The sequence below is a fragment of the Cyprinus carpio genome, chromosome B23 (assembly GCF_018340385.1).
Source record: "Cyprinus carpio isolate SPL01 chromosome B23, ASM1834038v1, whole genome shotgun sequence".
NCBI classification, from domain to species: domain Eukaryota; kingdom Metazoa; phylum Chordata; class Actinopteri; order Cypriniformes; family Cyprinidae; genus Cyprinus; species Cyprinus carpio.
Genome location: NC_056619.1, coordinates 9906130 through 10050308, shown reverse-complemented (window position 1 = coordinate 10050308; position 144179 = coordinate 9906130). Strand labels below are relative to the sequence as shown.

Below are 144179 nucleotides of genomic sequence, written 5' to 3'. Positions count from 1 at the left end.
CCTTATTCTAAATAAGACAATATTATGATTTAGTTGTTTATATGAGCTGCTTTTAGAACATTCCTTTTCATGTTCCCATTTTACATGTTATAGTACATGTGTCCTTAATTTGATTTGGTGTTTACTTCGAGTATTTACTTTAACTGGATTAAGGTTATCAAAAATCTGTTTTCAGTTAGATACTTAATCAGAGTATTGTCTCTTAATCATGTTAAAATCAGAATATTGTTGGCCCATGTAAACATACTCACTGTTGTCTTTTAAAATCATATAGACATAACGTCGGAAAGACACCACATGTTTCAACTGTGAAGACTTGCTTCCAATTGGAATCATCAAAGAATAAACACTGGTATCTTGCACTCCCACTCACACTCTGCACTCAACACTCCACCATCTCACTCCCACATGCCCTACCAGAGAGAAAGAGAGCCAACATTTCCATGTGGGCCCCATGTAGGTTTTTTATGGGCTGTCACTTGGGCCCTGCATCGGCAACCCAAGTGGGGCCCAGAGAATTTTGTCAGTTGGCTCGACTTGGGCCCCATGTGTGTTAGCCCACAGGGGCACATGATGGGTCCATAGTGGGCTCTAAGTGGGGCCCATGTAGATTTTCATTATATGGGCCCGCATGGGTCCCAAATGGGTTCTAATAATTGGGGCCAATGTGGGCCACATGCAGAACCCTTATGGGGCCCAAATAGGTGACTACACTGAACTCACAAATGGCCCATATATGTTTTTTTTTTTGTGGGACCACAGTGGGTCAGAACTGGGCCCCATTTATCTTTCTTTATATTACAACTAACTACAATTTTTCGTTATGTGATTTACAGTACAATTTGTAAGTAATCTACCAGCACTATACATATACTTATTACTTATACATTTTAATTATTACTTATACTTTTTCATCCACTGTACATTCTACATGTTGATTACCTGAAGGTAAATGGACTTTACCATAACTTATCATGAATTATTATATTTAAACTGTAGCTATGTTTAGGTGTTAAATATCTATATAGATGTGTGCTATAAGTCTAAAAATAATTATTCACCTTTTAAGGCCAAATGCTTGTAATTTTTTTGTGAATCTTGTGTAATTCAAATGTACCCAAATCACTTCAAAAGCAGTTCTTGATCAAGTGCCAGTGATTAAAGTGAGTTTTGTTTGTATTTTATTGCTTTCTTAGACAGTTGATCGCTCCAGTGCTTGACCTTCAGTCAGGCATATTATGCTCTGCATATTCTAAATGCCGTCTACATCCATAAAACCTTCCCCTCTGGACAAACATGTACAAAGAAAAGTCCACCTGTCAGTCTTTATCTTCGTCATGCATCATTTATGAGCACAAACTAATTTGATTCATGTGAAAGGACACATACAATAGATAAGTTGCCTGAGCACGAAAGGACAAGATTCCAGAGGGCAGAGGTGGAGAGATGCAAATACAAACTGTAAAGTTTGATGTTTATGCATTGTTTCATGTTAGTTTGCATCTTAAAAACAGGCAATAATGCACAAGACTGTATAAAACTTTGAGAATGCAGCGTTTACAGTGTATATATATATATATACACAATGTGATCTCATTAGTATTCGTACTGTATACAGTAGTATTTCTATGTAAATTGTGGTTCCAGCATACAAAATGCTACTGAGCTCACCCTGGTATGTATAATGCCTAAATTTTACATAAATTTACAGCATTTACAGAAATAATATTGGCAATATTATGTTCTAAATGGGATTTCACCATATAATGAATCTACTGAGACAGATTAAAAATCGGATTACTTTCATCGTAAAACTTCAACTACTGTAATCATACTATGAAAATGATAATCCATCTGCGTTTCACAATCCTACATACGCAAAATGTAATACCTCTGTCAATGTACAAGTCATTTCATGATAATAGAATAAAAGATATGTATAACAGTGAAGAAATAAATCACTGTTTAGTATAATAATATGCAGATATTGAATAGTTTTGAACATGTATGAATATTCAAGCTCAAAATTAACAGCTTGAATAGAAATGCTCAAAGGAATGCCAGTTTGTATCCAGTCTGTCATGCCTTGTTTCCCTTGACTTTCCTATGAAATTAAAATACTAAATATATAAATAAAAGTGATTCATAAGCATGCTTATGAAAACACTGTAGAGTGAGCAATTCCTCATTAAGCTTTGCCATCAAGGTTATTTCTAAAAATGTGCATTCATCTACAACTCATCACAACTTAATTCCTGAAGAGCCAATGCGGGTGTTACTTTCCATAATAAGCATGAGAATGCAGAAATTAACATTCATAAATGCATAAAAATAAAATAAAAAAATAAAAAATTCAGCCCAAGAGAATTCATGATCTAAACCCTCACTGCCAAACACCTAATAGCCCTTTACTTCTCCTTGGTAGCATGTCTTGTTCTTTCTGTCCGTCTGGTAGAGAGTAATGTATCAAATTAGGAAGGGATTATGGGAAACGACCATAGCTTAATCTTATAATGTCTCTCCAGTGGTCATGCAGCGCTTAGCTGTCACTACAAACGAAGAAACTGTACAAGATCGCTTGAGAGAACACAAAAGGCCTTTTCAAAAATTATTTTGAAATTATTATTTCAAAATAACATAAAATATGTAATGTCTCTCGTTCTTCTGAACATCTATAACTGATCGTAGAGTCTTTTTACACTGCATTTCCAAGCATGCCCTGGCACTAATATAGTTCCCTGAAAAAGAGAAATTCAACAGCAGGACATGTGTTTAATTAATAAGCCATGAGAGGCCACAATAGAGTGATTTTACCTAGGGTAAGGGCATTCTTAGCTTGACATATCTAGCAGCCCTGTCCCCTTTTTATAAAATAGCCAATAGCATTTTGTTTATATCTGCTTGGCTAGAGCCCGTTGAGCTCGGTAAAGCTGCCTTTGACAGCCACAGTCTAATAGATTACCCCCTAGATTCATTATGAAACTCTTAGTACAACAAAATAGTGGTCATTATAATTCAGTTGTAAAAGTTTTTAATATATGCTGATTGTAGCTATACAACTTTGTAGCTACAGATTTACTAAACAGGGCAAATTAGCGTTACAGCGCAATTCCATAAAAGCACCGATGGGTGGGGAAAATTTTTGCAGGTGATTTACTAACAATGCAATTACAACAAACAGACACAGCCAGATCATTTTTATTTTTATTTTTTACCGCATGCTGGTGTAAGACATGCTTTTTTGGGCCGTTAAATAATGGCGGACATACCAGTAATTTGATGACACAAACATTTGTAAATCACCATGCGTGATTTCATTTTATACTCTTCCCTCCCATAAAATTTGTGCCTCAAAGGTAAACTCCTACAAAGCATATTCAGTAAGGTCAGACACTAAAAATAACTGTGTCCACAGTTTTTTTCAGTGCTAATTCTCACTGCACATCTTTAGTAAATCCTAACAGTACTATGTTTTTTAACACGGCAAAAGATGGTTTGTGCTGTTAGCAAATCTGGCCCTTAAGGTGCATGTCGTCTCAGAGAAATCTCAACGAAATTTTCATGGGCAAAAAAAAAAAAAAAAAAAAACACAACACACAGACGTCACTTTCAGAAGTTTCAAAGCTGACTCACTTCTACAAGCGAAATTTCCCTGAACAGTACATGTGAGCACACTTTTACTCAGAGTATGCGATTTCAACTGAATTCATCAAATCAAAGTCTAGAGTCCTATCCATTTTATACAAAAAAAAAAAATAAAAAATAAAATGTGGCACAATGTGTGGTCTTGGCAAGACCTTTATTGTAGCTTATGATCATGAATTTCACAGGGTTTCAAAAAGGTATTCGCTCAAAGATTATAAATGTGCAGTCACTTTGTCAAAGCCTGCCAATCAAACTCTCCCACAGGTACCAAAAATAGAATACACCTGGATTCTGCCTTTCACAGCTTTTGAACTTAATTACCCATCTGTGCCGATTATGCTGAACAGGACACTTAGATGACAGTCATCCAGACTGCAATCTCAGGTGTCTCTTGATTCTGTACAGCTTCAATATGACTCCTAATCACCATGATCCTTAGCATGAAATTAGAAATCTTGCCACAAGACACAGTCTGGCCACGGAACATGTCTAGAACTGAATGTTAATGCAAAAGAATTGACTAGCCATGACTCAGATAAATAGAAATAAACGTCAGGTATCTTCTTAATAACAATACAGGCAGAAAAAGCGCACGATTGCTCTGGAGATGGTCTTAAAACCAGCAGGGATCAGGGGAATAGATTCCATTGGCTGCTCGGCAAAAAACGGCCTTCGACTGACCTGGTTGTGTAGATACAAAGACTTTCGTCCGTCAGGGAATGAAGTGGGGGGCAGAGGCCAGGGAGCAAAGGGATTTAATTACTGACCTGAATCACTTCTATCTTTCAATCTATCTCTTCATCTCTTCTTCTTTTGAACAGCTATCTGTCTTGTCCTTGAAATCTGACGTGCTGGTCGTATGGATTTACCAGCCGATGGTTGTTAGCGAGGGAGGGACGTCTCTCCAGAAGAGAAAGCCAGTGCCTCAGGGAGACTTATGACACTGTGGCCATGACCCCCTCTTTCCCAGGAGCAGATTTAAGGCTGCATGGCAAACCAGTGGCCTTGTGAGTCCCCGCACGTCCATTTTGCCAGGAAGCGTGAAGAAATGTGACAAACACAACAGCTATATTTACCTCAGAGAATGAAAGCACATAATGGCATTTTGTGACAAATTTTATCCATCCTTGATTTCTTACAAAGTGTGTTTCTTTTTTCTGAACTGTTGAACGTGTAACATAAACATTAAATATGGTTTTGTTTTTCACTAATCATATACCCCCAGAACACTTTGGAAAATATACAGTGCATGTCACATGGGACTTCTGTGATTCTGTTTGTGTCTAAAAAAATGTTGCTATCCTACTTTCATTATACTGTATGGATTAATCGGAAGAAGGGTAAAGAGAATCCTTCTTTTTCTGAAAAAACAAAAAATGAAGGATATACTGCCATTGGAACACAGCAGGGTGAATAAATGATTATGTAATTGAATTTAAATTGGTATTTATTTTTATTTTTTTGATGAACTTAAACAGTTTCGGTTGTTATTTTCCGAAACCTTCCCCTTCATTGTATAGCGTTCAAATCTCATTGTAATTCAGATATGATGTACATCCCAAACCTGAGCATCGTAACATATCATATTTGAAATGGAATGCAAATGAGATTGAGAGCTATACTACGTTCTATGTCGATGAGAAATCAGCAAGTACACTATTGTGCTTGCACATAGTCTCTGCTAGAGTTCAGACCTTGTCTTTATATTCAAATGTTTTTTTCTGAATATCTTCACAGAAATGTCTGGAAGCTGTTTTTTTGTTCTCTTTATTTTGTCTAAGTAAGACTTCCGACATCTGTCTACCCCCAACTTTTCCATTACACATTATTTGGTTTCGCCCACGTTCGTATCCGCTGATAAATCTGCTCATGACTACGCCCGGCGCTAATCCCCATTCATACTCGTTTGATTCATCATTCATTGAATTTGGGGATGGAATGAATTCTGAGGATCTAATACAAAGAGTCTATTCAAAGCGACACCTGCCTGATGGCACAAAAAAGTGATGGTTCTAGTAAAATGCTCGCGTTTGAGAAAGGCATAAACCATAAGATTTCATCAAGTTCAATAGGAAGAGCAAGGAGGGGGGTGGAGAGTTATAAGCCCAAAAGATGAGAAAATCCGATCAGCCGGGCCCCGTCACCTGTGGAAAAACACCCAAAATAGGAACATATAATGCGAATAGGTGAAGGAAACTTTCGTTTTAGTCAAGCCAATAGGTGATGCGATAACCCGTGGTGGGTAATTGAGCTAAAAATGGGCAGAGGACAAAAAGATCACAAAAAGAACAGAGAGAGAGCGAGGAAGAAAGGAAGAGAGGCTGGAGCAGAAGGGGAGAAATGGGTAGCTGGCTAGAGTCTCCTGGTCACAACAGGAGTGAAATCTGGAAAGAGAAAAAGGTGACACTTCTTTTATTGTGTGTGCAAAGCCCCAGAAAACATACTAATGTAAGCTTCTGTTGTAACTCTTGTTCATTTTTATAAAAAAACCAGTTTTAAATAATAATTATCTTGAAACTGCAGATTCCTAAATAAGTCAAGCTACTACTAAAAGCAGCTAAAATAAAGAAGTTGCATTTATCTGGCAATAAATAGTGAGCATGTTATTTACAGTGACAATATTAAATGAATAGTTTCAAAAACCAAAATCATTATTTACTCACACTCGTGTCATCTCAGAACCTGTACAGGTGCTGGTCATATAATTAGAATATCATCAAAAAGTTGATTTATTTCACTAATTCCATTCAAAAAGTGAAACTTGTATATTATATTTATTCATTACACACAGACTGATATATTTCAAATGTTTATTTCTTTTAATTTTGATGTTTATAATGACAACTAATAGTGCAGAACATTCTGTGACACAAGAGGGTATTTGTGTGTTTTAGTCAGGACAAAAGAAGCTACGCGGGATCGGTTGACTATTTCTGCAGATGACAAAGACACGTGTTACCAGCAAAGGTCGTATGATGTAGCTCTAGTACCCATATAAAGAAAACCGAGTAAAAGCCATGGCTGCCGCACAGCTGTTCGCCACTGAAGTGCTTATATCCTGCCACTACACAGTGACGTTATCTCATTAGGAAAATCAGTAGGATCAAGAGAAAAACACTCCTAAGCTTATCATCCTCTCTCCCAGTCACCACATCTAAAGCCACAACAAGCTGCAATTACAACAGAGCTTCATATTAGTGGGAAACTAGCTTTAGTGGTCGTCTGACAAGAACAATTGCTGTTAATGCCCTGTCACGCAGTGATCATTCCCTTACCCACTTTATTTACAGTATTATTTTAGAACTAAATAGTGATTTGCATACCATCATTTTTCCCTACCCATGATGCTGACTTCTCACTGTGTGGCAACACACTGTACAAGCTAAATCTGTGTTTCTTCTTGGTGCTCATATACATTATTCCTGTCAACCAATGTGAGCATCACTCAACAATTATGGTACTAACCAGGTATAAACCCTCAGGCTCGCCGTCAGGTTTCCTTATACAGTTGATAATCCATATTGTTTATTGTAAAACGCTCCCAGGACTCCCATGTGAAAGTACTTCTCGGCAGATTCAGTCCACAGGCATATACAGCGCTGATAGAGCGCGGAGCTTGCGATCCAGAAAATTTACGTTTGCTGTACGCAGTGCAAATGGGCAAGCCTGACCATACGAGCAAACACACGCTCTTCGCGGCAAAGCCAGGATGGGGTGGAGCACGAAGACATGAAAGAACAGAATAATACCCCTCAGAGGATGCCTGAAGACCTGCTGAACCTATAGAGGTTGATGCTTCTAAAACTGCAAAACATCATGATTTCATGGTCAGAAAGCAGGGTAGATCAAGGGTCTTGGTTGTAAGGACAGGAATATGCCAAGAGGACATTTTATAGCTGCTCTACCAGGGTTTTTTTTATCTATATAAGCAGGGTTTGTGGAGCTCACATCAAAAAAATGTAATGATGGCCAGATTGCCCTTGCTATTTTGAAACTGCCAGGTCCCTTATTTCGCCCAGATAATTTAAAGACCACATAAAAAGGAATCTCTATAGTTATATACCTCAACAGGGTTTTGCCATAGGCATTAACTAAAAATGCCTGGGCATATATGATTTGCACACACAACACCAGCCACCTCTGAGGGTAAATCACAACATTACAACACAGGAATCATCATTAATTACAATGGAAACAAATTACTATATAATGTGGGCAGATAGTGATATTCCAGCACAATTCCAAGGGTGCTCTGTTGGCTTGAGATCTTGAGTATAGTAAACTCATTGAGCTGTTCAAGAAGCCAGTTTGAGATGACTTTGTGTACATTGGGGCACAAAGTGTGCCAAGAAAAACATCCCCCACAACATTTACACCGCCACAGCACCAGCCTGAACCGGCTGATACAAAGCAGGCTGGATTCATGCTTTAATGTTGTTATTTACAAACAAATTCTGACTCTACCCATCCAACTGTGCAGCAGCAGAAATTGATTTGACTCATCAGACCTGGCAACTTCTTCCAATCTTCTTCTACTTTTTTGGTGCAAATTGTAGCCAAATTGTAAAGTTTCCTGTTCTTAGCTGACAGGAGTGGCTCCTGAGAGTGGGCTTCTGAGGCTGTAGCCCATCTGCTTAAGTTTTGTAATGTTGTGCAGGAGCAGAGATGTTCTTGCTGCATACTGTAACTTGAATATTTGAGTTACTGTTGTCTTTCTATCATCTCAAACCAGCCTGGCCATTCTCATCTGACCTACTGGTCATCACCCAGGCATTTTTGCCGAAATCAATGCTGCTCAACTGGATCGTTTCTTTTTTTGTAGATCAGTCCTGTAAAGTAAAAAATTTTGGTAATCATGATCATCATTTTAAATAATTATCAAAACATCCATTCACATACAGAGAAATGAAACAAAGGATTTTACTTATGCAACACAGACTTTTTAACCACTTTATTAAAACACAATTCTGAGAACACAGTATGATGGCCACCGATATCTTACAGTATATACCATACTGTATACTCAGATATTGAAGAATAAAATGAGGGTTTACTAAGCAATTGCAAAGAAATAACAAAATAGCATTGAATTAAGGTGATAGTACAGCGCAAAACTATTTTACAACTGTATAAATCTCATTGTTACATGCAATATTAGTAAAGGTTCAGCAAATGACAAATGTAAGGTCAGAGAGGGGGTGAAAATGGTAATGTGAATCTACATTTGGTGCAGAAAGACCTTGGCAAACACAAGTGGACTTCGGGAAAGTGCAGAATGGCCTTTGCAGCTACTAGTTTTAAAAAGACAGTGCAGAGCAGAACAAGCTCTCCAGACATGTCTGCTAATTGTCCTCAGTCAGAACTGCTCATGTTTCGGAAGCACACATGTACACATTTAAAGCTTAGTCACACGAATTACTTGTTCGTCCGACAGAAATTACTGACCTACCTCCTTAAGGGTGCTGACAGCTTTTCTGTTGCATGCCAGCGTTGCATAATGTGAGCTTATGTTGGCAAGAGCACCAACTTTCCTCGATCTCTCTTGTGCAGAACAGGAAAGGATTCACATTGATGTGTGTAAATAATTGCAGACTTGTCAGTGTTTTTTTTTTTTGGGGTGGGGGGTGGGTTCTTCACACAGATAGGTCAGATCTGGGCGAGATCCAGTGCGATGAAAAGATGCCCTTTTGAAAAGCTTGACAAGAAATGCTAGCGTGTCATCATTCCAACCAGAAAAGAAAAAATGTAGATATAAATCTTTGAGTATTTCATGTCATGTCAGATGACAGCTCAAGAGTACACCTCTTAGGGAAATCATTTAACTTTAAGGGGAGTTCAGATGCCTGGGCAGATTGGTTGCATGATATTCTTAAGTAGAAAAAAAAACCCGCTCATCGGTATTGAGGAGTCAGAGTCGAATGTTTTCCTTCCTTAATTTAGTGTAACCATTGGAGTAACTTGAGCTGGCAAAAACGGCATTGTAGATGATTATACACTGGTATTTTGGCTCATTGTTGGATCATAGCGACGGTTAGGCCACATCGGCAGTAAGGTCTGCTAACTTAATTCAAACGGTGCCTATTCATTTGGAAAAAAATCATTATTACATGTTGTTTGTACATAAATGTGTGTTTTGTCTAGTGGTGTACACAACCACCTTAAATGATACAAATCAGAAAGCAGTGTCTCAGAACAAGTTCGCAGAATTTTGTATAATGTGACATCACAGTTTACAGGCCCCCCTCGACTCTGTTGAACGGACATTAGCAGAGACCCCCGCCCTTCGTGAGCCAACACACAAGCCGTCATGTTATGTTTTATCTTCACGCTAGAGCATGTAAAAGCAGCATTCAATAAGAATGATCAGGAATAATTATCAATAGACAGGCAGTATACTGTAGATTATGCTGCTTCAACTTATACCACCCAGATCTACTATAAACATGTGATTTTCTTTCCCAGTTGTTTATTCTTCATAGAACGTAACCAACTGTGTGTTTTGTAACTTGTGTGTTTTTTAACATGAACTCGTGTTTGAACAAGTTTTAAAGGCATGGCAAGGCAAGGCAAGTTTATTTATATAAATTTCGTTCACGAGTGGTAATTCAAAGTGCTTTACATACACAGAAATTAAAATAAGCACAAAGAAAAATAATAACAAACATAAAACAAGCCATTTTAAACATTGGAAATGATTTAAAAATGGACTTAATTTAAAATGAATGTACAGACAGTTTTAATAGAAAAATTATTTTACATAAAAATACAGTGAATACGGAAAATCCCGTGCAATCAGTTCGGACAAACGCCTAGTGCTCATGTCATAAATGCACAGCTAAACAATAATTTTGAGTCCTAGATTTTAAATGTGACTAATGTTTTTTAGCACATCTGCTCTCTTCTGGAGCTGATTCCAACTGCGGGCGGCATAGTAACTAAAGGCGGACTCCCCCTTGTTTTGTGTGAACCCGTGGTAGTTCTACAATGACATCGATTACCTAATGATCGGAGTGGTCGGTTAGAGGTATATATTCAGTGAACATTATCTTGCAATATAGTTTTGGTCCTAGTTCGTGAGTGATTTATAAACGAGTAAAGTACTTTAAAATCAATCCGTAAATTACGGGAAGCCAGTGTAAAGGCCTGAGGACCGGGGGTGATTCTGGCAGATTTTCTGGTTTCTAGTCAAGAATTCTGGCAGCAGCGTCTGGATCAGCTGCAGCTAATCTATTGGTCTTGTTGGGAAGGTCATACCCATGGACGTATTCCACCCCTGCTGGTGCTAAGGCATGAACCAGTTTCTCTACAATCTTGAACTGGAAAACAAACCCATCTAATTCTCTTGCAATATTTTTTGTAGTTGATAGTATGCTGAGTTAGTTACTGCTTTGACAGGACTACTGAAACTAAGGTCTGTCTCCAGAAATCACAAACCAAGATTCCTGACTGATTTTCAGTTTGTTTGTCCCCTAGAGTCAAGGTATGCATTCACCTGAAACACTTCATCTTGGTTTCCAATGCAATAACTTCAGTTTTTTCCTTGTTTAACTGAAGAAAGTTCTGGCAAATCCAACCTATTAATTTCATCAATACATTGGCAGAGGGAGTCAATGGGGCTGTAGTCATTGGCGATAAGCTAGGTAATCTGTGTATCAACAGCATAGCTGTGATTAGCAATTGGTTTTCTTGCTCATTCTCTGACTTAGTGGGGGGCATATACAGCTAAACAAGAGCGGTGCAAAGAATTGAGCCTTGTGGGACTCCACATGTCATGGACGTCCACTTAGACTTATGCTCTCCTATACTCACATAATAACTTCTCCCCTTCTAAGTATGACCTGAACCATTTGAGTACCATCCCAGAAAGCCCGACCCAGTTTAAGCACAATAAGACATGAAAAAGAACTTAGTTTAGTACTCACATGCCATGTGAGGCTGCTTTCTGTGTGCTTGCTTCGGAAGTTTAAACTGAAAGTGGCTTTAAAACGCATGATTTCAGTTCAATAGACATGAAAATCCAAACCAAAATAACCGAGGGCCGATCATCTGACGTACAAGCTGACAGGCACAGCCCTATTCTGGATTTCATTTTTAAGAGTGAACTATCCCAAATGGCATTTCCATGACTAAAAGTTTGCTGATGCCTGCTTTAAGGTAACAGCTGCAAACTGTGACTGTTCACAGTGTAAATAACCAACATATATCAGGATATTGTAATAAAATATAGATGAACCCTCAACTGCCAGTGTGTAAGCTATTCAAACTGTTATGCATACACCAGTGCCCGTTCCATGCCATACTAGCAAACATTATGTGCGTATAAATGTATAAAGCAGTACAAATTCAAGCCAAATATTAAACTATTCAACCAGTGCACCTGTCCAAATATTATTAATATTGCACTTCGTAATGTAACAGAACTTCAGCCAGTAACAGTGTAAGCCTCATGAAATATGTTATTGCAGGAACTTTCGATTTACTGGGCTGCTGTACTTCTTTAAACTGTTCTGAAGATAAAATGACTGAGTAAAAGCACTGCTGCGTAATTAGTGTTCAGAACCAGAAAACCAGAAGAAGAAAAATGTGATAATTATATTATATATATATATATATATATATATATATATATATATATATAATTATCACATTTTTCTTAAAACATAAAACATCTTATTATTATTAAATAAAATGAAAGTATTATTCTTGTAGATTTCTTGTAGATTTAGATTTTTAGTTAGTTCTCTATCTGTAGATATAAAATGACATCCAGAGCTTAGTGGCATTTCATAATACAAAGCAATATGGATAAGTCAAACAAGAGCTTTCTCATGCTTTTTCATGCACCCCAAGTAGGTTTGCTGTAAAGGAAAAAATATATATATATAATTTAAACACTACGAATAAAAGACATAAATCATTTGATAAAATGGTCTGTAAATGTGCATGAGCTATTCCAGTGTACAGGTCATGAGGCTTCTTGCAAGTGATGAGACTTTTTCCATGGGTAGACAGGCTGATAGCAGCAGACATGAGAGAGGGTGGTGAAGTGAAGCACAGGAAGCTGCTCGAATAAAGTCACCTTCTAAGACCACAATTCATTGTGAATGAGAGAAGAAGCAGTCGGGTGAAACGGAGAGAGACACAAAAACCTGTGGAAGGGGCGCAGATGAGCCATAGTGAAGTGGAGTGTGCGAGCATGTGGAGACGCTGCCTCAGGGAATGCTCCCCTCTGTGCCAGAATCCATCACTGGTTGTGACTTAATGTCATCATGATTTCTTGCTAAATCTTATATGACATGGATTACTATGGGTGCTATTTATTTTGCATACTTTATCTGAAGAAAGATTACATTGCAGGATCTTGGTTATTCCTAGGCTGGGTGCATCAACATATAAAAAAGGACTGAAGACCTCTTAATTTGAAGAAGATAAAGATCTAAGAATGAAATTTGGATAAATTTAGTTTGCATGTTCTGTGTCTCAACTCAACGATCGCTGTGTTACAGGAAGACATAGTGATGAAATTTGGATAAATTTAGTTTGCATGTTCTGTGTCTCAACTCAACGATCGCTGTGTTACAGGAAGACATGAACACATGAATTTCATAGAGATGCTCTGAGTCACTTCACATATGATGCAAAAAAATAAAAAAAAAAAAACCGAAAGGTCTTCACTCCTAATCACCAAAATAAAAAAATTTATTTAGCTTAAAGGGGTGGGTTCACGTGTATTTTTTCCTAGGCTTGATTGTGTTTATGGCGTGCAGTCTAAAATGTTGTTAATGCTTAGTAAATTTCAACTTCACACCCGACCATATTTTTAATTATTTTCAACTGCACACGCGTCCATGTCTCATAGCTATGTGGTAATAAGTGTATAATTGGAACAGTTCATTGTTGGAGCTGAGCTGAATGAGAGAGATGAGAGAGAGAGAGAGAGAGATAGAGAGAGAGAGAGAGAGAGAGATGATGAGGAGCGTGTGCAGGGCAGGGGGACGCGGAGAAACACTATTAAGAACCACTGCTTTAGAACATGATTTTGAAAACTTGTGAATCCATTAGAATCGTTAGAAGACAGAATCTAGATTCATATATGAATAGATTTTTTAAATGTAACTCTAGTTTTCTCTTCCTCTTCTGTAAAGCAGCACAACATGGCCTCACCCCCATTGCTGCCCTTTCCCAAGGGCGGGGTTTATCTGGGTTTCTTACGTCACAAACCCTGGATGTAATTTGTTGTAGTCCCTACCAGCTGTTTTTGTAGACATTAAACTGCCAGAATTTTAAAAGACGATGTCTCTGTTTGCATTGACTTTCAGCTTTGTATCTTGGCAGATATTGTGTTTATGCTCAAACAGCAACATTACACACTAACTAATGTTAAAAAAGTGAAAACGCAATCAGCCCACCTCTTTAAAACCAATAAATTCTCAAGTAATAATGAAAACAATAATAATTATACAGTTTATTGTTATATTGTTATAGGACTAGGTTTTAATTTTAGTTTTAATTTAAATAGTAACCTCTATTGTGCAACACCCTGTTTGCCAAAAAATTAAATTGGTGTAATTATTTGATTACCACTGTTATTGATAAAACCTTTGTATTTAATCAAAACACAATCTAAAAAAAAAAAATAAAATAATTAAATATAAATGAGACAACACACAATTTTCGGATCTGTTTGATAGATTACATTTTAATTAAACTAGTAAAACGGAATTCAGAAAAAAAATTAATTTAGGAAAAAAAAAAATAAAAACTGACTTCATAGGGTCCAAAATTATTCACAAGTAAGGAATGTGAAATTACCCTTATGAGTTTATATTCAGAAACTAATTATATTTGTAAAATAGAAAGGTAATAAAACGTATCATCATTTAGTCACCTTCATGTCATCCCAAACCTATGCAAAGCTCACATTCAGAAAAAATAAATAAATAAATAAAATAAAATAAAAAACTTTAAGAAAATGTTAAGAAACAAATGTGACAAACAGTAAGACATAAGTAACAATTGCAATATATAGTCACATTGTGAAATATAAAGTTGGAAATACCAATTAGCAATTATCTGTAATGAGTCCACTGAAGGCGAGTATAGCGATGAACAGTGATCCAAACATAATCCAAAAATAAACAAAGTCTAGACTTGACTTGACTTGACTTTTGACTTGACTTTTGACTTGACTTTTGACTTGACTTTTGAGCTTGACTCGACTTTTGACTTGACTTTTGACTTGACTTTTGACTTGACTCACCGACAGCAGGTTACAACATTAATACATGATAGGGAACAAGGCAATGACATGGCTACTTATAGTCGACAATGAGGGTCACATGACATGAACAAACCAAAGGGGGAAAAAAGACACATGACTAAGACAAACCAAAGAACAAGCAGAACTGATAATCACATGACAAGACAATAACCAATGAGAATATGACACAATGAACAAGAGAACCAGTCAGAACTTAACACACATACACAAGGCAAAGAGTCATGAGGCAAGGGAAGCATGACACAAAAAACGCATAAATAAAACTACAAAATAAAAGACATGAAAACAATGAACATGAAACAAAACCCACATTGCATTATGAGAAAAAAAAGTAAAAAGATTTTATTTGCTGAGGGTGGAAATGAATTTCCATACAAACCTGTATGAATTACTTTCTTTTGTTGAAAAATGTTCAGAACATCATAACGGTGAGCAAATGATCACATAATTTTCATTTTTGGATGAACTATCCCTTTTAGCTTTGCTGTACTAATGCAACCCACTATTATCACCTCAATCTGAAAGACATCTAATGCTGTTCCATCTCTTTCCATATAACAGTTAATATGAGCAAGTCATCACTGATGATTCAGAGGATGCCTTGTATTCCTAGAGCAATGATCCTAAACATTCAAGGGGCTTTAAAATCACATTTAATCTCCACCAAACTGATTCTTCATGCCCGAATAAACCATCTCAGAGCATTTCTCTCTCCGTTTGCATAACGATATTGGGAGTCACATTCATCCTCAATGCAAATGATTGCAATCAGTTTAGTAGCAGACACACACTATGTTTTAAAGGGAAATGTAGTCGACCTTGCAGTCTCATATACTTTCAAATGACTTTCATTGCAGTTTTCTCTCTCACATCATTGAATTTAATTTAAACTGAATTGGACTGTAAAGAGATATTATGTAAAAACCATTATGATATGGAAAATCTAAACGCATTCCGTGTCCCAGAAGGTCAAATTCACAAACAAACCAATAGTTATGTCAATTTGCTTGCTGGGTTTTTTTTATTTTAAAAATCCACCATTACCTTTCTCTTAAATGATTCAAGTTCATGACTGGTAATGTTTTTTATCTGTTTCATACCTTCTGGTTCTGCTGCAAGGTCTGATCCACTGAGACCCGTCAAGACACTCCACTGCTGCGACACAATTAAAGACGGCGGGGGGAAGTTTTTAATCAATATGCAAATTAATCATTTGTTGGGTTGAGTGACAGTCAAGTAAGTTCATGTCTGTGTGACTGTCTTTTTGTGTGTGTGTGTGTGTGTGTGTGTGTGATGGAAGGGGGAATTTTAGCCATACATTCAAATAGTCTTTTAACCAGGTTTTGGATGAATGACTAGATGAAAAGCAAAACACATACGAGGCATTGCGATTGCTCAGGAAAACCATGAATCTCAGACAACACCCCTTGCTGTGCACACACTTGCCCACGGCCACATACAAGAATAAAACAAGCACACAATATCGAACACAAACACTCAAGCTGCGACACCGGGTGCCCTAAAGAAAATGAGACTGTCTGAGAAGATGAAGGGCCTCAAAATAAACTCTAATAAGAGTTGCAGACATCTGAGCAATGGCTGAAGCTCATGAAAGGTTCCTAGAAAGCCCTGCAGCCACAGTTTAATAAGCATTTTTTCTTTGTTTTTCTTGACTTACTGTGAGATTGTGGAGCTGTCATATCACTCTAAGAAAGAATGAATCTGACATGACAAGACCAAACAGATAATCTGACAGAGAAATGGTGTCTCAGTATCCAACATTCAATTAACTTTAACTGTCATATAAAGGAATAACAGAGAAAGGAGGCTAGTATCTTCTGTCTTTGAAGCTCTTTATAAAAAAAAAAGTGAAATAAATATATATTGTGGGATTTGGTATTGTATATCCAACTGCAATGAAATGCTGCTAAAAACCAAAGTTACTAAGGATGCACAATAGATTTGTTATATGTCAGTATTAATGATACATTTGTAGTAGTACCAGTTGACACTGGGGGGGGATATTTAAACTGGTCATGTACATTTATCTTTTTTTTTTTTAAGAAAGAGCTTAGTGCTTTGGGCTGGAAGGACTGACCTTTCTGTAAATCTGTTTTTTTTTTTTTTTTTTTTTTTTTTTTTTTTTTTTTAAATCTGATTTGGACTACATTTTTATAATGACAGTTTTTTCTCATATACAGTACTTGACACTGTGAAACCCTGTATTGTATTATTTGTTTATTCTTTGCCTTGGTGTAACTGACACTCCATCACCAAAAGGCCATGGGTTGTCGACTGGAGAGATTGTGCAAGATAATTGGTCTTGAAGTGCAATAAACAACATACTCAGAACAACTCTGGTCTCACTTAATACAGCTAAATCATCTTTTTATGCAAATATAATTGCCACTGGACAGAGTATTAAAACAACTTTGTTTAGCATTGTTAATAAACTGTTGAAGTCTTTTGATAAGGGTTTCCTTTTCTCCCACTTTTCTGAATTCTTTAGATCTAAGATTAACAGACATTAAGAATTACCTAACTCTGCTTTAATGTTTAGTGATTATTAAATTGGATACAAACAAATCTGTCAGTCTGTAAGTATGATTTTTTCTCATTTTGCGCTAAATTCTGAAGATTAAACTACCTAAATTGAGTATGAAGTCTAAGTCCTCCACATGTTCACTTGAATTTTAATTAGTGTTTTAGATATATCGTGCATCCATTCCATTTCCCCTGTAATTACAGGTATAATAAATTCTTCTTTTATCTACTGTTATACTATTCCTTCATAGAAATTAGCATCTATTACTTTTTTTATATTATCCTAAAGATTTTAATAATTATCAGCCCATTTCCAACCTTCCTGTTATTTAAAAAAATTATTAAAAAGAACAATAGCAAGTCAGCATGAATTATATCTTAAAAGTAATGACCTCTATGAGCACTTCCAATCGGATTTCAGCTCTAAACGTAGTACAGAAACAGCTCTCGTTAAAATTACAAACCTGTCTATTTTTATTCTTTTAAGCCTTGTTTCCACAGAGAGGTACGGTTCAGTACAGTACAGTACGGTTCGCAATTATTTCCATTTCCATTGTCAGAAGTTGAGAATGGTACCAAAATAGCAAACCATGCACTTTTTGGGATCCTTCTGTTGGGGTACCTAGCACAGTAGTCTGATACCTAAAGGATGGAGCTAGACTCACTGCAGAACATTGATTGGTTGACAGAGAAATCATCACTTGATTGTGCTACAAGGGCAATGACAACACAAGGTGAATGAAGCATCTCTTTCACTCATTCACTCAGAGTGCACAGTACAGTGACAGGGTAATTTAGAATTTTATATTCTCACAAACATACACACAGACAATGTCATGCTTTCTTCTTTGCGTGGGAAGTAAATTTACCATCGATACACCACGCCTATCAAGTGAAGCTTTATTTCCACTGAGCAGTATGAAGTACAGTACAGTACAGTACAAAACAAATTCGGGACTGTACTGTACCATATACCATTCTGTGGAAATGAGGCTTTGGATATTATTGCCGCATTTGACGCCATCAGTCAATCAGTATTATTCGATCGATTGGCTTGTCTTGGGGTAACTGATAATGTACTTCATTGGTTTTCATCTTATTTAAATGAAAGAAAACTGTTTGTACAGATTAAGAATGTTCAATCTGAGCCCATTTTAGTTAGTCACGGTGTTCAACAGGGGTCAGTGTTGGGTCCGCTTTTATTTATTATTTATATTTTATATATGTATATCTTAATTGGTCATATTTTTCACTATCATGATATTCATTTTTATTTTTACTCAGGTGATACGCAACTATGTATCTAAAATCCCAATATTTCCCATCCCCCTCTTAAACTTACTAAAAGTCCTTCTTGTTGGGTCTAGGTCTACTTTATCTAAACTCAATCTTTTTCTTTGCTTATTGATAACTGTTCAGTTAATAATTCTACCCCAGTGAAAAGGTGTTTTATTTTATGGTGTTATATTTTGTGGTTTGCTTTATTTTGGTTCACACACTATTTAATGTATTGCATTTTTTTTATTATTTATGTAACATTGCTGGACTCTGTTCATCACTTTTCTCAGCACTTTCTGTAACATCTATTCTTTTCCAGCTACTGTACACTGGCTTCCTCTACGGTATTGTCTTTATTGCAAAATTTTGTTGCTCACTTACTTACAAAGCTCTTCATAATTTGGCTCCTCCTTATTTATCTGACCTCCTACAATGATACATTTCTATACGTTCTCTAAAATAATCTTTTTCAGTCTTATTGATTTTTCCAAATTTCAAGTTAATTTCTTTTGGTGACAGAGCCTTTAGTTGTGCAGCCATAAAAAATTATGAAATTCTTTACCACTGCATATCTGCCAGCTGGATTCCCAGCTGATTTCCCAGTTTAAAACTCGGATAAAAAACATTTAAAAATGTTGCAAAATATTTATATTTCAAATAAATGCTGCTCTTTTTAACAATTTATTGAAAGAATCCTGTAAAAAACAAACAAACAAACAAAAAAAACTATCACAGTTTCCATAAATCTATTAAGCAGCACAACTTTTTTCAACATTGATAATAATAAGAAATAAGAAATATTGTTTTTGAGCAACAAATCAGCATATTAGAATGATTTTTGAAAGATCATATGACATTGGAGTAATGGCTGCTTAAAATTCAGCTTTGCCAATACAGAAATAAATTAAATTTTAAAGTAATAAAAATTGGAAATATTAGTAATAATGTTTCACAATTCACATTACTGCTGTGCTTTTACCATCTTACTGACCCCAACTTTTGAACAATAATGGAGATTACTTTTGCTCTCATCTAATACCCACTTAAAAAACACAAATAATTCAATAACATTATTGATTTATTAAAGATTACCATTATTTTTTTTTTTTTAAAAAAGTCTAAATTCACTTGTGATGCTTAAAATGACTTAATTTTTAGTGTTTTATTTTTACACAAAATAGTATAGAGATGAATGAAATGATCATGAAAATTATCTGCTATAATTTTAATGTTGCTGAATCCCTAAAAAAATAAATAAAAATAAAAATAAATAAATTCCAATCCAGCAAAGCAATTAATACATTGTTTCAAGAAAAGACAGAATGATCTCTAGACACATGGCAGTCAGAGTGATGGGTGAAAATCTAGCCGTGCTTTCGTGACGAAGTCATTATTGCACAGGAAGGGTGGTTGATGGTCACCCTGATGAGTCACCGCAAAGATCCACCCAGGGTTCCCTGGAAGGAGCTGAACGTCAACTTGATTTGAAATACATTTGATATTTTTCACACAGAGAGCTGAGCCTGTAAAACTGCCTGACATTTACTTTCTGTATTTTTACAAAAGCTGTATACCAGACATCTTAGTAAAACCCCTGCTAAGTTAATGTTGCAAACACACATTTGTATAAAGTAAATTTAAGCAGAGGAAATGTGTACATGACTTCTTCTGTTTGCTTTGATATTGCATCAGAGATGTCTTTCTTCAGCATGCTGATGAAACACTGAACACTGTACCAGACAACAAAATGAGTTTTGTAACTGCATGTGTACATTTAGTTTACATATATCTTGCATCATACAAACTCAGTCCAGTTGGCGTGTGTCACACAGTGCAGTTGAGCCAGTTTGGGAATCCACACTTGAGGATTTTTTTATTTTATTTCAGGGACAATCCATAAGACCAAGAGACTTAATGGAGTTCTTTTTTAGATTTCATTTAAATATCAAGTTTGCCTCAAATGTTCCTCCTAAAATTACTTCTAAAAGTAATAAAATACAAAATGAATGAGACAATTAATTGTTGACATACTGTAGCAGAATAGAACCAAAAACATTATATGGGTAGCATAAATATGGTGTAGTAATAGTTGATAAGAAGTTTTTGGGTTCATATTCCCTTGGAATAGTCTGTGACGTTTGTTGAGATCTCTACTGAAACTATAGAGGAAACATGTCTGAGATGTGCATCTCATGACTGATGAGAAAAAAACCCTAAACATGCAGCAACATCATTGGACCCAGTGCACAAAATCAATACGCACTCAATGAAAAGATGAATGCTTCTGTCCGCAAAGGTTAAATCAGCAAACGTGCCTGCAAAGCAACAGATTAAGTGTGTCTGCAGGTATATTCAGGTTCTGGCATTTTATTTGATGTAGGAGTGTAACAATTCACTTGTTTTCTCAATGCATCTAGTACATATCCTGCTGATTTGTATGTATTGATATAATAAGGTTTGAAGTGTTTGCCCTGGCCCATAATTAATTTAGTATGCTAAAAAATAAATAAATCACAATTTGTTAAAGTATCATACAATATAGGCAATCATATGGTTTATTAAATCTAATTGAATCAGGCTGAATTCGCTTTTGCATTTAATTGAAGACGACTGAATCACAAACTAAATCAATTTGCTGTCAACCCAAAGACTCAGACCACTAATTTGATTACTCATGCAATTTAGAGAAAATAAGGAAAAACAGTAAGAGCTTTCAAATAAATCATACCATTTTATCCACTCACAAAGACAACAGCTAAAATGAGACCGAAATGGATTGCCCAAAAATTTTTTGGTAATGGGGAAATGAAAAGGGCTAAGTTAATTGATTTTTCAATATTAATATAATTTTTCCAAGTACAGAAAGCCATTACATTAGCACTTCTAATTAGCAGCCTTTCTTATCAATGTATTGCTTCTATTGTCCTCATTTGTAAGTTCGCTTTGGATCAAAGCGTCTGCTAAATGAATAAATTAAAAACATAAATGTAATGTAAATGTATCCAGGCTACTGGGATGCACAGGAGACCAGCATCTCTTCATAGCTTTCGAATCTCAAATAGTTTCAGAGATCCTGAGCATGCAAGTTTAATGGAAATACCTAAAAAGGCATAGTAAGTTACTCATAAACTGTTATTTCTGCTCCATGGGAAATGAACTACAGAGTGATTTTGTGTATACTGTATAATCACAGTATAGACCATATTCAAACAGAATATGGTCCAAGTCAAGGTAGACTGAATACAACAAGCCTTTTAAAAAGCAAACATGTAAAACCTTCAAATTTACTGTAGTTCTGGAAAACGAGAAGTGTGATGCAAAATGAGAGGAGCTGCTTTAATCCTGAATTCCCATTACCAAAAAAGAAATTGAAGACAATAAACAAATATGACGTGAAAGCAATTCTCAAGCAGTTTGTGCCACACACACACACACCAGTGCTATCAGAAAGGTGGCTGCAAAATACACTTGTTCCAAATTGACTCTGCAGGCATGCAGCGTCACAAATCACCCCCCACTTATTTCCCAGAGGGACTGAGATATTATCAACCCGCTGTGTATTAATGAACAACTCCGATCCATCCATTCCTCCTTTCCCTGCTTTTTTCACTTTCATTTGCTTTCCATTTCTTTCATTACAACTCTCCTTTTGTGACTCTTCTCATTGTCCCTGGCCTCATCTGTTCTTCTCCCTCTCTGATTTCATCCTCAGAGCCAAAACGCATTACATCTCCAAAACGGCTCTCGCTCCACACAGTTTGCATCTGACATCTGTAAACAAGTACCGTCCTGCTGTACTCTTACCGTCCTTCACGTCTGATCTATTATAGCGTTCTCCCAGTGAGAACACAAGAACTGCACTGCACGGTCTTCCTTCCTGAATATGTCACACTGCATGGAAGCATTGTCTTTAAATTCAGAATGCATTCTGTCAATGGAACACCGAAGACTTTTTAGAAGGAAATCAGGTTGCAAAATGGGTCAAAAACCCAGGTTGAAAAAATTATATACATGACTAAATCAAAAAAGAAGATGGCTTTTCAAAGTTGTAAATAAAACATAGATTACTGGTTTACAAAGAAAATATTACTTCAGTATCTCTACTAACATATTAATTTAATTTGTTATTTTTTCTTTCTTTTTTTTTTTAAAATTTTCCAACTTTTGTGAAATTGTGATGGAGAGACCTTAAAGTTGTCACTTTTTTACTGTGTTCTTACTGTTTTTGTTCATTTTATAATATTTATGTGGGGTTTGCTAGTTTATATTTCCTGTTTTAGATGAGTTGTCATGGCATGAACTTGATAAAGTGCTCATTTTACTAATTTAAGGAAATGTTGTTGCAAATATGTTTTGTTTTATCCGTTCCTTTTAATGTATTTACCTTTTTACCTATCATGTATTAATCATATTGTGAGGCAAGAGTTTATTTTATTTAAAAAATTGCATGTTCCATTTTGTAAGAGCGGGAAAGTTGTGTATTTAGGATGGCTGTCACTAGCAGCAAGGTTATTACAGGGCTGCTTGAGCATGGTAAACTCCTGCCTAATTTGTTTAGAAGGGAGTTTGGATTGTTTTAGTCCTTAATTGTTCTGTTTTTAGGCTAGATTTTATTGACCTCAGTTTTTATGCTCTTAAACATTTATTTGCACATTTGCACATTTGCGCATCTGCTCCAAATAAACACCTTTTTTTGACACTTTGCTTCACTCCCTTGTGTCCTCTTTGGTTCCTATCACATAAATGTACTAACAATTTCTGAGTGGGTTTCCACATCAAATCCTTTTCAGTACATGTTCAGATCAGACATTTTATATTTGACTTTTCAAAGACAAACAAATATTCACACACACACATACACACACACACACACACACACACACATATGCTAGTTTCAAAACTTCAAGTAAAAAAAAAAAAGTTTTGACTAAAAAAAAAACCATTTCAGATAAGACATTTTGTACTTCATCCTTGGCTGAACTATTCAAAATGATTTAAGGGTATTTTTTTTAGATCGAAAGAGCATCCTGTGGTGGCAAATTGTGGGTATGATTACTTGTGATCTCTCTGCTGATAGCTTCACTCGATTGACAAAAAAGCTCAAGGGTGTTGCTAAGATATCTAAGGAAATGGTGCTGTGCAGAACTTCCTGCAACTTCAAGCACAAGCCAAGTAAAAGCACATAAAATATCTAGTAACTGGCGCAGTTTTATAGATGTCTTGAGAAAAGAGTCTTGGTCACAGCCTTAGGCTTTGTAAACAGTAGAGAAAAAAACAATACTGGACCTTCCCACGCTTTTTTCCCCCCAGATTTGCAATATGGGGATAGTCTAATTCAGTAGCTAAACGGACAGTTCACACTAATACACGTTTGCCACAAAAAATTTGGTCCAGTTTTCATGTTTAATATGTCTGTCCAGACGTATACATTAAAAAGGGGAAATGGACTGAGACACATAAAACACAACTTTCCGTTTCTGACATGCACTTGTCAAAAAGAAGAAAGGAAGTCAAACAGCTGTACAGATTTCTGAATTCTCTATGGAATCTATTAAACAACACCTAAAACAAAAATACAAAGACCAGATTCTTTCTCTGCTATTCCAACTCTAGTTCACGACCAGTTCATACAACCTTACTCATATGACTTTGTATGATTTCTGTGAGAGATAGGCACAGGGGCGTAGTTAAATGTAAAACCAGGTATGAATTCGCCACCTTGTAAAATATGTACAAACTGCTATGAGGTTGGGTTGTATATTCACTGTTGCTTAGCAAAATAGCCACCGAGGTGTAGTTTTATGTAACAGCAGTTTTGGGCTTGTGACCAAAAGTGTGCATCATATTGGTTGGTCTAGTTTTATTCACAGCATTATGGAAAAGAGATTTGAACACCTCTCTGTAAAATTGTTGAATTGACGGAATACAAATGTTTTTGTTTATGTTTATGGCATCTAATTTTTGCACCAAACATTCTTCATGGTATAAACAGGCCATTACAGCATGTTCATCTACTTAAACTAATTAATTATTATAAAATTACAACTCCGGTTAATTTCCACAAATTAGCTTGAATCTTCCGACTTACCATTGTTTTTATATAACCAAGAACCATTAGCATATTTTTAGAATTATTCCTAATTAAAGCAAGACTTTAATCTGAAGATATAATTAGGTAGAAAAGAAAAGCCTTATAAATAACAGCATGCACATAAACTTAATATTCTTCATGCATCTAAGAATTAAGATGATAATTAGGTGATATTTATGCAACATAACTCAGGTTAAGTGTATGCTGCATAATGCACCATCCAAACAGGCTAGCATTCCCTTAGATAAGGCACAACAACTGGGCCAGACAAAGAGAGCATAAAACTCCTAAAGACAAAACCCTACTAAAAACAACAGAGAATGTATTCATTTGTTAGGAAAGACACAATGCATATCTTTCAGACCAGAATTGTTATACAAGACTGTTTGCAAGTTCTTTGTCACATACACTTGCAACAGTTCATTTAGATGACTAGGATGTGCTCTCTTCTGCAATGCTGTAATTACAACAGCAACTACTGAACTTCGTGACACATAATTACATGAATTATGGGAACATTAAGTCATACAGACTTATAAAAACAACGATCAGTTATTTTATAAAAATTCCGGTTGTCGAATAAAACCCATTTAAAGCTTTTGTATATATTTACAAAACTGATTACAATCATAAAAAAATATTAAATTAAAATTAAAAGAACTCCAGTGGTGGAAAGAGTACTAAAAATTTGTACTTAAGTACAAGTCCTGTTACATTGCTAAAATAATACTCAATTACAAGTAAAAGTACTGTGTCAAAAAAGTACTTAAGTAAAAGTACAAAGTACTTCTCAAAAATTACTCAGAGTACTAATTACTAGTACTTTTTAGACAGTGATATTTAATTACTAAAAAATATTCATATCAAAGACCTATGTGGATAATAGCAACTTTGAACAAAACCAACTTTTATCTTATTGTCAAAGTATGTGAATTAGTGGTCATGATACAGGAATTTCTAACTTCAGTACCTTGGTTGGATAGGAGTGGTAAAAGGGGTCCTATCATGCTCTTTTTATAAAGTCTTGATTTCATTTTGGCAGATGTACTAGAACATGCTTCCATGCTTGGTGGTTCGAAAAATTCATTATTTTTCACATAATTTACATTATTACAATACCTTTCTCCCCATCCTGGCACAAACAGCTTGATTAGTTCCGGGTTTGGTGAAGGCCCACCTTCAAAAAACGAAACATGTTGTAATTGGTTAGCTGTCCCAGCGCGTAGTAATTGGCGAACAGCTCAGACGGTGTTTCAGTACTGCTGCCCCGCCCTTGCCAAAGCAGCAAGTTTGTCTGTCTGCTCCAGTATAGTTATGATGGCATCAATATTGTCATATCAATTTGAGCCGGATTCAGACCCTGAGAATATTAAACAAGAGGATCACACAGAACCTTTGCACACACGGATTATTGCAGGACATATTAGAGTGGTAACATTATTGTTATTTTTTTTGGCTAAATCACGTTTTAGATAGGATGTCAAAAACTGCTTAAAAAACAACTGCATTTACTATGTACAGATAAACCAGCACTGTAATGTCTCATGACTCCCCTAAAAACTTGACACTACAGTAGCACTCCTCATCGTCATCTTGTCTGATCCACTCAGCCAAGCGTTCGAACCATGACCTCACCCCTCCCCCACCAACCAACCATTTCCGTAGGCGGGATTTATTTTAATGATATTCTAAATGGGCTGCTTTGTGACATCACAAACCCCGGAAAACAACATTGTAGTTCAAACTAGCCGTTTTTTTGTAGTTCTTGAAAAGGGATTTTTTTTTTTTTTTATCTCCCTTTGGAGTCAACTTGAGATTTATAACTTTGTAGATCTTTTTTATGCCCAAACATACACACTACACACTGACTAAATAAAAAAAAATAATAATAATAAAAAGCATAATAGGACCCCTTTAAGAATATCTGCTTGTTACGTCTGCCATCTTTGCTTCACCCGCTTCTGGGTCCTAACCGCTCTGCCAGACGCCCCCTCAGAAAACAACAAACTGTGTGCATATACACACTCATGATGTCATGTAATACTGAAAAATTATAACCATAACCTTTTTTCTCCATACTGAAATCTCAGATGGCCTGACAGTGATTCAGCTAAAATATTAGTGTCTAAGACACTGTGAGTACGGAGACTGAAGTGTGCACAGCGAAGTTTTAAAACGCTTAGCTTAATAATGTAATATTAATTAAAAAGTGCTCATAAATGCTGCTGAGATAGTATTCTCAAGTGAAATGAGTAGAGGCTTGGAACCGGAAACAGCAGTCCTAACATCATGACTTAACAAGAGGATTCTCCCAAGCCATCAAACTGACTTCATCAGAGCAAGAACGCCATTCCAGAGCCGCAAGCCGATGGCAGACTATTTTTTCTCAGTCTATTGGCTTGCATGGTTCAATTTGTTCGCCACAAGACTAGTACTGTGCACTAAAAAAAGCAAGTAGGGTTATTTTTGATTTCATAATGTACAATCATTTTCAATACCATTGGCAAAACTATCACATACTGTATATTGCCATATAGACATTTTAATATGTTTTTGTCCATCCATTTTTTTTCAAGGCACTCATTATTTCAAGATTTGAAATTGGTTTAATCCAAGTCCAAGTATTTTTGGATCAATTACCATTACAAAAATCCCAATCTTAAACATTTGCTCATTCTGTGTGTTTGTGTCTTTAAAAATAGGGTAACTTACAGCACAAGGAAGCTTGATTGCAAACTCAATTGACAAAAAAAAAAAAAAAAAAAAAAAAAAAAACAGACAAGTAGGCCTACACAGTCAGTAATAAAATTATTAAACAAATGACCTCAATTCAGTTGAGGGTATTCAAAATATGACAACACTGAATTTTGATAAGCAGTGATTTAAGAGCCATATACAGTAGGCCTATTTTTGTAGATAAATTGAACATCAGATGGCTTTGACCTGTAATGACTGTACAATGAAGTGATGCAGTTAGGCAGACTACGATATTAATATGTAGCCTACAAATCAGACAAATATCCTATTCAAACACATTTCTAGCACAAATGTATGTGGTAAAGAAATTAAAGTTTCATCTTTGTTTAAAGACTTTCTGGTGCATTCCACTTACAACCAATAACATTTCTAGAAGGATATTCATCAGTCAGGTGTGGATCTATTCTGAATGTTTGATAACTTTTGACAAAGTTTAATCCAGGAGCACAGAGAAATAAATTCTACTTTAAAAGCACAGAGAGATCGCGACTGCACACAGTCTGCGCACAAGCAGTTCATTTGTATAAGTTAGTCCTATTTTGAGATATCGCATCCAGTTTTCTGCGATTACATGACAGCGTTCTCATGTTACAAAAGCGCTCGCCACATTTGCGCGGGAATGATTAAAATCATGCGGAATACCTACAGTCCCGCACGGATATTCAGACTCAGTAACTGACAGGAGACGGATGACCGTCAAAGACGCAGATTGTATCTGTGTATATTCAGATACTGTGGAAAATGAGTAATGGAACCGTGTATGATATTTCAGTATCGGTATCAAAATATAGATATTTATGATGACACTACCATGTCGTTTTTTTCTCCAAGCTCTGAGTCCATAAAATGACGCTGAGCTCCGTCACTGTCTGATCAGCTCTTCACCTGACACCTGCCGCAGCAGCGCTATTCCCGGGTTCAGATATCAGCGCTTTTATTGGTCCCTTTATGATCAGATATCTTTATTGGCTGCTGAAGTGCCTTCAAAAGTTTGAATATCAATTCAAATTGTGGGCGTACTCAGTAACGAACTGTGATTTAAAAGTAATGAAGTAGATTATTTTGCTTAATTTGTACTTTAAGTACAAGTAAAAGTACAGCTTTAAAAATATACTCAAAAAAGTACAAGTACCCGAATAAACTACTTAATTACAGTAACGTGAGTAGTTGTAATTCGTTACCTCCACCACTGCAAACTGCTGCCAACAAGTCTGATGATTACTTTCTGCTGCAGAGAACTTGAACTTTATGTAATGAAATAAGAAAGTGATGTAAACAGGATAAGAATTTGATTATAAAGCTTGTAACATGGCTGCAATTGAAGTACAGAAGCATTGATCATGATCTCATGACTGGGTGACTTCAGAAAGACTCTGCCTGAAGCTGAAAAACAGTCAGAGAGAGATAAGGGCTTTTCACAATGTGCCTAAACCTGTGTTAAGCAACGTTTCAGACTTTGAGAGGTGATTAGCACCACTTTTAACCCAGGGTTATGAAACCCTGCTCCAGAGTACCACTTCTAATGGGTTAACCCCGAACTGTAGTGCCAAAGGTGAGTTGTGTGAAGTAATGCAGTGCGAGGATGATGCGGAGAGTTGTTTATCAACAGACAACCAATCATAAACTGCTCACAGGGCTCCAGACTGTGACTGGAACAGAATAGAAAAGAATAACAGTTTGAGTGTTTCATTAAAAAGAAACCAGTTATTAGTTATTAAGCAGTAGACAATGAATCATAAACAGCTCCCAACACAAATATAGTAAAATTAAATTAAATTATTAATAAATTGATAAAATTAATAATAAAATATCTAGAATGTTTCATTAAAAATAACCAGTTGTTAGTTAAGCAACAGACAACCAATCACAAACTGCCCCCCTAAAAAACATAAATGAAATAATAAAATAAATATTATTTTAATAATAAAATATTTTTACTTTCATTAAAAAGAACTAGTAACCAATCAAAAACCAACCAAACAAAAAATAAAATAAAAAAAAATAAAATAAAATAAAATAAAATAAAATAAAATAAAATAAAATAAAATAATCTTAAATAAAAAAGTGTTTTTTATTATTATTATTTTTTTTTTGGTCAATTTAATGAAAGTCATTTTTCAATATATCTTCTTTAATGTTACAGAAAAGCAAGAAAGTTATACAGGTTTGACATGAGACATCATGACATGAGAAAACTGTGACAGAATTTTTCTTTTCAGATGGGTCCCTTTGAGAATGACTCTTGATGATTAACTTTTTCAAGTGTGACAAGCCAAATTGAAACAAGAATTAAAGTGAAAATCAGGAAAAAGAACCTGAAACACCTCCAGACTGCCAGAGTATTCAAGAGTACTTCATCCAAAACCTACGGCCTTTAATTACACACACAGTGAGGCGACAGAAACGGAAGAGGATGGATGCAGTCCCCATGGAAACACATCTCCACACCACCCAGAGCACAGCGGGCCAAACAGCGATGTGGAGGTGAAAAGGGCCAATGGAGATTAATAATAGAAAAGTGAAAAGGAACTTGAGAGCAATGAGAGCAGATCAAAGCAAAACATCATACAGACATATATGAGAAGAAAATGTGACAGAATAAATTGCATCTACATCTGCCTCTAAACGCCAGCGTTCAGTTAGGTCAACATGAATTAGTTCTAGCACTTCGTGTGTGCTGCTATGACATTAAACATAGCAAGAGATGCAAAACAAATTATCATATATTGTCAAAGTTCCCCTTCATTCTCTTTAGTAAATTATTAAGTTGAGTAATGGTAGCCAGTTAATAATCAAAAGAACTAGTTAGCTATTTTCCATGACATACAGTTACAGTAGTAACACATTTTCTTATGCTTTAAAAAGCAAGTGCAACAGGTGTGATGTGGTGTGATTTTCTTTATCACTAACCGAAGTGCTAAGTATAAGACACTGTACTGGGTCATGTGATACATTTTGGTATGTAATTACCACTTCAGTCATTATTTATCAGTCAGTGTTTCATAAAATATTATAAATCTGTTTCTCATGTTCTTTTGTTTGGTACGGTGTCATGCTGTGTGTTGCTACTAGCCAACAGCCACCACTCCATTCTCTCAATTACAGGCCACCTGTGCCTCAAGCACCTGTGCTAAATCAATAATCTACTCACTTGTTTACTTCAGCTGAAGGCACTTACAGCACAGCACTGACGTGTTAGCACAGGAATGAGCAGTGGACTCTAAAGCCTCACTCTGCTGCTGATATTGATGAGCATAAGTGATTTAACATTCATGAGAATCCACAGTTGAATGTCATCATGGTAGATGAAGTCATTATGAAGATGGTCATCTCTGACCTGTGCATAAATTAGGAGATTATATTTCAGGTAACCCATGAGATGAAATTAAATTAAAATGCTACACTAGTTCTAGTGTTTGAATATTAACACACATAAATTATTATTTGTATGTTATTTTTGGTCAATAAAACCAAAATAATAACTTAAATAGAGAATAACAAAACAAAACAAAAAATCACAATGGGGCATTTTGAAATGTCAGCATATATTAACTTGGTTACATTTTTTAGATTTAATTATATTTTTATCATGACAACTCTCAGAGGATTTTAGCATGGTAATGGACATGACAATGTTTGGTCTTGGTGGAACACATTTGCTACACTGCTGCAGTAGATTATCGCTGCTGCTGCAAAGCAAATACGGGAACTTGATATTGCCAATGCATACAGTGATACAGTGCTGTGAGTATTTAAGACCTCCTTCTGCTTCACAAATAGCATATATAATAATAGCAGATGTGTACAGGTGGAGCTGGGGAGGTGGAGGGTTTCAGAGGAACTCTGAAAGCACACTGCAAACATCTCTAGTGAATACTAGCCAGCCATTTAAATGTAATGCAGTAAGCTCTTTGGCTGCATATGCAACATGAACCAATCAGCTTGTTCCAAGTAGTTTAACGCTGTGAATATCATCAGTTAGATTTAATGACCCATCAGCCTGCACCATCTAAAGCAGGGGTGGCGAACTCCGGTCCTGGAGAGCTGCAGCCCTGCAGAGTTCAGCTCCAACCCTAATTAAAACTCGCCTGCCTGTAGCTTCCTAGTAACCCTCCAGACCTTGAGCAGCTTGTTTAGGTGTGTTTGATTAGGTTGAAGCAGAACACTGCAGGCCTGTGGCTCTCCAGGACCGACGTTTGCCACCCCTGGGGTGTATTCCAGAAAGCAGGGTTAACTTACCGTGAACTAAACCCTGAACTCTCGGTTGATTAACCCCAAACCTTGCTTACTCGAGGTATGTGGTTCCAAAAACGCATCCGGGAGTAAGTTCATTCAACTCAGAGTATGTTCCTGGTTAAGACTCAAGACATTCTCAACAGATCAACGAATCGACGAGTCACTATAGAAACGGACGCTAAGAAAAAGAGCGCCAAGCTGTTTCTTTGTTCTTTTTTTTTTCATTAGTTGTTTACATGCTTAGTGCATATCACCACCTAATTGATGTCTGTGCAATCATTTTTTAATTCCAATTAAATTGTTTGTTTTGTGCTAATTATATATTAAAGGAGCCATGTGTAATGTCTGGCAAGTCATATCAGATATGTATTTTGATTTCGAATTTAGACATTATAGAAAATGCCGCTCCATGTGTGAGATAATATAATATGTAATAAATAAAATAAATAAATATATATGTTAAACATTACCTTGTCATAGTGTTTTATAATTTATACAGATAACTATTATATATGCCAGTAAAATAAATAATCATATTAGAATAATATATCACCTTATTTATTACTTATATTTGCGATTATATATATATAATAGGCTACAGTATATTACATAATGTTGTGCACTATCTGTCGCTCCCACTGAAGGCTCGCTGAAGTGAACTAACCCTGGAGCAGGTTAAGTTCAGAGAGTGAGTTGCTATTGGCACTTTAGTTTGTCGTAGGTTATCTGCTTACTTAATTTTAAACATACCCAGGTATGTCACATAACCTGCTTTCTGGAATACCCCCCTGATCTAGAGTTTAATGGCAGAATTGGCACTTTAGTTTGTCGTCATCATCATCAACAACAAAAACAAATCTCAAATCAAAACAAAACTCAAAAATAATTTTAAGTATGTAATATTATATGTTTTTGTATTATGAGTATTAGGGCTGTGAATCTTTGGGTAGACAGCAAATCGATTCGATTCACAATTCATAGGATTTCAATTCGATTCAAGAACGATTTTTGCAAATTCAAAACAATTTACTTCGATTCGAATCGATTAATTATCATACTTAAAATGCATTCACAGGATTATTTAAATGCTTCCCCTAAATTCTTTAAATGCTTAGTCAGGGGACAGATTACACAGCAGCCTTTATGGTTAAAGGACCAATAAAAAAAAAAAAAAAAAAACTGTTAGATGCTAGTTTAAAGATGCTATGGCACAACATGGCATATGTAGAAATTTATGTCAAGATTTTGAAAAAGAGCTTTAAAAGTATTATGTACAGTATAGGCTGAAAGAGAAGTGATCTCACACTCAAAGAACTTATTTTGTTTGTTTCACGATGCCAATCTTTTGTTTGGGACAGCCAAAATCGTGCAGTGTGTCTCGGGCTTAAGTTCTTTGAGCGTGAGATCACTTCTCTTTCAGTACGAAAACTTCTTTATCTCATTTTCAAAAATAAAAATGCTATAGTATTTAACTTTTCCTCTCCATCAGCGAATGATGATTCTGAAAGAAAACGTGCCCGATGTCTGTTTGCTATAGCAACAAAAGCTATACTTGCGCTCTTATTTCAAGGTTGTTGTTTCAAGGACTGCTCAGGTAATGTCGTTGGTATGACCGAGAGCCATTGAAAAACTGCAGAAGAGCAAAATTGGCCACGAAAACCAATAATAGACAACACAACAAAATATAAAAAAAAAAAAAGAAGCTCAAAAAAAAAATTGGTTTCCATCACCCTCATTATATGTGCATCCATAAACCATCATTTAAAATCAATTTTAAAACAAAATCATCAGAATCGAGTGATGGAAACGCTGAATTTCAAATAAAAATGTCTTAATTTGCAAAAAAAGTTTTTTATGCTAACTTGAGGTGGTGCGAAAAAAAGCGTTAAATGCGAATAATGGGAAATGGAAAATGCATTTTGCGAATAAATTCCTCCAAGTGCATCAAACAAAGTCATGTGACTTTTCGCTATGGGAGGGTAAATCCTGGACAAACCAGCAGACCGATCTCATTCCACAGCATCTAAAATGTTGTTATGATCATTCAGAAAATGCCAGAGCAAAGTTAGTCATCAAAGTATTTCTGTATAATTGCCTCCCGGAACTATTAAACGACTGCGTTCCCAGACAGCAGCATCCACCTCCGAAAGCAATAACCGCATTCACTGTGTTTTGAAACACTGCTGTGTGTAGGGACGCATAACATGGATTTGTTTAGAAAAGTTTTAGCGAAACAGAGCAAAAAGACAAATATTTTTCTGCAACTTAAGTGAATACTATAGTTTTAATTCTTAAAAAATGCTATTATTTTATTTAAAAATTTAGTTTGTCTAAATGCTAATGTTACAATGTGCTCCTCAGATGTTACAGAGTGACCCAACAAAATGCAACACCTACACATAACACTTCCACACTTCACATCCACTACATTGAATTATATAAAAAAAAACTACAAAAATAAAAAGTAAGAAAAGGAAAAAACATATGCTGTAATTATAAAACAACATGACATTTGTACTAGACAAGTGTGCAATTAAAGTGGATAATATATATATATATATATTATATATATATGTATAATATATATATATATATATATATATATATATATATATACACACACTCAATCTGAACCTCACGTGGATTTACACAAACTAAAAAAAGTCATAAAGTGTTAGGTTGTGCCCCGTGCTCCCCTGAATTTCTGTAAAATGGACAGCTGGCTGTATGATGATTATGCCCTCATAGTCAAATGCATTGTAAATCAAAATGTATTTTTGGTTACCTAATTCTGAATTTCTGTAAAATGGACAGCTGGCTGTATGATGATTATGCCCTCATAGTCAGGATCCTGTTTTTGCTTGGAGAAATCTCCTGTAACAGACAGAGTCACAACACCCATGGCTAATTTGACTACTTTAGTAACATTAGTTAAGCTTACCCGTTGTTACGATGGCAAACACTCCTCCGATGCAGAAGACATGACCACAAGACCACAAACTGGAAAATAAAATACAAAAGATGTACTTAACAGTGGTGTTTCTTAACTCAGTTTTCCTCAATATTTCATGTTAGCTCCTGGTTTTATGTTACGTCTCTCTTTGAATTTAGAGACCATCTCTCAAATTGTATACACCATTGGTATAAACGTTTATAACTTAAAGGAATAGTTCACCCAAAAATGAAAATTCTGTCATTAATTACTCATCCACATGTCATTCTAAACCCATAGAACCTCCGTTCATCTTCAGAACACAAATTAAGATATCTTTGATGCATTCTGAGAGCTCTCTGACCCTCCATAGACAGCAATGTAATTAACACAATCAACATCCAGAAACGTAGCAAGGAGATCGGTAAAATAATCCATGTGACATCAGGGGTTCAACCGTAATTTTATGATGCTACGAGAATACGTTTTGTACGCAAAGAATACAAAAAAAAATGACTTTATTCAACACTTTGTCACCCTAGCACCCTTTTGGAGAGTATCCACTGAACGTAAACAGTTTTTTTCTCTTTTGTCCTTTAATCCCTGCTTCCACCAAACAGTAAACAAAAGAAACCTCCCTTGCCATTAGTTTTTTGAGGGCAAGTTCACTATTGTAAATTTACAGTAGTTTACTGTAAATGTATTTACAATAGTGAAATAGTATTTACAATAGTGAAAAAATATATTTTTATTAATTATTTATAATTAATAATTCATTATTTATTTATATATATGACCATATATTTTCCCAAAATCTTTTGCTGTTTACAGTAAAATACTGTATACACATTTTACAGTATCTTACTGTACATATTACAGTAAAATACTGTTCAAATTACAAAAAAAAACGGTTTTACAGTGTGTGTGTGTGTGTGTATATAATATATATATATATATATATATATATATATATATATATATATATATATACATATAATTTTATTTTTTTTATTTTTTGTGTGTGTGTGTGTTCATGCTTAAATGACAGCCATCCACAATGATGGTCATTTTGCATTTTAATTGTTTTCATAGTATTCAAGAAAAAAGTAAAGTCTATGTATGGTCTAAATCAAAGATACATGTATATAGATAACACAGTCCTCAGGGAGCACAATCCTGAGAATGGCAGGGCAAAAACAAATGCATCAATTTAAGAGCAAAAAAGTCCACAAAAATAGAAGTGTTCATCTGTGTTGCCATCGCAACACTGAGTTTGACAGTAAACCTGTAGGGCCTCTCTCTCTCAGCTTGAGTCTTAGCACAAGGGTTAAAACACCATTTGGAAAACACACACATAGCGACTGAGTATGTTTTTGTCTTTGGTAAGCAAGATTGTACAGTATGATTTAAGACCTGTCAGGCACACCTGTGGTCTCCCAGTAACAAGCCTTTCTTAAAATACTCAGACCAAAATTATGAGTCATCGCATCCTCTCACAAAAACCTGCAAACAACTGAACACAGAGAACTAGGAGGCTGGAAACTAACTACTGGATGAAAATCATGTTTTCATTTCAGTGTAAAATTAAACCATTTTAACGTAAATTATTACAGGACCATGCTGTTCCTGTTATATATTTATCATCCTTTTTAATGCATAAAAATGAAACATTTTAAAAAAGAAGCCAGATTGGGAGTGAAATATGCAGCAATCTAGAAAGTACATGAATCTTAAAGGACACATCTGATGTATAAATAACACTCTTTTCTACATGCCAGATCTAAAGTTTTCAATAATGGCCAAGGCAAAGTACTCTGCTCTTAAGGTTGTTCTCCATAAATTACTGAGAATTTGCTGTTCCTGTTGTGTAAGAACATATTCATCAGAGGTCCTCTTGGTGAAGCCTATGCTGTACAATTTTTAAATCCTCTAAGACAGACTTCCTGAAGGAGCTGCAGGGGATTGGTGAGTTGATGAACAGCTAATAATTAATTAAATCAAATGTAAAATTAAAATAAAGACATGGGACTGCATAATTAAAGGAACATTTCATCCAAAAATTATCAGAAAATTTACCAAGGCCATCCAAGATGTAAATGAGTTTGTTTCTTAAAATCAGAACGGATTTGTAGAAATGTAGCATTATATCCTCATTATCACTTATTACTCTGCAGTGAATGGATATGCATAATCTTTAATGTCAAAATCTTAAAAAATGTACTCACCCTCAGGCCATCCAAGATGTAGTTTTATTTTTAATTTTTTTTCTTTGTCAGAACAGATTTGGAGAAATTTAGCATTACAGCACTTGCTCACCAATGGATCCTCTGCAATGAATGGGTGCCGTCAGAATCAGAGTTCAAACAGCTGAGAAAAACATCACACTAATCCAGAGGTAACCCATGCGACTCCAGTCCATCTTATAAAGTGAAAAGCTGTGAAAAACAAATCCACAATGAGATGTTTTAATTTCAAATGTGTCCTCTATCCATAATATCACTTTCTCTGGTGAAAAAGTTGTCTCATCTGAATCAAGAGAGTTATATGCACAGATCAATACTGTTATCAAGTGAATAAAGTCCAAAATGGTTCTTAACATATATTTTAGCTGATATAAGATAATAAAAGGAGATTGATTTTTTTTAAATGAAGGAAGCGTTATTATGAATTATGGATTCATAGTTTGTCTAGATTCCTTTGTTTGATTTGTTTCTTACAAAAATGCACACCTCAAAATAAAAATACATTTCCAAAAAAAAGAAAAAAAAAAAAATGGGCCAAAATTTTACAGTGTACACTGAGCTTAAGATAATTAATGTACTAATTAATGTGTAGATCCCATGAAATTCCTTAAGTTAATTTTTCTGTACTGCATGTATGTATTAAAACAAAAAGTGTGGGACACATTTGAACAATAATAATAATAATAATAATAATAATAATTGTCTTTATTTTCTACTTGCACTCTCACTAGTTCATTTAACAAAGTCCAGAAGTGAACATATAAACCTCTGGTAACTAGCTATTTTTGTATTCATTGATATTTCCACCACACTGTAATTTCCAGCACATCTTAAATCATGTACTGTGCTTAATGGCATTACGAAAAAGTTACGAAAATATAATAAATAAACAAATCCATCCTTTGATGAGGCAAACATACGGCAATTAAAAACCCAAAGGTACAATGTGAATAGAGACAAACTAGGGCGGAATCAAACAAAGCAATCTAATCTAATGTGAAAAGAGCCTAAAAGTATAGCCTTAACAGCTAATTGTTTCAGTCAGAGGCTGATATTTCATGCATGTTTGTTCCATTTACAAAATCAAAGGCATGTCCCATTTCTACATCGCACACACACATGCAACCATATCTGTTGCCTTAAAAGCTTTGTCTCTGTCATTCTCTCTGAGTGGGTGTTCAGATCTCTCTCCTAATCCCACAAATATACCCGCATTACCAGAGAGGGGAACAACAACGCTAATGCACAGTAATCTAGATGAAGCTCAACACTTTTGTGTTTATTCATGTTTTTTATCTGTTTACTGCTGTTATTGATATTTGTGGAACTACTGCATTATTATTCATGAAATAGGAGCTTTGTCACAATAAACTGCAAAAATGCTCCCTTACAAGTCAGCAATCTCATACAAAAGTCCAACTCTACAGATATAATCATGGGATTTCTAATATCAACAGACATGACCAGGATCAGCACAATGAGGAACCTTCAATCCCCTGCGCGTCTGCCAGACAAAAGATGCATCCAGTGAAGAAAATTAAAAAGCAGATTAAATGTCTGAGTCACACCACAGTGACCCTGTTGGAACCTGGTGAGTAAATAAACAAAAAGGAAAAAAGAAAAAAGACATTGCTTTTCTTTCCTTAAACATTTCTAAAGGCAAATTCTGTTTGAATGTGAAGGGACAACAATTGAGCAAAGCCATTTAAATGGAGCACCCTCCAAAGGTCTCTGGACAACGCTGCTATAACAATATGACTATGGAATGAAGTCATGACTCTGGGGGTCAAATTCTGACTGTCAGCTCTCATTTAAAGGGATTTCTGTTCAAAAAAAAAAAAAAAAAAAAAAAGATGAAGATCGTTTTATAACGAATGAATGGTGACTGCATTGCAGAATACTTTCTTGTTGGTAGGAGATCAGAATGTCAAATTAACCATAATCATTAAACAAATATTCAGCGGGACTTTGCAGATGATGATATGAACTATTACATTTTAAATATTTTATATTTAGATTTGAATAGCCTTGAGAGTCCATGAAATTCATTGTGAGATACTGCCTATTAGAATGCTGTTATAATCCTCCCAAAAATCAAGAGATCACACGCACAAGAGTGCTTCTTTCCAGAGTATCTGCTGGATTGCAAATGTGATCTTTATTTAATACACTTCAATTTACAAGAAGTTAATATTGCACATCTCTGAGCAAAACAGTATGAATCAAATCCATTAATTACAGTATATTAGAGAGATAGAGAGAGAGAGGGAGAGGGAGAGAGAGAGAGCTGTCTGACCCTCCCATACACAGCAAGGATCCTAACATGATAGGTGTTAGCTCTCGTAGCTTTGTAAAATTATTGTTGAACCACTGATGTCACATGGATTATTTTAACGATGTCCTTGCTATGTTTCTGTGCCTTGATTGTGTAAGGATCCTTGCTGTCTATGGGAGGGTCAGAGAGCTCTCGGAATTCATCAAAAATATCTTTATTTGTGTTCTGAAGATGAACAAAGGTCTTACAGGTTAGGAATGACATGAGGGTGAGTAATTAATGACAGACTTTTCATTTTTGGGTGAACTATCCCTCTAAATGTTGGACTGGAATTGTGTGGATTACTTTTGGATTATTGTGATGTTTTTATCAGCAGTCTCATTCTGATGGCACCAATTCACTGCAGAGGATCCACTGGGGAACAATGTAATGCTACATTTCTCCACAGTGCCCTCATAAAAGGTAAAAACGGCCAGAAAATCAATTTAAGTGACTTTAAAAATGCCCGTAGTATTGCCCCTTAATGTAAAATGTTAATTTCTGCATAGAATATTGAGAATATGAAAAGCTTCAGGAGTCGGCCACCCATCACAGGCTTAAACCAGCCAAGGAACTGGCACAAAAACATGCTCAGCAAAATATAGTCTTGTTATCATTATCAACAAAATCCCAGGAAATTCTGAGTGGAGGATGCAATAAGACACTTAAAGGGTTAGCTATATTTGTTTTCTCTGTGGACAAAAAGTATTCTCGTTGCTTCCTAAAATTACAGTTGAATCACTGATGTCACATGAGCTATTTTACTGATGTCCTTACTACGTTTCTGGGTCTGGGAACATTTTAGTTGCATTACTCTCTATGGAGGGTCAGAAAGCCCTCGGATCTCATCAAAAATATCATAATTTGTGTTTTGGAGATGAACAATGGTCTTACAGGTTTAGAACGACACGAGGGTGAGTAATTAATGACAGAATTTTCAGTTTGGGGTGAACTAAACATTTAATACAAAACTAAGATACAGAGAAGAGCGACTGGGTGGTTGATCTGAGAGGCCTGTGGCTATGATAGATGCCAATATGCCCTTCTATGTAAACCTATAAAACACATAACAGCACTTTATATTGAATTCTGAATTGAACTGGTACCCAGAGAAGAGAGGTCGGGATAGGTGATATATGGACCCTGTTGGTATTTGTCACAAGTCTCGCAGCAGCATTCTGCATTAAAAAAACTTGAGGAGTCAGAAGCATAGTCTTCTGGAAGCTGACCTGCATTTGGCTTGAAGAAAAAGAAATGCATGGAATAACAAGCAGATCCTGGTGCCCCAAAGCACAGTAGTTCTTCTGTGAATCATAGCGTTGAGTTGGTTTGGGCATGTAGCACAGGCCCTGAAATTATATTATGACTGACCTTCATAAAAGATTGAATATCGAGGTTTACAAAAGCATCATATCTGCTCAGATTCAAACACATTCACACTCACTGCAACACTATGTGCAAACCTTTATAATGGACTGACAGTGAGTAGTCAGAATGGACTGAATAATTTAATGCTCTCTCCAGTTACTTTTCCCTACAGTATGCAGCAACATTCTGCAGTATGGATAAAGCAATCACACTGAATGTCACAACTGCTGAATAATTGCTTAACTGATCGATACTTTCAACAGTCATCTGACCTCAATTATCTGTCCCTCAGCTTTATGTTAAAAAGCTGCCGCTCATAAACCAGTATACCAAAGATTTGTTGGCAAAGACACAGAAATTGATTGAATGAGAGCAAATAGCTAGTTGGCCACTGATCAATTAATCTGAAGGATCTAAGAATTCTTAATAGCAACTTGTGTGTAGCTTCCATACACCTTATATACACCATATATATATATAATTTGTTCATTCTTAATCATGGGATAGTAAAGTGTCCACTAATCATGCACTCCAGAATCTCGGCAGAAATAGGTCATCTGAGTAATTTACAGCTGCTGTTTTTTAAATACTATGAATTTGGACTAGTACTATTTTGGTCACAGTGTTTTGAAAATACAAGTACATTTACTCAATTAAAACTGTGCAAAGTAGGGATGCAGAATATATAAAACCACACCATCTAATTATTTTTCATGATGTTCAATGCTCATTTCTTTTATTTTTACGTTTAAAATACCTTTGCCATCATCTAACGCTCACTTAAAGTTAATCTCTAAAAAAATAAAAAATAATAATATCACTGTTAAATGTAATCTTTAGCCAATCTCAACATCCATTTCATACTGTTAATTATAATGTCACTTCTAAAAATGATTTATTATAGTTTTAAGTGGTTTGTTTGCCGTAACAAGAAAATAATTATCGGTTGTATAAGAATTTTAATATCGCCACATCTCTAGCTCAAAAGCAGAGCTACACAACTGTAATTGCACAACTCAGCTCGCTCAATTTAATGAAAAAGGTGGCATGAACTGTGAGCCACACCACCACAGCATGCACATTATCTATTCCATTTTCTTATTTCTTATCCTTCTAAAACTCATTTTCACTCTTTGCAGTAAGGGTATCCCTGGACCCTCTCTGTGTTAGGCTGAAAACAGTGGCAGCTAGCAAATTTATATGTAAATATCTGAGCCAGCACTTCCAAAAGAACTGGAAACAACAGCAAAGAAAGTCTTCAATACTCCAAATCAGACTTTAAAGGTTACTTTTCGGCTTGATGTTACGAGCTGGGAATCAGTCGATATGATTTTGCCTTGTGTGGCTCTTTCCTAACTATTTAAATATAATGTTGGAGATTAACTAGATGAAAATCAATGAAAACTGCAGTCCTGCTGTCTTCCAGGTTCTGCAAGCCTTAGAGTGCTATATCAATGTCAGCAGCTCCAGCCTGAGAGTCAGGAAAATAAAATGCTTTATAAAATATACAGTTTCAATTGATTCTGCTTTAAACCACAAGAATGCATTAGAGGTGCATACTATCCGGTGGGGTACACATCAAAAATCTGGTTTTCAAAATGAAATTTAAGCTTGGAACTAAACAAAGTTTTAGAATGCTCAAACATTAAAACAAATAAATGTTCTGGTACAAATAAAATAAAATAAAAATATTTCAGATTCTGAGTTACTGATCAAATACGTTTGTGATCACGTGACTGTGTACAGACGGTCAGATCACGATCAATCACATTTTAATCATGATCGATTTCTGCTTCTCTAAGCATTAATTGCATTAATTAAGCATAATCATCCACAATACTGGCCTGCAGGTTATTTATCCTGACAGTTTTTGTTGTTGTTTTTCCTATTTGACATTTCTGTTATCTTGCATCAGGATCAAGTCTCTATAAGCTTTTATAAGGTTGGCAGATGTTGCCAAATGTGAAGAGTTCAAATCCCCAATCAGAGCTTTACTCTTAAAGGTGCAGTAGGAGATCTTGGAAAATGCTAACTTTAGCCTGATAGCACTGAAAGCGTACGTCCCACCCTCCCTGCAAATCGCCGTCCAAAGCCACGCCCCCTGAATGCATATACACTCACAGACCATATGACCAGAGACAACATTACTACAATACATCATGTGTCATTCACTGGTGAGAAGACTTTATAGCACACTTAGTAAAAGTACTACAATACCAGGAAGGAAGATCGGGTTGATGATGTTTGTCTGCCATTCTCGCTCTGTCTGCACAGCGTGCGTGAACGCGCTGATGACGTATCCTGTCTGCATGAACAGGGTGCACAGAGGTATGGAAATACATATGTATTACATATGTGTTGACAAGCAGGTAGGAAAACCAATCAACATTTCTTGGTCCTATGCCTTCCACAGAATATATAAATACATTTAGACCACTTAATGATTGCTATCGGAATGTGAAGAGATTTTCAACCAGCATAACAAAAAATGTTTCTGAAGACAATCACCTATTGCACCTTTAGGAGCCGCATGATTCTGATTAAATAGAGAATCATGATGGCGATCCTACCATTAAAGTCTCTGCACATGGAGTTCGAAATTTTCATACGTGTTTTTTCATATTCGAAATCCCAAAGATTTGTCACACACATAAACGTTGCACACTGAGTCCAATGCGTATTAATTCATCCGTTGCGAAAAAAAATTGTAAAACAGCACTAAATGGAGTCTTCAGGCAGTGAGGATGATTTTGTTGTCCTCTCGCTTCTTAAAGAAAAAGATAAAAAAAAAATATATTGGGTCCATCCAATCCTGAGATACAGAGAGTTGTCCCTCGGAGCAGCAGGATTACCCCAGGTGATTCAAAGTTTACTTCAGGATGTCAGTGGCTCAGTTTGATGCTTTTGCTAGTGAAACTAGAGCCACATATTAAACAGACCACCACAAATTTCTGTGAACTCACTGTGCAAGGATCTATATACAGTGCTTTGTGCTGCGAGATGAAGTGGATGAACTTGACAATGGCCATTCAAAACACATCTAAAAATGGTTGCTACAGATGCAAAAAAAAAAAAAAAAAACTGAAAAAATTTAACCTGAGCCGATTTTTTTTTATGACGGACGAATATTTCGGAGGCAGTGTGTAAACGTGATGGACATAATGTGAGGTTGTATTTATTTTTTAATGTGCGAAACCTTCTGACAAATTTTTTAGACTCAGTGTGCAATGACCTTCACTCTTTAGAAAAGAGAGAGAGAGAAAAAAAAACAGAACTAAACAAAATAGCATGTAAAATAACATGCAACTTTGCTACTCAATATGCTTCCTCAGATTTGATGGTAAACTTTTGAAGCCAGAAATAACACTGATGTAAGTTATAACTGAAGCTGAAATGCATGTGTTTGATGCGTGAAAATAAATATCATTAGTTCTAGCACCTCAAGTACACATGTTTGAGATTACATTTACCATATTTAATGTGCCTAAGATAAAATAAAAATGCTAAAAAGAGTACTTTTCTTGTTTAAATAAAATTGTTAGGAGTAAAAAAAAAATCACATAAAAGTACAAGTAATCAGTTTAAATTGTACTTAAATAAAGTACAACCCCCCCAAAATACTTTGTATTGTATAGTAAAAAAGTACTAGTATTTTACACCCCTGTTTAAAAGCAGAATTCTGGTAATAAATATCTCTTATCCCGCTACAAATGTTATTCAGTCAAGAGCAGTCATTTTCTGCTTTTATTTTATTGTTTGGGTCATATTAAAGGGGTCATATGATGTTGCTAAAAAGAACATTATTTTGTGTATTTGGTGTAATGAAATGTGTTTATGCAGTTTAAGGTTCCAAAAAAACACATTTATTTTCCACATACTGTTAGGGGTTGCACAGACTAATCGACTAGTCCACTTCGATGGTCTGCCATGACGCTTTAAGCTTGACGTCAACTAGTCGCTGGTCCTATAGAGGGTGCAACAGGATAAGAAATCTTTGAAGGACTTCCACATTTACGCTCCATTTCCAAACAGTTAAAATGACAAATAAATGTATACTCTGAAAGCTTATTATATTACTGGATGCTCGAAATTGAACGGGAGAATACACATTCTAAACTGCTTATTGTACAGGTAAGTTAATTGCCGTTCTAATCTAATGCACTGCTGTACTGTAATGCACACACATAGACTACAGACAGTATCTCGTACATCATGCACAGATCGCGCCCACACAGAATCATTCAGTGCGGAAATGTAGTCAACACTGTTCTGTGATTTCTCAATAAAATAGCTTCGAAACTGAAAAGTTCAAGCTTAAATTTCTTAAATAAATCCCACAGCATCACTACTACTAGAGAGATACTGCCATGTGGAGTTAATTCACACATGCAATCGCTCTCACTAATGCATTCATATAAATGTAATCTTTAATGTGCTACTTTATCTATATTTGACTTAGAACAAGCAGAAACCTCTGAGAAATACAATGAACCAAAGGCAAAAGAAATGATAAAAATGTGCTGTCATAGGAGCAATAGCCATGGGCAGCGCTGTGTCATATGCCATAGCTGTGCACAAGGGATTTGTCACAGCTCCAGACTTATTTGTTCATTAATGACGTCATCAGTGACTAGTCAACTTCGACCTGACTTTCATCACATAAAAGTTGACTTTAAAAAAATCAGAAGTCTTCAACCCCTACATAATGTACATTATTGTTTCTCCTCTATGCCCTGCCTAGTGTTGTTTTTGGCGGCCTGTTTTAATTTTAGTCTTAGTCTAGTCTTTTTTTATTAGTTTTAGTCACGTTCATACTCTTTTTAGTCTAGTCTAGTTTTAGTCAACGAAAACTGATGACATTTTAGTCTAGTTTTAGTCGAAGAAACCTGATGACATTTTAGTCTAGTTTTAGTCAACGAAAACTGATGACATTTTAGTCTAGTTTTAGTCAATGAAAATGGTATTTTAGTGAAAGTGAAAGTGACGTGACATAGAGCCAAGTATGGTGACCCATACTCGGAATTCGGACTCCCCTGTCGTTTCAAAGAATAGTACAATGGTGAACACGACAAGTATAAAAGCCTCGTCCATTTGGGAAGGTGCGCTCGCAGTCAGCGGAGCCAGGCGAAAGTATAAATCCCACTTAACTTTTTGTTGTCGTCTTCTAAATGCTGCGAGTGGGACTTGAGGAAGTGACGTTGGTCGCGTCTGCACAGTGAGACACAGGAAACAGAAATACTGCAAAATAATAATAATAACGACTAAACAAGACGAAATAACGTTAAAACATTTAGTTTCATCTCGTTTTGGTCAACGAAAATGAAGAGACATTTTAGCATAGTTTTTATTTTGTAAACCACATTTAGTCTCGTTTTTATTCATCAACGATATCGCATTATACATTTAATTATAGTCATCGTCACATGACCAGCATTTATGTTGCGTCTCGTCTCGTTTTTGTCACATGATAAAGGTTCGTTGACGACGATATTTAGTCATAATTTTTGTTGACGAAAGCAACACTATCTGAAACGCTTCGTTTTTAATAAAGCTTATTGGTCTGAAAAGTGAAGTGTGCTCTGATTGGCCAGCTACAATGCGTTGTGATTGGCCAAATGCCTCAAGCGTGTAATGGAAATGTTACGTCCCTTGTCATACTGTGATGCGTGTCCCGGTCAGAACACCAGCGCTACAACAATAAAACCCATTACAAGCGAGCCATTTGTTGCATCCAGTGGGGACATAAGTGTTTTTACGCGTTGTGTTGCATCGTGCCATGTAAACATAAAACCATGTCTACATTTGTGTTCGGAGAAACGACAAACAACAAGCAATTCCAGTCCTTGCACCCCCCCTGCTCTCCACATGCTCTCCACACCCCCCCCCCCAGCTCTGCATATTTTGCATGTCTCTCTTTGTTAACACACCTGATTTAGATAATCAGCTCGTTAGAAGTGAGCTCCATTCATGAACTGTGTTCCCATTGACATGGTCCCTACATAGTGTTCATTGCTCCCTACTCCCTATGCAGGGGAAATCTGTTGAAGTATACCTCACTTCTGAACATTCATTCATGGATTTGCGCTGTGCAACGTCTTCACACACAGACAAGTGTGACATCATATACCTCTGTAAATAAATACAATTTAAATTCACATCTCACACACATCAAAAAACTATGAATGGAACATATACGTTCGCTTCGAACTGGAATCATGGCGGAATATCCTGTGATGTCCACTTCGCAGGGCACTTACTGTACGTTCGAATAGAACAAACAAAATGAAAATCATCTGAGATTACACTCATCACTCCCTCTCCAAAAATACATTGCCAAAATTAAAGGACTCACTCATAATGGATTATTGGAAAATTAAAACGTCTTAAAAGGTTTTGACAAATCAGCAATCTTACCAACGCAAACTACTCTTCATTTCCTGACAAGACTGACTCATCCACCTCTGAAACAAGATAAATAAAACTTAACAATAGACATTGTAGTGCAAAACAGTTCCCTCTGTGTCAGGTTAAACTCCACAGATGGTCAAAAACATCCCCAGGGAAACATTCTGAACAGTGATTACAAACAATTGGTTTGTTTCTCAGAGCGGGTCTGGGGACCCATGGACAGGTTTTGTTTTCCAAGCTAACTAAATCTAATTGAGCCAAAGAAGAGCTTAATAAGTGCGTAAATCAAGTGTGCAAGTGGTAAACTCAAACTAAATAACATGTCTTATGCCTGTAGGACACAATCTGATTACAAAGTGACAAGAGATTGAGCTGCATTTGGGAAGTTGCATAAACTATTTTAGATGACGTTTGATTTTTTTTCACACATCTTACAAATTTTTTTATTTATATTTTTTTTGGTCCTTGTAATTCACTATTGTTGTCCCCCGACTAAAGATGTTTCTAGTCTACAAGTAGTCAACTAATTGCCCATTTATATTAATTTAATTGCTTACATATTGGGGGGTGGGGAACTAAATCATAATGATTATGATAATGCCTTTAATATAGCCTATTCCGTGCCTAAGCGCATACATAAAGCTTGCTGCATAGCTGGTAAAAGTAATTACTATGTTGGGAATAATAGCAAAGAGATGTTTTAATTAATTATTAGTAAATAGATAATAAACTAGTAATAAATTAACTAGTGTTTTCTGAGTCAGTGTCAGCTGCAAACATGAAGTTTATGCTGACTCACCTTCTCCATTGTACAGTGGACATGCCTTTAGAGAGAAAAGCACCTTTTATATGGACTAAATAGCGTTCATTTTCCTTCTTTTTTTTTTTTTTATTAATGTAATTTATTGGAATTGACCCTTCGTAAAGAGCTTGATGGACAGGCAATCTGACCAATCATAACGCTGAATCGCCATCTTGGCTGACAAACAAACCAGACAGGAGAGTAGATTAACTTCGGTGTAATTAAACTTGAAAATGGTGTGTATTGAGGACTTTCCACGAGTGAAATAAAATGTGCTCTGATGTTCATTTATGTTCATTTTCATAAGTAAATATGAAAAGATGAACAGTTCACGTGCTGCTGAGGTGCAATAGTGATCTGTCCTGACACATTAAAGAGACATACAATGGTATTTATTGTTAGAATTTCTTACAAAATAAAAGTTATCATTTAAAAGAAGACATTTCAAGCTTTCTATCCACACTTTTCTTCCCGTAAGAGCGGGCGTGGCCAAATTTGTAATTTCTATGGGTGTAGCTTCCAGTCTCATTCGCGTCCAGCTATTTTTAGCTGTACAAAACTAAACTAAACTGAAAATAGATTTTTCATCTTAATTATGAACACACTGGTTTGCAGTGTAGTTCTAAATGGCAGAAAGCACAGTTTGTTTTCTTTATTTTACAAAAGGCTGTTTTGTTGATATTGTGTACACAAAAAGTAGACCCTTGAGAGTTTCGAACGATGTATTACTCTTATGTGTATAAGCAAAAATTATGGCATATTTTAAGTTATTTCCACTGTTATCAGGGAAAAAAATGTGCATGATCACGCCTCCATGTCACACTGTAGCATACTAAACTTTCCAGATTTTTTCCAAAAAAAAAAACTTGGAAAAGTGCCTATTTGTGCACACTTATCTAGGTTAAACGCTTGAGTGAGCAGCCATGTAAAGTTGCTGCTACTTACATATTTCATTTTCAAATGATAATCCAGATTTGTGGTTGATGAATGATTCCTGCCGGACCGGCCGTTACCAATCTGTCTGCCATGGACACCAACATGTTTTGTTTGTTTGTTTGTTTGTTTTCTGAGACTAACCAACTAATAAAATTTTAGTTGACTAAGCCGTCTCTTGTCAAAAAAAATTAATAAAAATAAATAATATATTGTTCATTCCTGTTAATTATCCACGTGTTATGAACACATACTGTATGTACACGAGAGATCTTTTCTTTTCCACTCTCAATATCAGAACATATGAAACATCCCATGGTTACTCTGAAGCTGATGACAGTTTAGCAAGTTGCCACCTGTTATCTTAATACAAATAGAAAGCTCCTGTGAGAATGCGATCTTTGCATGACACTGGCTACCGCTTCCTTTTCCCTCTGTCACTATGGTAATATCATAACTGAGCAGTATCTCTGCCTGACAGGTGCGGTATGGACTGAGACGGAGAGATATTCTGAAGATGTCGGATGGGGAGAGGAAAGAGAGAGACAGATGCCAGGGTGTGTCAGTCCACACCATGAGATCCAATCAAACTCAATCACCCAGCTCTGACTAGTAAACATGAATACTCAGCCAAATAATTTATGCATCTATGCCCACCTGAATTTTTTTTATCTGGTCCGCCTCATTTTTACTCTGGACAATACACACGAGGACGGCAGAAGAGCTCAGTTGAAGACTTTTTCTGGCTGATGTAATGCAGTCATGAATACTCTCTCTCTCTCTCTCTCTCTCTCTCTCTCTCTCTCTCTCTCTCTATATATATATATAAGTAAATATATAAAAAATTATATATATATATATATATGGAAACTTTAAATGTATTAGATAAGATATTACGGATGCTATTAAAAATGGTTTAAATCTTATCAGATGTCTGTCAGAATGATATTTAATTCACTGTAGTGACAAACTGTATTTAAACTAAATATGGAGCGTTAGCCATTCCAAAATATGTTTCTTTTCTTTTTATTATTTTTTTGTATATTGATGTTAATGTTATGTATACTGGTCTTGCTGTTCTTACATAATCAAAAATTAAAACCTTATAAAATGTATATAAAAAAATTAACATATTTAATTTGACCTCTAAAGATACTGTACATGTAATTGAATGCATGATAAAACATCCATTCACCCATTTTATCATCCACCAGTCAAAAAAAATAAAATAAAATGAATTTGTCTAGAAAGATAAGCACATGTACATATAATTTGAGGTATCATTCAAGTCCACACATTTAAAACAAACTCCTGAAACAGCAATACCACACAAGAACCACCTTATTAAAAACATCAATTCATGCCAAACATTTTATTCAACATTCAGTTGCAGTACAAAAATGCCATAAAATAAGCAGTAAAAACTGAATATTATAGTGTATTTTACCTTGTCCTTATTGCCTATGGCATGCATGTGAAGTGCTTTTTGCAGAGCTGGTCAACAGGGAAAATAAAACGTTATGAGTATTTGTGAGGCAGGCCATATATCACTAGTCTGGTAAGATGACGCTGCACACGTACAGACACAAAGAGTGTGTAGTACACCGACACACAAGAATGCACAAAAATGAAAAACTGTCATGTAGAAAACAAAAGCAACATATAAACACAGCAAGCATTGTCTTTTTAGTGCACTGTAATGGTTTTAATGCGCTAAATTCATTTGACTTATAAGACACTGTATAAAAGCACCAAAACAGACAACTGCAAGGTGAGTTGCAAGGTCTGTTTGTGAGCGTTTTTACATGTCGCAAGGGGTGCCAGGGATTCGTCCTTTGCCTGAGCTGTCAGCAAAGGTAAGGGACATTCAGAAAGTATTAAAGACATTCATCATCAATGGAAAAATGCACAAAGAATTTAAGATCATCTTAAATGAGGGCTATGAATCAATCTTTAAAGCAAACCTTTAGAAGAAGACTCCAAGTGATATCTAAAAAGCCGCCGTGTTTTTTTATTTCTTTTTTTTCTTTTTCAGAAACACAAACACACACTGTCCAATTGAACTCTTTTTGTGAAGGGCACACTTGCTCTTTAGGGTGGAAGATGAAAGACAGAGCGTGTGTTTTGGCCAGCTCTCTTGACAATGTGTGATGTTATTGCATGTCACTTATCAAAACTAAACTGAGACAGACCAAAGGGCTCCAGTAAATAGACCGTCTCCTAGCAACATCTTGACTGATGACTTTTCTTCTCTCACTGGTTCACTCAGTCAGACTCTACTGAATGGCAACTTACTCCTCATGTGTCTCCTGTTTTAAGACAGAAGAGATGTGTCCATCCACAATGAAAGCGAAAATGTTCTGACATGACTCAATTACAGCCAATCAGAACATTTTTGATGATTTTTGAACCAAGAGAAATTAGAGATGCAAGGGAACCACATCCCCATAAAGCACTGCAAATGACAATCAAAAAATAAATAAAAAATAATGTAGGAATATAAAACTATTGATTTATTGATTTAGATTTTATATATAGAAACAATGGGTCTCATTCATGAAACATTCGTAAATATAGGAATAAATTCTGAGTAGGCTAATTTGCACATAAAACGGACCTTCCCGAAAACTCTCCTCCAGATTCACAAACGCTTCGTAAACTTCCGATTTGATAGTTAAACATGTGTATGTTAATGAATTCCAGTCATTCGTAAATGGGCACTCATGCACTCTCATTCACAATTAGCATAATCCCTGTTTATGAATTACAGCTACGCAAATGGAATATTCTAAAAACGGCCAGGTGAGACGCTTTGGTTGATATGATTAGGAAAACCCGGCAGTAACGTATTATTAGTATCTCATTGTGCAGAATATTACTAAATATAAAAATGCAGTAACCAGCCATATTAAAGGCACAATACGTAAGATTTTATTTATTAAAATATCCAAAAACTGCTTGAACAGTGACGTCATAACCCCTCGATTCCCGGTTTTGTTCTGTAGAAAACATATAGAAACACCAAAGACGCTTTAATATGTTACACGTTTTAATAGACCAGTGACGACCGCACAGAGTAGCATTATAACAGAACTTTCACACATATCTAGTATGATAAAACAGTGCTGCTTTTTTCCCCCACATTCGCACAACCGGAAGGAGCGGAAGCGGTTGACTGTGACATAATAAAAGCTCAGCTGCTTTCGAGCCGTGTGTCACGCTCGTTCAGAGGCCTCGTTTAGCTTCAACGGCTTTCAGCCTCACCCTGTTTCATTCCACTACATTAATAAATCATTAGCTCATCCATGAACATGATTTCTGCCCGAGTCGTGTCGGATTGCATCGTCTGTGGGGATGAAGACCACATCTCCCGTGATTCCACACTCAGTCACAGCATCATCAAACTACGCTACCTGGTCTTTGTTTATTTTGAATATGCGCCCTCTAGTGGACTTTTAAAATATTATAATGGCAGTGCAGTGTCATCAGTTTGCCAAAAAGAACACAGGATGTTTTACGCACCATTTACACCTGGTAAGGAGCAGGTGTGCCTTTCTTTCGTACCAACTAACATTTTTAAAATACAAACACTTTCATGGATATGAAAATTTACATGAGAACAGCTTTGCTAGCGATTTACACAAAAATTTCATGAGTTTCATGAATCAGGCCCAATGTTACATTCATAGCAAAAAAAAAATCATATACATAGAAAATCAATAAATTGGCAATTTTGAAACATATCTACAAAGTATAATACATACAATAATATAATGTGTGTATATATATATATATATATATAGAGAGAGAGAGAGAGAGAGAGAGAGAGATAATAAATTAAACGGTAAAAACTAAAATGAATCATTTTAACTGTTGTTTTAAATGTGAATTTAAGTATCACAACATAATGTACTGAATGAAAAATCGGTCAGTGTGAAAAAACAGATCTAAAGCATACATTTAACAGTCTTAATAAATATTAACCTTTTTTAAAATGAACTTGAAGTGAGTGTTAAATTATGGCAAAGGTAATCTAAATAATAAAAAATAGGGAAAATGAGCATACATTTTTTTTTAAATAATTATTTATTTATGTATTTTATATACTGGGCTGGGTCTGCCTCCTCCAGGGGCAGCGCTTGCAGGTTCACCAATTGGTCTTTGAAGGATGTAGTGGGAACCTTGGGCACGTAGCTGGGCCGGGGCCTCAGGATTACCTGGGAGTCTGCCGGCCCAAACTCTAGGCACGAATCGTCGACCGAAAATGCATGCAGGTCCCCTACCCTCTTGATGGAGGCCAGTGCAACCAGGATCAGAGTTTTCAATGAAAGAAACTTTGGCTTGACTGAATGCAAAGGCTCGAATGGGCCCTGCTGTAGGGATTTCAGCACCAGAGTCAGGTCACAAGAGGGTATGGAGGGGGGCCGGGAAGGATTTAACCTCCTGGCCCCTCTAAGGAACCTGGTGACGAGGTCATCAATTGCATTGCTACTGCCCGCTCCACTGACGGGATTCCTGAATACCCCTTCGCTGCACCGCCATCGAGGGTGGTGAGGGAGGAGGAGCCCACCGGCCGGTTTCTGGCAGTAAAAGGTGCCGTCCATGACTTGGTGAGCTCATCATGCACTTCTGGGAAGAAAGGCACTGGGGCGGGGTGCTGAGAACCAGCGCGCGCCACCCCGAGATACCAATCATCCAGCCTCAATGGCTCGGGACATGGAGGATTCCACCCGAGCCCTACCATGTCGGCGGCCTGGGAAAGCATAGCTGCCATTTCGGGATCCGACTCAGGCTTTGCCACCGTCCCTGAGGGCGGCAGCGTAGCCGAATCTTCATCCGATAGCTCTCCCTCCAATGCTGAGATCGACATCTGGTCGGGGGGAGGCCCACTGGATACCGCTGGTACGCTCCTTGAAGAGGGCCCAGCGCGTTCCGTGGGTTGCTCCACTGGATCAGAGGTGCCAGAGGTTCCCTGCGGGGTTTGCCACCACTGTAACCCTCAAACCGCCCGTGCTACTGCCGGAAGTGGTGCTCGTCTGTCGGCCCCCAGAACGAGTCCCAGATCGCAGCAGCGGCAGCGGGACTCCGCCCCACTGAAGGTAGCGATCGTGACCATCACCCGGTGCCAGGTAACGACTGCATCCAGAAACGCACGGGTGAAACGGCATCCTTATAAGGACGATCCGTCATCTTTATAAAGACGCACCCGTGGTGCTCTTTTAGAGGAAATTCGCTCTCAGGATATGCTCTTTTGGTGCTGAGGCGCACAGGGGAGCTGGCCGCTTGCAACACGACAAGGGGTAGTGCAGCCTGAAGTGTGCAATCCACTCGACGCTGGAACGACCGCCACTGAAACCCCGTCTCGCCAACACAGAAAGCTTCCCAGAGCATGCTGAACTCGCAGTTCACCGTCAACAGTTGAGGTAAGCAGAACGATAGCTTACCTCGCTTCGAAGTGAAAAGCTGGTATGCATTGCACCTGCTGCCTTCTTATACTCACGCTGTGATCAGTGGCAGCTGGATGCAATAATTGCATGCCAATGTGCATTGGCTCATTTAGTTTACACTCGAAGTAGATTGGCCTATCAAAGTGATATCCCATTTTCGTCGGTCACCAACTTGGCGTCGAGAGTGACCGACTGAAAGGGAACAATAAATCACTGTGATCCTCTTGATCCTCAACACCTCCATGATTCACATGAGCCTCTTTAATAATTACCACAAAGATTAAAACAAATGTTCCATATAAATTATTTTCATGTAGATTTATGAGGTATAAGACTGAAAGCAGAAAAAGCCTCAGATATACTGTGAAATCAAACATAGTGCAGGTGGAAAGGCTTGCCACTGACAATTAGCTTGTATTCAAGTCTACACTGCAAACTTGATGGATGGAAAGAATGAATTAACACGAGATGGAGGAATGAATGCTGTGAGGAAGAGCTTAATGGTAACGGTAATGTAAGCAGATGGCTGACTGACAGAATGAAAAGATGATTGGTGCCAATTGAAGCCAGCAATGCATCGCAATTTTGTTTTGACAAAGAAAATGCTTGGTGTTTATGGGGTGCCATCTCATCTTCAATGGAGAAATTCCACCATGTCTATTCAGCGTGCAATAATTATAGCTACAACTCATACATTTTTCATTAAAGCGATTGTATGACACATAAAATCAAAAATAGCCACATTTAAGTGCTTGTGTGGAAATTGTAAACTGTGAAATGGCAGATTTGGCATCTATTTGCTCTGTTTAGGCTTTTCCAGCCATTGGCATCTCTCTTTGGCTGTAGTCTTAGCCTCCTGTGAACTCCACATGAGTCTTCTCTTTAAACAGCCACTTGGCAATGTTTCACTTCAGCAATTTTTTTTTTTTTTTTTCATTTATTTTTTTTCTCTCTACTACAGAATAACCCACACATCACACACAATTATCACTCACAATGATGGATCTCCGGCACAATGAATCCATCAGCAGTCTGATTGCTTAGCGTTTTAGGCATTGCTGTCACTTTCCCCTCAAACTGGCCTCTTCTCATTGTGTTGATCCATGTGCAACTACACATTTTAAAGCGTGTAATTTTAAAAAGCAATGAGCGTTATTCATGAGAAACAAGCAAAGGAAATTCTGGTGTAATTTTCCACTGAATCGAATGCAACAGTTTATAGTTTTATAGGTTTTATGCAAGTTTTACACCGATTTTCTTTTGTTTGCATTTCATGAACCATGCCAATGAAGGTTTATTTGTAAATAATGTTCATGAACACTCCCACAGTCAGTCATTAGTCAACAAACAGATAGTTCTGCCCCAATAAAAGACCACTGATTGAGCCAATGCATTCTTAATCAATAATATTAACTAAATATTAATATTTTTGACTGTTTGGATATAAGAGCAACTTTGGAACGAAAAAAAAAAATAATAAAAATTTTGAAATTACACTTCCATCTAATACTGTGAATGGGATTATCAATCAAACAATATAATGTTTTGATCGCACCACAGAAACAGTGCTTACACTCTCCCAGGGGAGTCAACATACAAACGGTTTAAGGTGCCATCAACATTGACTGTTATTCACAAATTTTCACAGGCGATATACAGTCATTTTAATAGGAATCTACACAAGTGTGAGTTTTGCATGAGGGCGAAAAAGTTCCCCATGCAGATTTTGCTTGTATTCAAGTTGGTAATTCAAATTCGTTGCATTGTTCAGACGCTTATCGAACACACATGAACCAGTTAATCGAGGTCTTTGGGTTTGCTTTTAAAGGGTGTTTATTAGAAGTGGGGTTAAACATTGGCTCTGCAGTAAAGAAGATCTCCAGGAGCTGGGCTGAGCACCCTTGATCTGGATCATAAATTGGGTTGGATCATTGAGCTAATGTGTTTGTTGAGAACCGCTGAAGACTGGGCAGTGCTCAACCCTTGGGAACTCTTAAGGTTGTGCAAACCAGACAAGCAAATCACCCCCAGATCAATACCTCAGCCCTAAAGCCTGGCAAAAGGCCTGGAGGTAATATAAATCATTAAAAGCAAACAACTAGCTGCAAATGGTAAACACGTGGGAGAACCACGGGCCAGCTGAACAGTGATCCAGCACTCAGTGCTGGACCCTTAATCCTTAGAGTAAAATCATAAAACATAAACACAAGTGAGAAAAAAAACAAGGCTCAAAGTCAACATGGCTTCTCGGGTTGTTTATTTATGGAAGAACTAGCTGTATTCCATCCATTGTGACAGTCTGCAATGAAGGATTATAACCTTGAAATGTTCCCTATTGAATCAGAAAGGGATAGTGGCATGTGGCACATTTAAATCAGTCTATCCCACAGCAAGATACACACATCTGTCATCTAGAGATATCTTTAGTTCAACAAACATCACAGTTCTGGTATTATTTATTCACCAGCCTGTCAATCCAATGGCGTGCAGCCTTATTTTTTCTGTGGGACACAAAACAGCATATTTGAGTCACTTTTCATTATAAAGTAAATGAGCAAACAGGCTGTTAAGTTGCAAAATGACAAAAGTGCACCGTAATCCAAGTATTCTGAAGCCATATGATAGGTTTCTGCGACAAAAAGGCAGAGATTTAAATCCATATTTCATGAAAATGTTGACTTCCGGTCAAGTTCTCTTTGCTGCGTTGCTGAGAGTTCATGAGAGAAACTATGTGCTATTTGTTAATGACTGCATATTATTTAATTGATTGATCCAGTTCACAAAACCGCTCTGAATGACTCATTCATGAGAGGAACTGATCCAGTGTCGTGACAAATTGGGTCCACTCTTAAAATCTTTTGATATACAACAAAGACTCAGCTTTCTAATTTTGTCATTTTTTAAGAAATTCAGTTTTGAGGCTCTTTGATGTGTTGTGGCAGATCACTGTAGCGCCTCTGTTCAAGTGGCACGTGAACTGATTATCTTTATAGCACGGAATAAACATGAATGAACATCTGAAGGTACAGTATCTCGTTTCAACTGCGGAAAGACTGCAGATTCCATGTTATGATTTGTCAGATCATCTGTCACTCAAACTCCTGCTGAAGGGTGAATTCATCGTTATGTTTTATACGGAAATATCTGGATATTTAATCACTTAATTTAACACATCACATAAAAGATTGCTGTTAATATGTTTAGGGTAAGTGTGGTGCATAAACTAAGCTATCAGGATAATCAAATATCATATGCTGGTTGTATCTGTATGAAAGGTTGTAAGTATAAATATATATGTATTTCTTTAAATACCTTCATGCTTTATATAACAACCTTAGGCCTGTTTTAAAGGTTTTAAGTTAAAAATCAATTCCCCATGGAGAAAATGAACAGGATTTTCCGATACTTCTCAGCCCGACTGTTGCACTTTGCCCACTGGTGGTTAGGGAATCACAGTATGGTCGATAGATTTCTACAAGCAGTGATATAGAACAGTTCTAAGAGCAACTCGTGTTCCCTATATGAAGAATCATTTATAGGGTTCACTCTCACATATAAATATGGCTGTCACTCCAGAAAGTGTGCAGTGTGTATGTCATTTTAAAGACAGTCTGTGTATCTAAGACACTCTGAAAAGCAGTGAACTGCATATAGTGCACAAAGTATAATGGTATTTTAAGCAATCAGGCTTACAACTTTCATTCGATAAAATGGGGAGGACAACAACATAGGGAGATGTTGATTAAATGCTTTGTTCAATCTAACAATAGCATCAACGTCAGCACAGTGAAGCACCTGAGCAAAATTTGCACTTTGCTCATACATGCTGGGTACAGCCAATTTATCACAGCACACCCAGTTATTATAGGGCCTGTTTTAGACAAATAACTACTATAATTACATGGCCTCTGTTTTATATTTGTCTTAGAGGTTGTAAACTTATCATCTGGTCTTGGATCACACTGATAACAGCACCAGAAACTCATTCTCAGCGCTTCTAATCTTTGTGTAATAATCTCACTCTATTAATCACACCACTCTGACACACACACACACACACACACACACACACACACACACACACACACACACACACACACACATACCAGGCAAACAAACAGACAAGCTAAAAGATACACAAGGAGCAGCTGGCAGATGGAGAGTGTTCTGAAGTCCAGACAGTCCAGGGTGAAAGAGGATAAAGTGCATCATCTTTTCCAATTGAATTTTAATCTTAAAATACTTTTGCATGCCAATGAGACATTATGCTATTGCTGCCCTTGTTTCTGCTTTCAAATGCTCCCACTTTTCTGATCTATCCATCCACATCCACAATAGCTGCTCAAAAGGGCATCTGCAATTACCGCAAAGCCAAGCATAATGCTGAAGTGAGTGTTAAGACTGCAAAGAGATGCCCCAGGCTCAGATAAGTGAGACTTGACCCTCTCTACATGTTTAATAGTAAGCTAGCTATCAAGCTTTATAAATAGAGAGAAGAGAAACAGAGACGGTGATAACTCATCCTGCACCATTTGTGCTACAGACACCAACAAATCCCAAAACTGATTATCATCTTGTGCGAAACACCTTTCCTATAATATGCTACAGTATACTGTATACACTATCATTTGGGTTGGTAAGACTTTGTAATGTTTTATGGTTTTTATTTTTTATTTTTTTTGCTCAAAGGGCTCCATTTATTTGACCAAAAATACAGTACCCAGCATGCACAAGATGTCAATATAACGCCTGGTTGATGTTGGACATGACATCCGACAGACATTGCATTTTGGTTGAGAATGAAAATCGGCTTGATGTCAGTATTTGACGCCAATTTGACACTGACTTAACGTTGGATTTAGGTTACACAACCTAAAAACAACAAAAATCAACATCAGCTTATGTCGGTATTGGACATCAAATCAACACTGACATTAGATATTGAATTGACATTGAATTTTGGTCATCCCACGTCACAACCGAAATTTAACCAAATATCAATGCCTTATGATGATGTGTGCCTGCTGGGTAAAATTTGTAATATTTTCATCACCAAGCATGCCCTACCTACTGAGCACTAAGCAATACAGAAGCATGAGGAATTGACATTGTCTCCATTAATTAGAGAAAGTGGAGAGGGCGAAAGAGCGAGAGAGAGGCCCAAGGCTGACAGTTATTGTGTGTGGTGTGTCTGCACTCCGTCGAGTAACTGCAGACCTTGTCTGTCCTTATATTTATCATCACTTGCATTCAGCTTCAAATAAAAAGAGAAAACTGGACACCTTCTAGCTTTTGACTGCCAAGGCCAAAAAGCAGTTGGCTATGGCTTTAATTGTGTCTTGTCCACTTCATTTTTCCACCTTCCTTTTTTTCCATCTTTGGCAGGCTTGTCGTTCGGAGTCTACAGCCTGCGGGAATAAGCCAGAGAACGGAGTTACTGTGGCAAAGCCACTCATCGCTTCTATCAGCTGAGTTTCCTGTTACAAAATCAACACAGTTTCTTAATCTACAAATACTCAGAGGTAGGAACTCCTTTTCAGGGTCACATTTCACCTTGAGGGGATCAATATGCACATTTTACATTTACATTTTACATCAGTTTACTGGCATGCTGCTGCTTGAAAGATAAGTGAAGTAATTAAGGAAACAGAAAATTAAATAAGACCTCATTTTGAGTGAAATCTGCTTTTCACAAATATGGCAGACATAGACATTTTTAGCATGAACAAGCTAAAAATGTTTGTCTTCCTCCTCTACCATATTATATTTTCTGCATGCTGCAGTCTGTAGATCATTACCTATCTCTGTTCTCTACTTGAAGGTCAATGGTCTACTCTGGAGGCAGCCCATTAAAAGCCTTGTTCTACTGCCAACATCTGCTTCTCCTACATACGCATCAAATTATCTCTTTATTCCAAGAGGTCGCAAGGACACAAAAGTGGCAATGTGTAAATTTGAATTCCCTTTATCAGGACCTGATTCCCTCTTCAGCTCTGAATTTCACTGGTGTTGTTAACTGGTCAACTGGTTAGTCTTGTTCAGGCATTGTTTAATTAATCTCCTGTCTGACCCGATAAAACAAAATTGGAGTTTGACATTTTTTCCATGTTCAGCTGAAACATGCCTTTTTTTTTTTTGTGCTCATAACAATAATATTTTGTGCAAACTGATAATATACGTTCGGAGCCCTGTTAACCATTTCAACATTATAAAAAGAAAACTTTTGGTAACTTTTATCTACTTAATTTTTATGTTAATTTAATGGTTACTGGTATAAAATTACACATCTTACGCAATCAAATCTTACACAATTAAAACCTAATAAAGTGAAAAATAAAAACAAAAATATAGCTGCAAGCAGTGATGTTGGGCCCAAGCCACCAGCGCCAGTGCTACCCTGGTGGCATCAGACAATTTGACAGTTATTATTAGATAGATAGATAGATAGATAGATAGATAGATAGATAGAATATTGAACAAAATCTATATATTGTATAGATTGTATAGAAAATTATTTTCATATTACACAGGAAAAAATAATTATACTACTTTTTAACTAAAAATATTGATGGTGTCATCTTTACCACATGGCATAAACAAAGTTTTGTCCAGTAAAATGCTTTGTTCCCTCATTTTTAATGCTCCTAATTACCACATTAATACAGTTACTTATATACATGAAATAAGCAAATAATCCTACCTTTTGGACACATGATCATAATCCTATATTGTTGACAGTGAAACTCTTCTTCAGAACCGTCACCCTCAGACTCAGGTTCAAATAATCCCAGGTTAATTTTCTTCTTCATCACTCTCTGACTCTAGCAGGTCAAGACCAAAGTTGTGGTGAGAAATACTCCACAGCTGAATGTGAAATATATTCTTTGCTTTTCAGGGTACAAACTTGTCCAGCTGTGATGTTAACTAAAGGCTAATGGTTATTTTTATTTTATTTATTTATTTATTTTTTTAAGGACAAAAACTTCAATACTTTGCATCCTAAATGTCCACTAAGACATCCTCTGTGAGGCATAAGTAAATGTCCTGCTTTTAAAGAGAAATATATAGTATTTTCACTCTCTCTTAAGTGCTAAACAGCCTAAATTACAATCAAAGACACACACACACACAAACACACACATTTATACTGAAAGTTAACTTTTTTCTTTTCCAGCATGGTACAGTATGGTGGGTTTCCAAAGATTAATAAAAGCACCCTCAGAGGGACTTTGAATCATTCCTTTCAAGAGCTTCCAGAGCCTTTATGGGCTCAGAGCCAAACAGAGAGAGCTCTTAGAAACACATTTTTCAAAAATGTGTGAAGTTTTGGAAGAGATGGACAGTTTTTCCTCCCTGTACAAACAAAACATGTGATCGTTTCATTAGGTTGGTAAACAAATACTCTGGTCCCTAGTGAAGTTCAGTTGAATCATTTTCTTTAAAAAAAAAATAAAAAAATAAAAAATAAAATAAATTGATGAAGCATGCAATAAAAATAAATAGGGCCATTTTTAAAATAAAGGTAATAAAAAAAAAATATGCAAATAAAAAAATAATCTAATAAAACTAATAAATTAAAAGTGATGTGTATTTGTCAGTCACACATAATGAAACAACTGAAACTCACATTATACAATGTTTTCATAATGACTATAAACACGATGTTTACACAATGGTTATTTATCATTAATAAATCCAATGTATTTTGAAAATCGATAATAACAAAAAAAACAAATAATACCATGATACATTTTTTGAGTATTAAAACTGTATTTTTGAGTATTAAAACTGTACTATCGCATTATCTGAACTATCATCATTTTACAGTCGTTTTAGGGTTTTGGCCATTGTATTGCCATGGAAATTAAGTTGTAAAATGGTATATAATGTTCCACCGAGTGTTTTTGTTGTTTTTTCCACATCATATAGTTCACAGATCACAGCCGGAGTTCAGTGTGCTACTGTGGGATTTATAGTGATGGAGAACATTGAACTTTACACAGCACTCTGAGATCAATGTTAATCGTATGGTGACATAAGCAGCCAGTCCAATTTCCCTCCAACAGCGCCTGCGGTGCACCAATTATAAGCCAACAGAGGGAGGTGAGAAAAAAGAGGTGCAGGTGTGTGTACAGAAGTTCGTTTTCAGGAAGTGTGTGTTTGTTTGAATTCCTGTCCTCATATGTTTACTCATCGTAGAACAGGATGCGAACAGACAGCATGTATCTCGTCTTTTCTTTTTCTCAGCACCTGTCATGAGGAGGAGCTGGGACTTGTGCCAATCGCCAGCTCCTCCCTTAACAGGGACATATTAACCAGCCTAGTATCTAACACACATGTAACCCCCCCCCCCCCTTTTTGTAATGCTTTGATGCAGTTATTGTTCACTTTATCAGTTTCACAACTCAAAACATGCCATTAAATCACATAAAATGTATTACATTGATAATGTGGTATCAAATTGCAGTACTATGATACTTTGATAAAAAACATGGTACTGAATGATTCCCATATTCATATACCATAATATGTGCTCCAAGATGCCTTAAAGAATTCAGTGATGTCCAAACATTATAAAAATGTCAGCACGCCTTTCAGACTGTAATGGGATACGAATACTGCCCTCATTTCACTGTCCTAGACTTTCATTGTACAGAACTGGTTCATTGCTTTTGTCTACAAGACAAAGATCATGTCACCATGACGACTTTAGCAAACAGCAGCACGTTTACGTCCTTGGTGACAGAAGGGAGGAACTCGTTTGGGTTTTGTCAGGTAATTTTTATTTTATTTATTGTTTTTTTCTATTAGTCCTAAATACGTTTCACGTATGTATAGTTTTATGTTTGACCTGAGATGTTTATAATGCTAGAGAAATTAGTTTTCCATGGAGAGGCATCTAAAAAAGGCTACATCCGAAAGCTTTAAAATGCTGCCTTCGGAGGCAGCATTCCAAGTAAGGAAGGCATCAAGGCACGTTCAAATCCAAATTCTGCTTTACTTCCTGTCTCCGGAGGTACCTTCTTCTGATCGAATTTTGAAGTCAGCATTGATGTATCATTCGCTGCCTTTGATATCCCACAATCCTGTGCGTTCCATTCGGTGACTGTTGAGCTAATAAATAAAGATGGCATCTGAAAGTTGCGCTTGGTGGTCAGTATGTGTGCAAATGTAATGTTTTTTTTCTAGCGAGAAATCATTATAATAGTAATTAAATATTAATTTAGTTATCTCCAAAATTCATTCTATTTTGTTGTAGATCATTAAACCGTTGCGCTGCCTCAGAAGCCTGTGCGAAATCTGTTTCATGAGGTGCCTTCGTGCAAAAAAGCTGCCTGCAAAGTCATTGCCTCATACGGCAGCGAGGCAGCAAGTCAGCTGCCTAGGCTTTCGGACACAGCCAATGTTTTCTTAGATGATACGATGAGGTTTTTATTGATCTCAGTTATTGAATCATCTGAAGAAGTTCACCAAAACAATTCGGTCAGATTTGTTCACTGACCCTTTCTGCAAGTTATGTTCACAGGTGGCGACAATAGTCACCTATCTTTTGTGCGTTATAAACGACTGACTCATCGAATTGCTTCCTTATTCAACCACAAAATTTGTTTTTAATTATTAAACGTTTAAAACTTAAGTTAATACATTTTAGATATGCATCTACAAATCGACTCTCCAGGAACAGTGGAACCTTCACAGAATTTTGACTATGAACGAACATTCTTCTAGTAACATTAATGTTAAATGTTAGCAGAATGGTTTGCATGAAAAATCTGTGTACGAAAAATAAAACAAACTTTAGGCTATGTTCTTGTCAACTTAAAAAGGTAATTAAAAAATAGTAATTACAATAATTTGTTGCGCAGGTCATGATCGCACACACTTGTGGAAGTAAAAGATGGCAGGACGAGAATCTCGGAGCAGTGTTTGTGTGAAGATGTGCCCTCAGCAGAGAGCTCGTCATGAAGCCTACAGCGAGCCGTCTAAAGAAGCTCAGAGCTGGATGGCAGCGGCGAGACAGCGTGTGTGCGCACACCTGAATAATCAAAAATCCCGCCAAGTCTGCAAACTCACCGCTGCTGCTGAGCGTCAAAATCAACTCACAGCACAATTAAAAGCCGCCGAGGCGAGGAATCGTGTTAGACAGCTGAGACAACACTATCAAAACCTGAAGGCAGGGGATTACCTTAAAATAATAGTTCATTTTATTATGTGCAAACACTTAAAGGTGCCCTCAGTAATTCCATATTTATGTTTCCCTGGCCAATATCGGTATGATGGTTGTAACATAGTAAGATGATTGATTGATTGATTGATTGATTGATTGATTGATTGATTGACTGTTTGACTGATTGATTGATTGATTTCACATGCAAGAGTAATATTTAGCTGATCATGTGAAATAAAACCGCTTTGTTGGGTTAGCTACTTATATTACACTTTATACTTTAAAAAAAGAGTAGGCCTAGGCTACTTATTATGGAAATAATATAAAAGATAGCTACTTAAGTGCAACTGAATGTACTTTAATGTAATTTCTACTGAAACTTTTATGTCATGTATTTAAATATATTTGTTATTACGTATTTATAACAATTAGTTTGTAGTTTAGGGCATTTAAAAAATAATATTCCAAAGTAGGCTACACTTTTTAACTTTTTTTGCAGTAAAAAAGTATTTTATAGTAAAGTATAATGTATTTTTCTTTTCTAGTAATCCATGACACCCAGATATATGACACAATATCAAAGAAAAGATCTGTTTTTACTTCAATTTCATTGTGACTTTAAACACATTTTTCAAAATTAATTTCTTTAGCATAAAACTTTAACAGTGAATAAAATAAATAATACTAAGTGCACCTTTAATCACAAAAACACAAGACCCCCTATAGTTACCCAAGTGTGAACATGTTAAAGATATAAATCTCAGCCAATTCTTTGAAAGGAAACTCAATACAGCATTTGCCTCCTTGAAGCTTGCCTAAAAGTCTAATCTCTCTCTTCGCAAATGTTCAGGAGCAGGAAATTAACTTAATGATTTCATGCCAGTCTAACGCGCAGAGGGCTGTACGCCTGGAGCAGCTACTCCCAGTGAGAGAGAGGAAGATAAACCACACAGACTGCATGGACCAATTACAGGTGGATATATTTGCTAAAAATCTCATAGATCGCCTTTTTTATTATATATATAAATGTATTGCAAGGAAAATGGCAAGTCAGAACCTAAATTTTTTTTTTTTCAACAATGGCAGGAGGAGCAGATCTTTGCTTCATTTCCCCTTTCCCACTGCTGTAATGTCGTAATAACGTTAAGCAGCTCCCAGCTGACAATTTTTCATTGACCGTCAAGGTCCTGATGGTATTTCCTAAATAAGCATGAGAATCAGAGAGAGGAGAGAAAGAGAGAGAGAGGATCTCCTCCACATCTACACATATTCTAACAGGTGGAGGAAAGCGTTCCCATTATCTCCCCTAAGCAGGAGTGACTGCTCCTGTTTTGTCTTAGCCTTTATTTTACCTTAAAGGGTTCTTCAATGAATAAAAAAATTATAAAAATCATGAAAAAAGGAATCCTATCTGACTGTCCTTTCAAAGTCATGTTATCTTTAGATAGAAAATGTCAATGCAGTGCAAACTGTCATCTGTGTAACATTGGCATACTTGGTTCAACTGCTGCCATGCGAGACCCTACAGTGATGGGACTGATATTACTGAATCATGACATTCAGAGTGTTCAGGGATTCGGAATGATCTGTTATTGTGTGAGGGGCTCAAAAAGTGCACACCTACATCAAACCTGCATGAGATTAGTCCATTGGGGCTTCATCAGCTAACGGTAGTATATTAATGACAAGTGACAGGTAAATCAAAAATTTGGAACTGTCCAGCTGAACATGACTGAGATTGTGTGTTTTTCAACTTTCTGCTGACCATTTTATATATATATATATATATATATATATATTGTGCAGTATATATAAAAAAGTTGTTTAATACATAGATAGATATACAGGAACAAAAGAAAACACTGAAACAAAAACAGAGGGAACACACAGAGGTAACTGTACTTGGTCGCTGTAGGAAGGAGCACGCAGGAGGCACAAGGAAATGTAAACAGTCTTTAATCCTAGGAATACAGGGGAAATCCACACAAAGGGCACTGGAGCAAACACATGTACACAACAAGTAGACCCGACAGAGACAAACTGCACAGACTGGGACTTAAATACATGAGATGATTGGGGAAACACAGATGCATGGGAATATAATCAAACTAATAAACAAAACGAGGACAGGAACATGACCAAATAAGGGAACAGAAACAGGGGCAAAACATGACACAGACAGTCCATGATCCTGACATATCGCCCCCCCCCTTCCTCACACCATAAAACAACGGGGTGGGGGAGTGGGGGGGGGATTGGGGGACTAAGGAGGAGGACGGGAGGGGGCTGGCAGACAGAGTCCAGGGAGGAGACGATGGAGAGAGGAGACAGGAGGGGCTTGGAGCAGAAGGAGCCCAGCTGGAACCCCGAGGTGCAGATGGAGAGCCAACACAGTGGAGCCAACGGAGGGAGGAGCCATGGAAGAGGAATGGTCGCCGACCCCAGGGGACAGACCAATGGAAGCAGAGCAGGTGGTGGAGGAGCCCGAGGTGGAGATGGAGAGCTAACGAGCCAGGGGGATGCTGAGGATCCAGTGGGCCAGGGTGGAGCCGAGGGCTCTGGCGACCAAGGCGGAGGCGGAGGCGGAGATCCACGGCAGAGCCAGAGCGACTGAGGACTGAGGAGGAGCCAGTGGGATGGACGACAATGTGCAGCCAGATGAGTGGAGTCCTGAGGCAATGGTGGGTCGACGCCCAACCAAGGCAGAGGCGGAGGGACGAGGGAGCACGGTGGAGCTGGTGGAATGACGGGTGATGGTGGAGGTGAGGGATTCTCCAGCCATGGCGATGCTGGAGGATGGCAGACCCACGAAGCTCAAACCATAATGCAAGTAGGCTGAGGGTGAGCAGAGGGGCTGCCAGACGACAGCGGTGGAGGAGGCAGGAGTGGGTAGGAGGGCAGGCATTTGTGAGCTTCTGGGCATTCAGGGCTAAACTCTGGATCGGGAGCCCCCTCTGGGCTGAATCCGGGAACAGGGTGGCGCTCTGGAGGAGCGGACACTTGAGGGCGCTTTCGAGGAGTGGGCACTGGAGGGCGCTCTGGACTGGATTTGGGGACTGGAGCACTCTCCTCCTCGGTTTGACTCTCAGCCATGGTGCAGGGGACGGAGCTCCTCTCCATACTCACACCATCCTCTGCTTTCTCCCTCATGGCGGGCATTGTCACCAGCTCTCGCACCTGGTTTGATGGGTTCAACTCTATGTCTGGGGCAGTCCACTGCTCAGTCGCTCGGCTTTGCGCTGGCTCGCTGATCACGGCGGGAACTGGCTCTCCGTCATCGGTGGGCTCAGGGTTAATGCTCCGCACCGTGAGGAGATGGTGGGCTGAGCACTGGGTTTGGAGAGGATCTGACAAGATCATCCATGGGGCAGAATGTTCCTCGCCAGAGTCCACTCCACTAAGGCAACGAAATCCTCTCGAGGACCATCCTCGGACAACGGGTCGTCCAGGTATCTGGTGGTGCTAGCTAACAGCCAAAACAGTCTTGTATGGTCCTTGAGAGATCTGTCCCCCTGCCTTAGCAGGAGGAGGAGGAATTCAGAGCGAAGGAGGGGGTCTATGGAAACAACAGAATCAAAAGAAAACACTGAGGAAAAATGGAAACAAAAACAGAGGGAACACATGGAGGTAACTGTACTTGGTTGGGTCTTCTGTCATGGTACGCTATAGGAAGGAGCACACAGGAGGCACGAAGAAATGTAAACAGTCTTTAATCCTAGGAAATTAATGATATGAGGGCAGTAAATGATGACAGGATTTTAATTTTGGGTGAACTGTCCCTTTAATTTGATGGCTTATTAAAAGTTTATGTTGAAGTGTTCCTCATTTGTAATTCGTTTTGGATAAAAGCAATAGAAGGGCATTTTTAAGAACATGAACTCTTCAAATAAAATTTTTTGCACCTTCTGTTGCTTACGTTTTCTTCTGCTCTGTTTTAGAGACGACAAATTGAGGAGATCCTAGAGGATGAGAAGGGCCTGTCCACCAGTTATAGATGACTGAAGATGAAAAGGAATATATTTCCTGAATGATCTGAGACTGAAAATGCAGAGTATTGTGGCCTTGCATGCCAAATATTTATGCGTATGTTTGTATTCTATATATATTTCTTAGTCAAAATTTCAAGATATATTACCTTGCCACAGACCAGTGAAGCAATTATGTTAAGGGATTCTGGCTGATTATGATTTAAATAATTATCATTATTACAGAGTCTGGTAACCGATAGATGGGCAATATTACAATTCTATGCTATTTTGTAAATAAATAAAGAATAAAACATTGAATGCAAAATGTATACATTTAACAGTGTTATTATTAGTGTTTTTATTAAAAGTATTATTAGTGTTAACTAATTTTTAACTAATAACTAGTTTATTAGTTATACTATTATAGTACAATGTATTCTGAAATAACTTTTATATTCTTAGTTTTATTTTGAGTTTAAATTTTAGTGATTTTTAATTTGCTTTTATTATTCGTTTATTAGTTATATTAGTGCTTTTCTGTTATTATTATTATTATTATTTATTTATTTATTTTGTGTGTGTGCCTGTGTACGTGTAGCAATATTTCTATATAGCTTTTTTTTTAGTTTTAATCATTTTACTCATTCAACTTATATCAGTATGCCAAGGCAACGTTTCAAACTTTCATTCAAGTTTTAAGTTCAAGTTTTTGAGTGCATTCAATGTAAAATATATTGAAAGTACTTTGATCGTTAACAGATATGTATACGGTATCCTTAATTCTGTTCATTTTTAGAAATATTCATTCATATTTAAGAAATATCAGGTTAGAGGAGGACTTCTAAAATCCACTGTGCTGCAGTTCCAATAACTAGAGGTCTAAACCTCTGATCTTATTATATCATATTTCATAGTTTCTCCTATGTCTTCAAACCTGCTTTTCTTTCATGTGGAAACCAAAAGGGGATGCCAAAGTGGAGACTGGATGTTCAGTAATCCCATCTCAGCAGATTATGATCGAGAGCAAAAACCCATCTAGACAAAATGAAAGTCTCCAGCTGAGGCACAGAGGTTTCCGGGGTGGAAAAAAGCCCAGACTGACAAACAGAAGAGAGAGTAAAGAACAGGGCAGCTTGCCATGTCAGTAGCAGTCAAACACAGATTGCTGGCAGCAAGACTTTTTCGTGTGTGAAGTGTCTGTGAAGCATCAGGGGGTGAATCTGGTAGCAGGAGGTCGGACTGTGAGCGGTTGATCAGCTTGTAAGGTGTGTGTGTCTGAGCAATAGAGCTGCCCTCTAATCACCTTGCAGATTGCTGACGTTATGATAGAAAGTGAGCTCATAGTTATCCTTCTTGGTGTGAACAGGCCTTTATCGTTATAGTTGTGTTGTGGACTCTGTTATTCTTTTAAATTTTGATTGATTTTTAAAAATAGGCACATTCACACCAAGAACGACAACTGTAACGATAACTATTTTAGCATCCACAACGATACACTATAACATTATTTACTGCAATGACACTCCACTTTAATGCTCAAGCTCTTTAAAGCAGGATAGATTCTGAGTGGTTGTCATTGTTTTTATCATTTGTGCCGTTAACGTTGTAGTTATTTTGAGGATTCTCCCAGCAAACACTAAATGTTCCCCTAATGTTCCTGTTTTGTTATTTTTCGTTATGTTCTCCATTGGTTTTGTTTTTTATTAAGGAAACCTAAATAGTTAGCTGGGCTGCTATTCTTAGAACGATAATTAAAACTATCTTAAGCAATATAGATAAAGGAATCGTTCATTCGCTGGAACACAACTCTCTAGTGAACGCACAGTTAGCAGAAGCTAAAGATTACAGTTTATAAAGTTTCAAATATGGATTTTTTTTAGTACAAAAACACATTGATTCACTTCAGAAGGCCTCTATTAACCCCCCAGAGCCATGTGGAGCACCTATTATGATGAATTTATGCACTTCTATTGGATTACACTGCCGTTATAAAGCATAGAAGAGCCAGGACATCAGAACTCAGAACTCAGATTGTATTCGCCTAAAACAAGAAGAAAGTCATATACACCGAGGATGGCTTGAGGATGAGCAAATCATGGGGTAAATATAATAGTGCGCACTGCAGTTATTATCGTCTGCCACTTTAATTGCTCAAACACTGTAGATCAGGATGGATTCTAAATGGCTGTCAATTAAAAAAATAATTCTGAAAGTGATTCTAATAATATTGTTCCTCTGTGTGTCATTGTCAGTACAGTTGTAATGTGGACTCTCCCAGCAAACACAGAACATTCCATTAATGTTCTCAGTTGATTACTGTCTGGTGGTTTTATTTTTTGTTTTGTTTTTTCAGAACTGAGATCCTTAGAATGTTCCCTAATGGCTGTTTTGGGGTTTTATTTTTATGACCAAAAAATAACATTCCCAGGATGTTCTGGGAACCAAAAATTGTTGGCTGGGCTGCCATTCTCTTAAATTTAAAACAGTTTTTAAAACTATAGTTAAAGCCCGTTCACACCAAGGATGATAACTATAAAGGTAACCAACTATATTATCATCCACACAATGCAAGATAATGTTCTTTTTATTATAAGTGCACTGCAGTTTTGTCTCCTGCTGCTTTAAATGCTCAAGCTATTTAAAGCAGGATAGATTCTGAGTGGTTGTCATTGTTTTATCATCTGTGCCGTAGCGTTATAATTATTTTGTGGATTCTCCCAGCAAACACTAAATGTTCCCCTAACGTTCCTGTTCTGTTATTTTTCGTTATGTTCTCCGTTGGTTTTGTTATCGTGAACAAAAGCTAACTATGAGTTTTTCTATCAAGAAAACCTAAATGGTTAGCTGGGCTGCTATTCTTAGAACGATTATTAAAACTATCTTTAGCATTATTGTTAAAAGGATTGTTCATAATGTGGAACGCAACTCTCGTGAACGCACATATGACAGTTAGCGGAAGCTAAAGATTACGGTTTATATAGTTTCAAATATGGATTTTTTTAGTACAAAAACACATCGATTCACTTCAGAAGGCCTTTATTAACCCCCCAGAGCAATGTGGAGCACCTATTATGATGAATTTATGCACTTTTATTGGACTTCTATTGGAGTTCACTGCCGTTATAAAGTGTAGAAGAGCAAGGACATCTTTTTACATAACTCAGATTGTATTTGTCTAAAAGAATAAGAAAGTCATATACACCTAGGATGGCTTGAGGATAAGCAAATCATGGGCAAACTATCCCTTTAAGGCCCATTTACACCAAAAACAATTAACGAAATATAACTATATTAGTATTTATTACTGTTTATTGTAAGTGTGCACTGCAGTTATTATTGTCTGCCACTTTAATTGCTCAAACACTGTAAATCAGGATGGATTCTAAATGGCTGTCAATGAAAAAAAAAAATTCTGAAAGTGATTCCAATGATATTGTTCCTCTGTGTGTCATTGTCAACACAGTTGTGACATGGACTCTCCCAGCAAACACAGAACATTCCACTAATGTTCTCAGTTGTTTACTGTCTGTTTTTTTTTTTTCCCACTATGGGAATTTTTTTTTTTTTTTTTTTTTTTAGAACTGAGTTCCCTAGAATGTTCCCTAATGGCTGGTTTGGGGTTTTATTTTTATAACCAAAGAATAACATTCTCAAAATGTTCTGGGAACCAAAAATTGTTATGGGCTGCTATTCTCTTAAATTTAGAACAGTTTTTAAAACTAGAGTTAAAGCCCGTTCACACCAAGGATGATAACTATAAAGATAATAAACTATATCAGCATCCACACAATGCATAAAGCAAGATAGATTGTTATTGGCTGTCAATTAAAGATAAAAAAAACTCTGAAAGAGATTCCAATGTTATCATTCATGGCGTTATCATTATTGTCGTGTTGTTGATTTTGTAAACACAAAATGATTAAAAATAGAACTATATTGTTATCATTATAGTTATCATCCTTGGTGTAAACGGTCTTAACACCCATATTTTGTTCAACCCGAGGTCACATTTTGGTTCTCCACATCAGAGGCAGGTAAACAAAGTCAGAATTCAACCTAATTACGCCTCGAAGTCATTATGTCAGCATTGTAATTAGAAAGGAAGCAGGGTGAAAGATTGGTCAATTTCATGTCTCTTAGATTAAAGATGGGGGTGAAGCCGAAGATGACAAGAAGCAGATAACACAATTAGCTGAGCTGCTACTTAAAGGTGGGAAGAGAAAATTACCTGTACCCTTAACAACATAGACTATCATTAATTATAAATAAAAGGAATTTAACAACCAAATGCTTTTTAAAGACATTCTTATTGCTCCAACTAACTAAATGCTCAGCAATGTAGGTGCTTTTAGGAGGGATAAGCATTTAATCTTATGATAAATCAAACTGTGGGCTTCTTAATAGTGTATAGGGGAGGGGTTTCAGCCCTACAAATGAGGCACAGAGCTTTACTGACACCAAGTGGCCATCACACAGATGTCCCCTCGTAACCCTCCTCCACCTCCCACAGTCAGTCTCACTCTGTAACTGCTGGAGTAACAGTGGAGTTTATCAAGAGAGATGCAGTACTTCAGATCAGTTCACAATATCTGGTGTAGCAATGCTGTACTCTATCAGTAAAAGCATGTGGAATCTTGGAATGAAACTGGTCTAGATAATTTAAAGTAATCAAACTTGTATATTAACACAGCTGAGATGCATTGTTTTGTGATTTTTTATTTTATTTTTTATAGTGAACATTTATATCTTCAAGAATCTTGCAGAAATGCTGTTGAGGGATTTTTGTGACGCGTTGTTCTCCTTAGTGTTTGGCGCCTCCTGCTGGATATTTACAAGATTTGTATAAAGACATGATTATATTCTATTAAATAATTATTGTTAGATTAATAGACATTATGTGTAATTTAAAACATCTTATGTCTGATTTGCCGTCTATAAAGTGTTATACCTGTAAAAATATCATAAACACATTTAAGTTGACTAGAAGTTAAATGAATGCTAAGGTTATTCACATATATTAAAGAGAAAAGGGGAACTTACTGTCAAATGATAGGCTGCATAAAAGTCAAGTAATGCAAGACCTAGTCGGCCTTATTCTATGACTGAAGTTCCAAACGTTTTGTAACCCCCCTCAAAAAAAGTGTTTTTTATGCAAACAGCTTTATTTTATTATTTTAATCAACACATTGTGTACTTCATTGTGTACACATATTTCAGCTGTATGATTATAGGAAGATCAACTTGAAAAGTTCCGCTGGAAATGACAATTACTGAGGAAGTCCTTCGTCAATCGACTGAGTAGAACTGTCTAAATCAGCGCATGCGCAATTCATCCTCAGCCTGCCTCCGTAAGGGTGTCGATTCTCAAGCTGGAACATTGGAGGAAAAAAAAAAAAGATACTGTATTTTACCCACAAAACAGCCAAAAAACAAACGGATGTGCTTCAGAAAACGAAACGGCTACCGCCCTCCAGATCATTTTAATGCCAAGTTTGTAAGTATTGTCATCCTTAGCGTTTTTTTAACAGCATAGGCTAAACGTTGAGTTTGCCAGTGGATGGTGGGTTCTTTCCCGTTTTTCTTTCCCTACCCGAAGAAAGGGTCGTCCTCCGTAAATCCCAATCTTCTGTTTCTGCATTTGTTTTTGTATAGTCTAATGGGCAGGAACTTACTTCTATGGCTTGGTGAGAACGAAGCTTTCCTAGAAATAAAGCGCTTGAATGTGTTCGAGATAGACTACAGCGCTTATTCGCAGTCGAGGAGGGAATGCCGCTTGTCTTCGCGTCTCTGTTACTGATCCTTTCGCTTCATCAGGATGGGATAGGTATGTGTTTGGAAAGCTAAACAGAGTTGTCAGCTGCTGTAAGATGTATTTTGTGAGCCCCGTGCAGCAGTCGTGCTCCGGGAGTGATGTGTTTTCAGTGTACAGTTATTACAGGAAGACCGGTGTGTGTGTGTGTGTCACGGGCATTACGGGTTTGATTTTTCATCTCAAATAAAATAACATCTGCATAGCACATTCCGGTTTCACCTCAGTCGATGTTTTAAATTGTTATCGGTTAAGCAGTATGCGCTGATTCGGTTGGTTTGGGGCATTTCGGTGCAACGGAGAGTGAACGCTAATGCACGGATTATAGCGTTGTGTGATGTGGATGCTTTCAAATCAAACCTCTAGGAAGTGGGGGAGGATAAAGCTCAGGTTATCATCTGTCACTGCCTTTGACTTATGCATTTCTAGAAAATAACCGCGTATTTTTGGTAAGCAATAAGAATAAAGCCCGAACGGCTTTTTGCGCGTGTGTGTATTCGCGTGTCGTTTTCGTCTCGAAAGATGCTCTTCTTTACCTTTAGCAGGCTGTGTAGTAAAGCGCGTTCGCGAGGCGCGCGCGGGACCTTCGGGTGAATGAATTGCGCGTGCGCGTGTGCGCGTGCTCGCCGCCGCGGTGTCGCGTGGCGGCGCTTTAAACGCGTTCGCGCGTGTCGCTGCGGAACCGGGGAGACACAGCGCGCGTGCAGCTCTGACGTCAGAACGAGAATTCCCGAGGTTAAGAGATATTTATGTCCAGTCGAAGAAGTCATGCCTGGGTTTTTTGTTGGCCGCGTCACAGGCATGTCTGTTACTCGACTAAATTCAGTGTATCGTAGTGTAGGCTACCGCATGTAGCCGTCTTAGTTTGTGGTGACAACAACGAGGTCTATATTTAGCCAAAAGAATGACATGTTTTGAAACACCGAGCAAGCTTCCACGTGGGCATGCCAGTCAAACTCAGCTGCTTTGATATCTCCAGCATCTCTGCTGTAGCCTACCAGGAATCAGATTTAGTGAGCTTACTTCATTTGTTCCACAAAGTCACGCTCTTGAGTTCTCAGAGAACATTGTGTTTGCATTGTCTTTCTCGTAGTAGTGCATTTGAAATTAATTAAACCAGATCCTTATCTCTGAAAATGTGAGCAGAGATAGAGTGTCCATGACCAGCACCTTTGCTTTTCTGAGAAAAACCTGGCTTGTCAGAGAATAAAGCCTTGAAATGTAGCTAAACTAAATTTAAGTCAGCCACTGAGACCTAGAGATTAGTAGTAGTAGTAGTACTTTAAGAACCCTGTGAGATTCTTTTTTTTGATACGTTTCTGATTAAAAAAATCAGGTTTGAGCAAGATAATTCCATGGGCTTTTATTTATTTTTTAGTTTTAAATGTATTATAATTTTAAAATTGCCAGTAGACCTCACAGTCAGACAGTTGTAGTCTGTTTTGGGGGGTGGGACATTCTCATTCTAGAAAGCATTTGATTGGACAAAAATCTGTGTAGTGCAGGATGAGTCATCATCACTTCCCCACACATAATGGTCAAAAGAAATTTTTTTAAAGGCACAATATGTAAGATTATCATTATGAAATATCCAAAAAAGACTTGCACGGTGTGATATATTTCATGCAGTTGTGTACTTACATACGTTATCCCACAAGTTCCCATAAATCCAGAGAAATTCCTGTTCTGGTTAATCATTTTTATCCGCCTTTAAAAAGTGCACATATTGATGGCTTCAGAGTTTATCGAGTGAAAGCCACTAAACTTACGTTTTGATTACATGGGATTGTTGCACTTTTCTTTGTCATGGGGTGCAGTGCTTCCAAATCGTTTTATTCACAAGGATGTGTAAAGTAGAAAGGAAATCATGCTCTGAGATGTTTTCTGTTTCTATTTACTCACAAGTGTGTATTGAATACTTTGATATTGAGTTCATCTCTGGATTGAAAATAAATGTCCAATTATAGTAAGACATGTCAATTTAGTCTAATTTTACTGACCTTTAAACACAGAATTGAATGATCTTAAAATGTGCATTGTTTTTGCATATTTTTGCAAAAAAAAAAAAAAAAAAAAAAAAAAGAGTTCCAGTAAGGTTTGCACTGCAGAGATAGATATCTTTAACCACATCCTATTGCAAGATAAAACCTAAACTCATTCTGTCTGCTGTATGGGCATTATTCAACAGCAGTTCCTGAATGAACAAAACCAGAGAAAATAGAAAAGCAATGTGACCAGTCACTGGAGCAGAATCCTGAATAAATGATTCCCTTATTCAGGGCCTTCAGGGTTGTGTAGGGTTCATAAGGGGCCAGTCGCTCCCTCTGAAGCCCTAATTCAATCAGAACACTGCTTAGCAAAAACAGCTCCTTTTAAAACAAAAGTGAGTCACATTGCAGGTTGCAACCGTGTCATTTTTACATTATATGGGTTAATATCACCATAGAGTGCCTTTCAGCCCTCACAAAACTCAAAAATTTTGGTTTTAATTTCCCATTCGCATTGTCATATCATAAATAGTAGACACTCAAGTACTATAGAAACATTAGCTTAGCTCCCACACATTTTTTTCTTGATAATTATGGGCCATTATTCGAAGCATAAACCATAAGATATGTCCACCCTGTCATGGATATATATATTACTGTTAAATACATCTTCATTGCAAAATAACAGGGTTATTTGTTTGCTTATATATATATATATGCAAATTATAAATACATAAAAAAAAAATAGGTAAACCATGTGTTTTATATATATATATATATATATATATATATATATATATATATATATATATATATATATATATATATATATATGCAAATTATAAATACATAAAAAAAAAATAGGTAAACCATGTGTTTTTAACCTGTTAACTGTCACTGGACCCTCTTGTCATATTTTAAACAGTAATATCTTAGTCTGACCTAAAGTAATCTTGACAACCTGTATATCGTTTGAAAGCTTAAAGACTTTAGTTTTCATATTTGGTGACTAATTTTTGAAATATTTTACAGAGAAACTGTAATTTATTAATTTGCAAGAAGAGTACTCATCGGAGTGAGAGAGCGAGTTCTGGCCTTTACATTGAAATAGTGATGGACATGTGAAATCATAACAAATAGGTAAAAGCCTCCATTCATTTTCATGTAATGTGTTCAAAAGATAACATCCATTCTATTTTTGGATTAAAAAAAGCGTCTAAAAGTGTTTTGAATTTAAAGAAAAATATCAATAGATTTTCCATTTTTGATGCAGCGTGAACTGTAACATATGTCTTTAATGTTTTTTGGAAGTTGAATTGAAATCAAATACTGCCATACTACCCTTAATACTTACTGAATGTGATGTCTACTTCATAATTATTGAGAAAATTATGGAAAAACATGTTTCAGATCACTTAAACCATATATAGAAATGGAGGCGCCCTTATTTGTTTACTAATGGGATTTATTAGTAACCTCAAACAAAATCTCACTGAAAGCAAATTTTTTGAGATATTAACCTCAAATTTGGAACACAACTTGTTCAGATTTTTTTCTAGCAGTTTTAGAGTAAAACTTGTGTCAAATACATATTTTACATAAAATATAAATATTTAGATTTTTACATTTTATGTTTTCAGAAACTTAAACTTCCATATTTTTTTAATATTATTTTTTTATAACTTTTTCACTTCTACAATAATCTGCCTTCTTTAAAAAGAGACCAACCTTAAGTCTGTGCTCCAAAGCATTCACAATTTAGAACAATTTAAGTTGGAAATGTCATTGTCAGGTCTATAGATGCTCAAAAAGTGGAACCGACAGTTAACAGAAACTCATATAATTCGTACATGTATTTTTTCTTATTTTGAGAAAACTGTGATATTTGGATGCAGTTTTTTGTTTGCATGTTCTTGCCGCCACACCTAGCTATTGAACACACTGGATTATAGATATGATTGAATTATTAATTAAAATATTATTGTAAAATATCAAGATGACAGGGTTATCATGGCAAATTAGTTATGTACAGGATGCCAAAAGGCACCCTACAGTGATATTGACCCATATACAAGAAGCTGAAATTAAACATCTGATGTTATGTTATGGTAGCATTATTACAGTGAGTTGTTGTTGCTTGCTTGATCAAAGACCTGAAACTGTTATTTATTTATTTATTTATAATAATTAGGGGGCGGGACATGCTCATTCTAGAGAACATTTGATTGGATGAAAATTTGTGTAGTTCAGTCATGACCTGAACGTGTTATTTATTTATTTATTTATTGCGTTTTATGTTGATTTTGAAATTAAATGTGATCAAATGTGTTGCTTAGAATACTAATAAGATGAACAAACAGACAGAGTGACCAGTGTAGTCGATTCGTCAATGATATATATATGTATTGACTTCTATAGAGAGACTGTTAGATGTAGGCTATTTTATATATATATATATATATATATATATATTCATTTTATTGGTATTTTTGGCAAGCTTTGTGTGTAAAAATGTGATTATTGATCAATAAAGATAAAAAGGGAAGGACTGAGTTGTTAAACTGTCAGAACATTGTTAAAGGGACAAATGCTGTCCAGGAACAACCAAGATTGTGTTTCATGATGCTGTTTGTTTCATGATTAAATACAATGCCAGTATCATTCCCCAGCAAAACCAAGCCTCGACATGAACGTCTTGCTTGTCACAATAATTCTGAGAAGTATTTGTATTGTATTCACATTATATGCTGGAGTGAAACTTGTTGTTGGTAAAATTACGTCAATTTGCAGAGAAGCCAAAAGAACATCTGTGAAACAAACTTTTAAATAGTTGAACAAAATTGAAATCAGGAGTTGAATCAGGACCCATCCCTGATAAAGAATGGATTCATGCACAGTTTTTTTGATGCTTTTCAAGGATGAGGTCATGTCAAGCAACTTTTTACTCAAAAGTCTCACTTTACCAAGTGAAAAATGAATACGGGCCAAAATACTATCAAGTTTGATTGAATACGTGGCTTTTGCAACAAACACATCTAATTATATTCCCGTAATCAAATGTATGATGTTACAAAACATTTATTTTGCATTTAGTAGTGTTTATATCGTTGCTGTCCATAACCCTGTCAGAACAGAACTCAGTTTTGGGTCATGACCCTTCAGTTTACAACCTAAGAATTCGAGTGTACACATAAACAACTTGTGTGAACTTGTGTGACTTTATTGCGCCATTGTTGTTTTGTGGGTTGATGGGAAAAGCTGGAGTGCAAGTCCCCCACTGATTACTGTGGTGTCGCTGTAAGAAAAACTGATTTTAAGGAGGAACCATGAGTCACTTGTGTCATTCTGGAGCCATCTCTCTCTCTCTCTCTCTCTCTCTCTCTCTCTCTCTCTCTGTCTCTTTCTTTCTTTCATCACTCTAATCTTTCCTCCTCTTATCTTCTCTCTCTTTTACAATCCTTATTTCTTTCACTCTTCTTCTCATTTCAGTTCAAACAACATGTAAAAGTGAATTTTGCACTAAATGTATATATTAATATACTTTTACATATATACTTTTACACTAAATGTATATATTAATTTACTTTCGTATTCTACATTCCAATACATCATGTCTTGCAACATTATTTACTCACCCATCTCGTTTGTTTCTAAAGCAGTATGACTTCATACTGGTCACTATTTTCCATAAACAGGCTTCTTCCAAGCTTCAGAAAAAAGATGCAAAAAGTGTCATAAAGTGGTGCATACAATTTTTTCTGTAATATTCCAAGCCTTCTGAAGTCATGATTCCTTTGCGTGAGAAATAGATTGAAATTTAAGTCAATACTAACTGAAAATCCCACTCTGTTCTTCCATCCAAAACGTGGATTTCAATGAATCATTGATTCTGTTTATGAAATCAGTTTGAATGATTAATTTATGATTTGGACAGATTCTGTTTTAGTATTCAACTCACTGACTTGGTGATTCAGTTGCAGTGATTCTCACATTAACAGATGACTGGTGGGAAGATTATAATGTTAATTACCTCAAGTAATGATTCAATCTGTTCCTCTTACAATTCTATTGTATATCTTCATATGATCAATTCATGAGTGGAGTCCAATGAACCACTTTTGATTTAAAGGGATAGTTCACCAAAAAATTCAAATTCTGTCATTAATTACTCACCCTCATTTTGTTCCAAACCCGTAAGGCCTTTGATCTTTGGAACACAAGTTAAGACATTTTTTATGAAATCCGAATTATTGAAAAAAGTTGTTATTTTTGTTTTCTTTGCACACAAAAAGTATTCTCGTAGCTTCATAAAATAAAGGCTGAACCACTGATGTCACATGGACTATTTTAACAATGCCCTTACTATTAATGACATAATTTTCATTTTTTGGTGAATTATCCCTTAAAATGTTTATTGTGAATTTGTTGTTACTTTTGAAACTTGAAAGCTCTATTCTCCATTCTATGTAAATGCATGGAAAAGAGCAACCAGCACAGTTTTCAAAATATATTTTTTCATGTTCCACAGAGGAGAGAAAGTCATACAGGTTTGGAACAACATAAATGATGACAGAGTATTCATTTCAGGCCAAACCATTCTTAACTCTATGCTATTGGAAACCAGTTTGATTACATAATTTTTCAAGTTTCCAAATGCAATTTCATAATATATCACATCACTGAAACGTCACATTGTGTCTGTGGAGAGGCTGGCTAACAGAGACCACTCCCTCCTACTTTGAGCGCTCATGTTTTTGCCTTCCGTCTCTGCTTTTTCTTACGCATGTCCTCGCCAATGTCCGCTTTTCTTCCCCAGTCTTCTGTTGACCGTTTCCTCTTTTCATGTGTAGCTCCCCTTCCTCCTCTCTCCTTCACAGTGTCAAAAGGGAAGTAGGAGATTTTGGCCATAGCAGACTCAGCAGTGCCTTTAGTTCCCTACGTAGTCACAAACCCCTCACCAGAAGATCTAGTAGAGGTTAGTTGAGAGTCCAGAGATATTTATCTACCCCACAAAACCTGCAGCCATGTAAGTATCAGTCTGATCTATAGTGCTATTAATAGTTTGTTTTAACGAGAGTATTGAGGGAAGTAAGATTATATTAGCATTAGTGGTTGTAGAAGTACTATTACATGCATTAATATTAATACAAACGTTAATTAAATATGATGTTCAGTCATATTTAAGACCATATTCCAGTTGTTCATTGGGTCATTGACTGATTGACCTTTTAGCTCAAATCTGTGTGTATCTGAGGGTGGCACAGCTGGCTAAACATCTGAGGCTGATTTCATCATGATTTGTGGGCGATTCTTGGCAGATCTTTATTTCACATTTTAGTCAAGTTTAGACAAGCGATGCATGGTGATTTAGTTATGCTCGATATTGGTTAAGTTCTTAAAATGAATTAGACGTACTTTGACTCTGCTTTGATGTTTAGCAGAGTCGATTTGATTTCATGTCATTTGTATGATATTTTCTGTACAGTATGGATCAGAGGATTAGGTGCCATATTTGACTCATTGTGAATGGAAACAAGGCTAATATGTACGTGTGAATAGATCAGCCAACAAAACGTTGAAAATATGTTTTAACAGAGTTTTACAAGTATAGGAAGTCCAGAAAAGTGAAAATCAGTTGTGACCTATGACATTAAGATACAAACTATTGTAGTTCATTCACAGCATTCCCGTGGTCCTGGAAATACCAGGGAATAAAAAAAAGTGTAATTTCCAGGCCTGGAAAGGTCATGGAAATTAATATAATCATTAAAAAGTAATTGAAAATGATTATTATTATTTTTTAAAATTATGTTCAATTCTTCATCTTTGTGAGTGCAGTCTATAATTTGCTTTTAACATTCTTCATCTAGTCACCATACACATAAAGGTAATTAAAAAATCATGGAAGTTCACTGGCAAGAGAATGTAGGAACACTCCAAGCCCTTATTTTGTGTATGCCAAATTAAGCTATATGGAAAGCTGAGATAATGAGATGAGCTTCCAGCAGCAAGTACTTTGTCTTTCCACAGTGAATATGAGGAAGCTGCATGATGAGACACAATCACAACAAATCAGAACATTTTTGATGTTATATTTATTTAAAGGTTTAAAAATTTTCTTGCAAACTTTCTATTCAGCAAGGACACATTAAATTGATCACAATGGAAAGTAAAGACATTTATAATGTCAAAAAGGTTCTTGTGAACTTTCTATTCATCAAAGAATCCTGAAAAAAGTAGGCCTATCAAAGTTCCCACTGAAATATTAAGCAGCAAAACTCTTTTATATATTGATATTAATAAGAAATGTTCATATTATTTTAAATGTTTATGTTATTAGACTTGAGAAATGATGCTGAAAATTCAGATTTGTATCACAGAAATAAATTACATTTTAAAACATACTTAAAAAGAAAACAGTTATTTCAAATTTGTAATAATATTTCACAATAGTACTGTTTTTTTTATTTATTTTTATTTAATAATTTCAGCCTTGGTGAGCATAAGAGCTTTCAAAAGCATCTAAAAATCTTACCAACCCTAAACGTTTGAACAGTAGTGTAAATGTGGAGGACCAATGAGAGGCAAGTCTAACATTGTTGCATCATTGCTTCATATTTGGTTAGGACAGTGTGAAATATTTTTGTAAGTTTTTAGTGTTTTGTAAGGTGATTTTTCCATGATTTATGCATTTATATCATAAAATTCCTGTAATGGACTGGCCATCTGTCTAGGGTGTTTACTTGCCTTGAAAATATTTCTGGAAAATGTTTTTATTTTAATCTCCCCCTAACGTTTCACATTCTGCTACCATATGCTCATTTTAGTAGATGATTAAACTTAGCATGCCTGACTGAATTAGCCTAATTCATAAAACGCAAAGTCATAGATTTAAGTGTGAGCATTTGCTTGATGTGACTAATATAAAGTCTGTTTCTCTTTTTCTCCCTCACCGTTCTCTCTCCCTATCTATGTGTCTGTGTGTGTCTTACTGTTTCCCTGTTTGTGTGTTCTTGTACTTTCCGGCCTGTGCTGTGTGTGTTTGTGTGTGAAGGAGAGGTCCGCAGCCTGCGGGGGGATGACATGCATGTGTCCAGGCATTTAACATCACTGAGGATTTTAAGACTAGTAGGCTGCCCTCCGCCAAGCCATGATGGACATTCTGGTAACTGGCCTTTTTCTTTCATTGCTGTTTGTGTTTGCCGTGTTTTTGTGGTGGTTTAGTGGATTGAAGAGTGTTTTGATGTGCTTTGTCCATTTTAGTTACTGTGATGCAATGATAAGATACTGACAAAAACCGTTTGATGTATTCAAGTCCATGTGGAATTGCATTCTTAAAAAATGGGGTCGCAGTGATGCCATAGAACAGTGCTTCCCAAACCTGTCCTGGAGGCCCCCTGCCCTGCACCTTTTGTATTTCTCACTTATCTAACACACCAGATTCCACTCATGAGCTCGTTAGTAGAGACTGCAAGAACTAAATTGGGTGTGTCTGATTAGGGAGACATACAAAATGTGCAGGGCAGGGGGTCCTCCAGGACAGGTTTGAGAAGAACCGTTTGGGTTCCCCAAAGAACATTTCAGAGAACAGTTCTTAAAAGAACCACTTTTCTTAGTTTGAAGAACATTTTAATAATCTAAAGAACCTTATTCCACTATAAAGAACATTTTGTGGAATGGAAAGGTCCCATGGAAACATAGATACCAGTAAAGAACCTTTGCTTTTACAGTAGAATTGGAAATTCCCAGTTCTCTCATGTTGTTTCAAACCTGTATGAATTACTTTCTGTGGAAATTGGAATATTTTTGGAGTAAATACAATGGAAGTCAGTGGTCACCAAAATTTGTGTTTTGAAGAAGAAAGAAAGTCATACAAGGTAACAACAACCTGGAGGAGACTAAATGATGACAGAATTTAGATTTTTGTGTGAACTATTCCTTTAAACGTTTTGGATAATTTGATAAAGCTACCAATAGGATTGAAGTAATTCCAGCTCAGTCTACAGCACTTTACCAACTCCATTCCAGAGGTTTTCCCTCCAAAATCATGGCAGAAAATGTGAAACATGTTTGCAGACCCTTTCTGGTCCTGGTTAAACCCATATATCAGCAATCCTCCTGATGTTTAGCATTATTTGTGTTTTCTTTTCTTCACTGACAATGCTTTTTGTGTTAAATACTTGAGAGGAGTATTCTGGCAGTTTCTTGAGTTGTTTGCAGCATGCTCAAGTCTCCTCTTTTTTCCTCAACTTTGTTCTCTTCACCTCACCTCTCGCCTCCTCATTTCTCCTCACATCCCATCTAGCTTTGTTATCCTCTCCTTATTAATCTTCTTTTTCTTCTTGCCTGCTTTACTTTCCTATTCCACACACACAAACACACACCAATTTATTAGAACCTCCCATAAAGTTATTTCAAGTGAGCCTAAATTAAACTATTTATAATTACTACATCCCTAAATACATGTTTTTGTATTTTAATTTAAGCTCTAGAAAGTAATCATCACATTTGAAACGTTTTGCTAAATTCCTGTCATTTTCAAAAATGTGTTACTCCTCAAAATCACACACACGCTTTCTTTGCTCGTCTTGTTCTATCAATGCTCCCCGAAGAGCAGAGATAGATGGAGAACAAGTGATCCAGAGATCTTCATCAAGAGACGAAGACTGCTGGAAAGCTGAGACAGCCTGAGAGACAGAAAGGAGAAGTCAGCAGAGGGAGGGAGTGATAAGTCACATGATTCATGGCCAGTCTGCCATGGCATCTGGATAAAGTTAGAGGAAAGCAAGATTTAGATCTAAAAACAGACAAGCAGACAGACATTCATTCTATTTGTGTGTGTGTGTGTGTGTGTGTGTGTGTGAGAGAGGGAGTTTTCCTCTTGCCTTTAACATCACAGAGCAGCTTAATCATATCTCCAGCAGTTTATTTAGTTGCACATCTTTCTGCAGAGCTCCTCTCTGCTGCATATGCATAGACTAAAGTTTGACTATATATATATATATATATATATATATATAATATATGTATGTAGAAAGCCGAACATCAGTGCACATTCTCTTTCTCCCTCCCCCTCTGCTGGGTTAAGTTTCTTGCCCTCAGGAGATCCCTTGGTTTCTCACGCTTGATGCCAGGTTGGGGGTGCTCTGTGCTCTCAAACCTGTTGGTTTTGATGATTCTTTTAGAAAACAAGCGGCTATGTCTTTTTTAAAAGGAATGGAGGTTGTGTAGCCTAGTGGATCTGGGCTGCTTTCCAAAAAGCTCCATGTTCCAGTCTTACAAGGATTGATTCTCTGTCACCGTGTTGGTGTGCTGTAGTGAACATGCATGAACACTGTAGGCTATGTTTAGAACAGAATGCTTGCATACTGCAGTATACACTGTATACTGAGACGTATTCTTAGTAGAATCATGTGGTCAAGGTTTAGCTGGTTAGCATGACCCTGTTAGCCCCTACAGCTAGATGCCATTGTTATGAACAAATGGGTCCACCAGTGATTCCAACATACCTCCGCCAGCATATTTGATTTATGACAAATGATGGCTTAATTACTATGTAAATATGGCCATTAATGACTTTTAAATGGTTACATATAATGTTAAATAAACAAAGCTATTGATTGTGAAATTAATTATTTCCTATTTTAAGGTGAGGGCAAATTTACCTTTGTACAGTGAAATTTCACTGGAGAAATGCTGTTGTCTCAGTAGGAATCTGTGATCTGGAAATTTTTGTGAGGGATGCATGAGGCAAAATAATTTCCCAGACGGATTCCCAGACATATCAGTGTAATACTGGGCAATGGACCTTCTTTTAGAATACAAAAATTCACTAATGTGGTCAGACCTTTATGCTTTTTTTCACACAGTAGTATACTATTTTAATGCCATGTGAAAATGCCATGGTGCAGTCACATTAGTGAAATTTTGTTGAAATTTCACAGGTAAAAAATATCCATTATCCATTGTCAGTAGTGTAGACATGTATTAAGCACAGCATTTTTCATGCCAAATTTTTGATGGACAAATTTGCTGTGTTTGATGGTCAACATACTTCTGTCATGACAACTCTCGGAGGGATTGACATGGTAATGTACATGACAATGTTAATGTATTTGGTCTTGGCGGAATAGATCTGCTACACTGCTGCGGCAGAGCAAGTACCGAGACATGCTACTGCCAATACATCCACAACATGCTGCCATGAGCATTTAAGAAATATTGCTGCTGCAAATATAACATACATGAAATAACCCCACTGCATACATGAATCACCTTGTAGCAGATCTATACAGGTGGAGCTGGGGAAGGTGGAGGGTTTCTGAAGCAAGCTGCGACTGCTACGGCAAGCTCTAGTCATACATTTAAATGTTAAGCAGCGAGCTCATTGGCTACCAATACAAGAGAGAACCAATCAGCTGTGCCATGTGATGATGTCATTACATCAGACTGAGTTATTATTATATTGCTGCCTTAAAATGGGCTGGAAATTAAAAATCACACACAGAATTACTAGAGGCAACAGCAATAAACATTTATTAAGCAAGAACACATGGAAAAAATATAAATTGAATTTATTTGGGTGAATACAGCATAGTTTGCAATATTACATATTTTTTAAACTCATTTAACAAGCATTTTAGAAATAAAAAAATGTAACATTTAAAAGAAGCATTTTAATTTAAGTGTATCCAACTGTTCTCTGTAATCGCTTTTTACCGATATATTGCTAATTTACGTACTGAGATTAGAGAACATATTTTAACATCAAATTAAATTAAACTCAGTATTATAACAAATAAAATCAATTTATGTTATGCAAAGCAAAAGGCATTTCCATTACGAGAAGCGACCGACTGCTGCTGATGCAGCTGACTGACACCTAGTCTTTTTTGTTGCATTGCATTATAATAATATAATTTACAGCACAGCAAATACTTTATAAATTAAATAACGTATACAAACCTTTATTGATAGCACTTTATTTTACAGTCCTGTTACTCATCTACATACTATGTTCTTATTTTAGTAATTACAATAACTAAGTTAAAACTAGGTACTTACCCTGAACCTACCTCTCAACCTAACCCTACCCCATGTAGTTACCTTATATTACAAGTACTTTCTTAGGTAGGTACACTGTAAGTACATGTAAGTACACATACTGTAAAATAAAGTGCAACCCCTTTATTTTGCTGAAGAAGTGCACCAAATCGGCACTGACGACACTGAGAACCGCTCTCTCCTGTAGTGGATGCAAAAAGCCCACAGTCCGAGTGTAACTCAGCTGCTGGGTTGTTTTGTGGGAGACAGACTCAACTAAGCGGTTGTGTAGAAAAAATAACCCAGCATTATAAATGACCTAGTAGCTTAGGAACAGAAAAATAACCCAGCACCTGGGTAAACAAATATTAAAAACAACCCAATAAAATTACCCAACAGGTTGAACCCGGCATTTGGGTTAAAAAAAAAAAAATGCATTTTTAAAGCATAGAGATTATGGTTGATAAAGTTTTAAATATGGATATTTTTTATGATGGATGGATGCACTTTATTGGACTTCAAAATCTCAAAACCCATTCACTGCCATTATAAAGCTTGTAAGAGCCAGGACATTTTTAATATAACTCCGACTGTATTCCTCTGAAAAAAAGAAAGTCATAGGGTGAGTAATTCATAAGGTCATTTTTGGGTGAACTATCCCTTTAATGTTATGTCAATATTACCATAATTATGAGATTCTGACTTAAAGAATTCATAATTAGAACTTGTACAGAAAACATACAGAAACACTCCAGACTTGAATAATGTCTAATGTCCTACTAAAAGAGCTAAATTAACTTTAAAGTTTATCAATAGCAGCTTTATCCATTGATTACTCCAGCTCAGGGTAGAACGTTTAGATTGTCATCTAGTAATTACAGTAATTGCGACATGGCATGAACGCGTTTTAAAGCTTCTGTTGTATTCTGTTCAATGAAATCTTTATTAGCGGTAATGTGCGTGCTAGCAGCTAACCATTAAAGAAACTCTTAAACATTTTAAATTTGGTTCATATTGAAAAGTGAACTGATGTTATCCAGTTTGCCCAATCAATAGTTGGGTGAGTTTGCAATGTGAGTGTTTCTGCTCAGCCTCATGCTGTAATCTCCAAACAAATGTGATAGTTCAGTCATGTGACAGAGTGAAAGAGAAGCTACAAATACAGCTCTGTGTTGCTTTAAATGGCTGTGATGTGTGTTTACAGTGATTTAAGTACAAAACATAGCCAGTTCTTGGTGGGCCGCTGCTCTGCTGCGGTTGCTCTTCAATGAAACCACTTCCTCTTCTCATTGTTTCTCTGAGGCAGCTCCCTCTTTTAAACTCTTACTTTCGTAGACCACTAATGCTTTTCTGAATCTTTTTGTGTGTCTTAAGTCCTTGTTTTGCTTTTAACTAACAAATATGGAGTGGTTTACTTCTAATTTCACCAGCTAAATAGAATTCCAATTCTCTTCACATGTTGATTTCTTATATAAACACAGATATACAGTAAGACACCCAAAAGATTCAGGATTAAACAGTTCATGGTCACTAGTATCAAATAATACAGTATATCATGGGATGGCATGTGAGGAGATCATCCACTACTGATGGGGAAAGAGGCTGACAGCACTGTTTCTCAATTCCCATTTGAATTTCCCAGCAGGAAGTTGAAATACAGTTAGTTTTTTTCAGAACTGGTGTATCCAGAAAAGGCCCTTTTAGTCTTAAAGGACTTCATAACTTAATGAAATCAAACTCTTGATTCAGTCGCCAGCTCAGACTTGTGGTAACTGTAACAGTTACAGTTCACATTAGCCCTGTTTTCTCCAGGGGTCATGACCTTTTGATCCCCCATAAGCTGCCATGAGAGGGGCTGTTGTATTGACTCACAGAGGAAGCTGGTACATGTTACTGACTGCAACCATGGGCACAGGACACTTCTGCCTTTTAAAGCCAGCTCTTGAGGTGGCACATGGTAGCTCACAAGTCACTCAAGTATCATGTGTCAATGTTATTAGCAAACACTAGTATAACAGAAACCTCAGCTTCTCGTCATGTAAACTTGAGCAAATAGCGGAAAGTTGATCAAACCTTTTTGCTTTTCTAATGTCAAAGAAAACTATTCTAACCTGCTATTCTGATCTTTATTCAGCAAGGATGCTTTATAAAATATTAGGCAGCACAACTGTTTTCTACATTGATAATAATGTTGTAATTGATAATAAGAAGAAATGCTTTTTGTGCAGCAAATCAGCATATTAGAATGATTTCTGAAGGATCATGTCAGAATCAGAATCAGAATGAGCTTTATTGCCAAGTATGTTTACACATGCAAGGAATTTGTTTTCGTGACAGAAACTTCCACAGTGCAACAGAATGACAGTGACAGAACAAAAACACAGTTAATAAACAATAAATAAAATAAATAAAATAAAATTCAGCTTTGCATCAAAGGAATAAAATACGTTTTAATATAGGCCTATATTAAAACAGAAATCAGTTATTTTAAATTGTAATAATATTTGACAATGTTATTGTTTTTACTCTATTTTTGATCAAATAAATGCGGCCTAAGTGAGAATAACTGCCTTTTTAATAAAAATATAATAAATTCAGTTTATTACCAAATGGGTATGGTAGTGTACAACATAAACTTCCAAATTTTGCTACAGTTTGATTGCAGCATACAATCATTGCTATTAATGGTTTTCATCGTCTGTTTGATTACGTAATTAACTCAATTTTACCGTACATTTCTGCCATATGCACATCAATTTGACATAGTCACCACTGACAAGCTACTACTAAATATATCATAAATATATTGATTTGATAAATATATTGTAGAAACTTAATTTCCTGTAAAGCTGCTTTGCAATGATTTGTATTGTGAAAAGCGCTATACAAATAAACTTGAATTAAACTGAATAGTGTATAAAAGCATAAGTGAATTACAAGACAACTGTATTTTTATTTATTTATTTATTAAAGTTGTAAATAAAAAGATTATTGGAGTGTGTTTTACAAGAAAATAATATTTTAGTCTTTTTATTTTAAAATTAAAATTGAATTACTTGCTATTTCTTTGTAATTATTTGTAAAATTTTAGTAGCAATTTCTGAGTGAAAATTGTTTATTAAATCCTACACTTATTTTCTTTTCAATATATTTGCTGAAATTTCCAAATCTACATCTTGAGCCTACTGTACATTAAACAGGATGTGTTAGATGAGTAAATAGCTAACTGATTGAGCTGTGTTGAACCCAACCGTGTTATCTGATGAAGGGGCATGTGGGATTGTGCACGAATGTTAGCATGAGGGTTAGTTGTGTTGTTGTGGACTCATTGTTTGTCAGGACATCTGGTTTGATCTGGTGAGAGGTGAGCATCTAGAAAGAGGAAGAGGTGACGGCTGACTCATTAGATTTCAAGCGCCGTGTGCCACTTACAACATCTGAGGAGTTATGACACTTCCTCTCCTTTCATGTCCCTTTATCTCTCTGTCTTTTGGGCTCTTCACACTTGAAACGTGTCACTGTAAACTCTGGTTAAACGTAATGCTGGGTTCTTCTGTACACTGTTTCATACTGTAAATGTGGAAACCCTGGATTAACATTTTATCTGCATATTTATGAATCAAGCATGAATCACGATGGCAACACTGTATGGAAAAGTGAATTTTTAAAGAAAGTTAATATTTATGTCATTTTAATTGATATTTAAATAAATATTTCATATTTTAATCAAATGGCCAGTGTGCAAGTTCAGTGCAAAGCATTATAATGCTCTTGATGGTTTTTATAGTTGAGGTCTTAGTTTCCCGTGTGACTCCACAAAATGAGCCGAAATTTATAGTGGGATCTCCATACAAGGACATCAAACTACAGCATAACTCCGGCGAATACTTACTGCAGCTCCTGGTATTAAAAATATCTGTTGACCAAATAAACTGTTTGTGAGGGATAATACTATCTGGCTGTTATTTCACACAGGGTTTTTGGCTTTTAATGATAGTTGTTGATTTAAGAGAGAATGAACATGTACTTTTAGCTCATTAATTTTTTATGCTGAAGTAGATTTGTGTGTGTGTGTGTGTGTGTGTGTGTGTGTGTGTGTGTGTGTGTGTACATACAGTGAGTGAAGTTATGAAAACTTGTTCTCTTTGTTCAACTGGGAGCTTGAGTTTCAGAGCCTGTTAGAACAAGATCAGAGTTAGCAAATGCTCTTCTCTTCTGTGAAATTTTCTGCTGTTTTTCTGTGTTTAAGAAGTAACTTTGTCCCACATTAAGACCCAGTCTGATTTTCAGGCCTCATTTTGAGAATCTGTGACCAATTCGACTTCGCCAGAGCTCTAAGTTTGGCTCCCAAGTCTCCGCAGGATGGTGTCAGGACACTAAACTGTTCTGTTTTGCTCTTGGTCCCATTTATCTGGAGATTAAGGTGCTCATTTTGCCTGATGTTGCTTTTCTGTGCATTAAAAATTGCACAAATGCTGGACAGAACCTATTTTTAAACTTATTCATACTAGTCATAGACTGATATTGCATTGACAAATTACTTTTACTTTTTTAGTTTAGTTTAGTTTAGTTTAGTGAATTTTCACTAAAACACCTCTCCATTGGCTTAGAACATTGGCTGAGAGGGAATTCCTCAGAAGCAGTGTTAGTACTTTTGGCACCAATGATATAGCTGTCCAACATTAGCCCTCGTACCTTTAACCTTTGACCTTCCTTGTACTGGACACCAAATTCCCCCCTGAGGCGCGGCAGTTCTGACTCATAGAGAAAGTGCCAGCACTAAGAGTACCGTTTTCATGGCAAAGTGAGATTCCAGTCTCAAATATCAGAGTGTGTGTTTTCACTTGTTTTGTATGTAAACTACATGTCTCTGCCTGTTTGAAGAATCATGCAGCATTGCAATTTAGTGAAAACTGCTGAACGTCATTCATTCAAAACCTCATCAAGCAGTGCAGTAAATACCCACTTTTTTAAGAGGCCTTGGGACTACTTTATATTTCCCATTAATTTTATTTATAGACATTTAAAGTTAGGCATTTTAGGTTTAAAAGTTTAAGCATTAAAGGGTTAGTTCACCCATAAATGAAAATTAGCCCATAAATTACTCACCCTCAAGGTATCCTAGGTGTATATGACTTTCGTCTTTCAGACGAATCCAGCCGGAGTTATATTAAAAATTGTCTTTGATCTTTCAAGCTGTTTAATGGCAGTTAGCAGGTGTTGCAGTGCATCAGTCCAAAAGAAGTGAAATTAAAAGCGCCCATCCATTAAAAAAAAATGTCTCACACGGCCCTGGGGTGGGGGTGGGGGGGACGACTACAAAGTCCTCCTGTAGCGAATCGATGTGTTTTTGTAAGAAAAATATCCATATTCAAAACGTAATAATCACTTTAATGTAATCAGTTATGGGAGGGCGGTCACAGCTTTCTCTTTAACCATTGTGTAATCATGTGTACATACTGTATGTGTGTGTTTTAGAGCCTGTTTTCATTTGTCTACATTTGGCATGAATTGCCCACAGTGCCTGGCATTATTTAAACAAGCCTCTCTCTCTGACTCTGTCCTCTAGCACTGATCTGTGTGTGATATTATGAGGGAATAATCACACAGATTAATTCTCAAATGAGCTCTTAATTGCTTTAAGCCCCCGGGCATGAACACCAGAGCTTTATTCAGTCCTCCAGCACCAGAGCAACGCCACCCAGAGAGACACGTCCCAGCATGCCTCCATTCCGGTTCTCACTCTTAGAGTTTCTGCCTCTGCCATGTGCTTCACAAGGGCCCCGATGACACTGGAGCTCCCAGTGGCCTGTATCACTTTTACACCATATCCTGCCTCTCGCTCACACTTTTAGCCTCTCCTCTATTTCTCATCTGCAGAAATAGATTTCCTGTGGGTTGTATTTCTGTATTGTATTACCTCATTCAAGGTTTTTTTTTTTGTTTTTTTTTTTTTTAACTAGACATTTATGATAATTAGTGATTTTCTGAAATGTTGAATATATTTTTCATGATAAAAAGCTTTGTTTTTTTTTTTTTTTTACAAATATTATACATTTTTATTACATGAATATCACATCAAAAGTTCTGTGGAGTTGACATTTTCATGAGAGTTTACACATCTTAATGATTATTTTCAAATGTTATTAAATATATTTTTCAAGCTTAACATTTTTCATTAACATTTCTGGAAAAAAAATGTTTTTAAATATATTTTTCATGATCATTTTTTTTTTTTCACAGATATTATGCATTTTTATTGCATGAATATCACAAAAATGTCGGTGGAGTTGCACTGCATGACAGTTTGCATGACAGTTTACACTTTACATTTTACAACTGGATTAACCTTGTCTTGTCATTAAACAGTCAAGTTATGTAATATTTTAAGATACTTGTTGACCTTGACACACAGGTAATGTTTACACCAGGTTTTAAGAAGCATTTTTGTTAATCCAATCAAAAGTGGACAACGGGGTGTAAATGGGGTCTGAAACAGTTTGTGCTTATATGCTTTTGACCACTTTCAGAAGTACTGAAATGCATTCAACTGGATTTGTAGTGTCCTTTAGTCCTGTAGTGCTCATGTCCTTTGGACCTAATTCTTAAACTTTTTTACGTGCTTCAACAACATGCCCCATACCATTCCTGATTCCAACACAAGTAGACAGCGTTCAGCATAGTTTTGTGACTATCAGAACATAAATTGAAGCTGCTGCTCTCTTTATCGTTTTTTATTGTCTTCAGTCATGTTCATATGTAAATTGCATATGTAAAACTTATTTTGCAATATGTAATCAAAAGATCAGAAAAAGCCCATACATACACCTGCCCATAGACCCAAAGAAATCAGGAAAGTTATCAAAAGTAGACAAAAGAGACTGGTACGTGTCTAGCTTGTCTACTTGTGACCCAATTGACCAAAACATACCGTAATACCAGGTGTAAACAAGGACACACTCTTAAAGGTCTGCAGGGATCATTTTTTATACTTGTTTCTCCATTTTGGTTGGAGCGCATGGCACAGCCACTGAAAAGAACTGGCATCCAGCTACCAAAATTTGTTTTAATTCCTGCAATGAGATTTGTGTCTCAAGAGAAATCTGAAAGAAAGCAGCATACATTCTTGTCTCACATCTACTCACTTTTTCTCTTGCTTTGTGTATAACACCCTCTCACTATAGGTCAAATGGGATGGTATTTGGGGTTGCCAAGACTTGACCAAATCCCTCCTAACAGGATTGGAGGGAGGGTTAACAAGATTAGAAAGGACTGAGCTGCCACTAACCCTCCAATGCACACACATTTGTGTCTTCTTATTTGGACAAATCATATATTAGACCCATAAATACATAAAGCATGTTATGGTTTACATGCCGTTCATTCTGCGATGCTTAACGCAGTTGTGTAGATCCGTGTTATATCCTTGTGTAGTCTATTGAGGAAACTTGTGAGCCTTTGATTGCAGTGAGCAAAAGAAGAAGAAAAGAAAAAGATGCAAACTAAACAAAAACACAAATGTTTACAAGACCTCATTTGAGACTGTCATTGTGCAACGCTAAAAAAGCAAACAGGAGAGGCGTTTAATACAGACATAATCTCCGGAGGGAAATACAACACCACGCGCCTTGAGAACGAAGGGACGGGGGAGGATTTATCCCTTGTTTGCTTCGAGAGTATTTGTGAAGTGTGGAGTGTGTTGTCAAAATTTCTGGCCACCACTGACCCCGGCGTAGAAAATAGCTCTCCAGCAAAGAAAAAGAGGTCTGGAGAGGGGAGGATGAATGGGGGTCTGCCAAAAGCTAAAAATACCTCAGGCAGCTGCAGCCATCTTTACGGCTGAGAGAATTTCATGCACGAGGGGGAACGAGGAGAGAAGTTGTGAAAACTTTCGGAAAACCAAATGAAAGTCAGGAAAGGAAAACAGTGAGGGGGTAGGTGTTGAGGGGACGTCTCCTCCTGCCTCCTTTACAGCCCATCGAAGGCTGAGAGAAAAGAAAACAAGATATAGTTCATTGTAGCTGCCTGGTAACTTTTGTTGGTTTGTTTGGTGGACTGATAGAAACAACGCAGACCTGTTGCTGTCTGCGTTTCCATCGCGGTCTAAAGTACTGTGAAGAATAGGCAAATAGTCTGTGACGTAGGTCTGCGTGTGTTTCTCAATACCAAGTACGCAAATTTCAGACTTGCATCCTCGGTAGTTTGGACTTTGCGAGTTCGACTCAGTAGTGTGAACTCCCGCAGACAGGACGACGCAAGTCCAGTAATTCTGCAAACAGCAACGTACTTGATAACGTCAGTTAGCTTGCCTTGGCTACTGAAAATTTTTGTATTTACAATAAGACGAAATATGATATCAAACACCACTTCTTCTTTTCATTTTCATTTAAACATATTAATAACCGCAGAAATGTAGTTCAGGGAACGTACATACATTACAATGTTTTTTTTTTTTTTTTTACAAAAAATACAATGCTGTGTGAACTCAACCAGTCAGCATGTTCAGCGCTCAAGTCCCACCCCCGAAAGTTCCAGACCTTTGAAAAAGTACTACCTTGCGAGCAGGGACTTTCTGAGGACTACATGTTTACCTGGAACTCTATTTAGACCCTGGCCCCTGCGGTGGAAACACACCGAGTACCTGCCCAAAGTTCCTAGTTCCTGGGGAAAGTTCCTGCAGTGGAAACGGGGTGTTTGTTTCTCTTAGGGATACATGGTATATTGGTGCAATATTGGTCAATATTAGAATTTGGTATTAGATTTATTCAGTCTGTTTTTAGGATTAGATAACCTTAGCCATCTTGTAATGAACACTAAATGTTAATCTTTAAAAACAATAAATTTAACAGTGTTATTACATTATTAATCTTTAGCAGATATGTTTAGATGCTATACATTATACCGTTGTGATTCTTAAATTCACTTGAATTCAAATGATTGTTTCTATTTTTTGATGTTTTATTTTTGTTTAATTAGACAAAATAATGTAGAATTTTCAGCATGAAATGGACATTCATCTATTTTATAAATGCATGTTATTGATCTTATTGTGAAAGATTTCAGTGTTTCATTATAAAAAAAATAAAAAAATAAATTGACCTCATAATAGTTCTTCTGATAAAATTTTTCTGGTATTATGCTGACTTATGCCTAATCATTTTGTCTGCTTAAACCCCGCCCCTTTCTTACAATCGACCGCAAGCTCACATTCACATCTGACTCCAGCCAATCAACAACTGTTGAATTAAACCAAGTCCCCTACATTTTTTCTTAATTTTGATAATCCATTACACTTTGACGTACATTACAATATGGCAAAAAAAATATGTCGCGACTTCCTTTTCTTTACAACTTTTTTAGTTGTCTGCCAGAACTAAATTATTCAGAAAAATATTAAGTTCCTCAAAATATTCACTTTTTTGTAACAGTTCTTTTTGACTGCTATATACTGACACATATTGGTGTGTTTGAAGCATTACACATTTAAAAATAAATAAATAAATAAATAAAGGTTCATTGGAACATTCATGGAACCTTTCCAGTATCCACCTTTTTCCTCAACGAGGAACTAAGCCTACGGGCAAGACTTCCAGTACATTAGCCTCTATACGGAAATAATGAGAAGAATGACAACACGTAGTAAATGGTAAAACTGTTTGTACTACAAACCAGTGTGTTAATAATTAAGATAATACATTAAAATAATATGGTAAGACACACCAATTTTCAATATCAAGCTTGAAAATGAGCTGTTTTGTACAGCTAAAAATAGCTGGACGTTGATGAGACAGGAAGCTAGATCCATGTAATTTACAAATGACTGCGGCCACTCTTATGGGAACAAAATGGTGTATATAAAAAGTTATTTATAGTGGAATATATTAGATATTATTAATATATTATATATTATTTTCTTTTTTAATTAATAATATTATTAAAATGTTCTTAACACTAAGAAAAAATTGTTCTTTTAAGAAATGTTGGCGCAGATAGCCTTGGGGTTAGTGCACAGACATATAGCACAACTGTGCTCACGGTGACCCAAGTTAGATTCCCGTCTCAAGGTCCTTTGCCGACCCCACTCCCCTCTCTCCACCCAATGCTTTCCTGACAGCACTCTGCTGTCCTATCCAATGAAAGCAAAAAAAGCCCATAAATATCACAAAAATAGAAAGAAAGAAAAGGAAATGCTTCGTGAAGGGTTCTTTGGGGAACCCAAAATTATTGTTTTATAATGGCATCATTGCAAAAAAAAACATTTTGGAACTGAAAATGGTTTCATTTACTAGATGCCATTTTGGAAACACCTTATTTGCAGATGTATCTGTGATTATTTAACATAATGTCTCACATAATAAGACAGTTGCATCCTTTCATGGTGACCATCATGATGGGAAGACCGGACTTAAAACTCCATAAAAGGCTCAGTCTTCCAGTTACTTCCATAAAGGCAGAAGCACAAAGACAGGGACACAGTCCGCCACATTGTACTGCCATTTTGGGTGTAAAGCACTACTTCCCTGTCACCCTCACACATGCTTCCTCTCGCTGTTTTAACTTGCGTTTCCTCATTACAGTGAGTAGCTTTTCCTCACTTGCAGACAGATGCTCATTCCCATCTAGAGACACTCGGGGGTTTGTTGTTGGATTTGCCAGAGGCTGTGGAAGTTTCTGAGTCTGTGGAGCGGTTGTCTGTCTGTATGTATGGAAGTTTAGATTCAAAATGCATCTGAACATGACCATGCACTCTGAAATTGTCATTAAACAACACAAAATCATTTTGTTTTAAGGCTGTGTGATTTTCTTTGCCTTCCTCAACACACACACACACACACACACACACACACACACACGTATGTTTGTGTGTCTATTGTGATGGCATTAGAGATGTTCGGTATGCAGTGGGACAGGGCCTCTCTATTTAGGACAGCTGGCCCAAATGTAATTGGAAAAGAATTACAGCTTAGGCCTTTTAGCAAATTAAAAATAACCTCTGAATTGAGAAGGTCACATGGGGGAGGAGAGGAGAGTTTAAGCACAACACCCTACTCTCTGTTCCACTTTAAAGGAATGTTTCAGGTTCAATACTGGTTCATGCTGTCGATTACCACAGAAAATCATTGACTCGTCACTCAGTTTGTAAAAACAGAGAAATCACATTTATCAGAATTCCTTTTTGTCAAGTAGTGATAACAAGTGTGTGAGTATATACACACACACACACAAAGAAAGAGAAGTAATGGTAACCTGGTATTTCTATGTTCTTTTTTTTCATGTGTCTGACACGAACAAGTTCTTTGAACAACATGTCTAGTCTTCATGCTCTGTGTTGACTATCGTTTTACTAATAATAAACATTACAAAACATGTATTAAAAACTTGAAAAGTATTCACGGTACATTTAGAACAGATAAAAATGTATAAAATATAATGTATAAGAAAATACATAGCTTTCGATTCAATTCAAGGTTATTTGTATAGCGCTTTTCACAATACAAATCGTTGCAAAGCAGCTTTACAGAAAATTAAGTTTCTACAATATATTTAGTAGTAGCTTAATAATGGTGACTGTCAGTTAATGTACATATGGCAGAAATGTATGGGAAAATTAATTAAAGACATAATCAAACAGACGATGAACACTATTAACAGCAATTAGTATATGTTGCAATCAAACTTATAGCAAAATGTGGTAGTTTTGTGTGTTGTTTCAGGGTTGGCATCATCTGAGGTCCTCTGAGGGGTTGGCGTCATCTCTTCTCAGGTGTTCTGGATCCAGACTGAAGCTTGTGTAAATCCCGTCAATCCTGTGGCAAAAACAGAGAAACAAATAGAGACATAATAAGCATAGTTGCAGTTCAACCAAGCAAAATTGATTTGTTTAACCCAAGCTAAAGAATAATAATGTACATTTGATCAGATATAACTGAGATGCATTATTTGAATGCTTGGCCAAGGAGATGTGTCTTTCATCTAGATTTAAACAGAGAGAGTGTGTCTGAACCCCGAACATTATCAGGGAGGCTATTCCAGAGTTTGGGAACCAAATGCGAAAATGCTCTACCTCTATTAGTGGACTTTGCTATCCTAGGTACTACCAAAAGTCCAGAGTTTTGCAACCTTAGGGAGCTTGATGGATTGTAACATGGTAGAAGACCTTATAGGTAAGTAATAATATTTTGTAACTGATACGGAACTTAATAGGTAGCCAGTGCAGAGACTGTAAAATTGAGGTAATATGATCATATTTGCTTGACCTGGTAAGGACTCTAGCAGCTGCATTTTGGACTACCTGTAGCTTGTTTACTGAGTGTGCAGGACAACCACATACAGTAGCAGTGCATTACAATAATCCAGTATAGAGTTAATGAATGTATGAACTAGCTTTTCTGCATCAGAAACAGGTAACATGTTTCGTAGCTTGGCAATGTTCCTAAGATGGAAGAATGCTGTTTTTGTAATATGAGAAATATGCTTTTCAAAAGACAAGTCTAATATAACACCCAGATTTTTGACTGTAGAGGAAGTAACAGTACATCTGTCTAGCTGCAAACTGTAATCCAAGAGATTCTGTGTACTGTTTTTTTGGTCCAATAAGTAATATCTCTGTCTTATCTGAATTTAATAGGAGAAAATTATTGGTTATCCAATCTTTTACACTTTTAACACTTAGCTTAGATAATTTAGAAGTTTAATCTGGTCTTGTTGAGATATATAGTTGAGTATCATCAACATAAAAGGGGAAACTAATCTTGTATTTTCTAATAATATTACCAAGAGGCAACATGCTATTTTCAACACTGAAAATAGCAGAGGACCTAGGACAGGTCCTTGTGGCACTCCATAATTTACTAGTGATAATTGAGATGACTCCCCGTTTAAATAAAAAAGTGGTAGCGATCAGACAGGTATGATCTAAACCATCTTAAAGCCTGCCCTTGGATACCTGTATAGTTTTGTAATCTATCTATGAGTATGTCATGATCTATGGTGTCGAACGCAGCACTAAGATTAAGTAAAACTAGCAATGAGATGCAGCCTTGGTCTGACGCAAGAAGCATGCCATTTGTAATTTTAACAAGTTCAGTTTCTGTGCTGTGGTGGGGCCTGAAACCTGACTGAAATTCTTCATAGAGCAATTTTTTTTTAAAGGAAGGAGCACAGTTGAGTGGACAACTTTTCCTAAAATTTAAGACATAAATGGAAGGTTTAAAATGGGTCTGTAATTTGCCAGTTCACTAGGAAGTTCACTAGGTTTCTTAATAAGAGGCTTTATAACCGTTAGCTTGAATGGTTTTATGACGTGACCTAAAGATAACGACGAGTTAATAATATTGAGAAGTGGTTCTTCTGCTACATGTAACAACTCTTTCAGTAATTTAGTGGGTACAAGATCTAATAAACATGTTGTTGTTTTAGATGCAGTGAAAAGTTTATTTAGCTCTTCCTGTCCTTTAGTTGTAAAGCACTGCACTTTTTCTTTGGGTGTGATGAATGAAGCTGAAGTATTAGACGCTGTAGAATCTACATTTGTTATTGTATTTCTGATGTTATGTTTTATAAGTGAAGAAATTCATAAAGTCATTACTTTTAAACTATAAGGGAATATTTAGATGTGGTGGTGTCTGGTTATTTGTTAATCTAGCCACTGTGCTAAATAAAAACCTTGGATTGTTTTGGTTATTTTCTATGAGTTTGCGAATATGCTCGGTCCTGGCACCTTTTAGAGCCTGTCTATAGCTGGACATACTCTATTTCCATGCATTTATAAAAACTTCCAAGTTATTTTTTTCTCCATTTGCGCTCAAGATTATGAGTTGTAATTATGAGATTACAAGATTACAAGCGATGAGTGGGCCCGGTGATGTTTTGCTTGACTCCAAAAGACTTTATAAGGTCAGTAAACGCAAGTCCTAATGCATCATTTGTATTATCAATGTGAATGTTAAAATCGCCGATAATTAGCACTTAATCAACAGTAGCCAATAGGTCTGAGAGGAAATCTGCTAATTATTTTAGGAAATCTGTATACGGTCCTGGTGGTCTATACACAGTAGCCAGAGCAAGAGATACGATAGATTTATTTTGCATATCTGACAGTGTAACATTAAGCAGAAGTATTTTGAATGAGTAAAACCTGTTTCCTGTTTTCTGAGTAACATTGAAAATATTACTATATATTGTTGCAACACCGCCACCACAACCAGTCTGACAGGGCTCATGCTTATAACATTTTAGTGTCAGTTCCAAGTATTTTTAATGTTTAAAAGGGTCATATGACGTTACTAAAAAGAACATTATGTTGTGTATTTGGTGTAATGCAATGTGTTTATGCGGTTTAAGGTTCACATTATTTTCCACAGACTGTACATTATTGTTGCTCTTCTATGCCCCGACTTTATTAAATGCGTCGATTTTTACAAAGCTCATCGGTCTGAAAAGCGAGATGTGCTCTGATTGGCCAGCTATCTAGTGCATTGTGATTGGCTGAATACCTCAAGCCTGTGACGGAAATGTTACGCCCCTTAACATACTGTGACGCTGTCTTCCGGCATGGCGAGGCAAAAACAATAAAACCCATTACAAACTAGGCATTTGTTGCATCCAGTGGGGACATAATTACTGATTATAATGACTTATACTGTCTTTTTATGCGTTGCATTGCATATCATGCCGCATAAAAAAAAAAAAAAAAACATGTCTGCATTTGTGACCGGAGAAATGGCAAACAACAAGCGCTACTCTACACTTCTCAAAACTCGCGTTTGAATCATCAGTGGCAAATTCTTTAAATATAAAAAATTTACTTACAGGCTGTGAGTGAGAAGCACCAGACTGTCCTTGCAAAGTTGGAACTGCCCCACTTTATAGAAACAGCCTTTGAGCACAGACCCATTGTAGGCTACTCTGCAGGTTCAGGAAACAGTCCTCCATGACATGTGTCACACACTCCAGGCTTGAGTGAGGAATGGACGGCGGACTTGAGAACGGCACGGCCGGTGGGTTCGATGAATGAGCTGCTGACGGGCTTGCGGCAACCACATGTGACGACCCAGGGCTGGACTCTGCTTCGTCCGCAGTGAAAGCCAATCCAGCTAACCACAGCGCGAAGTTGATGTATTTCCTCAGTGACCAGCACGGATCAGCTCTAAGCATGACGAAGCGGATATAATCCTCTTTTGGACAGCCTGACAAAGTATGTTTGTTTGACCTTACAAATGGCGGCGGCGGCAACAACATGCGTGAACATTTGGGTGGTGTTATGCAAATCTTCCCGCAGGGTGACGTAGACATATGGGGGCGTGTTTAAACAAGGCATTTAGGAGGGCGTGGACAAGTCTTAACATTTATAAAGAATATCTCTTTGGATTTGAGACTTTATTCTTTTTTTTTCAACTTTACAGATCTTCTTTATGCACCAAGAGCTTGTAACACATTTAAATCGCATCACTTGAAATTGAAATCATTTCACTTTATAAATATAATAATGAACAATTAAATAAATAAATCCAATAATTCATATAATTAACAATTAAATCCAATGAAAATTTTACTTTTTTCACCATCCAGTGAGTAACACCTAAATATCACATTAGTTTCTACAAAATTAAGAACAATACTAGCCTCTTGTAGTAAATAAATATAAATTCTCTTTCAAATAATTACCATAGGAAATAAATGACTAACGGCCTAATGGACATTACAAAAAACATTCCACTTTTTTAAGCACTGAACCATGTGACTTGACTTGGTAAACTCGATAGAAATTCTTGCATGAAACCTCTAACTTCATTTGTAATGCAATACTTGTGAGGCATTATCCAAATTTTACTCCAATCAAACCGTAAAATGTCATTTATGCCACTGAATGCTGTTAAACTCAATAGGTTTGTTGAGACATGGTGATAATTTTCATGACTTTCAGAAAAAAAGACAAATCTTCTCTGATGCGCAGTATGTTTAACCACCGTGTTAGTGGATAGATTTATCTAATGGGAGTGAAAAATGTGTTTAAAGTGCTTTTTTTTTTTCTAAAAGTGCCCATACAGTAATTGAAGAAGCATTCTTGTAGTGGTTGGTTTATACATTTGTTTATTTGAGTTACTCTCAGGTTAGACTGTTTTTGTTTGCATTTGTGTAACAGAAACTGAGCTTCTCCTATATCCTGTGATCACAGTGGTCTAACACTCTGTTCCTTGCATCTTTTTTACCACCTCGAGTTCATTTTCACCACTCACCAGCCCTGTGCCCAGACATCTGAAATGTGATTGGTTGGATGAGGTCACATGCTCAATGATATCCTCCATTCTTCATTCTGATTGGCTGCTTTAGGTGACAGGTTGAGTCTTGGCCTGTTTAAAGCATGGATTGATAGTGGAAAGGCTAATATTTGTCTGTTTGTCAGAGGATTATGACTTTGAGAGGTTGTTTAGATGGACCAGTTATGACCTCATGGCCATGTGCACGTTAATTTCCAACCTCAAGTCACCAGATGTAGAGGATTTCCTGTATGTGTGTGTGTGTGTGTGTGTGTGTGTTTTTGTGAGAGGTTGGGTATTTACTCTAATGTGTATCAGTACACAGGCCCTGTCCTGGCAGACCGCGAGTCTCCGATGACGCGGAGCGAGACGTCCCCCAGCCGTGCCCAGCATCCCTCCCCTACACAGAAACCCAACACCTGCTGCTTCTGCTGGTGCTGCTGCTGTAGCTGCTCATGGTACGACCCACTCACCTGTCTCTGTCTCCACATGGTACATTCCACTCATCACCACTGCCAGTGTTGCATTCCACATCCATTCCTTCACCAAGATTATATTCACCTCCATAGAGTGCAGCAGTGATGATCTACTTTGTAGGCCAACCAGAGTTAACATCACTTCAGTTCTCTCTACAAAAATTTTTGGTTGGCTTCTGGATTATTGGCTTTTGGATTAATGATAAAATGTATGATTCTACAGGTTTTGTTCATCATGATAATCTTCCTGAATGAACAAAACTTTTATGAATTTTGAAGCTTAAATACAATCATCAGAAGTAAAAAGCTAAATGTAGGCTATAAACACACTACACCATGGTCGTGTGACTTCAACATCACCATTACTAAGCTTATGTCAACTCTTCTGTTTATATTTAAAAAGCATTTTCGCTGAAATTTAGAGTTAGAATAGTTTGAAAGAGTGTAATTGTTAACGAAATAAGGCTGTAAAAGTGTAAAAAGTGAGTGGTGAGCAGATCTCTTCTTTATCTCTTCTCCTGGTGACATTTAAATTAGTTCACTTACAGAATAAAAAAAAAAAATCCATGATAATTTATTCACCCCTGTGTCATCCAAGATGTTCATATATTTCTCTCTTCAGTCAAAAAAAAAAAAAAAAAAAGGTTTTTGTCTTATCTAGTGAAATTTCTAAAAAAAAAAGAAAAATTACGACTTTTTAACCACAAATGCTTGTCTTGCACTAGCTTGACCTCACGCATTACGTAGTCACGTTGGAAATGTCACATGCATTTTTTTGAAAATGTCCGATCTTTATTCATCGGTTGGAATCATGTAGAGCCCTTTGAAGCTGCATTAATAAAACTGCAAATTGGATCTTCAGCCCGTTGGCTCCCATTGAGGTCCACTATATGGAGAAAAATCCTAGAATGATTCTCACGAACCTTAATTTCTTTCTGACTGAAGAAAGAAAGACATGAACAGCTTGGATGAAATGGGGGTGAGTAAATTATCAGGAATTTTTTATTCTGGAAATGAAATAATCCTTTAATGTCCCTGACAACCTCTGTTGTCCCATTTTAGCCACTTGTTAGCAATCACCTTTTTTTAAGACTGAAATCTACAAAAATCAAAACCTAACAAGATATTTACCTTAAAACATATTTTTATGCAACCAGAAGTGCTAAAACTCATTTCTGGGGTTTGGCCTACAAAAATGTCATCCTTGCAGCCTTGTTTTGGTAAGTTATATAGATAGTCTCAGGGTCGCCATGATTTTGCCAAGTAAGACATGATTCTGAATCAACATTATTGTCCAAAAATACAGACTTAACCCAATCCCTACCCCTAAACCTAACCTTACCCATAATTTATTCCTAAATTCAGTGGGAAATGACAGCTGATTAACAAGGGTGTAGAAGCACCTAACCCTGACTGTAAGCCTAAAACAGATATTTCTTAAAAAGTTATATCTCAATTCTGATTGGTTGACTGGAAGGATGTTGATCCAGGAACATGTTGTACTTGGTGAAATCACGCTCACCATGGTCTCAGTCCCACCCCTCAGCCCCTCAGCACTGGATCATTCCAGCTTCATCACCATTTTATTGATTCGTAAATGATTATTTATTTATTTAATGAAGGGTAATGTAATGATGAATTAAATGTACATTTCACATGCAAAGCAATTAAAATAGAAGTCTTAAAGGCACAAAAACCAATAAACAGTATGCTCATTTTTAAAGAAAGTGGTAAAGAAACATTAATATTTTATCAATGAAACAGCATTAACTAAAAAACACCGTTTACTTTTTTTTATACATGTTCCTGGTTTTATTGCACATAATTTGTCATTCCACGTTATCCTATAGAATTAAAATGTTTGTTTTCATAATTTTTCATAAAACTGTAATATCTTTTCTTTACTGCTGGTTTGGGGAAAATAACATTAACCTATAATATCATAGCCTAGTTTTTATGATACAATCAAATCCCTGTGGATAAAATCAATCCTGTGTTATTTCTGGCTGAATATTCGGTTTCACTCGGAAATACTGTATTCCACATTAAGCTGAATGTGTTATGAAGCTCTCCCTCCTACTGTCATATCAAGATCCCTCAACACAACACTCAGTTATTTTTATATGTGTGTGTGTGAATGAGATGTGACATGTTTTTCAGTGTGATATATGATATGTGTTTGTGAGTACAGGTGAATACATGCTTCTGTGAATGTACACACACGTTAATTGCTGTGTGAGTGTGTGTGCACTTCTCTGAGTGAAATTGAAGTGTACTGTCAGGAGAGTAAATGTGGTTAAGATTGCTCTCATTTCACCAGAAGCCCCGGAGGAAATGGGAGCCATGTTCACACCCACACATCTTTCACACACTTATCCACTCACACTCATTCTTAACCTGCTGCACATAGCTATTTACACTGACCATTGAGGTCCAAACTCTGATGACCTCTTAATGTTTCATTAATGTAGCTCATTCTGTAGATATTTCAGAAATCAATTATTTTTAGTGATTCAAAGCCTTTGAATCAGTGTGATCCAACTGATTCCCGAATTAATGACTTAACCCAGTTCTTTTTTTTAGTGATTCGATAGAATACAGTGTGTATAGTGTATTCCTACAGATTCCTGAATGAATGACTCTTATGAATCACTTATTTGTAGTCCAACTGATTACCAAATGAAGGACTCATATGAACAGGATCTTCTTTGTGATTCAAAGCCATGCAACATGACCAGTGTAGTCCAAACAGTTGATGAACAAATGAGTCTTATAAACAGGTTCTATTTAGTGATTCAAAGCTATACAGTTTGACCAGTGTATTTCAGCTGAATGACTCTTATGATTCAGTTGTTCTTAATGATTCAAAACCATATGTGGTCCAACAGATTCATGAACAAATGACTCTTATGAATTTTTAGTGACTTAGAGTGATCTAGTGCATCCAAATAATTATCAAAGGAATGACTTTTATGAATTGTTTGTTTATATCTAGTGAATAATTTAAAAATAAATAAATAAATAAATAAATAAATAAAAACATACAGCATGACCAGCATTGTCTAACTGACTCCCAAATGATTGACTCTCATGAACCAGTTGCTTTTAGTGATTCAAAGCCATACACAGTGCGACCATTATTGTCCAACCAATTCCTGAATGAATGGGACTTAAGAACCAGTCCTGTTCAGTCATTTAAAGCCATACAGTGCAATTTGTGTAGCCCACCAGATTGCCAAACTGAATTATTTTTGTTAGTGTAGTACATCCATGTCCCAAACAAATAACTCTCATGAACAAGTTCTTTTTAGTGATTCAGACCATTTATTATTTACTTGTGTAGTCCAACAAATTCACAAAAAAAGGACTTTTATGAACTCGTGCAAAGCCATATGGTGTGACTAGAGAAACATATGAGTTCATAATTAAATTAGAAACTCAGTTAAATTAATACTCAAGAATTCACCTGAACATGAAGTTGAAAGGCCTTGCGTGTTGAATGTGAGTGTGTTGCGTGCGACTAGATTTTGTTGTTTTGTTCAGGCACTGCTGTTATTTCTCAATGCCGTTTTACCACCTTCTAGTCTCACTGTTAGGAGTGAAGATGACAAGCGTGGGCGGAGGAAAGCCCAGGAGACAAAGCTGGAGCCCTTTCCATGTGAACCTTGGTGAGAACACACATGCAAACTCACATATAATCCCAGATACTGTTTTCATCATGAGGATTGAGCTGTTTCTCTCAACCACGTCATCATAGATTATTATGTTTGTTAGGGATGTGAATGTGCCTAATGTCTCTCTCTATCTCTCTCTCTCTCTCAGCCCCAAACCGACGATAGAGGAGATTAAACAGTGGGCGCAGTCTTTCGATAAGCTGATGAAGAACCCAGCGGGGCGAAACAAGTTCCGTGAGTTCCTGCGGACGGAGTACAGCGAGGAGAACATGCTCTTCTGGCTGGCCTGCGAGGACCTGAAGAAGGAGATCAACAAGAGTGCCATCGAGGAGAAGACGCGTTTGATCTACGAAGACTACATCTCCATCCTCTCGCCCAAAGAGGTACAAACATAAACACACAACCTAATCAACACACTCATAATGACTGTGTAAAGAAGCACAACGGTTCATATAAAACATACTGTACACACATCTGTGAGAGTGTGTCATTTGAAATTGTTGTGCTCTGTTAAGCCTCTTGTTTATGTACTTTTGATAAAAAAAATAAAAAAAAATAATAATAATAAAATAAAAAAACAGAAAAAAATTAAAAAAATTAATTCACATACAATCTGATTTAATGACAAAATTTTCATTTTCGTTCCAAACCCATAAAAGCTTTGTTCATCTTCGGAACACAATTTAAGATATTTTGGATATTTAAGATATTTAATGACAAAATTTTCATTTTGGGACGGAGTATCCCTTTAAAGTGACAATTACCCCTAAAATTAATTTTTAGGGGCAGATAAGCTACAAAGATGTCCCTTTAATGGTACTGCCCTAGTATTTCTAGCTCTTCAGGCACAGTATTTACACTTTTTTTTGTTATGAACTAAGTATCTGTATTCTATCCCTGCTGGAACCCAAGAGGTAGCCATTTCATTTGCAGCCATTGTAGCTTTCAATGATAAAGTAATTTAAAAGACATATTTTCATGCATGTCTGTATGTAAATCTATTCTAAGAAAGGCACTGAATATAATAGCCATAAAAAGTCCAGTTGTAACTGCAGTGGAAAGATTGGTAGCTGTTCTTTATCACCTCTGTCTTGTTTCTCCTTTGTGGAATGCAGATTTCAGGCTATGTGCAGGTCTGTGATTGGCTGAATTCTGTCCAATGAGAAGCGACTGTGGCCTTATCTAAAAACAAAACTTATTTGGATGCTTGGCTTGAACTTCACACCACTAAATGTTGAGAGAGTAAATGTTTAAGAGTTTGTGTGTGACAAAGATGTTTTATTGAAGCTTAATGTTTTATAAGGCTCATTTCCTGAGATACAGGCATCTAGCACCATATGTGGCGGTTGATTCTGCTTTCTGTTATGATCTGTTTATGTTTTGTCTCCTTTCGATGTGAGGCAGCAGGGTGTGCATGTATTGTACACACTATTATTGCATTCTCGGTGTGCATGTGTGCTGCTGGTATGCGGTTTAATTCATTGTGTTGACATGTTGAATATGCCTCTTGGCTTTTTCATCACCAGAGCCAGAACTCACACCTTCAAACTCCACCACTTTCTAGAAGCAGCTGAGGAAAACATACTTTCTAGAAGTAAATTAAGGAGCAAAGGTTGAGCAAAGGAAGCTATAAATTAATGCCTGCTGGACTCGCTACTGTAAAGTGGTTATACAAATAGGCCGTAGATTGAGAGTGGGTGTCATTGAGTTCAGATGCAAGAACTTTGTGTTGACCTGAGCTCTTACACTCTTGAGTGTAGTTTGAGAATTAAAGGAATCCTTATATAGAGTCATTAACGAAAGAAAATTAGAAGTCAGTGTAGTAATAGTCTCGGCCCATGGTGCACAGGTTTCATAAAGTTTTAGAAGTTCATGGGATTGAAATTTCAAAACACATCCAAGACTTTTTGAGGCACTCAAAATTTGATTTGGGATTGGAAAGAATTTATATTTATTTGTTTATTTATTTATTTTTAAAGAGATTATACTTTAATGCTCACCAAGACTGAATTTATTTGCTCAAAAATACGTGAAAAACAGTAATATTGTGAAATATTATTACAATTTCAAATAACTTAATTCTATTTTAATATATTTTAAAGTATAATTTATTCCTGTCATGCAAAGCTGAATATTTAGCATAATTACTCATCTTCAGTGTCACATGGTCCTTCAGAAATCATTCTAATGTACTGATTTGCTGCTCAAGAAACAGCAGCCAATAAGCTCGCTGCTCAACATTCAAATCTTCGGCTAGTGCTTGCTGTAGCAGTTACACCACGCTTCAGAAACCCTCCACCTTCCCCAGCTCCACCTGTATGGATCTGTAATGGGGTGATTTTGTGTATGTTATATATGGGGGTAATTTCATATATGTTATATGTGCAGCAGCAGTATTTCTTACCTGCTCACAATAGCATGTCTGTGGATGTATTGGCAGTAGCAAGTCTCAGTATTTGCTCTGCCGTGGCAGCAGCATAGCAGATCTATACTGCCAAGAACAAACACATTAACATTGTCATGTACATTACAATGCTAAACTCTCTGAGAGTTGTCATTACAGAACAACATTTGGTTAAATATCATGAATGATCTTGAATGACAGGAGAAGTCATTGAAATTCGTCGGTTAAAAAAAAGTGATAGAAGCATTTTATGTCACGGTTCAAACTTTTTAAATGTTTTCCTGAGCTGAGGAAACTAAACAGCTTGTAATTGTTTCTGCAACTGTACAAAGTGCATTAATATTTAATGAGGCAAGCATGGTTTCTAGCATCTGGAATTCGAAGCAGACCTTCATAACTCAGGGTTAAAAGCCCATTTCAAAAGTCTGTTTAACCCAGGTTTTAAAAAGACAACCTAAAATTTGACCTTCCTAACCTTGAGTATTATAAAATGACTATAAAACTATCCTTTATAAGCATTTTATTTTAATAGTATCCTAACCATGGTGCTCGGTATTCACAATGCTCTCTTTCTGTCTTGAAGGTGAGTCTGGACTCTCGGGTGAGGGAAGTGATCAACAGGAGGTTGCAGGATCCCACCCCTCACATATTTGAGGATGCACAGCTGCAGATCTACACCCTCATGCACAGAGACTCCTACCCACGATTCCTCAACTCCTCTGTCTACAGATCACTGGTGCAAGGGGGCTCACGTTCCTCGTCTGAGTCATAGATCCTCCTCTTTCTTTCTCTCACTCTCGCCACCAAATTTCTCCCCATTTCCCTGCATCTCTCTCCATTGCACAACCACTCAAGGAGAAAGAACTCCTTTTTTGTGTTGTCACAGTTGGATTACCTTTTTTTTTTTTTTTTGGCTTAATCCATTTTCCTCTGTCATTTTTGAGGGAATCTCCTGAACCTGCACAGACTGAAACTGGAAGACACAGGGTTGAAAATGCAGTTTTCATTTTTCGAAACCTCTTTTTTTCCCTCACCATCATTCCAAGCGTATGTGGCAGCAGCAGTATCAACTACTGATTTTCACAGCCATCTTTTACATTTTTTTTTCACACAAACATGCTTTGCTACTTTTATCTCCCGATGTCTCCAGCTGAAAAGAGCTGAGAGGGCCTCTGCAATAACATACACTGGAGTGGCCTGACCAAACTGCTCCTCTCTCCTGACCTTTAACCTGTCCACTGTCTCTGTTCTCTGATTGGCTCTTCGAGGCGAGGGGTCGAGAGCTGATTGGCTGCATCATAAAGAGAGGAATGGCACTTCTTCAAGGTGCTAAAAAAATATTTACACACTATTTCAAATATAAATCAATTTCCAGGCCCAGACAGATTTTTCCAGATTTTCTGCACTGATTTTGAGGGAAAATCTGCGGAATGGATTTAAATATGGTAACATGAGAGTACTAAACTCATACTGGTAGCTGAAAGCATTATCAACTTAGCCAAAATATTTACTAAACATAAAGGCAGGGGACATAGGAAATTATGTAAAGGAGGGCATAACTGTTTTGTTTGAGATTTCTGTGTGTACAGATTTCGTGTGGCCCTGTTGATTTCAAGCTACGGTTATAAGTGAAAGAAGAAAAAAAAAAGAGGAGGACCGCCAATTTTAGAGATATTAAACAAAACAGACATACATGATATGTGAGAATGCTATGGTCTTAATTAGACTGGTCACTCAAATTTTAAAATGAGTATTTTTAATGTTATTTCTTTTTTATTTTTTTGTTAAACTGTGACTTGATTTGTTTTTCTTGTACAAATATTAAAGAAAATCTGGAACATATGAGACATACCGAGCAAGCTGTTAGTCCTGAGTGCTTAATTGCGCTGTATCTCTCTCTGGCCTCACTGTGTGTGTGTGTGTGTGTGTGTGTGTGTGTGTGTGTGTGTGTGTGTGTGTGTGTGTGTGTGTGTGTGTGTTAATGTGGTTGTATGGTGTGAAAATCACAAGTCTCTCTGGCGCCTCAGGTACTGCAGTTTTGCAAGCTATATCTCAGTGTTCCTGCCTTTTATTTAGGCAAAAGCAGATGATTTTTAGTCATCATGAAATCAAAATTAACTTTATCGGTCAGTGCACGTTATTCCACAGAAAATATTTTGTCATTGTAAATGTAAAAACTTGCTCTGCCTCTAAAAATAATCATGGCAAAATTGCAGTAATTTAATCCCGTTTTATGTTGTTGTAATAAATGTTACAGCAATAATAGCAGAAAACGATACATTTGAATTTAAATCTAACGGTGTTTTTTTTTTTTTTTCACACAATATACATGTTTTATAGAAAATATCTTGGCATTAACAAATAAGAAAAGAATTGCACAGGTTTTAAAGTATTGCAGAGAAAACTTAAAAAAAAAAAGAAAAAAAAGAAGCCATGAGCTGCTGTACAGGCATACTCACTGGTCCAGTACACTTCATTTATTTATGTTTAATTCTTAGTGTAACGCCTGCACTTGTGCTAAAACTCATTTTCTTTACATATGCCTTCAACAGACTGTGAACCTGATCAATATTTAAAACACAATAGGAATATTGGAGAACCGGTTGGACTGACGTTAACACTGTGAGCTGCGCTACCGATCAAATATTTTATACATTCATAATGTGAATCTGAAACCAACCAGTACTGTGTGAGTGGGTCCACAATAATAGAGTAATTCTGTTATGGAGCTAGTCTTTTAATATCAAGACTGATCTGAAAAAACTGCTGTTCATACTTTCCCTAAACGTTCTCCTTCCTTAAGCAGTTCATTAATTTGAGCAAAGAAACCTTAATTTCAGATCTCTCATTTCACATTGAAATGAGGTAAATCCTCCACATCCGCTGGGTACTTCCAGGTACTTCTTTGTAAATATATATATATATACGTACAGAAAATAAATGTATAATGAATTAAGGACTCTAAAAGTGAGATTTTCAGAGTCACATGCCAATTTAGAGGAACTTCATGTACTGTAGTACTAAAAAAGAAAAAAACAACAACTGAGGCCTTTATTTTGTTTTTTCCATCAGTTGTGCATGAAGATGTACATTTTGGAATATGTGTGTAAAATAGTTGTGTATATGGTTATATATGTACATGAACATACAAACATAAACCATATTATTGTCCGACATTATGTGAACAGTATAAATAAATATATACACGCACATAAAGTGCATATAAAAGTTAAGTGAACTTTCTTAAGACAATGGGAGAGAGATGTCAATGTCAGTGTCATTGCGGCCTTTGACAGTGAATACTCGATTACACAGGGATACGCACAGTTACACACCATCCCGCTCTTTATAGACACACTTAAAGAGGGAAGCTTGCTGGTGGACCTCTCACCGCTTCACGTGCGCTTTGTGTTCACACTGAAAGCGATTAAGAGGACACTGTACTGTACTGTATCAGCATAACACAAGATCCCCTCTCTCCACACCCAAAATTATACTCACAGTTTTTATGTTTAATATACTCAGCTGTCACTCACGTTGCCTCAGATTGTCAACTCACATTGAAAGTAACTTCAGTTTGCTTTGAAAATCACTGTCAGTGTGAACACTTTGCAATCAAAGCAATGCCACAGATTTAAACGTTCCTATTATAATCAATGTCACTGCTGCAAAATGAAAATTTGAATTTAATAATGTAACCTGGGTTTGCCATTTATTAAATATTAACATTTAATTTAAAATTTAACTTGTTATAATTTTCTGGTTTTAAAAAGGATATATATATATATATATATATAATATATATATATATATATATATATATATATATATATATATATACACATATGTGCTTCCAGTTTGGGATGCACTGGTATTAAAATTCGGGACCCAAAACTGATAAGCTGATAAATGTTATTTGACCAATATTAAAATTCTACACTATTTTGTACAAATATATTTAATTTTAAATTAAAACACTAAACACTAAATTCAGTCCTTTTAAATGCTACAAGTGAATTTAGGCATTATACTTTACAGTTTCAAAATGGATATTAATAAATTTTGTGCTAAAGATTACATTGTATTATTTATTTATAAATTATTACAGATTATTGGTATTTTTAAAGAATCGATTTAAGTGAATGTTAAATAATTGTAAAGGTATTCTACACAAAAATATTTAGGCTTAAATGTAAGATTTATGTTAACTGAATATTCACCAACTATACATTTTACACAGTTAAAACATACGCTACTATTAATCTTAATGTGATGAATATTTGTCAGTCATAGATAAACAAAACGATTTCTGCACTCACTCACTCACACTAATAAAAAAAAAAAAACACACAAATTTTTATTATTAACTATTTGTTTATTTTTATTTTTTTACTGTTTTTAAATTAATTCTGTTTAATTTGTTCATTGTTTTTTTTTTTAATAATCTATTTTCTTTCAGTTAAAAGGTAGGAACATGGTTAAAATATGGCTAGTTGTGGAACAATTCAGTTAAAAGGTAGGAACATGGTTAAAATATGGCTAGTTGTGGAACAAGCAATATTCAGTTATTTAAAATGTTGAAATAAATTGGATTTACTGATGATAAATATATAAACCTTTCACATAAATATTTAATTAATTTTAATATTATTTATATTTTTGACCGTTTCATTTATGTGTCATTGACAAATATGCATCACATTACGTTTGTTAATGTTACAGCTGTGTAATCTAAATGGCTGAAATATATATATATATATATATATATATATATATATATATATATATATATATATATATATATATATATATATATATATATATATATTCAAATACATAAATATTAAATTAAGGCCTTGTATTTTTTGAGTGTATCTTTAAAAATAAGCAAAATAAGCAGCACGATTAAAATAGAAATTCTCTTAATATTGACTGATAACCAATATGGAACTGATACATCATGCATCTCAACACACGCCTGCAGTGCATCCAGCTTTGTTAATAAAAGGAGTGTTTGACTTCTTGTATCGCTCACCAACAATTGTCCTCATCCTCTTTCAACAGCCGCACAGAACAGACAGACTTTCACAAACTTGTGTTTGATTCGAGACGGGGACTGTGACCCAGAGCTGCTTATGTTTACATAGATTTCTTTAAGGTGCCAAAATGAATCTAGCCTTCTAACAGTCTCAAACTAAGGAGCTTTGCGAGTCTGTCAATGCCTGATGTGTTTCCATTATCCCCAGATGCTCACACTGCTCTTTGTTACAATATGTTTTGTCTTCAGTGTGTCAAGCGCTCACTTCACATGCTGCATCATCAATGTTTTGCCATCTCATCCGCCTTCCCTCACTCTTTCTTGTGTTCTCACCGGTCGCTCTGTGAGATTTTCTCACGAGATTTGCAGTGCCATGACATACAGCAGTGAGATCGGTCCCTGACTCATGGACTTCTATGGACACTTATTTATTGACATTAGCATTATATTTTGTATTAAAATAAATCAAGTTATGTTTTAAAGAGTATGTTTATGGATTTCTGGACCAATTTTTTCTTTGTTTCCCAAAGTCTGTGACCATTACTGTGTAACCTCCCCTCACCATCGGGTGCCATAGCAGGACGCCCTCTTCAGGTTGTGGTTGGGACTTGAGGTCCCTTTTAACCCCAGGCCAGCTCATTCCCGGAGATGATTTCATCAAGAACTCGTCTGTAATATTCCATAACCTCTGACTTGTTTTTTAAAGAGAAGATATGACTATAATGATAATAATAAAGATGTTTGTGTTATTATTCATTTACAGCTTGCTAAGAAATTTACTGTGCCTCCAAAAGTGCTTTTTAACACTTTACTCAATGGTTTTGATGCAAATACTTACACTACGTCCGAAATCACATACTGTTTAGTACTGGTTTGAAATTTTGAAATGTTTTATATAGTATGAATGAGTCTGACTCTGAAATTTGAATATGAGTCTGACATTTTTTTTTTCGTCATCCTTTCCTATCAAAATGCTTGCTATGGATGCAAAAATGCAGAAAATCGAACCTGATCCAATTGTTTTATGACGGACGAAAGTTTCGGAGGCAGTGTATAAACGTGATTGACACAACGTATTTATTACGTATTTATTTTTTAACGTGCAAAAATCTCGGACTCAGTATATATATAAATTATTTTATTTATCATAATAAACATAACATATAGTACAAACGAACTGATTGTTTTTAACAAGTATCCAAAACATTATTTATGGGTGCTGGGTCCCTTTACCCTAAGCATGTGGTAGAAAGCCCTTCTTGCCATCTAATACATTTATAAAATTTCTTAAACATAACAAAATGTGTTACTCCATTTGTGTTAATTTTTTTTCTGCAATCATACACTATGGATTCAGTGAAACGCACATTTTCCTTATGGTCCTGTTGTATGTTAATATATAATCACTAACCCAGATTGAAGCATTGTGTAATATATAACTTAAAATAACAAGGTGCACAATCACACAGGCTTCATTTCAAATGTGAAAAGCCCATAGGATGGTAATATGATATATTGTGCCCCTCTAAATAGCATTTACACTTAACTTGACCCCCCTCTGCACATCTGGTTTTACTTTAAGGGTGTTGACTGGGATGCAAGCAGCATTTAAGGACTTTTGTTCAGTATTAAGAGCCCTAGATGATAGAAATATGAATTATCTTTCCTCACATTGGCTTCTTAATATCAGTTGTTATAATTTTCACATAGGAAAAGTCCTTTTCCTTTTCAGTTTCCTGTGATAATTCTCATTATTATTGTGTTGACGCTATCCTTTCAACAACAGGACTAACTGTAACCACATTACACCATGTGAGAATCCTAAAATGCTCAGGGATTTTCCCTGGCTTTATCGTTCTTGTTGCCGTTGAACATGTATGGAAATATTGTCATATTGCCAAAACAAACACAGGAAGCAGTCAGGCGGTTCTCTGTTTCTGCCGTGTAGGTGACCGCTGACTCAAACAACCAACAGTGTACAGTACAAAAGCTTCACGCACATATCAGCACTGTTCAGACATCTGTGTTGCATAAAGTTTAGATGTATGAAGGAAAAAACAAATGGCTAAAAATGCGAGACGGAAATACCAATACAGAGAGACATTTTCCCTCCCCCTTCAAGTTCCACAAACATTCCTGGAGTCAAACATGAGGATCAGTTCATGCTGCCATTACAAGAAGAATCTGGCGGGAGATTAAGAGCTGAGAGTGACTCGTCATCTGGACAGAGATGATTAGCTCTTCTCAATAAAACAAAGACCTTTAATAACCAATACATGAGAAACTTTCTCTCAACTGCAACTGCATAACAATCTGCGTACTTATATTCGCCATTTTTGTACTTTGTACAAATGTAGGCTACTTCTCTAATCATTTAGTCCACTTAACCTTCTGTGTGCTTCTTGTATGGCGGCCTTTTTTTATATACTTTAATTAAATTAATGTACTGTATTTTAGTTTGATAATGTTTTTATTAATTTTATTATATTTAGGGGATTATTATGCAGTAGTTATAGTCCATTTATTACTTGTTAACCACTCTTTTTGAGGACCTGAAAATGTTATTTTCAACTTAAACTGTCATAAATCTAAAATCTTTTTTTTTTCTTTCTTAAATCTCTTTCAGGATTCTTAAACCTTTTCCAAATTCAAATTCAAGCACTTTTACGGTGCATTTTCAAGATTTTCCAGCACTTTACAACTGTGGTAAAATACATGTTTACATACATGAGTTCTTGACTTTAAATCAGATTTTATTGTGCTATTAAAAAACCACCTGGATTGCATATATCATTGCCTAATATAAAAAGCCAACATACAGTATATAAATTATACATTTTAAAAGTTAAAGAATTTACAGGGTACCCGCAGTATTTTTTCAAATAAAATTGAAGGCAGGGTAGGACATGTCTATGGTAACATACTGTATTAATGACTGGTACCATAAAATCACTGAAAAAAACATGATTTGCAGTTCAAAAACAGATTTTTCACAAATAAATAAAGTTTTATATAGTGATAAACCTCACAATTCAGCCTTTAAACTACTTTTAATAAAAGGGATTAGTCAAAAGTATCTATAAGTTATCATCTTAATTTAAAACACACCAACACATAAAAGTATTATTATCTTAATTTAAAACACACACACAAAATGCACAAAAATATTACTTTCACGTTTTATATGAAATTGTATAAATATACAAAAATGTTTTCCTCTAAAATGTGAGAAAATCAAAGCCATATAAAGAAGTTATGTTCCAAATTTAAGGTTGATACCTCAAAAAAAAAAGAAAAAAGAAAAAGAAAAAAAGCTTTCACTAAGATTTTGTTTGGATGCAGTACCAAACGTATCCACTAGATGAAATTTGTATTTCATTTACATTTTATTTATTTATTTATTTATTTATTTTCATTTTTGATCATCCATTACATTTGGATGTATGTCACAATACGGAAAAAAAAAAATGCTTTTTTGTCACTCCTATGCATATGCTGCATACCCCACAAAAAACAAAAAACAAAAAAGGCCCTACTCCTGCAGTTTGAAAGTGCACATTTTTGCTAAACACTTTAGGGAACAATTCTCACTATTACCTAGTTTCTTATTTCCTAGCATAGCGTTTGTTTATTAGTACTTATAAAGCACATGTTCTGCATGACCTTATTCTACATCCCTAATACCTAAATTTAACAACTACCTATTAATAAGCAGTAATTTGGTGTTTAGTAAGTCGTCGTTAGTAGTTAATTAATAGCAAGAACTGGACCTTAAAAGCCATTTTTGTACTTTGTACAAATGTAGGCTACTTCTCTAATCATTTAGTCCACTTAACCTTCTGTGTGCTTCTTGTATGGCGGCCTTTTTTTATATACTTTAATTAAATTAATGTACTGTATTTTAGTTTGATAATGTTTTTATTAATTTTATTATATTTAGGGGATTTTTATGCAGTAGTTATAGTCCATTTATTACTTGTTAACCACTTTTTGAGGACCTGAAAATGTTATTTTCAACTTAAACTGTCATAAATCTAAAATCTTTTTTTTTTCTTTCTTAAATCTCTTTCAGGATTCTTAAACCTTTTCCAAATTCAAATTCAAGCACTTTTACGGTGCATTTTCAAGATTTTCCAGCACTTTACAACTGTGGTAAAATACATGTTTACATACATGAGTTCTTGACTTTAAATCAGATTTTATTGTGCTATTAAAAAACCACCTGGATTGCATATATCATTGCCTAATATAAAAAGCCAACATACAGTATATAAATTATACATTTTAAAAGTTAAAGAATTTACAGGGTACCCGCAGTATTTTTTCAAATAAAATTGAAGGTAGGGTAGGACATGTCTATGGTAACATTAATGACTGGTACCATAAAATGACTGTAAAAAACAGGATTTGGAGTTCAAAAACAGGTTTTTCACAAATAAAGATTTATATAGTGATAAACCTCACATTTCAGCCTTCAAACTATTTTTAAATAAAGGGATTAGTCAAAAGTAGCCATAAGCTATCTTAATTTAAAACACACCAACACATAAAAGTATTATTATCTTAATTTAAAACACACACACAAAAATGCACAAAAAAAATATTACTTTCACTGTTTTCCTCCAAAAAAAAAAAAAATAAAAACAAGAAAAAAAGCTTTCACTAAGATTTTCAAAGCCATACATTTAAAGAAGTTATGTTCCAAATTTAAGGTTGATACCTCAAAAAAAAAAGAAAAAAGAAAAAGAAAAAAAGCTTTCACTAAGATTTTGTTTGGATGCAGTACCAAAACGTATCCACTAGATGAAATTTGTTTTCCATTAACATTTATTTATTTATTTATTTATTTATTTTCATTTTTGATCATCCGTTACATTTGGATGTATGTCACAATATGTATGTCACTCCTATGCATATGCTTCACCACAAAAACAAAAAACAAAAAAGGCCCTACTCCTGCAGTTTGAAAGTGCACATTTTTGCTAAACACTTTAGGGAACAATTCTCACTATTACCTAGTTTCTTATTCCTAGCATAGCGTTTGTTTATTAGTACTTATAAAGCACATGTTCTGCATGACCTTATTCTACATCCCTAATACCTAAAATTAACAACTACCTATTAATAAGCAGTAATTCTGTGTTTAATAAGTCGTCGTTAGTAGTTAATTAATAGCAAGAACTGGACCTTAAAATAAAGTGTGACAAGAATTTTTTATACTTAGTTCATGTTTACTAGTTAACTAATGTTAACAAATAGAGCATTGTAACATGTTACCAAGTTTTGTTTAATTCACTGAATTAATCAGTAGCTTCTTATAATTATTACTGTAACTATTTATTTAACTAATTATTTTTACATTTTTAGAAGACTAAGACCTCATTTTGAGAGACAGCAGATTTAGTTTTCACCACTTTAACTCAAATCCTTTACATTATTTGTCATCTGAATAGAAAACAACACAATTAACAATTGCTAATGTGTTTCATTGTGTCTATATTAAAACATTGCATGCTACTCGTTGTATGTCTTGAATGAATGTTTACATTTGGATATGGAGATTGAGAACGGTGATATCATTTGACCTGTGGCTCTTTTTCTGTGCTTTAGAACAACTAATTTCTCTGAAACTGAAAAAAAATAATAACTTAAATGGTATCTTTCTGTTGAATACGGTATAAATAGCTCTAATTGCATGTTATACTTTGTACAGTGTACATGTTACAATCCTCCTTTCCTTTCTCCTTCACCTGAAGTCTTTGAATTATGGTTTATTTCTTTGAAGGCCCTAGAAACCTCCTCCAAACACTGAGCATTTTCATTAACCCAACCATTCATTTGAAATCAGCAGATCAAAACACTCGTCTAGTGACCCTGTAATTCCGGGGACTGTTTAGCCTCTCTGGAGACTCAGTGGAGACAGTTGTTTGGGAGATTCCCACCACGTTCCCCCAGCTCTAACCCATCACAGGTTCAAAGTCCTCTGTTTTCTTAATGATCTGGTAGGTCTAAACCCAAATGTGGTGTTATTTAGAAGCGTCCACGAGCGCCTTCACTGATCTCCTCAATCCAGAACCAGATCTGACAGCATTTATTTTCATTCGCCGTAATTAAGAAATGTTGTGACAGCTTGGAGAAAATTACTGCTCAGGCAAAGGCCAGACATATTTCACCAGCTGTGCCTTACGCAAGTCACAAAGGGTCAGTTCTATTCTCAGATTTGATTAAGATTAGCTTTGCAATACGAGGACGCTACTGGGAAGTTTCCAAAATATAGGACCAGTTTCATGTGCAAGTCCTCAGGATCAAGGAGATCAAACACTGGATTAAAACATCAGCCTCATCAGATCACGACACAAGTTCAGTTAATACAGCAGACAAATGATGGCACTGGAACACAGCTGTTCACTCTCCGTTGAGTATTGGCTGACTGCTCCCTCTAGTGGAAAACATCTGAAGCACAATTAAAGCAAGCAACAAATGCTAGTTTGGATGGTTATTGTATAGGATAGTTTACTTCAAAATTAATTGAGTCATCTTCATTTGACCATTGGTGGATTTTTTATTTATTATTTTCTTCTGTGGGAAACAGAAATATCTTTAAAGATGTTCTGAAATGTTTTCCATATTATGATATACTGAATGCAGATGAGGGCCTTCCAAAAAAATGACAGACAAGCACCATAAAAGTGGTTTAAACTGCATAATTGCTACCAAAATATAAGTGGTTAATCATTCTACATGACATCAAACCTGGTGTGATGTGTGTTCAGGGATCACGGTTAAATACTCTTATTCTCCCCACCAAAAGAAAATTTATTATGAAAAAGAACAAAAAAAATATAAATAATAATAATAATAATACTGTAATTCAGCAAGGATGCATTAACTTTATCAAATGTGATATTAAAAACATTTATAATGTTACAAAAGATTGGTATTTCAAATAAATGTTATTTTGAACATTTTATTCATTAAATAATCCTAAAAATAAAATGTATTATGGTTTCCACAAAAATATTATGCAGCACAACATTGATGATAATAAGAAATGTTAGAATGATCAGCATATTAAAGTGATTTCTGAAGGATAGAGTAAAAAAAAATATGCTTTGCATCAAAGGAATAAATTTAAATATATTTAAAATATACTAAAATAGGAAACCATTATTTTAAATTGTAGTTTTTACTGTATTTATAAGGAGAACTCAAACATATAAAAAAAATAAATCTTACCAACCCCAGACTTTTGAGCGGAGATGTGCATGAGTAAATGAGCAGATTTTAAGAGAGTAATAACTAAATTTAGTTCTGTTCCTCACCTAAAGCTATCGTATGTCTTCAGAATGACTCCAAATATGGCGTACAGTCATACAAACCACTTTTATAAAACTGGTTAGTTTTTTTTAAAACCCAACTCTCTCACACACACACACAATAACACACACTCAACCACAAAATATTCTTAGCCAAATTTACTGAGACAGAACGGTCCAGTTATTCATACAATACATATGAACTTTTAATTATGTACCACATTCTGTTTTTCCTCCTCGTCTGGTTCTCTACAAGAAGCAAACTTCCGCCTACACTGAGGCTCAAATATTAACCATAATCCTTTAAGTCTCTCTAAACTCTGGAAAAGCAACCAATCATTCAAGATTTGGTTAAATAAATCATCTGCAAAGTGCGAAAACTGCGTAAACATATGAAAAGCACATGTTCCCCCACAGAAAAAAAAAAAAAAAAAAAAAAAAAAACAATATATGCATGAATGTGTACAAATTCTTTCAGCAATTACTTGGCACTCAGAGCAGAAAGGCACAAGCCCTATATCAAAAGGCAAAGCAAGACTGAACAAGCCAGTTGACTTACTAGGTCTAAGTTATCGGCAGTGTGTGAAAGGCAATAATATTACACCAGTAAAAAAAAGAAAGTAAGAAAAAAAAATACAGAAATAGCTTTTTGAAGTAGCAACACTCATTATAAATTACAAAGCTATGAAAATGCATGTACAGTATATATATAAAAAAAAACATCAGGTTTGTTTTTTTCTCAAAAGAAAAAAAAAACACATTTCCTTATACTATGAATTCAGGTCATCTCTTCATATGAAGAATCCTGCTCACTTTAGTCTTTAACAAAACTATGAAAAGAGAAAACAGAAAACAAATTAATATACAGTATTTAAAAGACATTTTTTTTCTATAAATGTAGAATAACAACTAGTGGAAAAAAAATGAATTGCTTGTTTCCTAATAAAAATATAAACACATTTATATATATATATATATATATATATATATATATATATAATGATTATAAAAAATATTATTTATAAATTTGAATAAAATAATAATTATTTAAAATAAAATATGTAAGTGTTGTATTAAGTGTTTGAAACTGGCAACTGCCAGAGAACACCAGCATTTATTACTTCTTATCTTACAGCTACTGCGATATAAATCTCATGACAGCTAACCCTGGACTCCCCTGTATGTTATCTAGTTCTATTGCCTTCTATTGCATTCAGCTTGTTTTAAATGAAGCTCATTAAATTGATTATTTCCTTAGTTATGCTGGTAAACCTTTATTGTACAGTACAGCTGTGAAGTTTGCCTACAGTGAGTAAATACTGCCACCGTGTGGCTACACTGCACGCGCATAATGGATGTGACAGTTTTACAGTCTTCAGCAAGCCAGATGTCAACCGATGGCTTTTGTACTGCCAGATATATAGAAAGATTCTTACCTTCCACCGGTTTCCACACTCGTTGCACAGCACGAAGGTGGTCATGGGTTCATCTGCGCTGCGTGTCTGGACCTGCGGAGAGAGATTGTGCATTCCTGCTCGTTTCATGCTTTAATGCAGTTTAAGCCCACTTGCAAACTTCCTTTCAGACATGCGAGGGAATCAAAGACTTGTGCGAATTTGCTCCGAGCACAGAAATGTGGGGCTGTTTGTGTTTCAGGAACTTGATCCGCCTGGTTTTCTTTTTTAAAATACGGCTGAAGTGTACAGACACTTCTGTGCAAGCTCCGTCAAGCTTCAGATTGAGAGCTGTTTTTATAATGACGGCAAGTTTTAACATTTCTGGTCTGCTGTAATAGCATACCTGAGTGTAAGTGCAGTTCTTGCCCTTGCATTTTCCACAGATGAACATGTCAGTCTCGGTACCGCCCACTTTGGAGAGCTGATGCTCTCGAATGGACTCCTTGGTCAGCGCTTTCCTGATCTCTTTCAGCTCTGCGCTTGCCATCTCCTGCCAAACATGCAATTAACACAAACACACTTCACATCCTGCAGAGAAGCTGCAGTTTAACACTTCGCAGGGCAAAATCAAACCCAAACGCACCTCTGCGGTCATGCTGGCGATGCGGTCTGGAGAGATGTTGCCGCACAGGACGTTCCGGCGTAAATCTGGGTTTTTCTGGTCCTTGAGGTTGGAGATGCGACTCCTCAGTCTGGTTTTGTACTTCATGTCAGTGGACTTGAACTCCTGGTAGATATGTGTCATGAAATACAGTCAAGAAAGCACAAACTCGGCTGCATTATTTTACACAAAGATCTATGAAGATGAAACATGCATTTTTTCGCAGCAAGACGACTAAGTAAAATATTATCCGCTGGCGAATAGAAACTTAACCAAAAGGTGTAAATGAAAAGTGTAAATAATGTGGTTTGTTTGAGGTAAAAGCTCTACGGGCAGATGTTGTAACTACACAATGTACAGGCAAAATACATCTTTCTCTATTCCAAGTTCTGTATTCTGACCATTTTGTATATTAAAATAGAAAATATACTACCATGGTACTTGTATTCAAAAGTATACAAAAGTGACAGTAAAGATATTTATATTGTTGCAAAAGATTTCTATTTCAAATTAATGTTTTTTTTTTTTACTTTACTGTACAATTCAGAGCCATATTGCACTTTGCTATTTTCAAAAAAAATTGTAAGCAGCACAAAATTTTCATATTGATAATAATTAGAAATGTTTCTTGAGCAGCAAATCAGCATTTTAGAATGATTTCGGAAACATCATGTGAAAAATTCAGCTTTACCGTCACAGAAATAAATTACATTTTACATTTTGTATATTAAAATAGAAAACAGTTATTTTCAATTGTAAAAATAGTTTACAATATAACTGTATTTTTGCTCAAATAAAAACAACCTTGGTGAGCTTTAGATACTTGTAAAAAAAATAATTAAAACACAGACCCTAAACTTTAAACAGTAGTGTATGTTATAGTAGATGTTTTATTAGTGCCATATTTTGAAGGGCTCTTAAAAGCATTATATTTGTATATTATGGGTGATGTATTTTTCCTATAGCTCCAGATTAATTTGGCTCAAAAACAACCGGCAATGTGCAGAGACGGCAGATTTCAAATCCCATACTTTGTCCTGCACCTTCAAATAACCACTTTCAAGCTTAATCGGAATGCTACTGTATAGCTTTCTCCAGGTTTTCTATCTAGACCAGTGTTTAGCATCCCGACATAACACTAGCCAGTGTAGCTTTTGGTAATTAGAAGGATATAATCTTCAATCTGTGCTGCCAGGTGTTCACAGTCTACACCGATCGTCTGGTAATCACCTGAGAAAAAAAAAAACATAAAAGCATAAATCAACTCAAATTTTAAATCCACAAATCTCCCCATAGTCATCTTTTACAAAAATACATTTAATAACAGTTAATTTAACATTTTAGTTCCCTTAAGTTGTGCAGTGCAGTGAGCTTTCTTTCATATACACGACTGAAATGAACTATTTTGTAGATTGCACTATTAGCTTTTACAGTGCATTAATAACTAGTTGAACTGGTTCAGCTTTTACCATCAGTCTGTAGGGCCGCCACCAGCAGCTCTCTGCATTTAGTGCGCACGCTGTCTGTCGTGATGGGTGCAGGTGGGAAGGTGGTGAATTTGGGGGTGACTGGGGTGGTGGGAGTTTTTGGTGTCTCCGGCTTGTTACTAGACAACAAAAGGTAACAATATTTCAGTTTTAAATAACTGCTTAAAATAACATGCATTGTGAAAACACAAATACATCAACAATTGAGAGTTCCATTACTGTTTATTCATATTTTTAAAAAACAATATTGTTAAATAAATATTTGTTAAATGTACTATAACAGGTTTACAGAATCTAGAAGTCTGATTATTTTTTTCTACATTAAGTTCAAATTATTTTTTTCATGACTCATTTTCAAACAGTTACCTAATTTAGTAAATATAGTGTCAAATAAATATTACTGTCATTGCAGCAGGTGTTATTTGCCATCTTTAAATTAAACAGTGTGCTATATATATACTGTACATCAGCTTTATGCAGGCAGAAATATATTTTGTCTGCTACCCTGCTTTTTTTTTTTTTTAAATGCAACATGCATGGATGAGTTGTTCACAGTAAGATCTATAATATGCATTTAGAAAACAGATACATTCATTTTAATTTCAAGACAACTTTAATGGTTAGAATCCACACACCTGGTGTCACTGGATCCAGGACAGTCTTTAGCAGATGAGGACTGGAGAGGCGATCCTCCTTTTTTCTTCTCCTCCGATTTACCCTCAGAACCATCTACATAAAAGCATATTCACACAATCCAGCATTAATATCAGAACACATGCTCACTGCGTTCACTATCATAAGACAGTAAGAGCTGGAAAGCAAACACAGCAGTAGTGCTGTTAAAAGAATTAATCCCAATCGCATCCAAAATAAAAGTTTTATTTACATAATATATGTGTGTGTGCACGGTGTATATTTATTATGTAGATATAAATTCATACACAAACAGTATATATTTTGAAAATATTTACATGTACTTTAAATTCATATAATTTATATTATATATATAAATATATTTATTATATAAACGTAACATTTTTCTTAAAGATATACATGCATGTATGTGTATATTTACTCTTAAATAAGTGAAACACCATCTTTTCAAGCTGTGTGCTTGTGAATAGGAATGCAGTACCCAGCAGTTTCTTCCAGGTCTTGATGAGAGATTTGGCCAGGGTCTGCACCTCCTCGTCCGAGCTCTGCTTCCGCACTGCATTCACTGACATCCCGATCCGCGTGGACTGCAGCGTGCGATGCAATGAAAACCGAGGGAAGATCACGGTTGTTACATTAAATATATCAGTGGACTATCCCAACATCCAATTTGTGATACATTAATACTCATTATATACATATGACACATGTGTAACCGATAACTATCTAGTATCAAATAACGAATTATGATGCTTTGACCACCTGATCATTCTTCTGCTATGAAACGCTCAGAAAAGGGGATATCATTATTGAATAAAATAACGAGCAAATGACTGTGTAAGATTTTTTAGCTATTTAAATGCAGTACATTAGGCATGATAACCTTTAATATTTGAATCACAATAAATCAGGGACTGATCTGGAAAGACTAAAACACAGCTCTGGGGTGTGTTTTCCCTAAAGTATTAATTTTTCTTCCGTGTATCACTGCTCTGTTGTGTTTTAATGTCTCCTCAGGGACTAATTTAAGGCCTATTTGACTGTACATTAACTCCAACCATACTGAATACATCCCTTCCAGGGTTATTAGTTAACAACATCTGAAATGAAAACCATAAAAAAAAAAACATTCATTAACTGAAATAAACTAAAGGTTAACCGAAATAAATATATTTTTTTAAAAATCTAATTTTCAGTTGTTTAACTTACAGTAAGTAACTAAAAAACTGAAATAAATTTGAAAAACTATATATTTAAAATAAAAAAATAAAAAAACATTTAAAAAAAAATAATACAAAAGACGGAAAAAAAATCACTCAAATTTTAACTAAAACAGAACACATAAAATATTTTAAAACTAATATGAAATATTAATAAAAAATATAATAGTATCTCAGTGATACTAAAATAATACGGATCCAGCTAATGACAGTAATCCTACAGTAAATGCACTCATATGACATGCATGTAAAGCAAGCGGTTATAAATGTACTGTATGTACATACAGTAGTGCATTTGAACCACTGGCTCTGTTCAGAATGGAATACTAGCTTACTGCAGTATGTACTGTTTACACTAGTATTAAAGAAGTATGCAACATTCAGTCTATGCCTTTTTAAAAAATTATGGAACTTTTGGAAATACAAAAATATAATTGTCAAATAATGAGTGAAAATATATACAGGATCGTTACTATGTCCAAATTATTAATTCATCAGTCCATTGTGGTATAAAGTATTCTGTGCAATCTGCTCTGATGTATACTGCACAATGTAGTAGGTCATCCAGATATTCTACGCCCACGTACATTTTACATAAATACTGATTACATTCTACACACTGCAGAAACAGTGCGAGCAGTATGCCCTTCCAAACATAGCCAATGAGAGCAGCAGCATGGGATTCCCTGACTGGAAGAGAAAGCCATGATTATGTAATCCAAGGCAGCACATGCTCTGCCCACAGACTCTGTCTCCAGTCCTGCTGAGATACCTGTAGGGTCTCCAAAGACATCTTCATGTTCTTCAGCTCCCGAAGCAGGTCAATGGCACCATCCTGAAGATAAAATCACAACGAGGAGAAAAGACAGTTACACAACAACTTCTCAAACGTAAACACTGGTTTCTTCAACTATAGGTTGGTTCATAGAAAAACAAGCCAGTCTGCACAGAAACGCCGTGTTTTGGGGACAAAGCTGGGACTGACTGGTGTGAAGTGTTGGCTTAAATGAATCTTTTGTTTGCGCTGGAGAAATTTGGAGAACAACCAGCTGCCAGCTCATCACAAACGCTTCAAACATGAGAGTAAAAGCTTATTTTGCATGAGGGTCGACCAATAAGAGCCCGGTGGCTGTCTGGATGAGGATGAAACAGGTGATAATCACACACAGAGTAACTAGATCTTGTGCTTGTTTCGTGAAGACAAACAGAAACGAACGCGTGGTGGACGAAATCAGCACTTCTCTCTCCTACCTGTGTTTCAGAAGCTACAGCAAATGTGTCACACTTACAGTGTTTTTCTTGTGCACCATTTTGTCCAGCTTCTTTGCGATGCGCTCCACTTCTTGGTCCTTCACCATGTTTACAGGTTTAGGGCTGTTTGATGGCGCCCGATGGCCGTGCCTCCATTTATGTGGGAAAATGCGCCCGTCTCTGTGTGTGTCTCTTTTAGTGGCACTATGAGAGGAATCTGCTGCCTTTCTCTCCGCTCTAGAATGTTGTATAGCGATGTTCGAATCTCGAGCGAGTCGTTCTATTCGGTTGAATCTTTTCACAGAATCAAATGAACCTGTTCCGGTATGAGCGATTCATTAATTTCTCGAGTCAGCTCACCGACTCGCATTTTTAAATCGCATTGAGCGCGAAAAACAGTGCGAAAGGTAAGTTAACTTAATGGTGGTAATGTTACAGATTAATTATGTATTCGAAATGTTAAGAAGTTAATTGCATGGCAGTTTTCTCAAAATTAAAATCACAAATGATTTAGGAGATAAGTCGTGGCTGCATCAAACTGAGCTAGGCATGTGAAATTACAATAAACACATTTTAAGGAATAATACACAGTGATAAACATAAAGGTTTAGGACATTTTACAGGCCACACCGAGATGCCGTTGATCCCCTAAAGACAAATATACGTTATCACGGCAAAAAGTCACTGAATCGTTTCTTAGAAGCGGCTCTTTGAACGCACGGTTCAAAAGAACCGATTCTGAGAAATGAATCGAACTTCCCATCGAGTCTATGTTGAAGCAGGGTGTTATGGGAATTGGAGTTAATATGAATAACCGCAGAAGCAAAGAAGTCAAACAATGTGAAACAGTATTTCTAACAATTCTAACAGTTCTGATATTTTTGTTCATAACATTTTCGTAAAAAACATTTCGTAAACGACTTCGACATTTTGTATTGGTAATAGACTCAGTGCCCTTTAATATAATTTAATATTTAATTTTTTTTTTTTTTTGCAAGTTTAATTTAAGAGTCTGCCCTTTAAAATGAGCAGTTAAAAAATAGCTGCAGCAGAAATGTAACCTTATCAATGGTTGGCTTAACCTATCGTTTACAGTTCAACTAAAAGTCCATTTGTAAAGAGCTCACTTGATCAAACTTGCATGAAGAAAATTATTTAGGCTTCAAAACAATTTATTAACTGTGCAATTACAGAAAGAATTTAATTTAATCAGTATAAACGTTAAAAACTTGAACAACATATTGGTAAATGACAACGTTTTGGAATTAAACACATTTTGCACTTAGTAACATAATGAAATCATATTACTATTACTATTACTATAATATTACTATTGATACATTTTGAGTGAAATGGTCACTATTGTTCCTTGGTTGTTGCTCATTTTCTAAATCTCTTGTCAGGATTTCTGGTTGTTGTGTAAATGTGTATATCCTAATAAAAGGGATAGCTCACCCAAAAATGAAAATGATTTACTCCCCTACAATGCTGTCCATACGTGACAAACATTATGGTTTTGATTAGCCTACCAGCATTCTTTAAAGTATCTTCTTCTGAGTTCTGCAGAAGTCACGTGTTGTCATTAACTGACTTCAATACATTTAGCACACTAAGCATGCCTCAACATCATAATAAGGGATAAAAATGTATGCGTTCATTCTGTGGATATTTGCTAAATGAGGACAGTATTATTTTGACCTACTGTGTGAACAGATTTAAGTTTAACAGACATTGGATTTTGTCAGTAGAGGGCGTCATTGTAACAAAAGTTCTAAAGTATTTTGCCACCTAAATCACAAATAAAAATGCATGAATGCCATTGCATTAGACAACACAATATCAAACTAAGTGACATTTATTTTAACCCTTACATTGTCGTAAGGTCATCTTTGACCTGGTAAAGAGCTGTTGCCCTTTCAAGCATGTTATGCAGCCCAATATTTTTGTAAAATTATGAAAAAAAGATGGCAAAAATATTAGGCACTTTCTGTCAGCGTCGATAGCCTTGTGTTTAGTGCATCAATATATAGTGCAACTGTGCTCACGGCGACCCGAGTTCGATTCCTGCCTCGAGGTTCTTTGCCGATCCTGCTCCTCTCTCTCCACCCAGTTCTTTTCTGTCAGCTCTCCACTGTCCTCTCACATTAAAGGCATAAAATATAACTTAATAACAATAATTAGGCACTTTCTAAGATTCAGCCGCTCACACATTCTGTAAGGGTACAATTGTGCTAAATTTTTCAGGTAAATTAATTTCAATGAATTCAAAATTTTAGTTTACAATTGCCATTTTTGGTGATTTTGGTGTTGTTGTTGTTTTTTAATGCAAGGAATTTTTAACTGATTGGTCACCACTGTAAGAGTATCTCATATGAATCAGAAAAATAATCAGAGATATGTTTTTTTTTTTTTTTTTTTTTTTTTTTTTTTTTTTTTTTTTACTTTAAAGCAGGTTTGATTCACAGCTAGTGGTTTTAGCGGCATTCGAGATGTGACTTTATGGTAAAAGATACACAAAATGTAGCTGTATCCAAAAATAATTTATTCTTCAAGTAAATAAAATATTACATTCACACATTGTTCTGACTGTTGTGCAGCATTTGTTCATTTTTAGACCAGATCGATACAGATTTGAGCTTTTCAAGCGACAGTGAAAACAATAGTGACACGCTGAATCAGAGCTCTGAGAGTTAATGTCCCATAATGCCCTGTTGAACGGTATGTGCACATACAGGGGTTGAAGCCTCCATATATAAGTGAAGGTGACAGAGTGGCATGTTCTCCAGCTGAGGAAACTCCACCTCGGCATTGAGGGAATGTGTTCGGGGGGGCGGGGGTGGTAGTCCCCGAAACAGCCAGCTCAGGCCTCAGTCACTCGGGCAGGAAACCCGGTCTTCATCACCCTGCTGAGGTCATCTCTGATTATAACTGGACCTGGTTAAGGCAGCCCGACCGGCTCGCTTGAACATGCCCTGTTCCTGCCATACATTCCCAATTTAGAGGGATACAGGCGGTGCCACTTTGGTTCTTACTTTGGACTTTTTGTGTGGTTTAGAAATGTGCTGATTGATTGAGGTGTGTGTTTATTTCACTCGGCTTATCAGTGTGAGGCTGTTGCCGGCCATTAATCTGTCATTACGAGGCATGGGGTCAAACTGATCTTAAATGAGAAATTATAGATTATATTGTCATCATTTTTTTGTAACTTTGACATTTTTTCTTAATGCTTTTTCATTACGTTTCACAACAAATGTTAACTCTTTTTAGGACTTTCTTCGTACAATATTCTTGAATATAAAATATTATTAAATACTAAAACTATAAAATGTTTATTAACAATTTTGGCATTTTCCTCTTAATTGTCAACTTTTTAAAATGTATTTTCTAAAATTTAGAAGAAAGAAAGGTAACACTTTAGTATAGGGACCAGTTCTCACTATTGCTTATTAGCATGCCTATTATTAATACATTGGCTGTTTATTAGTATTTATAAAGCACATATTTTCCTACCCAATACCTAAACTTATCAACAACCTTATTAATTATTAATAAGTAGCAAATTAGGAGTTTATTGAGGCAAAAGTCATAGTTAATGGTTTGTTAATAGTAAGAATTGGATCTTAAAATAAAGTGTGACGAAAGAAATACAATGTTTTGACAATTTATATAAAGTTTAGACAGTTTAGATTTTGGCAGTTAAGAAATAAATAAATACATTTGTTAACAAATTTTAACAAATTGTAAGCATATTTTATTTTATTTTATTTTATTATTATTTTTTTATTTTTTTATTTTATTTTATTATTATTTTTTTATTTTTTTATTTTATTTTATTTTATTTCCAAGTCTGGATTTTTATGAGCTACTTTTAAGAGGCTCTCATTTAAAATTAAAACAGCTAAACAGATGAGTGTGTATTATGATTATCAGTACTCGGCTAAAGTTCACAGTTTATTTGTTGTAAATATGCTTCATTAATGTTACTATGTAACTGTATTTATATTTGGGAGATAAGAGTAATTATTTAAAAAGCATTAAGTAGCCATGCTCTTATAACAACAAGATCATGTCAGTGTTATGAGATATTTTAATCTCTTTATGATTGCCTAATATATCAAAAATAACTAATAGTATAAAAAAATATAAAAATACCTCACACTGATAACATAACATTGAAATGTTTTTGTTGTTATAGGAATATCTGTAAAAAAAACTAAATATAATATCTCTAAAATATGTATTTTAGTATCAAAATATCTCATCGTAACTTTAATGTATTTTTTGTCATACGAAGAATGCTCACTTTACACCTAACAAATAATGAATGCTATATACCAAATTTAAAGACCGTTATATATCAACATTAATATGGAATATATGCAATTAATGTAGCAAGTGTGTTTTGTAGAGTACATCCAATGAACTGTGCATATATACTGTACAGTGTATTTAAAAGCTTCTCTCAGTAATCTCTATTGATTTTAATAGTTTCAAGTGTGTGCATTTGTTTAGCTCTGTTGAAAGCGCACAGGGAAACAGGGCTCTGTGTGTTTGAGTGGGAGAAAGAGAGCGAAGGAAAGAGCTGTGACATCTCATGCAGGCAACATCTCATGTGTGCTGAGTTTAAACAGATCACTCTGTCAATAAGCACTTTCAAATTGAAATCAGATGCTGACCACTTCTAGTCCCAAACCTACATCCTCTTTACAATCACAGAGGAAATTTCACATCGAGTGAGTGCGACCTGTCTTGTGCAGTCTAAAAGCCTATGTATAATTGCAAACAGTTTTAAGGAAAGAAACCCAGGGCTTGGAAAAATCGTAATATGTGCTGTAGCGTTACTGTAAGCATGTTGGTATGTGTTTATTAAGGGCGAATGATGCAAGATGGCCCTTGCACGGGCAAATATCTCGGGCACCAATGAAAACAGAATGCAAATGTTAGATGCAGCGTATATCTGCTTGACCTAAATGAGAGCTAATTGTGTTTATTCGGCTCACTGCTGTGTTTCCGCAAAGTCTTTGGTTGCTGAACTGTGTTCTCATATTACCTTTGTAACAAATGTATCTTTCCCTGGCCGTCCTCAATATGATAACAAACTCCAGTCGATGCCATATTTAATGTCTAGAGTAATTTTTCATCCTGTTTTTCACTCTCAGGCAGTGAGATACCGTAAAACATGTGAGCCTGGTCGAAGCGAATGATGAGTTACATAAAAAGTCAGGGAGAAGGGGACTGAACATCATCCAAGATCTTATTAGAGACAAAGAAGCATTCTCCTCTTCTCTGTCAAGGGTCCTCTCCGTCTGAAAGGAAAGTGCATGTTCTTGATTTTTAACACATGTATCAGAACACATAAAACAGTGTCTGTAGGACTGCAGGAACAGCCCCAGGCCTGCTCTTGATGTGATGGGAAAGCCATTTTAGGCCAGCGGTGATCTGCAGAGCGCACATATTACAGTTCTGTTCTGATTGTTCTGAAGGATCATGCGACACTGAAGACATGTCATTATATATCCAAATAGAAAACAGTTAGGCCTATTTGAAATTGTAAAATTATTTCACAATATTACTGTCTGTGCTCTATTTTTATCGTATACTGCAATCTTTTGAATGGAGTGTAGGCTATATGTCATTAATAGACAATATGCCACTATTCAAAATTACAGTAGTTGACAATTTTACAACCCTAAACAATAATCCTTCTCATAACCTAAAATGTCAACTATTGTCAAATGTCACTGGCTCTCGCACTTCAGTGTGACTTTTGATGTGTATTGGAATATTTATGAAGTCTGTTTGTGTGCAATGTTTTGACTTAATTTCAAAGTGAATAAATATACAAAGTGATTATGTTGCTTCAGAAGACATATATTATCCATAGCAAGTCTTATTAATTTCACTCTAGCTTCATCATTGTTATTTTAGTATTGTGTACTTTAAAACATTTATAAATATTTTCAATTCAAATTTCATATTTAGTTTGTTTCAGTAATGTGTATATGTATATATATATATATATATATATATATATATATATATATATATATATATATATATATATATATATATGTATATATCTATATAGTTAACAGCACTTATTTTATGTCCTTTTTGGAGCTGAAGTTGTAGGTCCCATTGACTTTCATAACATGAACAAATATTTTCTTTTGTGCTCCACAGAAGAAAGAAAGTCATGCAGGTTTGAAACAGCATGAGAGTGAGTAGCCTCACTGATAACAGAACTTCAATGTCTTTAAACAGTTACATTTATCATTCAATAGTGAAAAGGTAAGCTTAAGCAAAATTTTACTGCAAATTCAACTAATCATGGGTGCTGAGAAGAAATGAATTCCAATGGTTCATCTTATAATGGCACATGTATTTGGTTGTATTTTTCCTTCACCTTTTTACTTTACTACAGTAGTATGGTCTTAATCCAAACTGAACCACGTTTGAACATTTTCTCAAGTATGAGCACTAGTAACAATGATGCTTCCCTTAGTAAGCACCACACTGAGATGCTTTCATGACATCACCGTTTTCCCTTTTGGACTCTCGACAGGCATTTGGCCTTCAACAGGAAGTACAATAATGCAGCCACACAATAAGCCATTAAACACATCACACACACATCAACGATCACAATTGCTCCGGCACACTAACCTTCTGTTTTCCTGCCGCCATCCAACCAGATATAAATAAAAAATCTCCACGTTTTTAAACACACTTTTCATCATCCTTTACACTCTCTCCCAAGACCTCAAATCCCACCTTCTGCTCCAAAAAGCCCCCTGCTGCCCCTAATCTAGTAACAAAACAACCCTCATCCTCTCAGTTTAATCTTTCACCTCCTTTCTACGGCACACATTCCCCCTCCAATCTTCGTTCCTTCCACAAGTCCTATTGAAGCACTTTCTCTCTCAAGCCGAGCCGCTTCACCTCCTTTGCTACCTCGCCGAAGCATTTGAGCAGCACCTCATTTGATCACCCCTCCTCTCTGCCCAGCCTTGACCCTCTCCGTCAGGGGAATTGAGTGCTTCCCTTTGGCCTGTCTCAGCAGGGTTACTGTGCTGCTGTGCTGCAGGGCGCTGTGTGGGAAGCCGTCAGCCCTCTCACTCTCACACGCACCTCACGGCTCTTCCCTGCCATCGCACTCACACATGGCTTTTTTTTTGTTTTTTGTTTAGCTGGTTTTGTTCTGTTTTCTTTTTTCATCTCTCTCTCTCCTTCTCTCTCCTCTGGGAACAGCAGAAGAATGGGGGACAGTAAACCTGAGGCGTGCGCATTTCCTCTGCTGAGGCGCTGGCGAAGTTAGGACTCCGGTTGTGTCAGCATCCCTGCCTGCTGCCTGTCACTCTCGCTGTTCCCCTGCCTTCATCATCTTGCTCTTTTAAAGTGGAAATTCTGCCATCATTTACATGCCCTAACATGTCTTTCCAAACTCATAGAACTTCATCCTTCTGTGGAGCACAAAAGTACTCCACTCCAGAAGGGTAATAATTGTGGACTGAATGTCTCAGGCTTTAAAGAGGACTTTTTTATTGATTAAATGTTCAAAATTGAATGTAATCAAAATATTTTCAAACTATTTGTTGATTCTTTCATGCAGCTGACTGAAAAGAAGGTGCAAAGTAGTTCTGATATGGTATTTCATTTGCAAAAAACAAAAACAAAACAAAGCTTAAAACATAAAACCTAAACTTTAAAACACTAGGCCTAGTACTACTTATAATGGTTTGTAATCACTCATGTTGTTTATGACCTAAAACATGCTTTTAACATACTATCTCTGTATTTAAAAAAATGTATTTAGCTAACACTTTAGGTCATATTCACGGTGTTCCAAAATAGCACACTTAGATGTCCTTAAGATTATCTTAAGAAATGATAAAGAATCATTTTTAGGATATTAAGTACAAAATTAGGATATAAAGTACAAAATTAGTGGATGAAAATAAAGCACTTTAAGTACTTTTTTTCACCTGGGAATCCTGTTCACATTAATATTAGTAGCATTATATGATAATTTTGCAGTACACAGACTGCAAGTGACTTACCGCATCAACAGTCTCATGAATTTGATATTTTGTTAATGAACAAGAAAGGCATTTTTTTATTATTATTAAAAGCATTATAATGTATTGTAAATGCTGTTACGAGTAGTAAACAAGTGATTTTAGGGCAGGAGTATCATGCATTATACACACTGGCTTCATAGAAAATGTTACCAAATTCACTAATGTTCTTCTAAAAACACAGTTCATATTCTATATCAATTGTGTTTTTGGTGCCAGGGCACGTTCAGCTCTTTGAAAGGTCACAGAGAAGATAAACCTGTAATCCATCTCTTTATAAATTGTTTTCATATTGTTTATGATCCACTTCCAGCCCCATGCTGTTTTATTTTTACTTAACTGAAGGCACTAATTCTTTGCATTCATCTCCACCCACTGCTGATCATCACCACAGAGATTCATCCATCAGCCTTTCTGGATTCACCAGTCAACAGACCTGCTCGCAGGAATCTCGGCGTATGGGAACTCTCAGCGCTGTGTGAAATATTTAGGATGATGTATCTCGTGATCTCACTGCACTTTGATTCAGTCAGACTCTGGGAGAGTTGTGTGAGTAACAGACAGATGCATCAGTGAGCGGGGGACGTGTGGCCGTTATATATTTCGGCATGCCTGCACACATTGTTTCAGGTCTTGTGGCATGTCACTATGGTATTGTTTTTGAATGGCCTCCTGGGAGTGTGTGTGTGTGTATGTGTGTGTATTCAGGCTGGATAGAAGCCATGCCCTTAATTGGTTCTGAGTGTATGCTTAAGTGCATATTTGTGTGTTTGTGTTTCGCTGTGTCAAGATCATACGTACATGTACCAGGTCCTGTGTATGTGCATGTATGTATACAAGTTTATATGCTGGTGCATGCATGTGATGCCAAAAAGTACAGGCATTTACATATTATTTTTATTTTTTTTTTTTTTAAGTGCATTATACTGTAATTTCAGCACTAGGGAGTAAATGTGATTTGTTTGAGCATTTTACATATTTTTTTTTTTTTTACACTGACATGACCATTTTTATAAACTTAATAGTTCTAGAGTTATAATTTTTATTTACATGCAAAAGGACTAGTGCTGTCAAATGATTAATCACGATTAATCGCATCCAAAATAAATGTAAGTAAATGTAAACAAAAACTTTTATTTTGGATGCGATTAATCGTGATTAATCGTTTGGCAGCACTAAAAAGGGCAAACCTTACATATATTTAGAAGTTAATTAATACTTATTAATTAATTGGTTATGAATAACCATTATTATTCAGCAGGGATGCATAAAAATGTTTGAAAATGACAATAACAATAAAAAATCTATTAACAGTAAAAATCTAATTTGTTCTTTTAACTTTCATTCAGTAAAAAATCGAATGAATCGTGGAAAAAAATCTGTATATGGTGCAGAATGGTTGGAATATATTACTCGAATCTTAATGTTAAAATATTTTTCTATATACATATTGTTTTTCTTCTTTTTTCTTCTGCTTTTCCGTCGATAAACTGAATATTTTGTCTAAGATGTTATATTAATGTTACTTTTACATGTCTCATCACATGTCTCAACACAGTAAAAAAATGAAAATTAAAATAAAGTTAATACAAATCACCTTTTGGAAGCAACTCTCAAAAAAAAAAGTGTTTCATTGGTCATAGTACTTCTTCAGTGCATTTGCTATTAAATGCAAAGCATAAATCTGCACTTATTGTCCAGAAAAACAAATGTTATCCCCTTCCACCCCTCTCTTTCCATCTCTGTCTCTCTCTCTTTCTCTCTCTCTCACACACACACACATTCACAGCCATACCAGTGTCAGCACAATTCCCAGAAACACCCCCATTCCTCCACCACCCTCTCAGGGCCGAGAGCGGCCTCGCTCTCCAGAGAACAGGCATGCCAGGCGCCAGGTCCAGCTCACACATAAACACACACAGACAGAGGCCATGCCCACAGTCTAATGCCCTCTGTGAACATGCCACATGCTCATCTACAGCGGCTTGAGTTTCTGCTCTCGTCTGTGGTGGCCATGTGTATTTTGTTTGTGAGTGTAACAGTAGTTGTACTACGCGAGTGTGTTTTCCCCTGCTGCGCTGGACTGCTGACTCAGCAGCGTGTGGTGTCTCTATGCTTTCATGGACTCTGTGTGTGTGTGTGTGTGTGGCCTCTTTGCACATTATTTGCCCTGAGGTCTCATGTTCAAACAAACTAGCCATTGCCCTGCACAGCAAAGTCCCCAAACAGTGCGTGACCAGTAGTTTTATGTGATCTCTATATTTAAAGCCTAATTTCATGAGCGTGTGTCAGTGTGTTAACACTGCTCCATGACAGCATGAGTGTTAGTTATGCCAGTTAAAGTCTATATTTAAAAGGAATTGTTGGGGAGACGCTTTGTTTACCCCCTCTGGAGCCATGTGGCTTGTCCATTACCAAACCAAATGTATCTGCACTAAGTATAGACATGCTTAAAATATGCTCATATGTTATGTGTATGTCGACACGTCAAAAATATAGTTACTTAAAATTGCACCATCCTATATAGTGGTGTAACATTCTTGCATCATGTGTTAACCTTCAAGTAATTCTAAACTTATATGAATTTCTTTCTTATGTGGAACACAAAAGGAGAATTGCTTTATTCTTTGTCAGCTCTTTAGAATCAGAACAAGTGACGACTCTTTTGAATCAGTTCTGTTCAAAGAATCAGCTGAACTTTTCTGAATCATCAAAGCTGTCAGTTTTGATTCAGTGTTGTTTTTTTTTTTTTTTTGTCAGTAACAATTTTAGTCTGCTCGTCACACAAAGTGATAAAGAGATGTCTGATTCAGAATTAATGACTTGTTTGAATCCGTTCTGTTCAAAGAATCTGAACTATTCTAAATAATCAAAGTTGTAGGATTGAGTTTTTAATCAATTTTTAAGTAATGTGACGTCTGATTCAGAATGACTCTTTTGAATCAGTTCTGTTCAAAGAATTGGCTGCATTTTTCTAAACATTGAAGTTTTCAGTCTGAGTTTTGACAAAAAAAATTGGTGAGAAACAAACTAGCAACTTTAATTTAGCATGTTCAACACACAAAGCGATCAAGAGATGTCAATTCAGAGTGAATGAGTCTTTTGAATCATTTCTGTTCAAAGAATCTGAACTGTTCTGAATAATCAAATTTGTGGGTTTGAGTTTTTAATCATTTTTTTTTAATTGACGTCTGATTCAGAAGGACTCTTTTGAATCAGTTATAATCAAAGTTGTAGATTTGAGATATATATCTAATTTTTAAGTGTCATCTAATTCAGAATAAATTGGCTGAATATTTCTGAATCATTAAAGTTTTCAGTCTCTTGACTCAAATGTTTACTTATGTGTTATTTACACAAAGTGATCAAGTAATGTCTAATTGAATGACATTGTGAATGACTAGTGAATGACTCTTTTGAATCAGTTCTGTTCAAAGAATCTGAACTGTTCTGCTTCACCAAAGTTGTAAGTTTGAGATTTGAATCCAATTTTTAGGGAATAGCAACTTAATATTAGACTGCTTTGAGTGACGAACAATCAAGTGATGTCCGATTTGGAATGAATGATTCTTTGAGCCAGTTCTGCTGAATCAGCTGAACTAAATTTTTTTTAAAAGTTTTTTTTTAATAACTCACTTTTGGTCTGTTTGTCACACAAAGTGATGAAGTGTCTACGGTAGACTTCAGATATATTATATGAATTGTGTGGCACATTTTTCTAAGTTTATATTGGTTCTTTTGTCATTAAGGAGCTTTACAGCCCCAGGCCTCATTCACTTTCATTATTTTAAAATGAGGAGCCAGAACATTAGTCCAGAATTCACTTTTGTGCTCCATATAAGAAAGTCATACAGGTCTGAATCAACACATGGATGAGTAAATTATGACTGAATATTCAGTGCTGGGTGAGTTATTCCTTTAATGCACAGACAACAAACATTATCTCATAAGATGAAGGAGTTTGCAGGGAACCAATCCTCAGCAACATTCATCACTCATATCCACAGACTCCCAAGTCAAGTTGAGAAATCCCCTCCCTCACGTACTTAACATTTTCCAAATAGCTGTGCAAACCACAGAATAGTTCCCCTCGTTTTGTGGCAAACATACAAACATTGGAGTCTCTCTCCCCTCGAAGATGGCCGCTGCATCACATGAAGAGTTTCCAGCGGCCAAATGCAGCTCTACTTTCTCATTTTGGGGGATTGACAATTATATAGCATGGACACCACATTGTCTAACAAAGTATTATGTAGAAGTCACAGAGTCTAGTATGTCTCACTTCAGAATGTAATATCATTAAGCCTAGAACTTAAATCAAAGCTCACCCTTCCCAAAGATAAACAGCACTCAAAATAACACCAACAGAAAAACCCGCAGTCGTCTGAGAGAAAATTGACCCACGATGCAAAATCCTATATCTCTTTCCAAAAGGAAGTTCTGACTATTGCAGTATCACATGTAAAGAATCTTAAACGACAAAGGAAGCAAATTTTTACATTATACAAATGAACAATGTGCAAAATATATAATTATTTTCTGAAGCTAGGCCTGCTTGAACATACATTTTTATAGTAGTACTGGGGAATGTTACAGTATTGTGTTACTCAGAATAAAATGTTGCGTTAAACTGTTAAATTTTGAGGAAAGTAGCATGCTTGTTTGCATTTGGTATAAACAGGCTGTAAAAAACATGAGAGATGTATACAAAATATGACTTTGAATATGACTTTTTATTTATTTATTTTTATAATATTATTCATTTATCTATTTATTTATTTTTACATTAGTGACACATGAGAAAATGAGGTGTTTCGTTTAGTTTAGATATTTATTGTTTGTCAGTAAATAAAGTAAGTAAATCAAAAAGTTATTATTCTCTACCCAGGCTCATTAGAAATATGTGCCTCTATCTACATTTCTGCATTTTTTTCTACCGAAGTAGGTTTACTCATCAAAAAAAAAAAAAAAAAAAAAAAAATAAAAAAAAGTATATATATATTTACAGTAAAAAAAAAAAAAAAAAACGCCTCATGTGCTTGCCACATTTTTACAGTAAAAATATGGTAGCAACCCTTTTAGGTTTTACAGTTTTAACTTAAATTTACAGTTAAATACCGTAATTTCATTAATTGAAATAATGTTAATATACCACCTTATTGAAGTACTGTAATCTGTTTTGTACCTCTGTAATATACTGAAAACCACCAAAAGCAGGTGGTGATGAGAAAGTCACATGATAAACCAAAGCCCATCACAAGCAGCTTTTAAATATTAACATATATAGAAGTGACGTAGCCAGAATTTAATTTTGGGCGGGCCTGGGCAAAATTGAGCGGGCACTAGGCTAACTAACGGACGGAGTCCAGGGCTTAATGCAAATCCGCTGCCCCCAACCGCAAACTCAAAGGGATACTCCATCCCAAAATTAAAATTTTGTCATCAATCACTTACCCCCATGTCGTTCCAAACCCGTAAAAGCGTTGTTCGTCTTCGGAACACAATTTAAGATATTTTGGATGAAAACAGGGAGTGATTCAACCGTAACGTTATGAAGCGATGAGAATACTTTTTGTACACAAAGAAAACAAAAATAACGATTTTATTCAACAATTTCTCTCCTCTGTGTCTCTCCAAATCAGCGTAGTGCCATTTTGGCAATTCTGAGCAGTACGCAGATGGAGTACGCTCTTCTGTATCAGCCGTGCCACAAGGATACGTTTTTTATGTGTATTTAAGCTTTGGTTTGAAAGTAAACAGCGCATCTGCACAGCGCGGATGACACAGAAGAGTGTACGCCGCATGCGTACAGCTCAGATTTACCAAAATGGCGCTACACTGATTTGGAGAGACACAGAGGAGAGGAATTGTTGAATAAAGTCGTTATTTTTGTTTTCTTCTTGTACAAAAAGTATTCTTTTTTTTTTCTTCTTCTTCTTCTTTAAAAAGTCTGTGTGTGAAATAAAGTTTTTTCATCAATGGTTGCAGTGTTAATAATTTTAATTATGGGCCTATAATTCATTGTATAATAAACCTGTTTTGAAATCTTAACCAAACATAAATTTAATAATAAATGCAACTAAACAATATGAAATTATCGTGGGGCAAATTAATTGTAGCCTAATATTAATTTAATAATAAATGCAACTTAATAATAATAATATGCCTAATAGGCTAATAAGAAGAATGGAACAGGTCTATGTTAATTCAAAATACCAAAATAGATATAACTAAAGTGTATAAAATTATTTTATTCAGAAATGTCATGTTTGTGATTTTCTTTTATTAATTTGTTAATTCGTTATTTAAAATAATAGGCCTACAAATTAAGAAACAGGTGCAGTTAATCGCCAGCATCAGTCACAAAAATTATATTAAAAATAAATAAATAAATAAATAGTGAGGATGAATGCCTGGCAACAGCTGGTCTTAAATTCTTTAGACACTTCACACCAGACTTTAGTCTTAAGACTTTGAACACCGACTGAAAACACTGACTGAGCTCAAATGATGTCGTAATTGGCCTGACAGTATGAAGAATGAACCAGTTCACGCGTGGAACTGAAAGCCTTACCATTATTTGCAGACTGATGGACGGGCTCTCCCCAACTAGTCAGTGCGAGTTTTTAAAAGTCTTTTTTTTTTTTACAGAATTATGCATCGCTGCTGTTTTTCTAACATTTTCTAACACAGCTGCAAATTACAGTCCAACTGAATGGGTGAAGACGCACAAATTTACATGCACAACATCCCCGAAACAGCCTGGATAACAATTGGCTAACACTGCTGTCAATCAAACTCATCAAGAATTATGCAAAACCACATTTTATTTATTATATTTATAATAGTTCTCTAGTTGTGTTAAAATAGATTAAACAATAATTATTTAACAAATATTATATGTGTATAATAAACTTGGGGTGGGGGGGCCTTTCATCAGAGTGGGCGGGCCTGTGCCTGTCAGGCCCTCCACTGCCTACACCCCTGATATATAGAAGGTGCACAGTGT

The 144179-nt window shown here is 36.0% G+C and overlaps 3 protein-coding genes across 7 annotated transcripts; 2 read left to right on the top strand and 1 right to left on the bottom strand.

Annotated features, from left to right (window-relative positions):
* The first annotated feature begins 62933 nt into the window (after positions 1-62933).
* LOC122141926 (protein LKAAEAR1-like) lies at positions 62934-68713 on the top strand. Its single transcript, XM_042750756.1, has 4 exons — positions 62934-63054; positions 64146-64453; positions 65298-65420; positions 68386-68713. The coding sequence occupies exons 2-4, from the start codon at positions 64178-64180 to the stop codon at positions 68443-68445; spliced, it is 459 nt and encodes a 152-aa protein (XP_042606690.1). The 5' UTR covers positions 62934-63054; positions 64146-64177; the 3' UTR covers positions 68446-68713.
* A 5005-nt stretch (positions 68714-73718) lies between these two features.
* rgs19 (regulator of G protein signaling 19) lies at positions 73719-112383 on the top strand. Of its 5 annotated transcripts, none has more exons than XM_042750391.1 (6): positions 73729-73909; positions 83267-83377; positions 103833-103972; positions 107575-107658; positions 107813-108047; positions 110652-112383. In XM_042750391.1, the coding sequence occupies exons 2-6, from the start codon at positions 83363-83365 to the stop codon at positions 110838-110840; spliced, it is 663 nt and encodes a 220-aa protein (XP_042606325.1). In that variant the 5' UTR covers positions 73729-73909; positions 83267-83362; the 3' UTR covers positions 110841-112383. The 5 variants fall into 5 exon arrangements, with proteins under 5 accessions (XP_042606323.1, XP_042606324.1, XP_042606325.1 ...); XM_042750392.1 differs by lacking the exon at positions 73729-73909 and adding an exon at positions 73922-74239; XM_019065793.2 differs by lacking the exon at positions 73729-73909 and adding an exon at positions 80586-81238.
* Positions 112384-122566: 10183 nt separating this feature from the next.
* Positions 122567-129370, bottom strand: LOC109052569 (transcription elongation factor A protein 2-like). Its single transcript, XM_042750744.1, has 10 exons — positions 129131-129370; positions 128614-128676; positions 127103-127208; positions 126603-126696; positions 125950-126086; positions 125654-125710; positions 124463-124617; positions 124223-124369; positions 123859-123930; positions 122567-123252 (listed from the first exon to the last, which is right to left on the bottom strand). Exons 1-10 carry the CDS (start codon positions 129197-129199, stop codon positions 123244-123246), a joined length of 909 nt encoding a protein of 302 aa, XP_042606678.1. The 5' UTR covers positions 129200-129370; the 3' UTR covers positions 122567-123243.
* Positions 129371-144179: the final 14809 nt, after the last annotated feature.

What these genes read in the sequence shown, in the direction of transcription:
- LOC122141926 (XM_042750756.1), top strand. Translation starts at nt 64,178, where the DNA reads ATGGCAGGACGAGAATCTCGGAGCAGTGTTTGTGTGAAGATGTGCCCT. An exon ending in AACACTATCAAAACCTGAAG is followed by an intron (nt 64,454 to 65,297) that starts GCAGGGGATTAC and finishes GCAAATGTTCAG; the next exon opens with GAGCAGGAAATTAACTTAAT. An exon ending in ACTGCATGGACCAATTACAG is followed by an intron (nt 65,421 to 68,385) that starts GTGGATATATTT and finishes GCTCTGTTTTAG; the next exon opens with AGACGACAAATTGAGGAGAT.
- rgs19 (XM_042750389.1), top strand. Translation starts at nt 73,736, where the DNA reads ATGCGCAATTCATCCTCAGCCTGCCTCCGTAAGGGTGTCGATTCTCAA. An exon ending in ATCATTTTAATGCCAAGTTT is followed by an intron (nt 73,910 to 103,832) that starts GTAAGTATTGTC and finishes AATGTGTATCAG; the next exon opens with TACACAGGCCCTGTCCTGGC. An exon ending in CCCTTTCCATGTGAACCTTG is followed by an intron (nt 107,659 to 107,812) that starts GTGAGAACACAC and finishes TCTCTCTCTCAG; the next exon opens with CCCCAAACCGACGATAGAGG.
- LOC109052569 (XM_042750744.1), bottom strand. Translation starts at nt 129,199, where the DNA reads ATGGTGAAGGACCAAGAAGTGGAGCGCATCGCAAAGAAGCTGGACAAA. An exon ending in TGTCTTTGGAGACCCTACAG is followed by an intron (nt 127,209 to 128,613) that starts GTATCTCAGCAG and finishes CGCACGCTGCAG; the next exon opens with TCCACGCGGATCGGGATGTC. An exon ending in AGAACTGCACTTACACTCAG is followed by an intron (nt 123,931 to 124,222) that starts GTATGCTATTAC and finishes CTCTCTCCGCAG; the next exon opens with GTCCAGACACGCAGCGCAGA.